General features: G+C 43.9%; 1 protein-coding gene and 1 long non-coding RNA gene across 3 annotated transcripts; both read left to right on the top strand.

The window, feature by feature from the left end:
* The first annotated feature begins 11,425 nt into the window (after positions 1–11,425).
* LOC134350339 (uncharacterized) lies at positions 11,426–50,030 on the top strand. The gene is made up of 3 exons (XR_010018873.1): positions 11,426–11,499; positions 43,866–43,964; positions 48,995–50,030. It is a non-coding gene; the product is annotated as an uncharacterized LOC134350339 (long non-coding RNA).
* A 23,087-nt stretch (positions 50,031–73,117) lies between these two features.
* On the top strand, positions 73,118–136,448 carry LOC134350338 (uncharacterized). Of its 2 annotated transcripts, none has more exons than XM_063055402.1 (7): positions 73,118–73,204; positions 81,671–82,033; positions 87,224–87,568; positions 112,252–112,384; positions 127,183–127,226; positions 132,191–132,234; positions 134,434–136,448. In XM_063055402.1, the coding sequence occupies exons 1-7, from the start codon at positions 73,156–73,158 to the stop codon at positions 134,548–134,550; spliced, it is 1,095 nt and encodes a 364-aa protein (XP_062911472.1). In that variant the 5' UTR covers positions 73,118–73,155; the 3' UTR covers positions 134,551–136,448. The 2 variants fall into 2 exon arrangements, with proteins under 2 accessions (XP_062911472.1, XP_062911471.1); XM_063055401.1 differs by lacking the exon at positions 73,118–73,204 and adding an exon at positions 80,413–80,530.
* The last annotated feature ends 7,731 nt before the right edge of the window (positions 136,449–144,179 follow it).

Raw genomic sequence — 144,179 nt, 5'->3', positions numbered from 1 at the left:
AATGACAATAAAGTTTTTTGAATCTTGAATCTTTGATGGTCAGGTGGAAGTAGCTGTCCTGGAACCTGTTGGTTCTGGATGCTTGCAGCTGGAACAGTTTTTGGCTGGGGTGACTCAGGTCCCCAGTAATCCTTCAAGATCTTTTTACACACCTGTCTTTGTAAATGTCAACATCTTTGTAAGTCTCCTCTGCACTCTTTCTATAGTATCCACATCCTTCCTGTAGTGAGGTGACCAGAACTGAAAACAGTATTCCAAGTGGGGTCTGACCAAGATCTTATATACAGCAGCTGTAACATTACCTCATGGTTCTTAAACTCAATCCAACACACCATGCACCTTCTTAGCAACACTGTCAACCTGCACAGCGTCTTTGAGTGTCCAATCGACACAGAGCCCAAGATCTCTCTGATCCTCCACACTGCCAAGGTCTTACCATTAATATTATATTCTGTCTTCAATTTGACCAACCGAAATGGACCATTTCACGCTTATTTACCACTTCTCAGTCCAGTTCTGCATCCTGTCGATGTCCTGCTGTAACCTTTAACAACTCTCCAGACTATCCACAATACCCTCAACCTTTGTGTCACCAGCAAACTTACTAACTCACCATTTTACTTCCTCATTCATGTCATCTATAAAAATCAGAAAGTGGAGGGGTTCCAGAACAGATCCCTACGGAACACCACTGGTCACCGACCTTCATGCAGAATACAAACTATCTACAACCATCCTTTGCCTTCTGTGGGCAAGCCAATTCTGGATCCACAAAGCAAGGTCTGCTTGGATCCCATGCCTCCTTACTTTCTGAATGAACCTGGCACAGGGAACCTTATCAAATGCCTTCCTGAAATCCATATACACTATATCCACTGCTCTAACTTCATCAATGTGTTTTTTGTTACATTCTCAAAGAATTCAATCAGGCTCGTAAGGTACGATCTGCCCTTGACAAAGCCATGCTGACTATTTCTAATCAGATTATGTCTCTCCAAATGTTCATAAATCCTGCCTAACAGGATCTTTTCCAAAAACTTGCCCATTACTGAAGTAAGACTCATTGTTCTGTAACTTCCTGGGTTATCTCTACAAGGAAACAAGGGAACAACATTTCAATCCTCTGGTTCTTCTCCTGTCCCCATTGATGATGCAAAGATCATCACCAGAAGCTCAGCAATCTCCTCCCTCACATCCCACAATGGCCTGGGGTACATCCCATCCAGACCCAATGACTTACCAAGCGTAATGCCTTTCAAAGGCTCCAGCACATCCTCTATCTTAAAGCCTGCGAGTCTGCTGTAAGTCTTCCCCACAATTGCCAAGGTCCTCCTCCATAAGACCATAAGACAAAAGAGCAGAAGTCGGTCATTCGGCCCATCGAGTCTGCTCCGCCATTCTACCGTGAGCTGATCCATTCTCCCATTTAGTCCCAATCCATCACCTTCTCACCATAACCTTTGATGCCCTGGCTACTCAGATACCTATCAATCTCTGCCTTAAATACACCCAATCACTTGGCCTCCACTGCCGCCTGTGGCAACAAATTCCACAGATTCACCACCCTCTGGCTGAAAAGATTTCTTGGCATCTCTGTTCTGAATGGGCGTCCTTCAATCCTTAAGTCATGCCCTCTCGTACTTGACTCCCCCACCATGGGAAACAACTTTGCCACATCAACTCTGTCCATGCCTTTCAACATTCAAAATGTTTCTATGAGGTCTCCCCTCATTCTTCTAAACTCCAAAGAGTACAGTCCAAGAGCGGTCAAACATTCCTCATATGTTAACCCTCTCATTCCCGGAATCATTCTAGTGAATCTTCTCTGTACCCTCTCCAACGTCAGTACATTCTTTCTTAAATAAGGAGCCCAAAACTGCACACAGTACTCTAAGTGAGGTCTTACCAGTGCCTTATAGAGCCTCAACATCACATCCCTGCTCTTATACTCTATTCCTCCAGAAATGAATGCCAACATTGCATTCACCTTCTTCACCACCGACTCAACCTGAAGGTTAACCTTTAGGGTATCCTGCACGAGGACTCCCAAGTCCTGTTGCATCTCAGAACTTTGAATTCTCTCCCTATTTAAATAATGGTCTGCCTGTTTATTTCTTCTACAAAAGTGCACAACCATACACTTTCTAACATTGTATTTAATTTGCCACTTCTTTGCCCATTCTCCAAATCTATCCAAGTCTCTCTGCAGACTCTGTTTCCTCAGCACTACCGGCCCCTCAACCTATCTTTGTATCGTCAGCAAACTTAGCCACAAAGCCATCTATTCCATAATCCAAATCGTTGATGTACAACGTAAAAAGAAGCAGCCCCAACACTGATCCCTGTGGAACACCACTGGTAACCAGCAGCCAACCAGAATAGGATCCCTTTATTCCCACTCTCCGTTTCCTGCCAATCAGCCAATGCTCTATCCACGTATGTAACTTTCCCATAATTCCATGGGCTCTTATCTTGTTTAGCAGCCTCATGTGCGGCACCTTGTCAAAGACCTTCTGAAAATCCAAATGCACAACATCCACTGCATCTCCCTTGTCTAGCCTACTTGTAATTTCCTCAAAAAATTGCAATAGGTTTGTCAGGCAGGATTTTCCTTTAAGGAAACCATGCTGAGTTCTGCCTATCTTGTCATATGCCTCCAGGTACCACATAATTTCACCCTTGACAATCAACTCCAACAACTTCCCAACTACCGATGTCATGCTAACAGGTCTATAATTTCATTTTTGCTTTCTTGACCCCTTCATAAAGAGCGGAGTGACATTTGCAATCTTCCAGTCCTTCCATGGCAGAATCTATTGACTTTTGAAAGATCATCGCTAATGCCTCCGCAATCTCCACAGCTACTTCCTTCAGAACACAATGGTGCATTCCATCTGGTCTGGGAGATCTATCTACGTTTAGACTATTCAGCTTCCTGAGTACTTTCTCTGTCGTAATTGTGACTGCGCACACTTCTCTTCCCTGCCACCCTTGAGTGTCCGGTATACTGCTGATGTCTTCTTCAGTGAAGACTGATGCAAAATACTCGTTCAGTTCCTCTGCCATCTCCTTATCTCCCATTACAATTTCTCCAGCATCATTTTCTATTGGTCCTATATCTACTCTCACCTGTCTTTTACTCTATATACTTGAAAAAGTTTTTAGTATCCTCTTTGATATTATTTGCTAGCTTTCTTTCATAGTTCATCTTTTCCCTCTTAATGACTTCCTTAGTTTCCTTTTGCAAGCTTTTAAAAACTTCCTGTTTCTCTGTCTTCCCTCTAATTTTTGCGTCCTTGTATGCCCTCTCCTTTGCTTTAACTTTGGCTTTGAATTCTCTTGTCAGCCACGGTTGCATCCTTTCTCCATTCCAAAATTTCTTCTTTTTTGGAATATATCTGTCTTGCACCTTCCTCACTTCTTGCATAAACTCCAGCCTCTGCTGCTCTGCCGTCCTTCCCGTCAGTGTCCCTTTCCAGCCAACTTTGGCCAGTTCTTCTCTCATGCCACTGCAATTTCCTTTACTCCACTGAAATACCAACACATCTTATTTCAGCTTCTCCTTCTCAAATTTCACAGTGAACTCAATCATGTTATGATCACTGTCTCCTAAGTGTTCCTTCACCTCAATCTCTCTAACCACCTCCGGTTCATTACACAATACCCAATCCAGTACAGCCAATCCCCTAGTGGGCTCAACAACAAGCTGTTCTAAAACCCATCTCGTAGACATTCTACAAATTCTCTGTCTTGAGATCCAGTGCCGATCTGATTTTCCCAATCCACTCGCATGTTAAAATCCCCCACAATTATCATAACACTGCCCTTCTGACAAGCCTTTTCTATTTCCTGTTGTAATTTGTAGTCCACATCATGGCAGCTGTTAGGAGACCTGTATATAACTGCCATCAGGGTCTCTTTACCCTTGCGATTTCTTCGCTCAACCCAAAAGGATTCTGCACCTTCCGATCCTATGTCACCTCTTTCTAATGATTGAATATCATTTCTTACCAATAAAGCCACGCCAACCCCTCTGCCTACCTTCCTATCCTTCTGATACACCGTCTATCCTTGGATGTTCAGCTCCCAGAGATATGCATCCTTTAGCCACGTCTCAGTGATGGCCACAATATCATAGCTGCCAGTTTGTAGCTGTATGACAAGATCATCCATCTTATTCCTTATGCTGCGTGCATTTAAGTACAACACCTTAAGTCCAGTATTTGGTACTTTTTGCTTTGGTTGCACTGCATTTCATCCCAATGGCTGCAAATTTGCCTCATCCCCTGCCTGTCCTTCGTGACATCTTTACTGCTCACTTTCTAGATATATTTCTGTTTTTCCCCTCCTCTGCTCTATCATTCCAGTTCCCATTCCCCTGCCAAATTAGTTTAAACCCTCCCTAATGACTCTATTAAACCTTCCTGCCAGGATATTGGTCCCCTTTGGGTTCAGGTGTAACCTGTCCATTTTGAACAGGTCATACTTCCCCCAGAAGAGATCCCAATTATCCAAGAATCTGAAGCCCAGCTCCCTGCACCAATCTCTCAGCCACACATTCATCTGCCTGATCCTACTATCCTTGCCCTTGCTAGCACGTGGCACAGGTAGCAATCCTGAGATTACTACCCTGAGGTGCTGCTTCTCAGCTTCCTTCCTAACTCCTGGAAATCTCTCTTCAGGACCTCCTCCTTTCTCCTATCTATGTCATTGGTACCAACATGTAACAAGACAGCTGGCTGCTCACCCTCCCCCTTTAGATTATTCAGGACCCGATCTGAGACATCCCGTACCCTGGCACCTGGGAGGCAACACACCATGTGGGTATCTCTATCAGGCTCACAGAATCTCCTGTCCGTTCCCTTGACTATGGAATCCCCTATAACTACTGCATTCCTCTTCTCCCTCCTTCCCTCCTGCACAACAGTGCCCTGGTGAATACTGAAGCAAGGTATTTATTAAGTATTCTGCTACCTCCTTGAATCCCAAGGGGACCAATATCCTGGAGGGGAGGTTTGCTAAAGCTACTGGGGAGAGTTTAAACTAGAATTGTTGTGGGGTGGGAACCGAACTGAAGAGACTGGGGAAGTGGCGGTTGGTTCACAAATAGAGAAAGCTTGTAGACAGTGCAAGATGGAGGATAGGTAGATTATAGAGAAAGGACACGCTCAGATGGACGGTTTGAGAATTGTCTATTTTAACGCAAGGTGTATTGTGAACAAAGCGGATGAGCTTAGAGCGTGGATCAGTACTTGGAGATATGATGTGGTGGCCATTACAGAGACATGGATGGCTCAGGGACAGGAATAGTTACTTCAAATGCCGGGTTTTAGATGTTTCAGAAAGGACAGGGAGGGAGGCAAAAGAGGTGGGGGTGTGGCACTGTTGATCAGAGATAGTGTCACGGCTGCAGAAAAGGTGGAAGTCATGGAGGGATTGTCTACAGAGTCTCTGTGGGTGGAGGTTACGAACAGGGAGGGGTCAATAACTTCAGTGGGTGTTTTTTACAGACCACCCAATAGTAACAGGGATATCGAGGAGCAAACAGAGAAACAGATCCTGGAAAGACGTAATAATAACAGAGTTGTCATGATGGGAGATTTTAATTTCCCAAATACCGATTGGCATCTCCCTGGAGCAAGGGGTTTAGATGGGATGGAGTTTGTAGGTGCGTTCAGGAACGTTTCTTGACACAATATGTAGATAAGCGTACAAGAGGAGAGACTGTACTTGATTTGGTATTGGGAAATGACCTGCAGGTGTCAGATCTCACAGAGGGAGAGCATCTTGGAGATAGTGATCACAATTCTATCTCCTTTACAATTGTATTGGAGAGAGGTAGGAACAGACAAGTTAGAAAAGTGGTTAATCGGAGTAAGGGGAATTATTAGGCTATCGGACGGGAAACTGGATGCTTAAATTGGGAACAGATGTTCTCAGGAACAAGTACAGGAAAATTGGCTGGATGACAGAAAACAAAGAGCAGTGATTAACGGGTCCCTTTCGGAATGGCAGGCGATGACCAGTGGGGTACCACAGGGTTCACTGCTGGGACCGCAGCTGTTTACAATATATATTAATGATTTAGATGAGGGAATTAAAAGTAACATTAGCAAATTTGCCAATGACACAAAGTTGGGTGGCAGTGTGAAATGTGAGGAGGATGTTATGAGAATGCAGGGTGACTTGGGCAGATGCAGTTTAATGTGGATAAATGTGAGGTTATCCACTTTGGTGGTAAGAACAGGAAGGCAGATTATTATCTAAATGGAGTCAAGTTAGGAAAAGGGGAAGTACAACGAAATCGAGGTGTTCTTGTACATCAGTCACTGAAAGCAAGCATGCAAGTACAGCAGGCAGTGAAGAAAGTTAATGGCATGTTGACCTTCTTAACAAGGGGAATTGAGTATAAGAGCAAAGAGGTCCTTCTGCAGCTGTACAGGGCCCTGGTGAGACCACATCTGGAGTACTGTGTGCAGTTTTGGTCTCCAAATTTGAGGAAGGACATTCTTGCTATTGAGGGAGTGCAGCGTAGGTTCACAAGGTTAATTCCCGGGATGGCAGGACTGTCATATACTGAAAGATTGGAGCGACTGGGCTTGTATACTCTGGAATTTAGAAGGCTGAGAGGGGATCTTATTGAAACATATAAGATTATTAAGGGATTGGACACGCTGGAGGCAGGAAGCATTTTCCTGCTGATGGGTGAGTCCAGAACCAGAGGCCACAGTTTAAGAATAAGGGGTAGGCCATTTAGAATGGAGTTGAGGAAAAACTTTTTCACCCAGAGAGTGGTGGATGTATGGAATGCTCTGCCCCAGAAGGCTGTGGAGGCCAAGTCTCTGGATACTTTCAAGAAAGAGATGGATAGAGCTCTTAAAGATAGCGGAATCAAAGGTTATGGGGATAGGGCAGGAACTGGATACTGATTGTGGATGATCAGCTATGATCACAGTGAATGGCGGTGCTGGCTTGAAGGGCCGAATGGCCTACTCCTGCACCTATTGTCTATTGTCTATAAATGTGGCAAATGTTCATGGGATATTTGTGCGGAGTTCTGCATAGGTACGTTCCAATGAGACAGGAAAGTTGTGATAGGATACAGGCACTGTGGTGTGCAAAGGCTTTAATAAATCTAGTCAAGAATAAAAGAAAAGCTTACAAAAGGTTCAGAGAATTAGGTAATGTTAGGGATCTAGAAGGTTATAAGTCTAACAGGAAGGAGCTTAAAAAGGAAATTAGGAGAGCCAGAAGGGGCAATGAGAAGGCTTTGGTGGGCAGGATTAAGGAAAACCCCAAGGCATTCTACAAGTATGTGAAGAGCAAGAGGATAAGATGCAAAAGAATAGGACCTATCAAGTGTGACAGTGGGAAAGTGTGTATGGAACCGAAGTAAATAGCAGGGATACTCAATGAATACTTTATTTCAGTATTCACTATGGAAAAGGATCTTGGTGATTGTAGTGCTGACTTGCAGTGGACTGAAAAGCTTGAGCATGTAGATATTAAGGAAGAGGATGTGCTGGAGCTTTTGGAAAGCATCAAGTTGGATAAGTCACCGGGACCAGAGGGGATGTACCCCAGGCTACTGTGGAAGGTGAGGGAGGAGATTGCTGAGCCCCTGGCAATGATCTTTGAATCATCAGTGGGGATGGGAGAGGTTCCGGAGGATTGGAGGGTTGCAGATGTTGTTCCTTTATTCAAGAAAGGGAGTAGAGATAGTCCAGAAAATTATAGACCAGTGACTCTTACTTCAGTGGTTGGTAAATTGATGGAAAAGATCCTGAGAAGCAGGATTTATGAATATTTGGAGAGGTATAATATGATTAGGAATAGTCAGCATGGCTTTGTCAAAGGCAGTTCGTGCCTTACGAGCCTGTTTGAATTTTTTGAGGATGTGACTAAACATATTGATGAAAGTAGAGCAGTAGATGTAGTATATATGGATTTCAGCAAGGCATTGATAAGGTACCCCATGCAAGGGCTATTGAGAAAGTAAGGAGGCATGGGATCCAAGGGGACATTGCTTTGTGGATCCAGAACTGGCTTGCCCACAGAAAGCAAAGAGTGGTTGTAGACGGGTCATATTCTGCATGGAGGTCGGTCACCAGTGGGGTGCCTCGGGGATCTGTTTTGGGACCCCTACTCTTTCTGATTTTTATAAATGACCTGGATGAGGAAATCGAGGGATCGGTTAGTAAGTTTGCTGATGACACAAAGGTTGGGGGTGTTGTGGATAGTATAGAGGGCTGTCAGAGGTTATGGCGGGACATTGATAGGATGCAAAACTGGGCTTTGAAGTGGCAGATGGAGTTCAACCCAGGTAAGTCTGAAGTGGTTCATTTTAATAGGTCAAATATGATGGCAGAATATAGCATTAATGGCAAGACTCTTGGCAGTGTGGAGAATCAGAGGGATCTTGGGGTCCGAGTACATAGGACACTCAAAGCTGCTGCGCAGGTTGACGTTGTGATTCAGAAGGCATACAGTGTATTGGGCTTCATCAATTGTAGAATTGAAATTAGGAGCCGAGAGGTAATGTTGCAGCTACATAGGACCCTGGTCAGGCCCCACTTGGAGTACTGTGCTCAGTTCTGGTCGCCTCACTACAGGAAGGATGTGGAAACCATAGAAAGGGTGCAGAGGAGATTTACAAGGATGTTGCCTGGATTGGGGAGCATGCCTTATGAGAATAGGTTGAGTGAACTCAGCCTTTTCTCCTTGGAGTGACGGAGGATGAGAGGTGACCTGATAGAGGTGTAAAAAATGACGAGAGGCATTGACCATGTGGATAGTCAGAGGCTTTTTCCCAGGGCTGAAATGGTTGCCACAAGAGGACACAGGTTTAAGGTGCTGGGGAGAAGGTACAGAGGAGATATCAGGGGTAAATTTTTCACTCAGAGAGTGGTGAGTGAGTGGAATGGGCTGCCGGCAACGGTGGTGGAGGCGGATATGATAGGGTCTTTCAAGAGACTTTTAGATAGGTACATGGTGCTTTGGAAAATAGAGAGCAATGGGGAAGTCTAGTAATTTCTAAGGTAGGGCCATGTTCAGCACAACTTTGTGGGCCCAAGAGCCTGTATTGTGTTGCAGGTTTTCTATTTTTTCTATGTTCTTCTCTGTTTTCTCCTCCGACTCCCTGCACAGTTTTCACTCTCACTCCTGATTGGTCTCACTTTCACACGGCTCATCCTCTTGCTCTTCACATTCTTGTAGAATGCTTTGGGCAGGTGATGGGGCAAATTTGTAGACATTGGGATGAGTTGCAGTGCAATAAAGTTGCAGTGAAATCAAAGCGAAAAGTACCAAATACTGGTCTTAAGGTGTTATACTTAAATGCATGCAGCATAAGGAATAAGGTAGATGATCTTGTCGTACAGCTACAGATTGGCAGGTATGATATTGTGGCCATTACTGAGACCTGGCTAAAGGATGCATGTCTCGGGGAGCTGAACGTCCAAGGATACACAGTGTATCGGAAGGATAGGAAGGTAGGCAGAGGGGGAGGTGTGGCTTTATTGGTAAGAAATGATATTAAATCATTAGAAAGAGGTGATATAGGATCGGAAGGTGCAGAATCTTTATGGGTTGAGCTAAGAAATTGCAAGGGTAAAAGATCCTGATGGCGGTTATTTATAGGCCTCCAAATAGATGCAGGGATGTGGACTACAAATTACAACAGGAAATAGAAAAGGCTTGTCAGAAGGGCAGTGTTATGATAATTGTGGGGGATTTTAATATGTGAGTGGATTGGGAAAATCAGGTCGGCACTGGATCTCAAGAGAGAGAATTTGTAGAATGTCTGCGAGATGGCTTTTTAGAGCAGTTTATTGTTGAGCCCACTGGGGATCGGCTGTACTGGATTGGGTATTGTGTAATGAACCGGAGGTGATTGGAGAGATTGAGGTGAAGGAACCCTTTGGAAGCAGTGATCATAACATGATTGAGTTCACTGTGACATTTGAAAAAGAGAAGCCGAAATCTGGTGTGTCACTATTTCAGTGGAGTAAAGGAAATTACAGTGGCATGAGAGAGGAACTGGCCAAAGTTGACTGGAAAGAGACACTGGCAGGAAAGACGGCAGAGCAGCAGTGGCTGGAGTTTATGTGAGAAGTGAGGAAGGTGAAAGACAGGTGTATTCCAAAAAAGAAAAAATTTTCAAATGGAAAAAGGATGCAACCATGGTTGACAAGAGAAGACAAAGCCAAAGTTAAAGCAAAGGAGACGGCATACAAGGAAGCAAAAATTAGTGGGAAAACAGAGGATTGGGAAGTTTTTAAAACCTTACAAAAGGAAACCAAGAAGGTCATTAAGACAGAAAAGATTAACTATGAAAGGAAGCTAGCAAATAATACCAAAGAGGATACTAAAAGTTTTTTCAAGTATAAAGAGTAAAAGACAGGTGAGAGTAGATACTGTATAGGACCGATAGAAAATGATGCTGGAGAAATTGTAATGGGAGATAAGGAGATGGCGGAAGAACTGAACGAGTATTTTGCATCAGTCTTCACTGAGAAAGACATCAGCAGTATACCGGACACTCAAGGGTGGCAGGGAAGAGAAGTGCGCGCAGTCACAATTACGACAGAGAAAGTACTCAGGAAGCTGAATAGTCTAAAGGTAGATAAATCTCCCAGACCAGATGGAATGCACCCTCGTGTTCTGAAGGAAGTAGCTGTAAAGATTGCGGAGGCATTAGCGATGATCTTTTAAAAGTCGATAGATTCTGGCTTGGTTCCGGAAGACTGGAAGATTGCAAATGTCACTCCGCTATTTAAGAAGGGGGCAAGGAAGCAAAAAGGAAATTATAGACCTGTTAGCTTGACATTGGTGGTTGGGAAGTTGTTGGAGTCGATTGTCAAGGATGAGGTTACAGAGTACCTGGAGGCATATGACAAGATAGGCAGAATTCAGCATGGTTTCCTTAAAAGGAAAATCCTGCCTGACAAACCTATTATAATTTTTTGAGGAAATTACCAGTAGGCTAGACAAGGGAGATGTAGTGGATGTTGTATATTTGGATTTTCAGAAGGCTTTTGACAAGGTGCCACACGAGGCTACTTAACAAGATAAGAGCCCATGGAATTACAGGAAAGTTACATACGTGGATAGAGCGTTGGCTGATTAGCAGGAAACAGAGAGTGGGAATAAAGGGATCCTATTCTGGTTGGCTGCCGGTTACCAGTGGTGTTCCACAGGGGTCCGTGTTGGGGCTGCTTCTTTTTACATTGTACATCAACGATTTGGATTATGGAATAGATCAGGGGTCCCCAACCTTTTCTGCATTGCGGACCAGTTTGTGGGGGTAGGGTTGCCAACGGACAAGAGTAGCAGTCAAATGCGTTGTTTACCCAAAAAAAAAAGACTACAATGGCCATGAAGCCTTGCGCGGGCACCAGTGCGCATGCGCGTCGTGACCTGCCGAAGAGCAAATCCTTTTTGGCGATTCTGTTCGTGGGGATCGGTGTTAATCACCACTGGAATCGAGGCGATAAGCGGGTAATACACTCAATTTTGTTTCTAAAAGGGCTTATCTAACGAATTTAATATTAAACACACAGCGCATATTTTCCTCGCATGAATACAGTGATAAGACAATTATCAGCGGAGGACAGGGGAGCTTGAAGTGTTGAACGAATTTCCAGTAGAAGTGATAGAGGCAGGTTCGATATTAACATTTAACGAAAAATTGGATCGGTAGATGGACAGGAAAGGAATGGAGGGTTATGGACTGAGTGCGGGTCGGCGGGACTTGGTGAGAGTGGCGTTCGGCACGGACTAGAAGGGCCGAGATGGCCTGTTTCCATAGAACCATAGAAACTACAGCACAGAAACAGGCCCTTTGGCCCTTCTTGGCTGTGCCGAACCATTTCTGCCTAGTCCCACTGACCTGCACACGGACCATATCCCTCCATACACCTCCCATCCATGTATCTGTCCAATTTATTCTTAATTGTTAAAAAAGAACCCGCATTTACCACCTCATCTGGCAGCTCATTCCATACTCCCACCACTCTCTGTATGAAGAAGCCCCCACTAATGTTCCCTTTAAACTTTTCCCCCCTCACCCTTAACCCATGTCCTCTGGTTTTTTTCTCCCCTTGCCTCAGTGGAAAAAGCCTGCTTGCATTCACTCTATCTATACCCATCATAATTTTATATACCTCTATCAAATCTCCCCTCATTCTTCTACGCTCCAGGGAATAAAGTCCTAACCTATTCAACCTTTCTCTGTAACTGAGATTCTCAAGTCCCGGCAACATCCTGGTAAACCTTCTCTGCACTCTTTCAACCTTATTTATATCCTTCCTGTAATTTGGTGACCAAAACTGAACACAATACTCCAGATTCGGCCTCACCAATGCCTTATACAACCTCATCATAACATTCCAGCTCTTATACTCAATACTTTGATTAATAAAGGCCAATGTACCAAAAGCTCTCTTTACGACCCTATCTACCTGTGACGGCACTTTTAGGGAATTTTGTATCTGTATTCCCAGATCCCTCTGTTCTACTGCACTCCTCAGTGCCTTACCATTAACCCTGTATGTTCTACCTTGGTTTGTCCTTCCAACGTGCAATACCTCACACTTGTCAGTATTAAACTCCATCTGCCATTTTTCAGCCCATTTTTCCAGCTGGTCCAAGTCCCGCTGCAGGCTCTGAAAACCTTCCTCACTGTCTACTACACCTCCAATCTTTGTATCATCAGCAAACTTGCTGATCCAATTTACCACATTATTATCCAGATCATTGATATAGATGACAAATAACAATGGACCCAGCACTGATCCCTGTGGCACACCACTAGTCACAGGCCTCCACTCAGAGAAGCAATTCTGTACCAACACTCTCTGGCTTCTTCCATCGAGCCAATGTCTAATCCAATTTATCACCTCTCCATGTGTACCTAGCGACTGAATTTTCCTAACTAACCTCCCATGCGGGACCTTGTCAAAGGCCTTACTGAAGTCCATGTAGACAATATCCACTGCCTTCCCTTCATCCACTTTCCTGGTAACATCCTCGGGAAAAACTCCCAACAGATTGGTCAAACATGACCTACCATGCACAAAGCCATGTTGACTCTCCCTAATAAGCCCCTGTCTATCCAAATGCTTGTAGATTCTGTCTCTTAGTACTCCCTCCAATAATTTACCTGCTACTGACGTTAAACTGACCGGCCTATAATTTCCTGGATTACTTTTCGATCCTTTTTTAAACAACGGAACAACATGAGCCACTCTCCAGTCCTCCGACACTTCACCGGTGGACAGCGACATTTTAAATATTTCTGCCAGGGCCCCCGCAATTTCAACACTAGTCTCCTTCAAGGTCCAAGGGAACACTCTGTCAGGTCCCGGGGATTTATCCACTTTAATTTTCTTCAAGACAGCAAGCACCTCCTCCTTTTCAATCTGTACAGTTTCTATGGTCTCACTACTTGATTCCCTCAATTCCATAGATTTCATGCCAGCTTCTTTAGTAAATACAGAAGCAAAAAACCTATTTAAGATCTCCCCCATTTCCTTTGGTTCCGCACAAAGCCGACCACTCTGATTTGCAAGAGGACCAATTTTTTTCCCTTACAATCCTTTTGCTCTTTATATACTTGTAAAAGCTCTTTGGATTATCCTTCACTTTGACTGCCAAGGCAACCTCATGTCTTCTTTTAGCCCTCCTGATTTCTTTCTTAAGTATTTTCTTGCACTTCTTATATTCCTCAAGCACCTGATTTACCCCCTGTTTCCTATACATTTCATACAACTGCTGTAATTGTTATAGGGTCACTTATAAGTCAATAGCATCATAACATTTTAAGTAACTTTTGGATATTAAACACATAGCACATATTTTCCCCGTATAAATATATAAAATCATTGCAACACACCAATATCGCTGAATCAGTGGGAGCCTTGCGTTTGTTTTCCTGCAACAAGACGGTCCTATCGAGGGGTGATGGGAGACAGCGATACTCGAAGGGTGTTCCTCATGTCCAGTCTATCCGCAATTTAGTTTTCGTTGCATTCATTGCAGAAAACTCCGCTTCGCAGAAAAATGTTGGAAATGAAAGCAACGTTTTCAGTGCTTTCGTGGCTATCTCAGGATATTTAGCCTTCACTTTGATCCAAAATGCCGACAGAGATATTATGTCAAACATACTTTTCACCCCGTTGTCATTTACAAGCTCGAAGAGTTGATCTCCTTCCCACCCTGACACGGATGACGCACGGGTCACGACCTCGCATGCGTAATGGCTGATCAGTGGCCGTGACAGGGAATGAGGAAAAGTGCAGCTGAATCATATCGCCAAATCATATCGCTTCCCCGCGGCCCGGTAGCGCATGCTTTGCGGCCCGGTACCGGTCTGCGGACTGGTGGTTGGGGACCACTGGAATAGATGGCTTTGTGGCTAAGTTTGCTGACGATACGAAGATGGGCGGAGAGGCCGGTAGTGCTGAGGAAATGAAGAGACTGCAGAGAGACTTGGATAGATTGGAAGAATGGGCAAAGAAGTGGCAAATGAAATACAGTGTTGGAAAGTATATGGTTATGCACTTTGGCAGAAGTAATAAATGGGCAGACTATTATTTAAATAGGGAAAGAATTCAAAGTTCTGAGATACAACGGGACTTGGGAGTCCTTGTACAGGATACCCTTAATGTCTAAGTTGCATGCCATCTTGGTCAATGTCTCCCATCCACTACATAATGGACTGGGTGGGCACAGGAGTACATTCAGCCAGAGACTCATTCCTCCGAGATGCAACACAGAGCGTCATAGGAAGTCATTCCTGCCTGTGGCCATCAAACTTTACAACTCCTCCCTTGGAGGGTCAGACACCCTGAGGCAATAGGCTGGTCCTGGACTTATTTCGTAAGTTACTGGCATAATTTACATATTACTATTTAACTATTTATGGTTCTATTACCATTTATTATTTATGGAGCAACTGTAACGAAAACCAATTTCCCCTGGGATCAATAAAGTATGACTATGACTGTGACTAACCTCCAGGTTGAGTCGGTAGTGAAGAAGGCGAATGCAATGTTGGCATTCATTTCTGGAGGAATAGAGTATAGGAGCAGGGATGTGATGTTGAGGCTCTATAAGGTGCTGGTGAGACCTCACTTGGAGTACTGTGGGCGGTTTTGGTCTCCTTATTTAAGAAAGGATGTGCCGACGTTGGAGAGGGTACAGAGAAGATTCACTAGAATGATTCCGGGAATGAGAGGGTTAACATATGAGAACATTTGTCCGCTCTTGGACTGTATTCCTTGGAGTTTCGAACAATGAGGGGAGACCTTATAGAAACATTTCGAATGTTGAAAGGCATGGACAGGGTGGATGTGGCAAAGATTGTTTTCCCATGATGGGGGAGTCTAGTATGAGAGGGCATGACTTAAGGATTGAAGGGCGCTTATTCAGAACAGAAATGCGAAGACATTTTTTTTAGCCAGAGGGTGGTGAATCTATGGAATTTGTTGCGGAGGCCACGTCATTGGGTATATTTAAGGCAGAGATTGATAGGTATCTGAGTAGCCAGGACATCAAAGGTTATGGTGAGAAGGCGGGGGAGTGGGACTAAATGGGAGAATAGATCAGCTCATGATAAAATGGCGGAGCAGACTCGATGGGCTGAATGGCCGACTTCTGCTCCTTTGTCTTATGGTCTTATGGGTTTTCCTTAACCCTGATCACCAAGGCCTTCTCATGGCCCCTTCTGACTCTCCTAGTTCCATTCTTAAGCTCCTTCCTAGCACCCTTGTAATTTTCTAGAGTTCTAACAGTACCTAGTTTATTGAACTTTTAGTAAGCTTTTCTTTTCTTCTTAACTGGATTTTCTACTCTTTTGTACACCATGGCCCTTTTACCCGACCATCCTTTCCCTGCCTCACTGGAACATAGCTCTGCACGTCTCAATGTAAATATTCCCTGAACATTTGCCACATTTCTGCCACGCAGTTCCCTGAGATCATTATGCGCTGAAGTTTCTGGCTAAAGGCATCATATTTCCTCCACCCCAATTGAATGTTTTCCGAAATTGCCTGCTCCTATCCCTTTCCAGCGCTATGGCAAAGGAGATAGAGTTGTGATCACTACTTCCAAAATGCTCTCCCACCAAGAGATCTGACAGGGTTCTCAACTAGGGATCTGCATAAGTTCACTAAGGATTCTGGAAGAGATCGTGATCAAAAAAAAATGTCTTTGAACGTTGCACAACCTACGTTGTTAGCAGACGCAGTGGTGTTCAGTGACCAGAGCAGCCCCATTAGCAATCTCGTTAGAGTTCCCTCAGCCCAGTGTGGCAGTGTGCAGTAAGTCCATGGGTATTCTCAGCATTTGCTATGAGTTAGGGGAGGCCTTTGAAATGAATATAAAAGCAGACACTTCGTGTGTGCTGGCTGAAGTAACTCTGTAGGAGAACAACTATTGTGGATGAGGAGGACCCGACGGACACATGGAGATTTGAAACAGGACATGAGGAACACGTGGCCAGTAGCAGAAACTCCTTTTTAACTGGTAATATATTTTCTATTCTTTGACTGTTGATGAAAGGTCAGGAAAACTGTGCATACAGGCATTGGCTGAGCACTTCCGTTGAAACAATGGAGGTACTTGTCAGTAAATACAGATTCTTTCTGCCTCACTGATCATTAGTACATGGGGTAATTCTTGTAACAGTTAGAAGGGCTTTAGATTAGATTAGATGAGATTCAACTTTATTGTCATTGTGCCGAGTACAGATACAAAGCCAATGAAATGCAATTAGTATCTGACCAGAATGCAAAGAATAGTGTTATTTACAAAACAACTGCGAATAAAAAGTAAGTGCTACAGCACACAAATATACAAGTACTGAGACAGTACAATATGGGTGCAATACTGCTTAGTGCTGTGATGTGAGGTTCAGCAGGGTCACAGCCTCAGGGAAAAAGCGGAGGCTCCTGTAGCGCCTACTGGATGGGAGGAGAGTAAAAAGTCCATGGTTAGGGTGAGATGCATCCTTGATAATGCTTTTCACCCTGCCCAGGCAGCATTTATGGTAAATGTTCTCAATGGTGGGCAATTGGGTGCCGATAATCCGCTGGGCAGTTTTTACCAGTGTTCAAGCACTCATTTGTGAATACACCAGAGTTGCAACAGACTAAATCATTCAGAGTCTTCCCTAATCAGAAATTTGGATGAACTATGAGATCAGAAATTTGCTGAGAGCCGGATCAGAGGCATTCAAGTCTGGAGACTAAGAATGCTACAAGAGATGCATCTACAATATTTAGAAAGCCATTTCATGTGCAAACTGGAGATTCAGATCAAACTGGAATCAGTGAGGTGTGCTCAACAGCTGTGGCCGGGTTTGAATGTTATAACTTCCTACAAAGTCAAGCAACACAGGAAGCAGATGGGTTTCGTTTCCAGGTGAGTTCAATACCTTCTAAGCTCACTTTGAACACGAGAATCAGAATCAGGTTTATTATCACCGACACGTGATGTGAAATTTGTTAACTTAGCAGCAGCAGTTCAATGTAATACATAATCTAGCCGAGAGAAAAAAAAATAAAAACAATAATAAAGGAGAGGAGGAGAAGATGGCAGCACGACACAGTGCGCGCGGCCATTCCGAATGAATATCGATATATGTAACTAGGTGTGCTGTGCACAATCTGGATTTGATGGGGACAGCCATGTGAAGCGCAGAGGAACATCTGGAGTAACTTCTGAAATGCCTGCTTCGCTGCTGCTGCTACTGTGCAATCGAGAATTTTCGGACGGACTCGGAGTCGGACTGTGGTCGGATGCTTCCAGGATGCTGCATCGGTAAGTTGGCGGCGCTGGAGGTTCACCGTCTGTGTGAGATGATGGGACTTTCGAGAGACTCTGAGAGGTTTTACTGTGCCATTGTCTGTTATCAAATTACGGTATTGCTTTGCACTGTTGTAACTATATGTTATAATTATGTGGTTTTTGTTGGTTTTTAAGGCGGTTTGTCATGTGTTTTCATGATATCATTCTGGGAAAACATTTTTAGCATTTCTTAATGCATGCATTACTAAATGACAATAAAAGGGGACTGCGTGTCATCATAATCATAATAAATAAACAAGTTATATATATTGAATAGATTTTTTTAAAAAAATGAAAAAACAGAAATAATGTATATTGGAAAAAATGTGAGGTGGTGTCCAAAGATTCAATGTCCATTTAGGAATTGGATGGCAGAGAGGAAGAAGCTGTTCCTGAATCACTGAGTGTGTGCCTTCAGACTTCTGTACCTCCTATCTGATGATAACAGTAAGAAAAGGGCATGTCCTGGGTGCTGGAGGTCCTTAATAATGGACGCAGCCTTTCTGAGACACTGCTCCCTAAAGATGTCCTGGGTACTTTGTAGGGTCGTACCCAAGATGGAGCCGACTAGATTTACAACCCTCTGCAGCTTCTTTCGGTCCTGTGCAGTGCCTCCCCATACCAGACAGTGATGCAGCCTGTCAGAATGTTCTCCATGGTACAACTATGGAAGTTTTTGAGTGTATTTGTTGACATACCAAATCTCTTCAAACTCCTAATGAACTGTAGCCACCTTCTTGTCTTCTTTATAACTGCATCCATATGTTGGGACCAGGTTGGATCCTCAGAAATCTTGACACCCAGGAGCTTGAAGCTGCTCACTCTCTCCATTTCTGATCCCTCTCTGAGGATTGGTATGTGTTCCTTCGTCTCACCCTTCCTGAAGTTCACAATCAACTCTTTCATCTTACTAACATTGAATGCCAAATTGTTGCTGTGGCACCACTCCACTAGTTGGAATATCTCACTCCTGTGCGCCATCTCGTCACCACCTGAGATTCTACCAACAATGGTTGCATCGTTAGCAAATTTATGCCTAGCCACACAGTCATGTGTATATAGAGAGTAGAGCAGTGGGCTAAGCACACACCCCTGAGGTGCGCCAGTGTTGATCATCAGCGAGGAGGAGATTTTATCATCAATCCACACAGATCGTGGTCTTCCAGTTAGGAGGTCATGGATCCAATTGCAGAGAGAGGTACAGAGGCCCAGGTTCTGCAACTTCTCCATCAGGATTGTGGCAATGATGGTATTAAATGCTGAGCTATAGTCAATGAACAGCATCCTGACATAGGTGTTTGTGTTGTCCAGGTGGTCTAAAGCCCTGTGGAGAGCCATTGAGATTGCATCTGCCATTGACCTATTGTGGTGATAGCAAATTTTAATGGGTCCCAAGTCCTTGCTAAGGCAGGAGTTCAATTTAGTCATGACCAACTTCTCAAAGCATTTCATCACTGCAGATGTGAGTGCTACCAAGTGATAGTCTTTAAAACAGCTCACATTATTCTTCTTAGGCACTGGTATAATTGTTGCCCTTTTGAAGAACATGGAGAAACTATCGTGCACCCCCATATCTCCTGATGATCCTCAGATCTCAATATCTGAAGCTGACAAGTGGGCTGCCTTCAGGAGAGTAAATTCAAGGAAAGCATCCTGAACGGATGGGGTACCTGGTCACAAACAAACTGGCTGATAAATTAGATTATGAGGACACACAGTCCTCTTTTATTGTCATTTTGTAATGCATGCAAATTGGATCCGCTCCTATTTGCCTGCTGGAGCAACTGGTCCAGAGCAGATGTCATTTCATTGGTTCTTCTCACAACCATGGAACATCTGGGCACACATATATTAGGGTGCTCTTTATTGATTACAGATCAGCATTTAATACCATCATCTCCTCAGAACTAACCAATAAGCTCCAAGACCTTGTTCTCTTTACCTACATTTGCAATTGGATCCTAAATTTTCCTGTTTGTTGACCCTAGTCAGTTTGGATTGGCAAAAACATCTCCTGCAGAATCTCCATCAGTACAGGTGCCCCAAGAGTGCTTAGCTCCCTGCTCTTCTTGCTTTACAACTCTGACTCTATGGTTAAGCACACCTCCAATCTCCATTCAAGTTTGCTGATAACACCAGTATTGTGGGCTGTATCAAAGGTGGTGAATCAGCATACAGAATGGAGATTGAAAATTTGGCTGAGTGGTGTCATAACAACTTCTCACACAACGTCAGCAAGTCCATGGAACTGATTGTGGAACTCAGGAGAAGGAAACAGGTCCATGAGCCAGTCCTCATTGGAGGATCAGAGGTAACAACTTTAAATTCCTCAGCATTATCATTTCAGAGGACCCGTCCTGGAACTAGCACACAAGTGCATTTGCGAAGAAAGCACAGCAGTGCCTCTACTTCCTTAGGGGTCTGCGGAGATTTGGCATAACATCAAAAACTTTGGCAAACTTCTATAGATGTGTAGGAGAGAGTATATTGACAGAATGGTCTGGTATGGAAACACCAATGCCTTTGTAAGGAAAATCCTACAAAAAGTAATGGATTCGGCCCAGTACGTCACAGGCAAGGAGCTAACGTCAAACAGAACCCTAAGAATTATAAAGAATCTGGAGAAGAATTCAAGAAGGAGAGCAGGAAAGGCCATGAAAAGTCTTTGACAAGGAGGGTTATAGGGAATCCCAAAGCATTCTATACAATGTGTACATAATGTTTGGGGATGGGGAGACTGATGCACGGGTAGCAGCTCGCTCTCCGTATCACACTGACCTGGCTTGTGTATCATTGACACTGCACCAAAAATGTAGACAGTTAAGATGCAACATCCATGGTCGACCCTGACCAACGAAGGCCTCATGACAATCCCAGAGGGCAGCACGGTAGTGTAGTGGTCGGCTCAATGATTTACAGTGCCGGCTGTGAGATTGGGGTTCAGTCCCCACCAGTGTCTGTGAGGAGTTTGTACGTTCTCCCCGTGACCGTGTGGCTTTCCTCCCACATACCGAAGACGTACAGTTAGGGTTAGTGAGCTGTGGGTGTGATATGTTGGTGACGGAAACATGGGGATACTTGCCCAGCACAATCCTCGCTGATTTGATTTGATACAAACAATGTATTTCACTGCATGTTTCAATTTACATGTGACAAATAAAGTGAATCATTTTAATCAGAATGTTCAACTCCTCCTCTCCTCACAGAGCCGCCATCCGGGGAACCAGTTCTGTGAAACTTCACTGCACTGTCTCCATAGCAACCATCTCCTTTGTCATGTCAGGACCCCACAGGTCTGCTGTCACCATGACTGTGTATCGTGGGAAGGTCTCTCATACTCAGATTGCTTGCAATTAAGGCCAACATGTCATTTGCCTTCCTAAATGTCTGCTACATGTACAGGTTGTCCTGGAGTGGGGAGATTTAAAGAAGATCTGAGGTTTTCCACACAGAGGGTGATGAGGATCATTGAGATTTCCATCCCCCCTATTTGTGACATTTACCGGGTGTGTTGCAGATGAAGAGCTTGAAGCTCTGTTGAGGATCCCCACCACCCATCCCACAGTCTCTTTGACCCACTACGGTCAGGAAGGAGGGACAGGAGCATCAGGACTGGGACTGTCAGACTGGGTAACAGCTTCTTCCCTCAGGCTGTGAGACTAATGGATACCCTGTCACCACTGAGGTCTCGTCACCAGGACAGTGAGCTGTTTACTGTTTACCTGTGCTGTGCTCTACATGCATATTGAATGATATTTTATTAACATATTGATGGTAATATTTGGTTTATGTGCTGTGTGATATATGTGTTGTGGGGGCATCGTGGTCCGGGGGAACATTGTTTCATTTGGTTGTATACATGTACAGTCAGATGACAATAAAATTGAACTAGAATGAGCTGCCACAGGATGTGGTCGGGTCAGGTACAATTACAACATTTAAGACATTTCGACAGGTGTTTGGATAGGAAAGGCACTGAGGGATAGGGACCCAGTGTATGCAAATGTGATTGGGGTAGATTGGGAACATGGTCAGAATGGGCAAGATGGGCCCAATGGCCAGTCCTGTAACACTGTGCTTTACTGTGAGTCCACGATCACACAGAAGGTTATCATTATGTTCCGGACTGTATATCTGCAAAGCTCTCTTCCCCTTCTTTCTATTTCCCAATTTTACCACAAACCAACATGTGGAGTCACCATGTTCTCATTTGCTTTCCTCTTGCTTGACCACATCTCTGTATTTACCATCTCACAAACTCCCTTCTGCTCCTCCAGTGCACAAATCTGCACGCATTTACCAACCACTCCCTTCCTTCCTCACAGTAAAATCTTGTAATCTACAGCCTGCAGTTCCCCTCAAACCAAAACCCAGAAGTTCTGTTGAATGGATAACTGGCAGAGGCCACTTACACTGATGTCAGGGCATCACCATACTCTGTGTCATGGACAAGACTGCTAATATCCACAGGACACTCACCCTGGCCGGTGGACCATGTAGTTATTTGGTCTCACATTCCCACATCTTCTGGAGAATCTCCCTCCACAGTAATTACCCTCATCTCTGTCCTCTGGTGTTGTAAGACTCCTTCAGCCTTATTCTGCACCACTTCCAGCTGCAGTAACATTGTGGTTGTTACTGGACTGGTATCCAGAGAGCTGATCCATTGATCCAGGAACATGGGACTTCCAGCCACTGTGTGAGGAGTTTATGCATTCTCCCTGTGACCGTGTGAGGCTTCCTCCAGGGGCTCTGCTTTCCTCACATGTTAGTGAGATGTGGGCATGTTATGTTGGTGCTAGAAACGTGGTGACACCTGCGATCAGTCTCAGCACATCCTCACACTGTGTGGATTGTTGACACAAATGATGTATTTCACTGTATTTCCCAATGTATTAATGTACATGTGACAAATAAAGCTCATCTGACTTTTAGGAATTATATTTAAGGATTTACACGAACTAGGGGTTTAAATATAAAAGCTGGTATAAGTGGCCACTAGATTGATGTCTTTCTCGGGAGTAATCAGCCTTCCATACCCAGCTCGGCCTCTGTAGGACTCCAGTCCCACCAACATGTTGGTTCTTCATTATCTCCTCAATATTCTAACAACTTGTGGGGAAGCAACAATTGTGAACAAGAACAATTCTATCTCCCTTCCACCCTCCACAGATGCTGCTCGACTCACTGAGTTCCTCCCAGATCGTTTGTTGCTCGACATTCCAGCATCTGCAGTCATGTATCTCCAATGTAGATAATTGGTCTGAATCCAATATCTGTTATAAAACTTGTACATAGCACTCAATTTTGTTGATAAATCTTCATTTCTTCTCTTTAGCTTGACTGAGCACAAGATTCTGTCAGTCCAGCTGACCAGCCATGGTGTTCAGAAGATGCAGAACTCTCCTGCAAAATGTGGTCATTCCATGTCTTGTCAACAGAATGAGGGACGGCTGAGAGCTACTCATTGTAACCAAGTGCAATCACAGAGTACTCAAGTACAGTCACAGGGAACAGGAGCATAAACAACCCCTCTGTAATCTGTATAGGATAGCAGCAAGGTCATGGACCCGATACAGATTACAGGGGAGGACATGTTTGCTATCTTGGGGCAAGTTAGGGTGGACTGATCACCAGGGCCTGACACGGTGGTTCCCTCAGACTCTGTGAGAGGCAAGTGCAGAAATTGCAGGGGCCAGTGCCAAAATATTTAATTCATCCTTCACAACATGTGAGATACCAGAGAACTGGAGGATTTGCCACATACCCCATGCATCTTAATCTTCTAGATTCACAGTCTGTCACAGGTAAATCTCTCCCCACCATTGAGCACATCCACATGAAGCATTGTTGCAGGTAAGCAGCATCCATTATCAGGGAGCCCTATCACCCAGGTCATGAGGGACCTTGTCAAACACTTTACTGATATCCATGTAGACAACATTGACTGCTCTACCCTCACCAATCTCTCTCATCATCTTGTCAAAGAACTTTATCGAGTTAGTAAGGCATGACATAATATCATGCTGGCTCTCCCTAATTAGGCCATGGGTCTCCAAATGTTCAAATATCTTATCCTGAAAACTTTTCTCCAACAATTTCCCTACAACTGATGTGAGACTCACTGGTTTATAGTTCCCAGGATTTTCCTTTATTCTTTTCTTAAAAAGAGGTACCACAATGGCCACTTACCACTCCTCTGGATCTTGCCTGTGGTTAGAGACAACATGGAGGTTCTGCTCAAGGGGCCAGAAATCTCACCTTTTGCTTCCTTCAATAACTTGGGGTAAATCATATCAGGCCCTGGGGATGTATCCACCTAAAAACTCCTTATTAGGCCCAACACTTCCTCCTCCTTGACCTCTAAATGCCCAAATGTATTTATATACTCTGCACTGATCTCTTGGTACTCTATATCGTGTTCCTTGGTAAATACTGAAGTAAAGTACTCATTAAGTACCTCACTTACATTCTCTGCATCCAAGCAAATGTTCCCCACTTTATCCTTAAGTGGTCCTACCCTCTTCACAGTTATCCCCTTCCTCCTGATGTTTCTACGGAATGCTTTGGAATTCACCTTAATCTTACTTGCCAAGGACTTTTCATGGCCCCTCCTGTCTTTCCTAGTTCCCTTCTTTAGTTCTTTTCTGGCTTCTATATACTCCTAATACTCCTCATGTGCTTTGTCTGATCTGAACTTCTAAACTTTACATACTTTTCCTTTTCCTTCTTGACAAAATTCATCAACTCTCTGGACATCGAAGGTTCTCATATCGTTCCATTGCTGTCCTTCTTTCTAACAGGAATATGCCCCTCCTGTACTCTGTGCAATTGATCTTTAAACAACCTCCACATGTCTGATGGGACTAGCCAGAGGAAAAAGGTGTCCCAGTTAAGACTATAAGATAGAGGAGCAGAATTAGGCCATTTTGCCCATCGAGTCTGCTCTGCCATTTCATCATGGCTGATCCATTGTTCCTTTCAGCACTAATCTCTTGCCTTCTCCCCATGTCCCCTTATGCCCTGACCAACCTATAATTTATCAACCTCTGCCTTAAGTATACATAATGGGATTCTCCTGCTGGTTGTGAATGGAGTAACAGCTTCTTGCAGTTGCTCCTATCTCACTTATTTTACTGTTTCCAATCTGTTTTGAAACCTCACTTTTAAAGATGATATTTTTTACTATGAGTACGAAGGGTGCCAAAAGTACTGAGGAAGAAGAAGCTCCTGCATCCTTGGATTCTATCATGGATTTGCTTTGAAAACACAGAAAAGAATCTTCCAACAAGTTCCAACAACTTAGATCTGAACTTAAACTAATGGACACAAAATTGGATTCTTTTCAAAAAACCTTAACTGAGCATGATAATAGTCATAGTCATAGTCATACTTTATTGATCCCGGGGGAAATTGGTTTTCATTACATTTGCACCATAAATAATAAATAGTAATAGAACCATAAATAGTTAAATAGTAATATGTAAATTATGCCAGTAAATTATGAAATAAGTCCAGCATCAGCCTTTTGGCTCAGGGTGTCAGACCCTCCAAGGGAGGAGTTGTAAAGTTTGATGGCCACAGGCAGGAATGACTTCCTATGACGCTTTGTGTTGCATCTTGGTGGAATGAGTCAAATTGAAAAGAATGAAGAAACTGATGATTTTGGATGCAAGAATGGATGACCTGCAAAAGCTCTGTGAAAAGCAATCTAAATCTAATGAGAAATTAAGACAGAAGATTATCGATTTAGAAAACAGAAGTAGAAGAAATAACCTATGAATTCTAGGTCTTGAAAAGTTAATAGAAGGTGATCAGCCTACTGAATTATTTGCAAGCTGATTGGTACCATTATTTCCTAAAATCTTACTGTCTGCACCTATGATCGATTGAGCTCATAGATCGCCCGTGCCCAGACCACCTCTGGGAGCCAAACCCAGATCAGTTATAATTTGTTTTCATGAATTTCAAACAAAGGAATTTGTGAATCTCGTCGAAGAGGAATGATTGATTACAAGGGTCAGAAGATTAGGATTGTTGAAGATTTTTGACCCGAGGTCATGAATGAGCATGCTAAATTCAAAGAGGTTATGTTGGAACTTTTAAACAAAGGTTTAAAGCCGTCTCTTCATTATCCTGCTCATCTTACAATCACTCTGCAAGATGGTTCTAAAGAATGATTTCGCTCGAGTGAAGAAGGCCAGGAGTTCTTAAAAACAATGGATTGACCGTTTAGCATCTTGCTATATAATTGCTTCTCTTACTTTTGGTGAACCTTCGCAGCTAAACTTCTTTGTGATTTAAATGCTTTATTTAGAGAATAAGATTTTAATGAGTGTGATTATATGTTATGAATTTTGATAAGTTTTTTATTATTTTATACACTTTTTTCGAGGTTGTTTTTAAATCAATATGGCTTAGTTTAGGTATTTTTGATTCTATTGTTTTGAAACTAATAATTAATTTATTTGTGTTCTTGTTATGAGGGTTAAGTTGTTTTTTGGCCGTTATTTAGTTTAGCTTGGAATGTACTTGACCTTAGAATTAATTAGGAGTCAAATTCAGCAGGTTGTTTTGGGAGGGTGATATCATTAGCTGTAGCTGCCAGCCTCCTTTTGGCTGGCCTTCTGACTTTGGGAGGGGGGAGGGGTTGTGTCTCTTTCTGGGAGCTGTCTTGGGATGTTAGCCAAATCTGTTGCTTGGTTACCCTATTTCAAGGCTTATTGTTTGGTTTTAATGTTCATTTTACTGGTTATTACTTTAATTTCACTATTAAATAGTATTAATAATGGGTTATACTATTTACTTACACAGTCTTAACGTGAAATGATTAAATCACTCTGAAATGGAATCAGATTCTTGCCTATATTAAAAAAACTTAGGGCCCCAACTATTTTTTTTTTACAAGAAACACATTTACATAATTGTGACAACTTACATCTTTTCAGTTGATGGAATGGACAACAATTTTACTCCTCATTCCAGGCTAAGTCTAGGGGAGTTTCGATCTTTATGGATACTACAGTTCCCTTTGTCCAACATAAAGTAGTGTCTGATAAGAATGGGCATTTTGTCATAGTGTCAGGAAAATTAGATAATAAATTAATGGTGTTTGCCAATCTGTATGCTCTGAATACCGATGATCCAGGATTTTTAGAGCTTTTTTTTTGTTTTCGCCAGATTTGAGCCTTTACTCATTGGTGATGGGAGGAGATTTTAACTGCTGGTTAGATCCAGTTTTAGATAGGTCATCCTTTAAAACAGTGATACCTAATAAAGCAGCTTTGTTTATTCAATCTTTTTTAACGTAATATGGTATTGTTGATGTATGGCGTTTCTTGCATCCACTAGATAGGGAGTATTCATTTTTTTCTCATGTCCATCATATGTATTCCAGGATTGATTACTTGTTTATGGATAGTCAAATGATTCCTTTAGTTTGATCCTGTGAATATAAAGAAATTGTTGTTTCAGATCATGCTCTGGTGCTTTTTATATTTAAATCACTCTGGTCTTCCTCAAATAAACAGATCTTGGCATTTTAATTTAACTTTGTTATCTGATAAAGATTTCTTAAAATTTCTGGAGAGACAAATTATTTTTTTTTTGAAGAGAATACTTTGGAAGAGCCTTCTAGTCTTATTATATGGGATGCCTTTAGGGCTTTTATTAGAGATCAAATTATTTCCTATACTGCAAGTGTCAAGAAAAAAGCTAATAAAGAGAGAATTGAGTTAGCTAATCAGTTAAAACAATTAGACCAAAAATATGTCTTGGCTCCAGATCCTGCTTTATACAAAAGGCATGTTGAAAATCAAACTAAATATAATCTTCTTTTAACATATCCAATTGAAACTCAACATTTAAAAGATAAGAGTCAATTTTATATTCACGGAGACAAAACAGGTAAATTATTGGCTAACAAGTTAAAAACCTTTATAGCTAAATGGCAAATTAAAGAAATTTGTAAAGCCAATGATGATAGGACAACTGACCATTTAGAAATAAATGATGTTTTTAAAGAATTTTATTCTAAACTTTATAGTTCTGACCCTCCTAAAGATAACACTGTAACAAATATTTTTTTTAGACCAAATAAACATTCCTACACTTTCTATTGATAACTGAAAACAGTTGGATCAACCTGTTTTGTATGAGGAAATTGCCAAGGCTGTATGCTCATTGCACTCGGGGAAGGCTCTGGGTCTTGATGGATTTTCTGCCGAAATTTATAAGGCTTTTTCCTCACTGATTATACCTCATCTATGTGCAGTTTTTTCAATAGACAATAGATAATACCCACCGTTTCTGTAGCTGTAATAGTATCCCTGACCAGTAATGCCACCCCTCCTCCCCTTTTTCTGCCCTGAAATCCAGGAATATTGAGAATCTATTCCTGCCCTGGTGCCAGCCAAGTCTCTGTAATGGCCACTACATCATAATTCCATGTATGTATCCAAGCTCTCAGTTCATCACCTTTGTTCCTGATGCTTCTTGCATTGAGGTACACAAATTTCAGCCCTTCTACCTTACTGTCTTTACACCATTTATTCTGCTTCTCTTTGCTCAAAGCCTCTCTATATGTTAGATCTTGCTTTACTCCATGCACTTCTTTCACTGCTCTATCGCTCCAGGTCCCATCCCCCTTGCAAATTAGTTTAAACCCTCCCGAACCATGCCAGCAAACCTACCTGCAAGGATATTGCTCCCCCTCGGGTTCAGGTGCAACCCATCCAATCTGTACAGGTCCCACCTTCCCCAGAAGAGATTCCAATGATCCAGAAATCTAAAACCCTGCCCACTGCACCAACTCCTCAGCTACGCATTCAACTGCCATCTCCTCCAATTCTTACCATCACTGTCACGTCGCACCGGCAGCAATCCTGAGAACGCTACCCTTGAGGTCCTGTTCTTCAGCCTTCTGCCTAGTTCCCGAAACTCACACTTCAGGACCTCATCCCTCTTCCTGCCTATGTCGTTGTTCCCAACATGTATCACGAGTTCTGGTTACTTTCCCACTTGTACCAGGATGTCGTGCACCCGGTCAGAGACATCCCGGACCCTGGCACCTGGGAGGTAACAAACCATGCGGGTGTCCTTCTCACATCCACAAAATCTCCTGTCTGCTCCCCTGACTATAGAGTCTCCAATGACAACAGCTCTCCTCTTCTCCGTCCCATCCTTCTGCACCACAGGGTCAGACTCAGTGCCGGAGGCCCTGCCACCATGGCTCACACCTGGTCGGTCGTCCCCGCCAACAGTATCCAGGATGGTAAACTTATTATTCAGGGGAATGGCTACAGGGGTGCTCTCACTACCTGTCTGCTCACCTTCACTTTCCCCCCTCTGACTGTCACCCAACAACCTGCTTCCGACAGGCTAGGTGTAACTACCTCCCTGTAGCTCTCATCTATGACTGCCTCATTCTCCCTTATGAGTCAAAGGCCATCCAGCTGCTGCTCCAGATTCCTTACACGGTCTTCCAGATCACCCAGCCATATGAACTTCTGGCAGATGTGACTCTGCGGGAGAGGGGCGTTCCCCCAAGACTGCCACATCTCACATGAGAGGCACATCACTGTCTCAGGAGACATTGTAAAAACTAACTGCGAGCTAGCTTGTCCTCCGCCTCTTCTTGTCGAAGCCTCTCCAGTCAAAGCCTCAAAGCTCCGCTCCTTCACTGGCCCACTCACGCACTGGCCGCTTCGCTTGAGCTATCCCTCTATTTATCTGTTTGAGCTTTTCAAAATGTTTGGTCACCTGACCTCGACTGCCCAATCAGCTGCTTTCTGCTGAGTCTGAGCTATTCAAATCTTGATTGTCTAATCAACGGCTTTCTGCTGATCTATTCAAATCTTGATTGACTTGATTGCACAGACCAACTGCCAAAACTTCCAGAATCTCTCGAGTCAAAGCCTCAAAGCTCCACTCCTTCACTGGTCCACTCACGTACTTGGGTAAATAGTTTACCCAAAACTCACTTTTTTTGTTATTTACAAATTAGAGACTTTCTGCGTTCTCAATTATATATATTTCCTATAAGTTCTGATAAGGACTTATTAGATGTAATTTTTAATTTGAAACCTTTTTATAATGGTTCTATACTCAATATTTATGGCATGTTCCTAGGAATGAGATATTCCTATAGATAAAATTAAAAAATCTTTGGGAACAAGATTTACAAACTTCAATCTCTGAGGAAACTTGGAATGAAATTTTTAAATTGGTGAACACTTCATCATTATGTGCCCGTTCTTTCCTCTCACCGTTTAAATTGGTTCATAGGGCTCACGTGTCGAAAGATCAGCTACCTCATTTTTATTCGGATATGCACACAGCATAAGGAATAAGGTGGATGATCTTGTCGTACAGCTACAGATTGGCAGGTATGATATTGTGGCCATCACTGAGACCTGGCTAAAGGATGCCTGTCTCTGGGAGCTGAACGTCCAAGCATACACGGTGTATCGGAAGGATAGGAAGGTAGGCAGAGGGGGAGACGTGGCTTTATTGGTAAGAAATGATACTAAATCATTGGAAAGAGGTGATATAGGATCGGAAGGTGCAGAATCTTTACGGGTTGAGCTAAGAAATCGCAGGGGTAAAAGCACCCTGATGGCAGTTATTTATAGGCCTCCAAACAGCTGCAGGGATATGGACAACAAATAACAGGAGATAGAAAAGGCTTGTCAGAAGGGCAGTGTTACAATAATTGTGGGGTATTTTAACATGCGAGTGGATTGGGAAAATCAGGTTGGCACTGGATCTCAAGGGAGAGAATTTGTAGAATGTCTGCGAGATGACTTTTTAGAACAGCTTGTTGTTGAGCCCACTAGGGGATTGGCTGTACTGGATTGGGTATTGTGTAATGAACCAGAGGTGATTAGAGAGATTGAGGTGAATGAACCCTTAGGAGACAGTGATCATAACATGATTGAATGCACTGTGAAATTTGAAAAAGAGAAGCCAAAATCTGATGTGTTGGTATTTCAGTGGAGTAAAGGAAATTACAATGGCATGAGAGAGGAACTGGCCAAAGTTGACTGGAAAGGGACACTGGCGGGAAAGACGGCAGAGCAGCAGTGGCTGGAGTTTAAGAAAGAAGTGAGGAAGGTACAAGACAGGTATATTCCAAAAAAGAAGAAATTTTCGAATGGAAAAAGGATGCAACCATGGCTGACGAGAGAAGTCAAAGCCAAAGTTAAAGCAAAGGAGAGAGCATACAAGGAAGCAAAAATTAGTGGGAAGACAGGATTGGGAAGTTTTTAAAACCTTACAAAAGGAAACCAAGAAGGTCATTAAGAGGGAAAAGATTAACTATGAAAGGAAGCCAGCAAATAATATCAAAGAGGATACAAAAAGATTTTTCAAGTATATAAAGAGTAAAAGACAGGTGAGAGTAGATACTGTATAGGACCGATAGAAAATGATGCTGGAGAAATTGTAATGGGAAATAAGGAGATGGCAGAGGAACTGAATGAATATTTTGCATCAGTCTTCACTGAGGAAGACATCAGCGGTATACCGGACACTCAAGGGTGGTAGGGAAGAGAAGTGTGCGCAGTCACAATTATGACAGAAAGTACTCAGGAAGCTGAATAGTCTAAGGGTAGATAGATCTTCCAGACCAGATGGAATGCACCCTCGTGTTCTGAAGGAAGTAGCTGTGGAGATTGCGGAGGCATTAGCGATGATCTTTCAAAAGTCGATAGATTCTGGCATGGTTCCGGAGGACTGGAAGATTGCAAATGTCACTCTGCTATTTAAGAAGGGGGCAAGGAAGCAAAAAGGAAATTATAGACCTGTTAGCTTGACATTGGTGGTTGGGAAGTTGTTGGAGTCGATTGTCAAGGATGAGGTTACAGAGTACCTGGAGGCATATGACAAGATAGGCAGAACTCAGCATGGATTCCTTAAAGGAAAATCCTGCCTGACAAACCTGTTACAATTTTTGGGGAAATTACCAGTAGGCTAGACAAAGGAGATGCAGTGGATGTCGTATATTTGGATTTTCAGAAGGCCTTTGACAAGGTGACACACATGAGGCTACTTAACATGATAAGAGCCCATGGAATTATGGGAAAGTTACATATGTGGATAAAACGTTGGCTGATTGGCAGGAAACAGAGAGTGGGAATAAAGGGATCCTATTCCGGTTGGCTGCCGGTTTCCAGTGGTGTTCCACAGGGGTCCGTGTTGGGGCTGCTTCTTTTTACTTTGTACATCAATGATTTGGATTATGAAATAGATGGCTTTGTGGCTAAGTTTGCACACAATACGAAGATAGGTGGAGGGGCCGGTAGTGCTGAGGAAACGGAGAGTCTGCAGAGAAACTTGGATAGATTGGAAGAATGGGCAAAGAAGTGGCAAATGAAATACAATGTTGGAAAGTGTATGGTTATACACTTTGGCAGAAGAAATAAATGGGCAGACTATTATTTAAATGGGGAAAGAATTCAAAGTTCTGAGATGCAACGGGACTTGGGAGTCCTCGTACAGGATACCCTTAAAGTTAACCTCCAGGTTAAGTCGGTGGTGAAGAAGGCGAATGCAATGTTGGCATTCATTTCTAGAGGAATAGAGTATAGGAGCAGGGATGTGATGTTGAGACTCTATAAGGCGCTGGTGAGACCTCACTTGGAGTACTGTGGGCAGTTTTGGTCTCCTTATTCAAGAAAGGATGTGCTGACGTTGGAGAGGGTACAGAGAAGATTCACTAGAACGATTCCGGGAATGAGAGGATTAACAAATGAGGAACGTTTGTCCGCTCCTGGACTGTATTCCTTGGAGTTTAAAAGAATGAGGGGAGACCTCATAGAAACACTTCGAATGTTGAAAGGCATGGACAGAGTGGATGTGGTAAAGTTGTTTCCCATGATGGGGGAGTCTAGTACGAGAGGGCATGACTTAAGGATTGAAGGGCGCCCATTCAGAGCAGAATGCGAAGAAATTTTTTTAGTCTGAGGGTGGAGAATCTATGGAAATTTTTTTGCCACGGGCAGCAGTGGAGGCCAAGTCATTGGTTGTATTTAAGGCAGAGATTGATAGGTATCTGAGTAGCCAGGGCATCAAAGGTTATGGTGAGAAGGTGGAAGAGTGGGACTAAATAGGAGAATGGATCAGCTCATGATAAAATGGCGGAGCAGACTCGATGGGCCGAATAGCTGACTTCTGCTCCTTTGTCTTATGGTCTTGTGTCTATGTCTTATGTATCTCTTTTCTGTGATAGATGTAATAATGGAGAAGCTTTATTAATTCTCGGTATTTTTCAAGGTAAATTTTAAGCCTAACCCTTTGACTGCATTATTTGGTATTGTTGGAGGAAAAGACTTTATTTTGGAGACACCTGATTTGCATATTTTGGCCGTTATCTCTCTTATAGCTCGGAGGATGCTCTTGCTTAAATGGAAGAATGTTGTTCCGCCTACTCATGCTCATGGTTACGTGATGTTATGTCATGCTTAAATTTAGAGAAGATTCGTTGTTCAGTTTTTCAATCTAGCCAAGACTGTTATACATTGTGGGGACCATTTTTGAGTTATTTTCAAAACCTTTGATTTGGTGTAAAAGGACAGATGGTGGCTAATAATATATTTTACTATGTGATGTGTTTTTTTCCCCCCCTTTTTTCTTGCTTTTCCTAACAGCTCTGACTTGGTTAGTGGATTTAGCTTTTTTTTCTGTATAACAAAATTATTATATTTCAATATTATGATTTAATTTATTTTTTATGAATACAGGGTTTTGTGATTGTAACTATTTTTAATACAATGTATTTGGTTCCATTTTATTTTTTTCTTTTGACTTATAATATATCTTCTTGTACTCTGTATGCAGAAACTAATAAAATATTGAAAGAGAAAAAAATATATATATACATAACAGCTTGGCCTTCGCAGCCACACGTGACAAAGAATTCCACAGATTCACCACTCTCTCACAAAAGGAGTTCCAGAAGACCATAAGAGATAGGAGCAGGATTAGGCCATTTCACCCATTGAGTCTGCTCCACCATTTCACCATGGCTGATCTTTTTAACACTCGTCAGCCCCATTTCCTGGCCATCTCCCTGAAACCTTCGATGCTATGTCCAATCAAGAACCAATCAATCTCTGCCTTAAATACACCGAACGACCTGTCTCCATGCTGCCTGTGGTAATAAATTCCATAAATACACCACCCTCTGGCTGAAGAAATTTCTCCACATCTCTGTTTTAAACAATTGCCTCTTTATCCTGAGGCTGTGCCCTCTTGTCTTAGACTCCTGCTCCATGGGAAACATCCTTTGCACATCTATTCTGTCGAGGCCTTTCAATATTCGAAAGGTTTCAATGAGGTCCACCTTCATCCTTCTAAATTCCAGCCAGTACAGACCTAGATCTATCAAACATTTCTCATATGATAAGACTTTCATTCCCGGAGTCATCCATGTGAACCTTCTCTGAACCCTCTCTAATGCCAGCACATCTTTCCAAGATGAGGGATGCAAAACGGTTCAAAATACTCCAGGTGAGCCCTCAACAGTGCCTTATAAAGCCTTAGCATAACACCTCTGCTCTTGTATCCTAGACCAATTGCAAAGAATGCTAACATTGCATTTGCCTTCCTCACCACTGACTCTACCCGCAAGATAACATTCAGAGTGTTCTGCACAAGGTCTCCCAAGTCGCTTTGCATCTCAGAATTTTGGACTTTCTCCCTGTTTACATTTATTTCTACCAGCAAAGTGCATGACCATGCATTTTCCAACATTGCATTTCATTTGCCACTCTCTTGCCCATTCTCCTAATCTGACTAAGTCCTTCTGCAGCCTACCTTTTTCCTCGACACTTGCTGCCCCTCCACCAATCTTCATATCATCTACAAACTTAGCAACAAAGTCATCTATTCCATGATCTAAATCATTGCTATACAGCATAAAAAGAAGTGGTCCCAACACCGACCCCTGCAGAACACCACTAGTCACTGGCAGCCAACTGAAAAGGATCCTTTTATGCCCACTTGCTGCCTCCTACTAATCAGCCAATGCTCTAACCACGTTAGTAAATTTCCTGTCATACCATGGGCTCTTCCCTAGACTTATGCAGCCAAGGAAACCAGGGTGTTTCACTATGATCCAAGAACTTGAAGACCTGTCCCCTGCACCAGTTTCTCAGCCATGCATTAATCAGCCAAATCATCCTGCTTCTACCCTCATTGGTGTGTGGCACAGGCAGCAATCCAGAAATTACTACATGTTTTTCAGCTTTCTACCTAGCTATCTAAATTCTCCTTCTCTCTTTGCTTTTCCTTCCTATGTCATTGATACCAATATGTACCAAGGCATCTGGCTGCTCTCCCTCCCTTTCCAAAATGTTGTGGACATGATCTGAGAGGTCCCCGATCCTGGCACCTGGGAGGCAACATCCCATTTCAGTGTCCCATTCACATCCCCAGAATCTCCTGTTTCTCCCCCTGAGTATTGAGTCCCCTATCACTACTGCTCCCTTCTTCTCCCTCTTTCCCTTCTGCACCACAGACCCATGCTCAATGCTAGTAACCTGGTCTCCGCGGCATTCTCCTAGAAGGTCATCCTCCACAACCGTGTCCAAAATGCTATACTTTTTATCGAAGGGAATGACTACAGGGGTGCTCTGCGCTAACGGCCTATTCACATTTCTATTTCTCCTGACTGTCACACAGACACTCGCCTCCTGAAACTTCGAGGTAACTACCTCCCTGTAACTCTGATCGCTGATCTCCTCACTCTCCCACACAAACCGAAGGTCATCCAGCTGCTGCTCCAGATCTCTAACACGGTCTTCAAAGACCACATTCTGTACGGGGGTCTGTATATAATTCCCATCAGGACCTTTCTCCCCTTACAGTTCCTTAGCTCTATCCACAATAATTCTACACCTTCTGACTCTATGTCACCTCTTTCAAATAATTTGATTTCATGTTTTACCAACAGAGCATGCAGCTCCCTCTGCCTTCCTGCCTGTCCTTGTGATACAATGTGTATCCTTGGACATTAAGCTCCCAGGTATAATTTTCTTTCAGCCATGATTCAGTGATGCCTACAACATCATACCTGCCAATCTGTAACTGCTGCAAGTTCATCTAACTTATTCCATATGCTGCACACATTCAGATACCACACCTTCAGTCCTGTATTCAACCCTTTCGATTTTTTGTACCTTTTATGTTGCAACTCATCCTGTGGACTGCAATGTTGCCCTGTCTACAGCCTCCCCTCATTACACATTGCCTCTGTTTGTAAACCTGCTTCTACATCTTCATCTGCCTTTTCAATGATACTTCTTGCATTGAAATATATGCAGCTCAGGACATTAGTCACACCATGCTCAACCTTTTGATTCCTAACTTTGTCTGAGGTCTTACCAGCATCTGCCTCCACAACTTCTCCACGAATTACTCTTTCACTCTGATTCCCACTCCACCCCTCCCCCACACCATGCAGCATTAACAAATCCTCCCACTAGGATATCAGTTACCCTCCATTTCAGGTGCACACCATCTCCACTCTACAGGTCCCACCTTCCCTGGAAGAGAGCCCAATGACCTAAAAATCTCATGTCCTCCCTCCTACACCAACTCCTTAGCCACCTATTGTGTAATGACAATACACATTGCCATTAAACTTCTCAGGAAGCTAAAGGCCATTCGACGGTTATTCAACATCGGGAGGCTGGAACACACCTGGCATCTGGAACAACTTGCATACAATCTGGATGACAAGTGATGTTACAAGACCCCCTCACTGGAAACCCCACACAAAAATGGGAGGACAATAAAGCCCTTGTAACAGAGCTGGCTACATCTATGTAGCTACATCTGGCTACATGTGATCCAGAAAGCAGAACCACCAAGAATGGCTTGATGAAAATAACAAGAGCATCACCAAGATCTTGCTACAAAAGCAGAAAGCATTTATTTCAAGGCAGAATGACTTGTCCTGTATTATGAAACAAGATCAGCTTAAACACCTCCAGAGATGAGCACAAATTGCACTGCACAGAACTTAGGATGCATGGTGGGAGAGAGAAGTGGAAGAAGTTCAGTGCTACGCTGACGCAGAAAACAGGAAGATGTTCTTCAGGGCCATTGCAGCAGTCTATAGACCACACAGGCCGAATCACACACCTCTCTTACTGGCAGCTGGTAAAACCCTGCATTGGGTGAGGACTAACAGCCTAGAGAGATGGAGAGAACACTTCAGTAATCTCCTCAACATATCGGGTACTGTAGATCAAACCATGCCTGGTCAGATTACTGAGAAGCCTGTTATTGACACCCTGACCATCCTCCTGCCCTGGATGAAGTCATGAAAGTCGTTTCACAGACAAAGTTTGGTAAGGTCCTTGGGAGGAATGGAATTCCTAATGAGATCTTTAAGTCAGCAGCTCCACAAGCATATAGGAGGAAGAAGACCTGCCTGAGGACTTCAGGGACACCATAGTTGTTTCACTATTCAGGGCAAAGGTAGCAGTGTTCACCACGGCAACTACCAAGGCAAATCTCTCCTGTCTGTCAGGGAAGAATCTTAGCTCGCATTATCCTCAACTGCTTGAGTGCCAACATATCAGAAGCGACCCTTCCTGACGCACAATGTGGCTTTTGCCCAGGCTGTAGTACGATCGGCATGTTTTTCACCATTTGTCAAATTCACGAAAAGTGTACTGAACAGAATTTGGAATTACTTGCTGTCTTCATTGATCTGAACAAAGCTGTCGGTATAGTCGACAGAGGGTCCCTATGGCGAGTGCTGTCAAAACTTGTGTGCCCGCACAAATTCATCAGTCTTGTCTGTCTCTTTCACAGTGACATGACTGGCCTTGTTCTGTCAAATGGGGAGATGTCAGTGTTTGGTGTGAAGCATGGGTACATACATGCACCTGTACTGCTGAATCTGTTCCTCCTGTGCGTACTACACCATGTATTCTGCACTGTACAACATGGGATATACTGTACAGGATGGATCACTTTTAGACTTGAGTCGCTTGAGGGTCTGTAAAAAATTAGAAGAGCTAGAAGAGGCCATGAGAAGGCCATGGTGAGCAGGATTAAAGAAAACCCCAAGGCATTCTACATACAACACACATCAAAGTTGCTGACGAATGCAGCAGGCCAGGCAGCATCTCTAGGAAGAGGTACAGTCGACGTTTCAAGCCGAGACCCTTCGTCAGGACTAACTGAAAGAGTTAGTAAGAGATTTGGAAGTGGGAGGGGGAGGGGGAGATCCAAAATGATAGGAGAAGACAGGAGGGGGAGGGATGGAGCCAAGAGCTGGACAGGTGATTGGCAAAAGGGATATGAGAGGATCATGGGACAGGAGGCCCAGGGAGAAAGACAAGGGTGGGAACCCAGAGGATGGGCAAGGGGTATAGTCAGAGGGAGAAAAAGGAGCTGTACCTCTTCCGAGAGATGCTGCCTGGCCTGCTGCGTTCACCAGCAACTTTGATGTGTGTTGCTTGAATTTCCAGCATCTGCAGAATTCCTGTTGTAGGCATTCTACATATATGTGAAGAGCAAGAGGATGAGCCGAGTGAGAATAGGACCGGTCAGGCTGTGACAGTGGAAATGTGTTCTGGAGTTGCAGGAGGTAGTGGAGGTACTTAACGAATACTTTGCTGCAGTATTGACCAGGGAAAACAAAATTGGCAATTGTGGGGATAACTTACAGCAGACTGAAAAGCTTGAGCATAGAGAAATTAAGAAAGAGGATGAGCTGGAGTTTTTGATAAGCATTAAGTTAGGTAAGTCACCAGGAATGGATGAGATATATCCCAGGGTACTGTGGGAAGTGATGGAGGAGTTTGCTGAGCCTATGGTGATGATCTTTGCATTATCAATCAAGACAGAGAAGAACCAGAGGATTGGAGGGTTGCAAATGTTATTCCTCGTTCAAGAAAAGGAGTAGGGACAACCCAAGAAATTATAAACCAGTGAGTCTGACTTCATTGGTGGGCAAGTTGTTGGCAAAGATCCTGAGAGGCAGGACTTATGAGCATTTGAAGAGACATCATCTAATTAGAGACAGTCAGCATGGCTTTGTCAAGGGTAGGTTATACCTTATGAACCTGATTGAATTGTTCGAGGATGTAACAAAACACATTGATGAAGGTAGAGCAGTGGATGTAGTGTATATGGATTTCAGTAAGGCATTTGATAAGGTTCCCAGGCAAGTCTCCTTTAGAAAGTAAGGAGACATGGGGACCTTGCTTAATAGATCCAGAATCGGCTTGCCCACAAACGACAAAGAGTGGTTGCAGATGGTTCACTTTCTACATGGAGGATGGTGGCCAGTGGCGTTCTGCGACCCCTCCTCTGTGATCTTTATAAATGACCTGGATGAGGAAGTAGAATGGTGGGTTAGTAAGTCTGCTGGTGATGCAAAGGTTAGGGGTGTTGTGGATAGTCTGGAGGGATGTAAGAGGTTACAGTTGGACATTGATAGGAAGCAGAACTGGGCTGTGAAGTGGCAGATGGATCAACCCAGATAAGTGTGAAGTAGTTCATTTTGGAAGGTCAATTTTGAAGGCAGAATATAATATTACTGGTAAGACTCTTGGCAGTGTGGAAGATCAGCAAGATCTTGGGGTCTGTGTCCATCGGACACTCAGAGCTTTTGAGCAATTTAACAGTGTTGTTAAGAAGGCGTATGGTGTGCTGGCATTCATCAACCATGAGAGCCAGGAGGTAATGTTGCAGTTATACAAGACCTTGGGCAGACCCCACTTGGAGCACTGTGTGCAGTTCTGGTCACCTCACTACAGGAAGGATGTGGATACTATAGAGAGAGGGAGAGGAGATTTACAAGGATGTTGCCTGGAATGGAGGGCACACCTTATGAGAATAGGTTGACTGAACTTGGCCTTTCATCCTTGGAGCAACGGAGGATGAGAGATGGCCTGATAAAGGTAAATAAAATGATGAGAGTCATTGATTGTGTGGATAGACAGAGGCCTTTTCCCAGGGCTGAAATGGCTAACATGAGGGGGCAAAGTTTTACGGTGCTTGGAAGTAGGCACAAGGGGGATGTCAGAGGAAAGTTTTTCACACAGAGAGTGGCGGGTGTGTGGAATGCATTGCCGGCAGCGGTGGTGGAAGCGGATGCAATAGGATATTTTACGACACTCAGATAGGAACATGGAGCTTCAAAAAGTAGAGGGCTATGCGGTAGGGAAATTCTAGGCAGTCTCTAGAGTAGGTTACATGGTCGGCACAACATTGTGGGCTGAAGGGCCTGTAATGAGCTGCAGATTTCTATGTTCTATGTTCTGTGAAATCAATCAGTAATCTCATTCGAGAAGCCCTGTTCAATAATGATTGCGACCTACGGCCCCCACTGAAGCCGATCTTCATCTGCTTGCTGATCGCTTTGCAGAAGCCGCTTGTCTATTCAGCCTCTCCATCAGCCTGAAGTCCTGTTCCTACCCGGTCCAAAGTCTACTGGCCCAAAGTCTACCCGGCCCAAAGTCTACCCGGCCCAAAGTCTACCCGGTCCAAAGTCTACTGGCCCAAAGTCTACTGGCCCAAAGTCTACCCGGCCCAAAGTCTACCCGGCCCAAAGTCTGCGTCAAAGATACACAGCTTAGAACAGTGGAAGAATTCAAACACCTCGGAAGTGTTATTTCTAGTGATGGCTCTCTAACCAAAGAAATCAGCGCTAGGATTTGCAAGGCCAGACAAGCCCTCGGGAGCTTGCATTCACATGTACTGAACCAGCAAAGCATTCTAAAAGCCAGAACCTCAAGGTGTACAAAGTGGTCACTCTTAGCAGTCTATTATATGACTGTGAAACCTGGAAGTACACGAGGGCACCATAAAATGCTGGAAACGTTCCATACTTGTGACCTGGGATCAATCCTGGGCATCTGTTGGCAGGACTATGTCACCCTCTCTGCCTTCCTAGCTGTCGTGTCTATCCTTGGACATAGGCACCCAGCAATAATCTTACTTCAATTAACTCTTCTTATTTCGTGCCTAATGTCCTTGTAATTTTCCTTACTCCAATTTAAAGCTCTCCTGAAAGGACCATGCCTATTCTTATCTCTCGCTAAGCTATCCTGAAAGTTAAGGAGTTGTGGTCACTGTGCCACTGAAAGGACAGTTATCAACACTAGGTCCAGTACAGCCTCTTTCTATCATTTCACTAGCCATATCTTTGTTAATGAATGTCCCTGTGGCTATTCGGAGTTCTGTAGAACAATCCCATCAGTGTGACTGCCCCCTTTCCTATTCCTGCATTCTACCCAAATGGACTCAGTGCCTGACCCCTGCATGTCTAATTCCCGATTAGTTATGCTATTCCACCCCTCTCTTTCTACCCCTCCTCTATCTTTTCTAAAACTTCAGAAACCTGGTACATTAATCACCCATTTCTACTCCTCTCAACCAGTTTTCAGTAATGGCTACAACATCATAGTTCCATCTACTGATTCATGCTCTCAGTTTTGCGGGGGCCTGGGAGCTAGATCACCAGGTCAGTAAGGGAAGAATTGGACCATAATACTCCTAGCATTAAAATGTAGACAATTCAAACTATCTGACCCATAATACCTATTGTTTCGATTTTGCCTTTCAAGACTTTCCCTGACATCTGTCTTCCAGTCCAATCCTTCCCTTACTGACCCCGTGATCCAGTTCCCAGCCTCCTGCAAAGATAGTTTGTTCTAAGGGATTGGATATACGAGTATTTGGATGGACAGGGGTTGATTAGGGATAATCATCATGGCTCTGTGCATGCTAGGTCATGTATAACCAAGTTTATTGAGTTTTTTGAGGAAGTTACCAGGAACGTTGATGAAAGCAAGCCAGTGGACATTTCCTACATTAGCCAGGCATTGTCCCGTAAAGGAGGTTGGTCAACAAGGTTCAGTCACTTGGCATTCAAGATGAAGTAGTAAATAAGATCAGACTTTGGTTTTGTGGGAGAAGCCAGAGAGTGGTAGTAGATGGTCACTCTCTGACTGGAAGCCTGTGACTAGTGAAGTGCTGTAGGGATCAGTGCAGGGTCTATTGTTGTTTGTCAGCTATAATCAATGATCTGGATGATAACGTGGTTAACTGGATCAGCAAATTTGTGGATGACACCAGTACTAGGGGTGTAGTGGACAGCGAGGAAGACTATTAGAGCTTGTAGTGGGACCTGGACCAGCTGGAAAAATGGGCTGAAAAATGGCAGATGGAATTTAATGGAGACAAGTGTGAGCTGTTGCACTTTTGGAGGACAAACCAGGGCAGGTCTCATACTGTGAGTGGTAGGGTACCGAGGAGTGTGGTGGAACAAAGGGATTTGGGAATACAGGTCCATAATTCATTGAAAATGGCATGACAGGTAAATAGGGTTGCAAGAAAGCTCTTGCTACATTGGCCATTGTAGATCAAAGTACTGAGTACAACAGTTGGGTTGTTATGTTCAAATTGTATAAGACGTTAGTGAGGCTTATTGGGAGTATTGTTTTGGTCATCTACCAACAGGAAAGGTCTAAATAAGATTGCAAAATTACAGAGAAAATTTTCAAGGATTTTGCCAGGACTGGAGGACTCGAGTTATAAGTAAAGATTGAAAAGGTTAGAACTTCATTCTGAAGAATGTAGAAGATTAAGGGGAGATTTGACAGAAGTATAAAAAATTATGAAGGGTATAGACAGCAAGCAAACTATTTCCACTAAGGCTGGGTAAGACTAGAACTAGAAGGCATGGTTTAAGGGTGAACATTTAATAGGAACATGAGGGGAAACTTCTTCACTCAGAGGGTGGTGAGAGTGTGGAGTGAGCTGTCAGTTTAAGTGGTGGATGCATCTTAGATATCAATGTTAAGGAGAAGTTTGTTTAGGTACATGGATGGAGGGGTATGGAGGAGCAGGCTTTTTCCACTGAGGCAAGGGGAGAAAGAAAGCAGAGGACATGGGTTAAGGGTGAGGGGGGAAAAGTTTAAAGGGAACATTAGGGGGGGCTTCTTCACACAGAGAGTGGTGGGAGTATGGAATGAGCTGCCAGATGAGGTGGTAAATGCGGGTTCTTTTTTAACATTTAAGAATAAATTGGACAGATACATGGATGGGAGGTGTATGGAGGGATATGGTCCGTGTGCAGGTCAGTGGAACTAGGCAGAAAATGGTTCAGCACAGCCAAGAAGGGCCAAAAGGCCTGTTTCTGTGCTGTAGTTTCTATGGTTCCATGGACTATGGTCTAGGTGCAGGTCGATGGGACTAGGCAGCTGAAATTATTTGGTACTGACCAGATGGGCTGAGGGGCCTGTTTCTGTGCTATAGTTTTCTATGATTCTATATAAACAGCAGAGAGAAGTGGACTCAGTGTAAAACTTCACTTGCGCATCCCTCTCCCCCATCAGCAGTACCTACAGGAGTCACTGCCTCAGGAGCTAACATCCACCATCAAAGATCCGAACTTTCAGGGCCATGCCCCCTTCTTGCAGCTACCACGAATAGAGAAATAGAGGAAGTCGGGAGTACAGAAAGTCAAAGCCTCACACCGTCATGTTCATAAGTAGTTACTTCCTCTTAACCATTCAGTTATTGAACCATTAACCATAACAATTTGGCAATAACACTAACCACAACAGTTCAGCAATACTGTGACCTCTCTGATTACTTCACACTAAGATAAGCATATTGTATTTATTTCAGATTGTGTTCGCTTTTGGAAAAGTTGCATAATTTATGTTTTTCTTGTGAACGCTGGTGATATGATACCATTTGGAATAAGTTTTCATTTCACCTGTGCACACGTGGACTTGTTCATATGACAATAAACTCCACTTTGACTTTGAGAACACACATGAGACTAACAAGAGAGTGGAAAGACAGTGACCTGGACATGCAGATCTACCTAACAATAGTGACATGGTTAATGTAGAAGGAGACTGGGAGAGTGAAATCACTGCTTAAATCACTGGAGCACTGAGTCTCAGTGGACAGAGCGACTGATTTTGAAACAAACGGTAAAATGACACCTCACTGCTCCTCCTGACTTATTCCCACAGAATGAACAAGGTGATCCTCAGGGGAGAGTCAGAAGGAATTGATGTAGAGTCTCGGAAAGACACAGTTTGGAAATAGGAGTTTTAAGTTTTGAAATACAGGTAAGAAGGAGTGGACGTTAGAGACATTGAAAGCCCAGGCATCACTAGAGCAGGTGATGGGACCCTGGGAGGTGTTGATGCTAAGTGATAGAGGAGGGGTCATGGTGTTGGGGAATGAGTTTGGCCATATACTCTCAATATCCATCCCTTAGGATGATGATGGTTCCTTTCAGTCCGTTAGTGGGGTTTATACCACACTCCTCAGAAAGGAACAGCGTGTGTGTGAATGGATTTTAGGTGAGTGGGGGTGTTGCACAGGTCTCGACTCACCCTCTTAACATCTCCTCCCGGATCCAACGGCATGGTGGGGTCCAAGACGGCTGGGGGAAGTTCTGTTGCAGTGAATGGCCAGACCAAGCTTCGATGCAAGGGATGCCCTTTCCGCGCTTCACGGCACGTGTTTGTTAGATGGCCGTTGACCCTACGAGAGGGTTCATCCGCCCTTTGACAGGTCTTGTTCATCTTCCTGCAGGGTGTCTAGCCACCCTCCTCACCAGGCAAACCTGGTGGGGGAGCCGGTTCAGTCGCTGACCACCCGACCATGCGACAGGTAGTACTGGGTTACATGGTACCAGTGGGACTCAGACAAGTGACCTGACCATATAACTGACCTTTCAGTAGGAGACCACCTGAACATCCCCTCACCAGCATCTCCTCCATTTCCTGCACATCTGCTCTCTGCTGTCAGCTGTTTTGTGGGGGGGGGGGGTCGATATCTGACATGTGGAGGGTTTAAAGACCAATTGCACCGAGTACAGGACAGCTATATTCCAGTTATAAGGAAGGACAAGGTTGGCAAGGTCATGAATCCTTGCATGATGAGACAGGTGGTGAATTTAGTTGAGAAAAAGAAAGCATACGTAGTGTTTAGGAAAGAAAAATTAAGCAGAGCCCTAAAGAACTGTGAAAAGAATTGAAGAAGGAAATTAGGAGAGCCGGGAGGGGCCAGCAAAATTAATTGGCAGGCAGGTTTAAAAAGAATCCCAAGGCATTTTATACATATATCAACTAAAGAACAGATAGGACCACTGAAGGATAGAGGGAACACATCCACTGAGTCGGAGGATATTCCTGAGCTCCGAAATGTACAAGTTACGTGAACATTTACCAAGGAAAAACAGAGGGGAGTGAGATTTCTGAGATAACAAAAATGTTCCTTGAAGAACATTAACTTCCCGGGACATGATGGGCTATCACACAGGTTATTGAGGGAGTCAAGAGATGAGATTGTTGGGACATTAACCAAGACCTTTCTGTCCTATCCAGCCACTAGTGAGCCCCTGGATGACTGGCAAGTTACTAATGCAGTTCCTTTGTTCAAGGAGGGAAGCCAGGATAATGCTGGACAATACTTTCTTTACCACAACCTGTGTCCCCAATTTCAGGAAGCTATCGACTGGGAATGGAAGGCATATGACATGCTTGCCATTATTAGTCCAGGATCTGAGGTCAAGGGTCAGGAATTTATGTTGCAGCTTTCTATAATTCTACTGAGGCCGTATGTGGAGTACCCGTTCTTCATTTCTGTCTCCATCTCTGGAAACAGACCATCCACTGATATCTTTTATAAACCTCCTGACTCACAGCTATCTTGACCTTACTTCCACCCACCCTGTCACTTGTAAAAATATGATTGTTCTCTCAGTTCCTCGGACTCCATCGGATCTGTTCTCAGGATGAGATTTCTCATTGTAGAACATCTGCCTGATCTGCTGAGTTCCTCTGCTATTGATAAACAGCAGCATTATCACTTGGATTCTCTTTGTCTTCATCCTCACCATTCAGTCTCTTTCCTCAGTTTTCCAATTTTTTCACCCAGCTAACAAGTGTTTTTTTTCCACTTTTCCAATCCTGATAAAAGATCACCAACCGAAAAGTTCTCTCCCCAAAAATTTCCTCATTGTAGTATTAAATTAATTGGCCTGTAATAATTTGCTTTATCCTTTCCTCCTGTTTGAATCAGTCCTGCAGCCATTGTGCTTTGTAAAGTGTTGGTCTGGGTCTTACCTTCTACAGCTTTTAAAATGCCACAGATCCATCAGCCCGTTTTCATCAGAGGGTCAGAGGTGGAGGGGTTCAGCAACTTCAAATTCCTCAGTGTTATCATGTCGGAGAACCTGGGCCCAGCATGCAAAGAAAGCATGGCAGCACCTCTACTTTCTTAGTTGACAGAGATTCGGCATGACATGTAAAACTTTGACAAACTTCTATAGATATGTAGTGGAGAGTATATTGGCAGGCTTTAGTACAGCCTGGTATGGAAACGTTAATGCCCTTGAATGGTAATCCTACGAAAAGTAGTGGATACGGCCCAGTCCATCACGGGTAAAGTCCTCCCAACCACTGAGCAGATGGACATGAAATGCTGTTGCAGGAAAGCAGCTTTCATCTCGAGGGACTCCCCACCACCCAGGACATGCTCTCTTTTTGTTGCTGCCATCAGGAAGATGGTACAGGAGCCTCAGGAAATAGAACCACCAGGTTCAGGAAAAGTTACTAACCCTAAACCATCAGGCTCTTCAACCAGTGGGGATAACTTCACTCAACTTCACTTGGACCATCATTGAGATGTTCCCATTTTTAAGGATTCTTCATCTCGCATTCTTGATAATTATTGATGATATATTATTTCTTTCTTTTTGCATTCACACAGTTTGTTGTCTTCTGCACTCTGGTTGACTACCCAGTTGGACAGCCTTTCATTGATTCTGTTATGGTTATTCTTTCTTTCTTTTCAAATCTTTTTATTGTTATATTATACAAAAAAAATAACATGAGTTATTGAAGTAACAACACTTACAAAAATGTCTCAAAAAAGATATTATCTTAAAGATTGAAAAAAAAATTGTGATAACAAAAAAACCTACTAAACAGAAAAGTGAGGGAAAAAAAGAACCCATTAGGTGTACAACCCCAGAGCCATGCGTCATACAAAAAGCTTCTGAAAATAAACATCAAACCGTCAGCAAGAAAATATACAAAAAAATTTACAATTAGATTGTGGAAAAATTCTGTCAATTAGCTCAAATGATAATAATGAGCAAATAAGCCCCATCTTTTCTCAAAATCAAATAAAGGTTCAAAGGTTCGACTTCTAATTTTCTCCAAGCTAAGACATAGCATCACTTGAGAGAACCATTGTGACAAAGTGGGAGCTGATGTATCCTTCCACTTCTACAAAATGGCTATCCTAGCTATCAATGTAACAAATGCAATAACATGTTGGTCAGACACAGAAATACCATAAATATTGAGAGGAATTATTCCAAAAAGCACAGTTAATTTATTAGGTTATAGATTAATTTTAAGCGCTTTACAAATTGTTGAAAAAAACAACTTCCAGAACTGTTCCAATATAGAACAAGACCAAAACATATGTGTCAGTGTAGCTATCTCAGTTTTACATCACAATGACAATCAACATTAGAAAAGATTTTAGAAAGTCTCTCCTTTGTCAAATTATAATGATGTACAATTTTAAATTGAATCAATGAATGGCTAGTACAAATTGAAGAAGAGTTAACCAACTTCAAAATCCGCATCCAATCCTTCGTCATAAAAGTCAAATTAGTTCCTTTTCCCAATCCTGTTTAATCTTAGATAAAGGACACTTATCCCATTTTAATAATAAATTATAAATTATAAGTTGTCACTTACAAAAATTGAAAAAGGATGGAGGTCTTGCTTTGCCTAATCTAAGAATGTATCATTGGGCTGTTAATGTGCAATACATGTCTTTTTGGTTATATACTGGGTTGATAAAAGTGATTGGCCAATTTGGGTAAACCTGGAAATGAAAGTTGTAAAACAGTTTTATTTAACCTCATTATTGGGAGCTGCTTTACCTATGCAATTAGCTAAAGTTGCAAATTTAAACCTATATCCTGTGATTAAGTATTCTTTACAAATTTGGCTCCAGTTCCACAATTTTTTTAACCTTAAAAGATTTAAACTTTGTAGTTTAATTTATCAAAATTACTTTTTTAAGCCTTCTCTGTGTGATCCAATTTTTTTACTTTGGAAAAATAAGGGTATTAATTCTGTTTTGGATTTATTTAAAGAAGATAGTGTCGGGTTTCAGTGGGACTCAAGTGCAGAACAATACTTTTTTCACCAGGATTTATTAGGGAACACAAAGGCAACAGTCTTCCAAAAACAGAAGGCAGGCATGAACCCGAAATGTCAGGCAGAGGTCCTACCCAGGAAAGGCAGTCAGGCGAGGGCAGACAATCCAGAGCGCACAGGCAAAAATTAGGTCCAAGAACGGGCAAAATCCTAAACACAATCAGGTAAAATGTGTTGGCAGAAGTTGCAATGACAGGCTAGAACGACACAGGTCAGAACTGGGACAAACTGGCAGAGAATGCTAGTCAAGGCGGGGTTTAAATGGACAGGGTAATGAGTGAAAATTAGAAACAGGTGGGAGCAAATGAGGAGACAAGCAGGTAATTGGAGGAAGTCCAAAAAGGGAAGGGGCTGGGCCAGAACCTACATGGCCAGGTGAAAGAAAACAGAAATTAAAGACTGTCGCGATCCAGAGCTACCAGCAGAGGCCCTTCGACCCAGTGTTCAGGCCGGATCTTTAACAGATAGATAGATGTCTTTTGAACAATTAATTGATAAATATTCTCTTTCATACTCACACTTTCTGCAATACCTTCAAGTTAGACATTTTTTACAAAAATATTTAAGTAATTTTCCTTACATATTGGAGGCTGACCTGTTTGATACTATTATGAGTATGAATCCTTCGATCAACGGTTCTATTGGAAGAATTTATAATTTATTATTACAATGGGATGGTTATTATTCTATAGATTTATTGAGTATGTCCACAGGAAAATGAATCTAAATGTGGTTATGTGGTGACACATATTGTACTTTGATAATCAATCTACTTTGAACTTTGAAATCTTGGCTGACAATGATTCAGTTCAGACATTGCTAAACCCATGACTACTTCCTGTTTTACTGCGCTAACTCACACAGTTTCTCCGAATTAATGTCAACATCATTATTATCACTCTCAGGGAAGATCTGATAAATGCTGATGGAAGAGGTTGTCCGAGTGACAGAGGAGTTCCCTCGGCTGCTCACAGCTCCAGTGACCTGAATCCAACTGGAATCTGGAAGCCGTCTTCGTGTGGAGTGTTTATGTTCACCCCGTCATCAGATTTCTGAATGGTTCATGAACACAACCTCACTATTCCCCTTTGCTCTGTTTATATTGAATTGAATTGTGCCCTGTACTGATTTGTGAGTGAAAGTAAAATGATCATCACGTCTCCACAGTTGGAAATAATGCCAGATGTCCAGTTATTCATCGTTATGTGCCGTGTCGTATGATGTAGGTCATCATAGTCCATGGTCATGATAGTTCTGGGAAATTCTACACAAGTGGTTTGCCATTGCCTTCTTCGGGGCAGTGTGTTTACAAAATGGGTGACCCCAGCCATTATCAATACTCTTCAGAGATTGTTTGCCTGGCGTCGGTGGTCACATAACCAGGACTTGTGATATATACCAGTTGCTCAAATGACCGTCCATCACCTGCTCCCACGGCTTTGGGTGACCCTGATCGGGGAGGGGGGTGCTAAGCAGGTACTACACCTTGCCCAAGGGTGACGTGCAGGCTAGTGGAGGGAAGGAGCTCCTTACACGTCCTTTGGTAGAGACGTATCTCCACCCCGCCACCCATAAGCTTCCAGTACCTGGCTCACATTCAATTCTTTCACTCCAATTTCGCCAGCCAGGCTCACACATTGATTTAATATTGATTATGAAGATAGCACTGAACGACCTAGGGTTTGGACGACTGAAGCGCCGAGCCAGATTGAAAAGGTCGGTGTGTCAGAGCCAGAGGCGAGTGAAGGTCTCGTTCAGCTCACTGCTCTGTGAGGTTTATTCGTCTCTGAATTGAACTGAGCCTGTGGCCGGCAACTAATAGGCTCCTGGATCGGCTGCAGTGATGACTGGCTTCATGGCTACAAACTCACTTTTGTGAGTTTCAGTTCTTTGCTTGCTTTTGCTTGTATGATTTGTTTTTTTCTGCACATTGGATGTTTGTTTTTTATTTAATGGGTTCTATTGGATTTCTTTGTTTTGTGGCTGTCTGGAAGGAGACAAATCTCAAGGTTGTGCACAGCGTACATACTTTAATAATAAATATATTTTAAGTTTGAACATCGTCTGTCAAACATCTCTTCCCACAACCATACACAGCCACTGCAAGCTTACACTGACAATCTTCACTATAGTTCACCTTTTTATGATTCCACCCCAGCGACTCCACAGCAGTTCACACCTCAACTCATGCAAAGATAAGACTCGTGACCTTCTCATTACTTCTACAACTCTTAACAACCCTCATGTGATTGCTATACCTTTAAACAACTCACAAGAGTTTAGAAGCTGGAAAACTACCCATTACAGATCAGAACTGACGAAGCCTCTCGGATGAGTGATGAAATATCTTCTGGACAACACAGCAAGTCCAGTTGCCTTGATTTACTACTGCTTGATAGAGCATCTTCTCTTGACTTTTGAACTCAATGCCTCAACTACTTAGGAAGAAAGGTTAATTGGCTGAGGTAAATTGCCCCAGTGTATTCAGGTGTCAGGAGAGGCAGAGGGTGGATGGGAATACAAGAGGAAAAATATGATTTATACAGATCGATACCTGAAGGTGAGCAACAACATGTTGGGCTGAAGGGCCTGTGTCCCTGCTGTATGTATCTGTCACCCCAGTCTTACCCACGTCCTTCACGGGAGGGAGGGGGAGGAAGATGAACGAGTGTCCAATATTCCAGCATTCCAGAGAGGCCGCCAAAGGACTTAGACAGGTTAGGAGAATAGACAAAAAAAGTGGCATATGGAATACAGTGTTGAGAAGTGTATGGTCGTGCATTTTGGTAAAAGCAATAACTGGGTAGACTATTTTCTAAATGGATAGAAAATTCTCAAATCTGAGGTGCAAAGGGACTCAGAAGTCATTGTGCAGGAATCCCTGAAGGTTAATTTGCAGGTTGTGTCTGTGGTGAGGAGGGCAAATGAAATGTTAGCATTCGTTTTGAGATGACTGGAATATAAAAGCAAAGATGCAATGCTGAGGCTTTATAAAACACTGGAATACTGTATGCAGTTTGTGCCCCTTGTCAAAAAAAAGTTTGTGCAGTGGGTTCAAAGAAGTTCAGAAAAATTATTCCTGGATTGAAAGGCTTATCACATGAGGAACGTTTGATGGTTCTGGGCCTCTACTCACTGGAATTCAGAAGATCAGCCATGATGAAATGGCGGAACAGACGAAATGGGCCAAATGGCCTAATTCTGCTCCTGTATTTTATAGTCTTACACAGATATTTCAGGTGTGACAGAGACGGAGGAAAGCAAGGAGAGGTTGTTGCCTTTTTGTAAGGCAGCTATAACATCAGTTCTTAAAGATGACATTGTTTGGGATTGTTCAGTGAAGCTATATACTTTTTTAATTCATTTACGGGATGTGGGGATCGCCAGCTAAACCGGTATTTATTGCCCATCCATAGTTGCCTTTGAGAAGGTGGTGATGAGCTGCCTTCTTGAACCTCTGCAGTCCCTGAGGTGTGGGTACACCCTCAGTGGTGTTCGGGAGGGAATTCCATGATTTTGACCCAGGGAAAATGAAGGAACGACAATATGTTTTCAAGTCAGGATGGTGAGTGATTGGAGGGGGATTTCCAAGTGGTGGTGTTCCCAGGTATCTGCTGTTCTCGTCCTGGGTGAACCAAATTGGTAAAGGTGCTGAGGAAGAGGATTTCTTGGAATGTATGCGGGATGGTTTTTTGAACCAACATGTCGAGGAACCGACTAGAGAGCAGGCTATTCTGGACTGGGTTTTGAGCAATGAGGAAGGGTTAATTAGCGATCTTGTCGTGAGAGGCCCCTTGGGTAAGAGTGACCATAATATGGTGGAATTCTTCATTAACATGGAGAGTGACGTAGTTAATTCAGAAACAAAGGTTCTGAACTTAAAGAGGGGTAACTTTGAAGGTATGAGTCGTGAATTAGCTAAGATAGACTGGCAAATGACACTTAAAGGATTGACGGTGGATATGCAATGGCAGGCATTTAAAGGTTGCATGGATGAACTACAACAATTGTTCATCCCAGTTTGGCAAAAGAATAAATCAAGGAAGGTAGTGCACCCGTGGCTGACAAGAGAAATTAGGGATAGTATCAATTCCAAAGAAGTAGCATACAAATTAGCCAGAGAAAGTGGCTCACCTGAGGACTGGGAGAAATTCAGAGTTCAGCAGAGGAGGACAAAGGGCTTAATTAGGAAGGGGAAAAAAGATTATGAGAGAAAACTGGCAGAGAACATGAAAACGGACTGTAAAAGCTTTTATAGATATGTAAAAAGGAAAAGACTGATAAAGACAAATGTAGGTCCCCTGCAAACAGAAACAGGTGAATTGATTATGGGGAGCAAGGACATGGCAGACCAATTGAATAATTACTTTGGTTCTGTCTTCACTAAGGAGGACATAAATAATCTTCCAGAAATAGTAAGGGACAGAGGTCCAGTGAGATGGAGGAACTGAGTGAAATACATGTTAGTAGGGAAGTGGTGTTGGGTAAATTGAAGGGATTGAAGGCAGATAAATCCCCAGGGCCAGATGGTCTGCATCCCAGAGTGCTTAAGGAAGTAGCCCAAGAAATAGTGGATGCATTAGTGATAATTTTTCAAAACTCGTTAGATTCTGGACTAGTTCCTGAGGATTGGAGGGTGGCTAATGTAACCCCACTTTTTAAAAAAGGAGGGAGAGAGAAACCGGGGAATTATAGGCCGGTTAGCCTAACGTCGGTGGTGGGGAAACTGCTGGAGTCAGTTATCAAGGATGTGATAACAGCACATTTGGAAAGCGGTGAAATGATCGGACAAAGTCAGCATGGATTTGTGAAAGGAAAATCATGTCTGACGAATCTCATAGAATTTTTTGAGGATGTAACTAGTAGAGTGGATAGGGGAGAACCAGTGGATGTGGTATATTTGGATTTTCAAAAGGCTTTTGACAAGGTCCCACACAGGAGATTAGTGTGCAAACTTAAAGCACACGGTATTGGGGGTAAGGTATTGGTGTGGGTGGAGAATTGGTTAGCAGACAGGAAGCAAAGAGTGGGAATAAACGGGACCTTTTCAGAATGGCAGGCGGTGACTAGTGGGGTACCGCAAGGCTCAGTGCTGGGACCCCAGTTGTTTACAATATATATTAATGACTTGGATGAGGGAATTAAATGCAGCATCTCCAAGTTTGCGGATGACACGAAGCTGGGTGGCAGTGTTAGCAGTGAGGAGTATGCTAAGAGGATGCAGGGTGACTTGGATAGGTTGGGTGAGTGGGCAAACTCATGGCAGATGCAATTTAATGTGGATAAATGTGAAGTTATCCACTTTGGTGGCAAAAATAGAAGAACAGATTATTATCTGAATGGTGGCCGATTAGGAAAAGGGGAGGTGCAACGAGACCTGGGTGTCATTATACACCAGTCATTGAAAGTGGGCATGCAGGTACCGCAGGCGGTGAAAAAGGCGAATGGTATGCTGGCATTTATAGCGAGAGGATTCGAGTACAGGAGCAGGGAGGTACTACTGCAGTTGTACAAGGCCTTGGTGAGACCACACCTGGAGTATTGTGTGCAGTTTTGGTCCCCTAATCTGAGGAAAGACATCTTTGCCATAGAGGGAGTACAAAGAAGGTTCACCAGATTGATTCCTGGGATGGCAGGTCTTTCATATGAAGAAAGACTGGATGAACTGGGCTTGTACTCGTTGGAATTTAGAAGATTGAGGGGGGATCTGATTGAAACGTATAAGATCCTAAAGGGATTGGACAGGCTAGATGCAGGAAGATTGTTCCCGATGTTGGGGAGGTCCAGAACGAGGGGTCACAGTTTGAGGATAGAGGGGAAGCCTTTTAGGACCGAGATTAGGAAAAACTTCTTCACACAGAGAGTGGTGAATCTGTGGAATTCTCTGCCACAGCAAACTGTTGAGGCCAGTTCATTAGCTATGTTTAAAAGGAAGTTAGATATGGCCCTTGTGGCTACAGGGGTCAGGGGGTATGGAGGGAAGGCTGGGTTCTGAGTTGGATGATCAGCCATGATCATAATAAATGGCGGTGCAGGCTCGAAGGGCCGAATGGCCTACTCCTGCCCCTATTTTCTATGTTTCTATGTTTCTATGTTTCTAGATGGTAGTGGTCATGGGTCTAGAAGGTGCTGCCTTGGGAACTTTGGTGTGTTGTACACACTGCTGCAACTGTTTGTCGACGGTGGAGGGTTTGGATGCTTGTAGAAGGGGTACCAATCAAGTGGGCTGCCTTGTACTGAATGGTGTCAAGTTTTTTGAGTGTTGATGGAGCTGCACTCATCCAGCTGAGTGGCGAGTACATACGTATTCAACCGTTTAGTCATAGTCATAGTCATACTTTATTGATCCCAGGGGAAATTGGTTTTCGTTACAGTTGCACCATAAATAATAAATAGTAATAAAACCATAAATAGTTAAATAGTAATATGTAATTTATGCCAGGAAATAAGTCCAGGACCAGCCTATTGGCTCAGGGTGTCTGACCCTCCAAGGGAGGAGTTGAAAAGTTTGATGGCCATAGGCAGGAATGACTTCCTATGACGCTCTGTGTTGCATCTCGGTGGAATGAGTCTCTGGCTGAATGTACTCCTGTCCCCAACCAGTACATTATGTAGTGGATGGGAGACATTGTCCAAGATGGCATGCAACTTGGACAGCATCCTCTTTTCAGACACAAACATCAGAGAGTCCAGTTCCATCCCCACAACATCACTGGCCTTACGAATGAGTTTGTTGATTCTGTTGGTGTCTGCTACCCTCAGCCTGCTGCCCCAGCACACAACAGCAAACATGATAGCACTGGCCACCACAGACTCATAGACCATCCTCAGCATCGTCCAGCAGATGTTAAAGGACCTCAGTCTCCTCAGGAAGTAGAGACGGCTCTGACCCTTCTTGTAGACAGCCTCAGCATTCTTTGACCAGTCCAATTTATTGTCAATTCATATCCCCAGGTATTTGTAATCCTCCACCATTTCCACACTGACCCCCTGGATGGAAACAGGGGTCACCGGTACCTTAGCCCTCCTCAGGTCTATCACCAGCTCCTTAGTCTTTTTCACATTAAGCTGCAGATAATTCTGCTCACACCATGTGACAAAGTTTCCTACCGTAGCCCTGTACTCAGCCTCATCTCCCTTGCTGATGCATCCAACTATGGCAGAGTCATCAGAAAACTTCTGAAGATGACAAGACTCTGTGCAGTAGTTGAAGTCCGAGGTGTAAATGGTGAAGAGAAAGGGAGACAAGACAGTCCCCTGTGGAGCCCCATTGCTGCTGTTCACTCTGTCGGACACACAGTGTTGCAAGCACACGTACTGTGGTCTGCCAGTCAGGTAATCAAGAATCCATGACACCAGGAAAGCATCCACCTGCATTGCTGTCAGCTTCTCCCCCAGTTTCTCCTGACAGCTTATTGGGCGTCTCTGAAAATGCAGCTCGTTAGTCCCTCGCTGACTCCGCAGTGAGGAGACTAACTTTTACAGGCTCCGTATGTCCAGGGTGAGGTCCTGCCAAACCTGTGAGATTAGGATGTCTCGCCCACCCAAACTCCAGCTTGTGTGAATGCTGTGTGATTTACTGCCCCCGGCAAGAAATAACAGATCATCTACTGCATCCAATTATAAGGAAGTATATTTAAGAATGTTGGCTTAAGCAAACAGTTAGTAAAGGAAAGAAAGATGAAAAATGGCCCATTATAATTAAACAGTCAAAGTAGAGCTCAAATATTCCAGAAGCTGTTGTTTCCGATGTTCTCACTGCATTAACTCCTTTTCACTGCTCCCCAGTAAAAGATCTCCTCTCGGGCTCCTTTGGATCGCACATTCCCACTGGATTGAATCCTATGGCCAGTTCTCTTGAGCTCCTTCTCTCTCCATCTCCCACCAGAAAAGACCACGATCCACCTTAGTGTCCATCACAAAACCTCTTCCCCAGCATTCTCTAGAACCTTCTCCATGATTGGATGACACAGATTCCTAAAAACCCTTATCTTGAACAGTAACCAGATAGGGAGAAAGCAGGACAGACTGCTCTTACAGAACTGCTAAAATGACATACCTACAGCATAGCAGTAAAAATCTGAACCAGGGCATTACATGTAGAACTTAGATACCAGAAGGGGAGAGTCACTACAGTGGGGCTTCACTATAGACCCCCCTCCTAATAGTTACTGAAATTGAGGAGCAGGTCTGTAGAAATATTTTTCACTGCTGCAAGAACAATGGAGCTGAATTATCAGGAGATCTAATTTCCCCAGTGTTGACTGGGCAACCAAGAGATTGAAGGGATGACACAGGGTTGCATGTGTTAAATGTATACAGGGGAGTTTCCTAAGTCAGTATGTAGAGAGCTGTACTCAGGAGTGTGCAAAGACCTCCTCTTTGGGATGAGGCAGGGTATGTCCTCAATGAGTAACAGAAGAGGAAGGCATGCAGCACTTTGGTTCTAGTGACCCTTCGTGGGATATCCAGAGTCCAGGAGCAGGGTAAGGAGTAAACATGGCAAGTTTACGGGACCAGGCTGATTAGACATATTGAGGATCTGCTCATTAAAGTGGAAGCGTATCGGAAAGTTGGCCCAATAATTTGGCCCATTAAGTTTGCTTTGCCACTTCATCATGGCTGATCTATTTTTCCTTTCAGCCCCAATCTCCTGCCTTCACCCAATATCACTTCATGCCCTGACCAATTAAGAATCTATCAACCTCTAACTTAAATATACATAAAGACTCAGCCTCCACAGCTGGCTGTGGCAACAAGTTCATGGATTCACCACTTTCTGGCTGGAAAAATTCCTCATTATCTCCATTCTAAAAGGATGCGTCTCTATTCTGAGGCTGTGTCCTCTGGTTTTAGACTCTCCTGCCGTAGGAAACATTCTCTCCACTCTCACTCTAGGCCTTTCACCATTCGATAGGTTTCAATGAGGTCACCCCTAATTTTTCTGAATTTTAGTGAATATTGGCCCAGAGCCATCAAGTGGTCTTTATATGACAAGATGTTCAAATGTGGAATTATTTAAGTGGACCTCTTTTGAATCGTCTCCAGTGTCAGCAAATCCTTTCTAAAAGAAAGGGCCCAAAGCTGCTCACAATACTTCAAGTGAGGTCTCCCTAGTGCTTCATAAAGCTTCAACATTACTTCCTTGCTTTTATATTCTAGTCCTCTTGATGATGAATGCTAACATCACATTTACCTTCCTCATCACAGACCCAACCTACAAATTAACCTTTAGGGAATCCTGCACAAGCTCTCCAAAGTCCTTTTGCTCCTCAGTTTTTTCTATTTTCTCTCCACTTAAAAAATAGTCAACTCTTTCTACCAAAGTGCATGATCATATGCTTGCTGACACTGTATTCCATCTGCCATTTCCTTGCCCAGTCTCCTAATCTGTCTGAGTCCTTCTGTAGTCTCTCTTCTTCCTCAAAACTACCAGCCCCTCCCGCTGTCCTCATATCATCTGCAAACTTTGCAACAAAGCCATCAATTCCACAATCAAAATCACTGACATAGAACATAAAAAGAATTGGTCCTAACACAGACCTTATGGAACATCACTAGTCACCGGCAGCCAACCAGAAAAGGCTCCCTTTATTCCCACTCTTTGCCTCCTGCCAATCAGCCACTGCTTTACCCCTGCGAGAATATATCCTGTAATACATGGGCACTCGTGGTTTGTTAAACAGCCTCATGTGTGGCACCTTGTCAAAGGCCTTCTGAAACTCCAAATACACAACATCAACTGATTTTCCTTTGTCTATCCTACTTGTTGTTTCTTTGAAGAATTCCAACAGATTTCTCTGGCAAAATTTTTGCTGGAGGAAACTGTGCTGACTACAGCTTGTTTTATCATGTGCCTCCAAGTACCCCAAAACCACACCCTTACCAATGAACTCAAACATCTTCCCAACCACAAAGATCAGACTAACTGACCTCTAATTTCCTTTCTTCTGCCTCTCTCCCTATTTGAAGTGTGGAGTGACATTTGCAATTTTCCAGTCTTCTGGAACCATTCCAGATTCTAGTGATTCTTGAAAGATCATTACTAATGCCTTCACAATCCCTTCAGCCCCCTCGTTTAGAGTTCTATGGTTTGCACAATCTGATCCAGGTGATTTGTCTACCTTCAGATCTTTCTCTACTTATGGTAACTTCACATACTTCATGCTCCATGACATCATACTACTAGAGTCTTCCACAGTGATGACTGATGCAAAATACTTATTCAGTTCATCCACCAGGAGAAGGGAGAAGTAAAGAGCTGGGAAGTTAATTAGTGAAACAGGTACAGGGCTGGAGAAGGGGAAATAAGATAGGAGAGGAGAGATGGCTGTGGAAGATAGAAAAGTGAGATGAGAACCAGAGGGAGGTAATAGGCAAGTAAGGAGATAAGGTGAGAGTGGGCATTGGGAATGGGGAGTGGTGAAGGAGGGAGGCTTTGCTGGAAGTTCCAAAAAATTGATGTTCATACCATCAGGTTGGAGGCTTCTCAGGTGGAATATTATGATCACTAGTCCCTGAGGGTTCTTTTACCTTAAGCTCTCTCATCAATTCCAGTTCATTGCATTACACCCAGTGCAGAATAGCTGATCCCCTAGTGGGCTCAACCACAAGCTGTTCTAAAAAGCCATCTCGTAGCATTGTAGAAGTTCCCCTTCTTGGAATCCAGGGCCAACCTGGTTTTCCCAATCTATCTGCATATTGAAGTTGCCCATGACTGCTGTAAATTGCACTTTATGCATGCATTTTCTATCTCCGTTGTAATTTGCAGGTCAAACCTTACTACTGTCTGGTTCTCTGTATACAACTCCATCAGGGTATTTTTGTCCTTGCAGTTCCTTAGCTCTATCCACAATGATTCAACACTTTTGACCCTTTTTAATGATTTGATATCATTTTTTACCAACAGAGCAACACGCCCCCCTCCCCAGCCTTCCTGCCAATCCTTCCAGTACAATGTGTATCATTGGACATTAAGCTCCCAGCTATAATCTTTCTGCCATGATTCTGTGATGCGTACAACATCATATCCGACAATCTGCAATTGTGCTGCAAATTAATCTACCTTATTCTGTATACTGTGTGCATTCAGATACAACACCTTCAGTCCTGTGGTCACCCTTTGTGATTTAGCCTGCCTTTAATGTTGCAACTCAACGAATGTGATTTTGCCCTTTCAACAGCCTCTCCTCACTGCACATTGCCTCCATTGGTAAACCAGCTCCCTCATCTTCAGCACTATCACCTGCTTTTCCTACAATACTTCTTGCATTGAAGTATACATGGCTCAGGGCACTAGTCACACCATGCTGAGCCTTTCGATTCCGGCCTTTGTCTGAGGTCTTACCAACAGCTGCCTCCACAACCTCTCCACTAGCTGTTCTGGCCAGTCTGGCTCCCATCCCCCTGCAACTCTTGTTTAAACCCCACCATAAAAAAATTAACAAACCTTCCCACTAGGAAATTAGTCCCCCTCCAGTTCAGATGTAAACTATCCCTTCTCAGGTCCCAACTTCCCTGGAAGCGAGCCCAGTGATCCAGAAATGTTATGCTCTCGCTCCGACAGCAACTACTTAGCCACGTATTAACTAACAAATCCCCTGTCATCACAGTGTCCCTTTTCTTCCCACCCCACTTCCTTGTTGAGTCACAGAGACAGGTTCAGTGCCAGACACAAACTTCTGAGACTTTTCTCGACAAGGTCATCACACCCCCCACCCCCCACCGTCAGTATCCAAAGTGATATACCTGTTATTGAGGGGGATGGCCATGGGGGTTCTCTGCACTGGCTCCTTAACCCCTTTCCCCTTCCTGACTTTCACCTAGTCTCCCGTGTCCTGCACCTTGGGTGTAACTACCTCTCTGTATGTCCTATCTATCAACCCTTCAGCCTCCCAAAAGATCTGGAGTTCAGCTCCCAGTCCTTATCATGGATTGTTAGAAGCTGCAGCTGGATGCATTTCTTGCAGTTGTAATCCTCAGGGGTACTGGAGGTCTCCCTGCCTTCCCGCATCCCACAAGAGGAGCATTCAACTCTCCCGCCTGGCATCTCTGCTGTCCTAACTGAGCAGTTAGAAAGAAGGAAAGGAAAAAAAAACTTAACCAAGAGTTTTACATAGAAACATAGAAAATAGGTGCAGGAGTAGGCCATTCGGCCCTTCGAGCCTGCACCGCCATTCAGTATGATCATGGCTGATCATCCAACTCAGAACCCTGTATCAGCCTTCTCTCCATACCCCCTGATCCCTTTAGCCACAAGTTTTCTTTTCTTTTGCTTTCTCAGACTAAAGCCTTTCACCGCAGAAGCCTATGAATACTAGCTAACAGCAACATAAGATGAGGCAGTTCACAAGGATCAATTGAAGAATGTAACGGTTACCTAATGAGGAATGTTTGATGGCTCTGGGCCTGTATACATTGGGATTTAGAAGAATCGGGGAATCTCATTGAATCCTTTTGAATGTTGAAAGACCGAGACAGAGTAGATGTGGAAAGGATGTTTCCCATGGTGGGAGAGTCTAGGACAAGAGGGCACAGCCTCAGAATAGAGGGACATCTTTTTAAAACAGAGATGTGGAGTAATTTCTTTACCCAGAGGATGGTGAATTTGTGGAATTTGTTACTACAGGATTTTGTTACTGCCAGGAATTTGTTACTGGCAGCTGTGGAGGCCAAATCATTGGGTGTATTTAAGGTGGAGATTTATAGGTTCTTAATTGGACATGACATCAAAGATCAAGGAGGGAAGGTCAGGCAGTGGGGCTGAGGAGGGGAAAAAAGGATCATCCATAATTGAATGGCAGAGCAGACTTGATGGGCCAAATGGCCTAATTTTGCACCTGAAGTCTTATGGTCTTATGGGGTTATAATGGCAATGCATAGGAATAATGATGAGAAGGAAATTTCCAATTAATAAACATAGAAACATAGAAACATAGAAAATAGGTGCAGGAGTAGGCCATTCGGCCCTTCGAGCCTGCACCGCCATTTATTATGATCATGGCTGATCATCCAACTCAGAACCCCGCCCCAGCCTTCCCTCCATACCCCCTGACCCCTGTAGCCACAAGGGCCATATCTAACTCCCTCTTAAACATAGCCAATGAACTGGCCTCAACAGTTTGCTGTGGCAGAGAATTCCACAGATTCACCACTCTCTGTGTGAAGAAGTTTTTCCTAATCTCGGTCCTAAAAGGCTTCCCCTCTATCCTCAAACTGTGGCCCCCAGTTTTGGACTTCCCCAACATCGGGAAAAATCTTCCTGCATCCAGCCTGTCCAATCCCTTTAGGATCTCATATGTTTCAATCAGATCCCCCCTCAATCTTCTAAATTCCAACAAGTACAAGCCCAGTTCATCCAGTCTTTCTTCATATGAAAGTCCTGCCATCCCAGGAATCAATCTGGTGAAACTTCTTTGTACTCCCTCAATGGCAAGGATGTCTTTCCTCAGATTAGGGGACCAAAACTGCACACAATACTCCAGGTGTGGTCTCACCAAGGCCTTGTACAACTGCAGTAGTACCTCCCTGCTCCTGTACTCAAATCCTCTCGCTATAAATGCCAGCATACCATTTGCCTTTTTCACCGCCTGCTGTACCTGCATGCCCACTTTCAATGACTGGTGTATAATGACACCCAGGTCTCATTGCACCTCCCCTTTTCCTAATCGGCCACCATTCAGATAATAATCTGTTTTCCTATTTTTGCCACCAAAGTGGATAACTTCACATTTAACCACATTAAATTGCATCTGCCATGAATTTGCCCACTCACCCAACCTATCCAAGTCACCCTGCATCCTCTTAGCATCCTCCTCACAGCTAACACTGCCACCCAGCTTCGTGTCATCCGCAAACTTGGAGATGCTGCATTAAATTCCCTCATCCAAGTCATTAATATATATTGTAAACAACTGGGGTCCCAGCACTGAGCCTTGCGGTACCCCACTAGTCACCACCTGCCATTCTGAAAAGGTCCCGTTTATTCCCACTCTTTGCTACCTGTCTGCTAACCAATTCTCCACCCAGACCAATACCTTACCCCCAATACCGTGTGCTTTAAGTTTGCAAACTAACCTCCTGTGTGGGACCTTGTCAAAAGCCTTTTGAAAATCCAAATATATCACATCCACTGGTTCTCCCCTATCCACTCTACTAGTTACATCCTCAAAAAATTCTATGAGATTCGTCAGACATGATTTTCCTTTCACAAATCCATGCTGACTTTGTCCGATCATTTCACCGCTTTCCAAATGTGCTGTTATCACATCTTTGATAACTGACTCCAGCAGTTTCCCCACCACCGACGTTAGGCTAACCGGTCTATAATTCCCCCGTTTCTCTCTCCCTCCTTTTTTAAAAAGTGGAGTTACATTAGCCACCCTCCAATCCTCAGGAACTAGTCCAGAATCTAACGAGTTTTGAAAAATTATCACTAATGCATCCACTATTTCTTGGGCTACTTCCTTAAGCACTCTAGGATGCAGACCATCTGGCCCTGGGGATTTATCTGCCTTCAATCCCTTCAATTTACCTAACACCACTTCCCTACTAACATGTATTTCGCTCAGTTCCTCCATCTCACTGGACCCTCTGTCCCCTACTATTTCTGGAAGATTATTTATGTCCTCCTTAGTGAAAACAGAACCAAAGTAATTATTCAATTGGTCTGCCATGTCCTTGCTCCCCATAATCAATTCACCTGTTTCTGTCTGCAGGGGACCTACATTTGTCTTTACCAGTCTTTTCCTTTTTACATATCTATAAAAGCTTTTACGGTCTGTTTTTATGTTCCCTGCCAGTTTTCTCTCATAATCTTTTTTCCCCTTCCTAATTAAGCCCTTTGTCCTCCTCTGCTGAACTCTGAATTTCTCCCAGTCCTCAGGTGAGCCACTTTCTCTGGCTAATTTGTATGCTTCTTCTTTGGAATTGATACTATCCCTAATTTCTCTTGTCAGCCACGGGTGCACTACCTTCCTTGATTTATTCTTTTGCCAAACTGGGATGAACAATTGTTGTAGTTCATCCATGCAACCTTTAAATGCTTGCCATTGCATATCCACCGTCAATCCTTTAAGTGTCATTTGCCAGTCTATCTTAGCTAATTCACGTCTCATACCTTCAAAGTTACCCCTCTTTAAGTTCAGAACCTTTGTTTCTGAATTAACTATGTCACTCTCCATCTTAATGAAGAATTCCACCATATTATGGTCACTCTTACCCAAGGGGCCTCTCACGACAAGATTGCTAATTAACCCTTCCTCATTGCTCAAAACCCAGTCCAGAATAGCCTGCTCTCTAGTTGGTTCCTCGACCTGTTGGTTCAAAAAACCATCCCGCATACATTCCAAGAAATCCTCTTCCTCAGCACCTTTACCAATTTGGTTCACCCAATCTACATGTAGATTGAAGTCCCCCATTATAACTGCTGTTCCTTTATTGCACACATTTCTAATTTCCTGTTTAATACCATCTCCGACCTCACTACTACTGTTAGGTGGCCTGTACACAACTCCCACCAGCGTCTTCTGCCCCTTAGTGTTACGCAGCTCTACCCATATCGATTCCACATCTTCCCGGCTTATGTCCTTTCTTTCTATTGCGTTAATCTCTTCTTTAACCAGCAACGCCACCCCACCTCCCCTTCCTTCATGTCTATCCCTCCTGAATATTGAATATCCCTGAACGTTGAGCTCCCATTCCTGGTCACCCTGGAGCCATGTCTCCGTGATCCCAACTATATCATAATCATTAATAACAATCTGCACTTTCAATTCATCCACCTTATTACGAATGCTCCTTGCATTGACACACAAAGCCTTCAGGCGCTCTTTTACAACTCTCTTAGCCCTTATACAATTATGTTGAAAAGTGGCCCTTTTTAATGCTTGCCCTGGATTTGTCGGCCTGCCACTTTTACTTTTTTCCTTAGTACTTTTTGCTTCTACCCTCACTTTACACCCCTCTGTCTCTCTGCACTGGTTCCCATCCCCGTGTTGTGAACTAACCTCCTCAGGCCTAGCCTCTTTAATTTGATTCCCACCCCCCCAACCATTCTAGTTTAAAGTCACCTCAGTAGCCCTCGCTAATCTCCCTGCCAGGATATTGGTCCCCCTAGGATTCAAGTGTAACCCATCCTTTTTGTACAGGTCACGCCTGCGCCAAAAGAGGTCCCAATGATCCAAAAACTTGAATCCCTGCCCCCTGCTCCAATCCCTCAGCCACGCATTTATCCTCCACCTCATCGCATTCCTACTCTCACTGTCGCGTGGCACAGCTGGTAATCCCGAGATTACTACCTTTGCGGTCCTTTTTCTCAACTCCCTTCCTAGCTCCCTATATTCTCCTTTCAGGACCTCATCCCTTTTCCTACCTATGTCATTGGTACCTATATGTACCACGACCTCTGGCTCCTCACCCTCCCACTTCAGGATATCTTGGACACGATCAGAAATATCCCGGACCCTGGCACCAGGGAGGCAAACTACCATCCGGGTCTCTGGACTGCATCCACAGAATCGTCTATCTGACCCCCTTACTATCGAGAACCCTATCACAACTGCCCTCCTCTTCCTTTCCCTACCCTTCTGAGCTACAGGGCCAGACTGTGCCGGAGGCACGGCCACTGTCGCTTCCCCCGGGTAAGCTGTCCCCCCCAACAGTACTCAAACAGGAGTACCTATTGTCAAGGGGCACAGACACCGGGGTACTCCCTATTACCTGACTTTTCCCTTTCCCCCTCCTAACCGTGACCCACTTGTCTGCCTCCCGTGGCCCCGGCGTGACCACCTGCCTGCAACTCCTCTCTATCACCTCCTCACTCTCCCTGACCAGACGAAGGTCATCGAGCTGCAGCTCCCGTTCCGTAACGCGGTCCCTTAGGAGCTGCATCTCGATGCACTTGGCGCAGATGTAGACGTCCGGGAGGCTTGGAGACTCCAGGGCCTCCCACATCCGACACCGAGAACAACAAACTGCCCTCACACTCATACTGCCCCTCTCCTCAAATAACAACAGAAAATGAATGCCAAACCTTCCTCGCCTCGCCCGTTTCCACCTAAGCCCGTTGAGCCGAAGCCCTTAAGTCTTCACTCTGCTCCCGGGTCACTCCGCCGCCCGCAAACTACGCTGCCCGCTCTATGAGGCTTTGTTCCTTTTAAATCTGCCGCACTGCACTGCCCGACGTCACACGCCTGCGCAGTCCCGCCTCTCAGAACGCCGTTGGAGAAAAAAAAGTAACGAAAATTTCAAAAATGTCTTTCTCGGCACTCCCACTCAGACTCTCAGACTCCTTCTTCGAATCAAACCTGAAGCAGGATGTCTGCCCTTTTAAATCTGCCGCACTGCACTGCCCGACGTCACACGCCTGCACATGTCTAGAGTAAATATGATTCGAGTAAACACAAACATACAAGTTTCAATGTCCCTTTAAGGAAATGCAGGACTGTTACTTGTATGAAAAACCAAAAGCAGTAACCAAATTTACAGTTCACCAGGACGCACAGCAGAAAAAAACCCATGCAAATTTACCATTCACCAAGACGCACACCAGAATCAGGTTTATTATCACCAGCATGTGACGTGAAATTTGTTAACTTAGCAGTAGCAGCTCACTGCAGTACATAATCTAGCAGAGAGAGAGAAAAATAATAATAAATAAACAAGTAAATCAATTACATATATTGAATAGATTATTTAAAATGTGCAAAAACAGAAATACTGTATATTATAGAAAGTGAGGTAGTGTCCAAAGCTTCAAAGTCCATTCAGGAATCGGATGGCAGAGGAGAAGAAGCTGTTCCTGAATCACTGAGTCTGTGCCTTCAGGCTTCTGTACCTCCTGCCTGATGGTAACAGTGAGAAAAGGGCATGCCCTGGATGCTGGACGTCCTTAATAATGGATGCTGCCTTTCTGAGACACCACTCCCTGAAGATCTCCTGGGTACTTTGTAGGTTAGTGCCCAAGATGGAGCTGGCTAAATTTACAACCTATTTCAGCTTCTTTCGGTCCTGTGCAGTAGCCCCTCCATACCAGATAGTGATGCAGCCTATCAGAATGCTCTCCACTGTACAACTTTAGAAGTTTTTGAGTCTATTTGTTGACATGCCAAACTGCTTCAAACTCTTAATAAAGTATAGTCGCTGTCTTACCTTCTTTATGACTATATAAGTGTGTTGGGACCAGGTTAGATCCTCAGAGATCTTGACACCCAGGAGCTTGAAGCTGCTCACTCTCGCCACTTCTGATCCCTCTATGAGGATTGGTATGTGTTCCTTCGTCTTATCCTTCCTGAAGTCCACAATCAGCTCTTTCGTCTTACTGACATTGAGTGCCAGGTTGTTGCTGTGGCACCATTCCACTAGTTGGCATATCTCACTCCGATACACCCTCTTGTCACCACCTGAGATTCTATCAACAATGGTTGTATCGTCAGCAAATTTGTAGATGGTTGGTAAAAACCCATGCAAATTTACCATTCACCAGGACACATACACAGTAAAAACATGAATGCAAATTGTATTGATAAAATATTGTAAACAATAAGTAACACGATAATACGATATAATACAAAATAAAGAAAAAGGCCTGTCATTTACATAAAAACATTGGTCGATAATGTAATCATTGGAGTTTATTGTTGCGTAAACTATCCAGTTTGCTTCACTTCATTAACTCATTAGACTGAAACAGCTTTGCGCTGAAGAACCTGTCCCAGCAAACAAATATTTATACAGTCTCCATGGAAAAGATGTTGAAATTTCTTCAATGTCATTTCTAACTGACTAAAAGTTATCTGTACATCGTCAGTGTTTACATGAGGATTTTCCAACAGCATTATCTGTTCTTCCAAGTGGGTTCTGTGAGCATTTCACTACGTTCTTTTGCTAGGTTTGTTGTCCAATTCCATTTTCTTTCTTTCTCCTTCAATCCTGCATTCTCCTGGAAAAAAATGTAGCTCTCCCGATCTTTTCCTGCGCTCTCAAAAAAATGTTAACAAGACAAATTCTATTGGCTAATTAAAAAAGCCTAACTTAATCACTGACGTTTTAAAATTTTAAACAGCAAAAATGAAATACTCAATTGCGTAATGTAGTTAAAGGAACACATTACATTTTTGAGAGCATCTCTGGAAAACGAAGTACACAATAGTTCAACCGTGTTAATGAAATAAAAGCATGGTCTTAATCCAGAGTGTTATACTTATTTACACCTTTCCTGCAGGTAGGTGGCCAAAATGCACACAATACTCCAAACAAGGCCTCACCAATGCCTTGTACAACTGCAGCATAACATCTCATATCCTGTACTCAGTACTTTGATTCATGAAGGGCAACGTACCAAAAGCTTTCTTTATGATCCCATCTATCTTTCACACCACTTTCAATGAACTCCAGATCCCTTTGTTCTACCACACTTCTCAGTGACCTACCGTTTAGTGTGTAAGGCCTACCCTGATTGGTCCTACTGAGGTGCATCATGTCACAATTCTCTGCGTTAAATTCCATTTGCTATTTTCAGCCCAGTTTTCCAGCTGGTCTAAATCCCTCTGCAAGTCTTGATAGCTCTCCTCACTGTCTACTATACCCCCAATCTTGGTGTCATCTGCAAACTTGCTGATCCAGTTCACCGCATTACCTGGATGAAAATCAGCCACACACCGAGCACCGATCGCTGCGGCACACGACTAGTCACTGGCCTCCAGTCAGAGAGACAATCATCTGCTACTACTCTGTGACATAAAGCTGATGTCTAATCCAGTTTACTACCTTATCTTGAATGCCAAGCCTGCTCACAGTGCTTTGTCAAGTTTCAACATTACACGCTTACTGAGCAAAATATAAAGAAAGGGCGAAAACATCTCTACTTACAGCTTTTTTGCCTTTTCTGACTGAAGTTTCAAAGAGCTAAAGCCTCATAATCTTCACTGTAACTCTGTCCGCTCCAATGCTGGCCACAGCACAATGGCCTTTTCGCTAACCCCAGCCTTACTTTAATTTACTCTTGCAAATCAATCCCAAACATTGATTGGACTTTTCCTCAAATCTCCTATAAAAACTGCCTCGAGCCGCTGCCTTTAACATTCAATAGGCAGACCTTAGAGAATTAGGTCCTCTCGAGCTTCTGATCTTTCTGTCTGGCCACTGGTCAAGGCTCCTTTGAACAGTTAGAGATTGGCCGGTATGAAATTGTGGGCACCACTGAGTCATAGCTGAAAGTAGATCATAGTTTGGAGTTTGTTGGTTTAGAAGTTAAATGAAATCCTACGAAAGAGGTGACATAGGATTGGAAGATGTAGAACCTTGTGGGTAGAGTTAAGAAACTGCAAGGGTGAAAAGACGCTGATCGGAGTAACAGTATATACTGGCCTCTGAACAATAACCAGGTTGTGGGCAACAAATTAGAATGGCTCATAGAAAAGGCATGTAAAAATGGCATTGTTGCAATAATCATGGTGGATTGTGTTATGCAGGCAGAATGAGAAAATTAGGTTGGTGTTGGATTGCAAAGACGGAATTTATGAAATGCTACGAGATGGCCTTTTAGAACAGCTTGTGGTTGAGGCCACTAGGGGAGTGGCAATCCTGGACTGGGTGTTATTTAATGAAATTTTGTTATCTATATGTTATATGACATATCTATTATGTTATTTTGGGTGTTATTTAGAGAAACTAAAACTGGATGTTTCAGTTTTACAGAATTGTAAAGGCAATTACTGAGACTATAAGACCATAAGATTTAGGAGCAGAAGTAGGCCATTCAGCCCATCAAGTCTGCTCTGCCATTCAATCATGGGCTGATCCACTTCATTCAGTCAACCCCACTCCCCTTCTTTCACCTGATACCCTTTGATGCCCTAGCTAATCAAGAACCTACCTATCTCTGCCTTATATACACCTAATAACTTGGCCTCCACAGCTGCTCGTGGCAACAAATTCCACAGATTTACCACCCTCTGACTAAAGTAATTTCTCCGCATCTCAGTTCTAAAAGGACGTCCTTCAATCCTGAAGTCATGCCCTCTTGTCCTAGAATCCCCTACCATGGGAAATAACATTGCCATATCTAATCTGTTCAGGCCTTTTAACATTTGGAATGTTTCTATGAGATCCCCCCTCACAGTGGAAGACGTCTGCACTATACCGTACATTCAAGAGTGTCAGGGAAGTGAAGTTTGTGCAGTGAAAATTACAGCTGAGAAGGTGCTCAGGAAGCTTAATGGTCTGAGGGTGGATAAATCTCCTGACCTGATGGAATGCACCCTCGGGTTCTGAAGGAAGTAGCTGGAGAGATTGTGGTTTAGCTGAAGTTGATTAGAGGGGGGACACCAGCAGGAAAAACAGCAGAACAGCAATGGCTGGTATTTCTGTGGGAAATTCGGAAGGTGCCAGAAAGATATGTTCCAAAGATGAAAAAGGGAGGACGAGGCAACAATGGCTGACAAGGGAAGTTAATGACAGCATAAAAGTAAAAGAGAAGGCATATAATAGAGCAAATATTGGTGGGAAAGTAGTGATTGGGAAACTTTAAAAACCAACAGAAGGCAACTAAAAATCCATGTAGCCCCCCCCCCACCGCCCCCCACCCCCCCGGCCAGCCTCAGGGTCGCTCAGCTCGCTGTCATCTAGGGAAACAGCCCTCGGCCCCGCCAAACTGGGTAATTAGTTTGTGCGGATGCTGTGTCATGTACCCCACCCCGCTTAAATAACAGACAATACACCAGATATGATTAAGTGAATTACATTTATAGATATTACTGGAACTATATAATTAATAGAGATAGAATACAAAAGGAAAATAAAAGGCGCCACACTTATCAAAGTTCAATCTCTTCGTGCACAAACAGTTGGAGCTCAAGACCCTCCTTCTTCACCCAGCGATCCCCTCGGACCACTTCGATCTGCTGCCTGGGACCAACAATGGTGGTCGACTGGACGCTCCGCACGAGTCCATCCCTGACTCCTCTCCTCGCCGAACACCCTGGATCTCGGACTCCCGTTTGGGGTCTGACCCCGTTAGCCAACTCACAGCACCTTGTCCATACTCCCTCTCTCTCTCTTGCGCCTTCTGCCCAAAAAACCCGAGCATCACAATAACTTACAGACACACAGAAAGAATAACATCTATCCCAATTGGTTTGTTCATCCTCTTATCAATAACATAATCCAAACAAACTGCTAGCGGGAGGACTTTCTCAGCAGTTAACATAACAAAGAAGCCATTTCAATTATAACATAACAAAGAAGCCATTTTAATGAGCCTATGCAGTAACATAAAAGAAGAAACCCCTTACATCCATAAAGAGGGAAAAGAAAAAATATGAAGGTAAGCTACCTAATAATATAAAGGGAATACAAAACACTTTTTTCAGATATATAAGCAGTAAAGGGAGGACTGCTGGAAAATGGTAGTGCAGAGGTAGTAATGGGAGACAAAAAAATGGCAGGCAAACTTACGAAGTATTTTGCATCAGACTTCATTGTGAAAGACACCAGCAGAATCCCAGAAATGCAAGTCATTGCCAAACAATTACAGCAGTGTGTACTATCTATAAGATGCACTGCAACAACACACTTGAGTTCCTAAGGCAGCATCTTCCAGACCCACGACCACTACCACCTAGAAGGACGAGAACATCAGATACCTGGGAACACCACCACTTGGAAATCCCCCTCCCAGTCACTCACCATCCTGACTTGGAAATATATCGCCGTTCCTTCATTGTCATTGAGTCAAAATCATAGAACTCCCTCCCTAACAGCATTGTGTATGTACCTACACCTCAGTGACTGCAGCAGTTCAAGAAGGCAGCTCATCACCACCTACTCAAGGGCAACTAGGGATGGGCAATAAGTACCGGTTTAGCTGGCGATGCCCACATCCCGTAAATGAATAAATTTTAAAAAGGAGAAGATGCTCGGGAAGCTGAAAAGTCTGACGGTTGACAAGTCACCTGCACCAGATGGACTACACCGCAGGCTTCTGAAAGAGGTAGCGAAAGAGATTGTGGCAATATTAGTAATGACATTTCAAGAATCTCTAGATTCTGGAATAGTTCCTGAGAAATGGAAAATTGCAAATGTCACTCCACTCTTTCAGATGGGAAGGAGGCAGATAACTGGAAATTGTAAGTGGTTTTGGCTCACTTCGGTGGTTGGAAAGGGGTCGGAGTCTATTATTAAGGATGAGGTTTATAATCCTTAATTGTTAACCTCATCCTTAATAATAGGCACAGGATAAAATAGGGAAATGTCAGCATGGTTTTCTGAAGTAGAAGTAATTTCTGATAAATCTGTTAGAATTCTTCGAGGAAACTACGTTCAGGATAAACAAAGGAGATTCAGTTGATGTCGTGTACTTGAATTTTCTGAAGTCCTTTGACAAGGTGCCACACATGAGGCTGCTGAACAAGTTAAGAGCCCATGGTATTACAGGGAAAATTTCAGCATGGATATAGCATTGACTGATTATCAGGAAGAAAATGGTAGGAATAAAGGGAGCCTTTACTAGTTGGCTGCTGATGACCAGTGGTTCCGCAGGGGTCTGTGTTGGGACCAATTCTTCTTACGTTATATGTCCCTAACGTGGATGTTAAAAATGATGTTTTTTTGCCAGGTTTTGGGATGATGTGAAGATATGTGGAGGGGCAGATAGTGTTGAGAAAGCAGGTTGTCTGCAGGAGGCCTTAGATAGCTGGGGAAATGGGGAAAAAAGTGGCAGTGGACAACATTTTTGGGAAATGTGTGATCATGTGCTTTGGTAGAAGGAATAAAAACATGGACTATTTTGTAAATGAGGAGAAAATTCAAAAGTCAGAGGAGTAGAGGGACTTGGGAGTCCTTGTGCAGGATTCCAAAAAGGTTGGCTTGCAGGTTAAATCGGAGGTGAGGAAGGCAAATGGAATGTTGGCATTCATTTCAAGAGGACTAGAGTACAAGAGTAAGGATGGAATGCTGAGGCTTAAAACACATTGGTCAGCCCACACTTGAAAAATTGTGAGCAGTTCTGGCCCCTATCTACGAAAGGATGTGCTGGCATTGAAGAGAATCCAGAGGAGGCTCACGAGAATGACCTCAGGAATGAAAGGATTCACGCATGAGGAGCATTTGAAGGCTCTGGGCCGTCACTAGCTGGAACTTAGAAGAATGAGGAGAATCTTATTGAATATTGCAAGGTCTGGACAGAGAGGATGTCTCAAAGTGGGGATGTCTAGGACCAGAGGGCACAGCTTCAGACTAGAGGGACATCCTTTTTGAATAGAGATGAGAAGGAATTTCTTCAGCCAGAGTGTACTGAATCTATGGAATTCATTGCCACAGGCGAATGTGGCGACCAAGTCACTGGGTATATTTAAAGTGGAGGTAATAGGTTCTTGATCAGTTCCGGCATCAAAGGCTATGGGGAGAAGGCAGGAGAAAGGGTTTAATCAGGATAATAAATCAGTTATGATGGAATGGTGGAGCAAACTGGATGGACCAAATGGCATAATTTTATTCCTTGGTCTTGTGGTCTTATGAGAATATGAAACCATTTCTCAAACAGTTGTCAGTACAGGGAAAGATGAAGCGAGCACAACATTAAGAATTTTAAATCAGTTGGGGTGGGAGCCAATGTAGGTTAAAGAGGATAGGGGTGAATGTGATTGGATTTAAGCAATGTGGTCTGCTGTAATGAGTTCTCGGGGTCTGCACACTGTACGGGGCATCAGAGAGTGTTGGACTCTGAGGTTTTTAAGCTCTTGAATTTGTTCATTGTTGTTTAACGATAATTATTAATCATTTAGAGTTGCTTGCGTTTTTCTCGAGTGACTCACTCTTTGTAATGCGTTCTCCAAGTGCTGTCTGTCTAAGCTTGTTTAGCCTATTTTGATCTGCTTGGGGATACCATGTGACTTGTATTATTTAAGTTGATGCCTGATTAGTGCTAATTGCAGGGTCCTAGTTTAGTTCTTTTGGAATTATTAAAAATAAACTTTGATTGTTGTCTCTATATTAATATCTGTCTTTCCTCTGTAGTTGGGTTCTGATATTGCCAGTGCACATTGCGACTGAAAGATCCTGCAAAGTAATGGACGAGGGTAGGATGTGCAGCCGAGTTTTGTCATTGGTGGCTAGAGGTGAGGATGCCTTCTTTTCTCAGTACATGTCCCGAGTCTATGTTCCAATGTCCCGAGTCTGCACTCCTCTCCAGTTCCCCAGCTGTGGAAGCCAAGTGTTTAGGTACATTTAAGGCAGAGGGTGATAGATTCTTGATTGGTTGGGGCATGTAGGGATATGGGGAAAAGGCAGGAGATTGGGGCTCAGAAGAAAATTGGATCAGCCATCATGAGATAGCAGAGCAGACCCAATGGGCCAAATGGCCTAATTCTGCTCCTATATATTTCTTATATATAGTCTTGGTCTTATGCTCTCATTCTCAAAATTTCCCTTCCTCCTCCTCAAGATCTCCATGCTTCCCAGGTCTCCCAGTTGTCCCTGGATCTTGAGTTTTCAGGTCTCCCTGGGACATCAGGTGCTGGCCATAGGGAGGGAGAAGACTGCAATGAATTCTTTGGGCCTGTCCGGGGCTCTGGGGAACATAGGTCTTCAAGGTTTTTAGATGTCCTGAATTGGTTAATTGTTGTTTAATAATAGTCATTAGTCATTTGGAATTCCTTGTGATTTTCTCTGTGACTCGCTCTTTGTAATGCGTTCTGATGCTTTCTGTTTAAACTTGCTGAGTTTATTCTGATAGGCTCAGGAGTTCCTGTGAGCAGACACCCGATGAGCACTAATCACAGAGCCCTGGTTTTGGGAATGTTACTTCTCATGGTGTCACTCGGCCGAGCCACTGATATTCTTTTTGAATTATTAAGAATAAACTCTTGTTACCGTCTCTAATCAGAGTCTGTCTTTCCTCCACACTTGGGTTCCAACATTGTCAGCACACATCGTGACGGTCGGTTTGTTTTAAGTTGATGGAGGGCAGGAGACTGACTGGATGTGTACCTGAATAGTTCAGCAGCCGGGCAGAGGGAGAGACCAGCATCTGTGTAATATTCAAGTAATAAGTGTGCCAACTTATAAACTTGTTACTTCCTTTTCAGTTTAATTGCTGAAACATTTAGAATGAAACTGGAACTCTTTCAACAATATTTGCATTCTACTTCTCTGTTCTGATATATATTACTCCACTGATGACACGATTGCTTGCTGGAGGCACTTCCTGAATTATTTTCATGCATAGTGCAGATGAAGTTAGAAAACATTAACCTGCTATTTTATCAAGTGTACACATGTCACGTACATCATCAAAGCCTCAAAGCCAACATTCAAAAATAGCATCTGCGAAATAAGCAGACGTGGTTTGACTTGGGGCTGACTTCCACTTTCTCTGCTTCTATATTGTATCCAGTTGGGATGGCTAGATTTAGGGGAGGTTTCTCCAGTTAGGGACACTTAGATTGGGCTTGTGGCTTTGTTGGGGGAGAAGAGAGAAGGTTCCAGAGAGAAGAGGCCATAAAAGTCGACCCGGAGCGGGCGGTGATTCAATGAAGCCAGGGGAGATCGAAGGAGGATCGGTGAAGGGCAAACCATAAGCTCCAACTTGTGCACATTAGACTTGCATTTAAAATGGGTTCTGTTCTTTTTTTGCTTTTTCTTTACTAACCCTTCAGTCAAATAAAGAATTATAAAGCTAAATCTTTTAATCGTATGCCATGTACTGTCTGCTATATCGTGCTACTGATTTGTAACAGGGTAACAAATTACACAGCATCCATGGGAATGGGGATCTGGGGGCTCACACTTCAATCTCCCATGCTTGTCGGGGCAGGAGATTGTTTTCTCTAGAGTTACGCAACCAACAGAATCAGAGTGTTTCAATTGTGGGACTATCGTCCGGGATCGATGTCGCTGGATGCTGTGTGATTGCCCTGAGCATTAATCCAGTGCGTTGTGTGTTTAAGTCTGTGCTCAACTATTGGCTGGTAAGATGATTATGATACGTGGTCATTGATGCTGTCGGGGTTGAGCGGTTATACGAATCCACGGGGTTACTGGTAACGAACGCATGCATATTGAGTGGGATTGACATTTGTCTACCTGATGTATTGTTAATTTGAATTTAAGTACTGTTAAAGCTGTAGGAAAAGTTACAATTGTGGGGTGGAGGTTTGATAAAATGACAGGCACAGACTTGGCTTTAGTTCAGACTAGCGCTGACGTAACTGCCTGGTACTATTGGGGCCCCAGGTGAGCAGGCCGTGGACCATCCATACGTTCTGGCAGGAGGAGTTTGTAGGGGAGCAAACACGAGGAATTCTGCAGACGCTGAAAATTCAAGCAACACACATCAAAGTTGCTGGTGATCGCAGCAGGCCAGGCAGCATCTCTAGGAAGAGGTACAGTCGACGTTTCAGGCTGAGACCCTTTGTCAGGACTAACTGAAGGAAGAGCTAGTAAGAGATTTGAAAGTGGGAGGGGGAGGGGAGATCCAAAATGATAGGAGAAGACAGGAGGGGGAGGGATGGAGCCAAGAGCTGGACAGGTGATAGGCAAAAGGGATAGAAACATAGAAACATAGAAAATAGGTGCAGGAGTAGGCCATTCGGCCCTTCGAGCCTGCACCGCCATTTATTATGATCATGGCTGATCATCCAACTCAGAACCCAGCCTTCCCTCCATACCCCGTGACCCCTGTAGCCACAAGGGCCATATCTAACTTCCTTTTAAACATAGCTAATGAACTGGCCTCAACAGTTTGCTGTGGCAGAGAATTCCACAGATTCACCACTCTCTGTGTGAAGAAGTTTTTCCTAACGTCGGTCCTAAAAGGCTTCCCCTCTATCCTCAAACTGTGACCCCTCGTTCTAGACCTCCCCAACATCGGGAACAATCTTCCCGCATCTAGCCTGTCCAATCCCTTTAGGATCTTATACGTTTCAATCAGATCCCCCCTCAATCTTCTAAATTCCAACGAGTACAAGCCCAGTTCATCCAGTCTTTCTTCATATGAAAGACCTGCCATCCCAGGAATCAATCTGGTGAACCTTCTTTGTACTCCCTCTATGGCAAGGATGTCTTTCCTCAGATTAGGGGACCAAAACTGCACACAATACTCCAGGTGTGGTCTCACCAAGGCCTTGTACAACTGCAGTAGTACCTCCCTGCTCCTGTACTCGAATCCTCTCGCTATAAATGCCAGCATACCGTTCGCCTTTTTCACCGCCTGCTGTACCTGCATGCCCACTTTCAATGACTGGTGTATAATGACACCCAGGTCTCGTTGCACCTCCCCTTTTCCTAATCGGCCACCATTCAGATAATAATCTGTTTTCCTATTTTTGCCACCAAAGTGGATAACTTCACATTTATCCACATTAAATTGCATCTGCCATGAGTTTGCCCACTCACCCAACCTATCCAAGTCACCCTGCATCCTCTTAGCATCCTCCTCACTGCTAACACTGCCACCCAGCTTCGTGTCATCCGCAAACTTGGAGATGCTGCATTTAATTCCCTCATCCAAGTCATTAATATATATTGTAAACAACTGGGGTCCCAGCACTGAGCCTTGCGGTACCCCACTAGTCACCGCCTGCCATTCTGAAAAGGTCCCGTTTATTCCCACTCTTTGCTTCCTGTCTGCTAACCAATTCTCCACCCACACCAATACCTTACCCCCAATACCATGTGCTTTAAGTTTGCACACTAATCTCCTGTGTGGGACCTTGTCAAAAGCCTTTTGAAAATCCAAATATACCACATCCACTGGTTCTCCCCTATCCACTCTACTAGTTACATCCTCAAAAAATTCTATGAGAGGATGATGGGACAGGAGGCCCAGGGAGGAAGAAAAGGGGGAGGGGGGAAAAACTCAGAGGATGGGCAAGAGGTATAGTGAGAGGGACAGAGGGAGAAAAAGGAGAGAGAGAGAAAGAATGTGTGTATAAATAACAGATGGGGTATGAGGAGGAGGTGGGGCATTAGCAGAAGTTTGAGAAGTCAATGTTCATGCCATCATGTTGGAGGCTACCCAGACGGAATTTAAGGAGTTGTTCCTCCAACCTGAGTGTGGCTTATCCTGGCCCTTATCCTTGTAAGCGGAACAAGTGCTACACATGCCCTTACACTTCCTCCCTTACTACCATTCAGGGCCCTAGACAGTCCTTCCAGGTGAGGCAACACTTCACCTGTGACTCGGCTGGGGTGATGTACTGTGTCTGCTTCTCCCGATGTGGCCTTCTATATATTGGCGAGACCAACGCAGACTGGGAGATCGTTTTGCTGAACACCTACGCTCTGTCCGCCAGAGAAAGCAAAATCTCCCAGTGGCCACACATTTTAATTCCACGTCCCATTCCCATTCTGATATGTCTATCCACGGCCTCCTCTACTGTAAAGGTGAAGCCACACTCAGGTTGGAGGAACAATGCCTTGTATTCTGTCTGGGTAGCCTCCAACCTGATGGCATGAACTTTGACTTCTCAAACTTCCGCTATGCCTGTCGTTTTTACTCGAAACCGGAGTTTTCAAAATTATCCGGCGTAGTATGGACATAGCCTCAGACAGCTGATGTGGATCAGTTAAGAAAGGCACCTACTGTCAGGAAGGCTTAGTGTGGCCATGCTCCAGTGTAGTGTTACATATAGAGGGTATTTATGCTAAAGCCGTACTTGACACAGCGTCTCAGGTCACTTTGCTTTACAACTGGTATCTGACACATTTACCATAAATGTCACTCAGTGCACTAGAGATCTGGGGTCTTACTGCAGGTGTTTCTTGGACTAACTAACTATGCTAGCAAGGAAGCAAATCTCTTGGTTGTATATTATGAAATAGTTCTACTTTGATAATAAATTTACTTTGAACTTTGAAGGATGAGAAGTGACTTTATCGAGGTAAGGGGAGATACGTATCAGAGGTACCTCTTTCCCACAAAGAAAGTGCCTGGACTGTCTCCCAGGGGTGGTGGTAGAGGCTAATACATTGAGGACATTTTAGAAACTGATACGTTAGATAAACTCGTGGATGAAAGGAAAATGAAGCTTTATGGTCTGTGTCGGAGGGAAGGGTTACATGGATCTTGGAGGAGATTAAAAGGTTGGCACAACATTATGGGCCAAGGGGCTGTACAGTGCTGTTCTGTCATAGGAGGGGCGCTGGGAGCAGACTCAAATGCAAGACACAGACACTGAAGTACTAGGAACAGGACAAGATTTATCAAAAAAGTAAGGGGAGTCAGGAAGAAACGACGTTGGACGTGGACACAGGCCCTGGGCGAGACAAGGACACCGGGCCTGGGCTAGGACTAAGACTAGGAAAGCGGGACCAGGACAAGGAACTTGGAACTAGGAGCCTGGGCTAGGACTCCGAGCCAGAGACTGGACAGGGACCCGGAACCTGGGTCTTGACTTGGGCTCAGGCCCTGGATTTAGGCGAGGACTGGACGTGGAACTCCTGCACAGGATGAGGCACATAGACAGGACGAGAATACGAGGCCTTGACTTGGACAGGACGAGGTTCTTGGACTAGGCTTGGACAAGACTAGGTGCTTGGACGTGGCTTGGACTAGACGAGGTTCTTGGATGTGGCTTGGACTAGGGACTCTTAGACTGGACGAGAGACTCCAGCACAGGACAAGGGATCTCCAGCATCGGGCTGGGCGAGGTACTCCTGGGCAGGACGTGGCTCTAGGACTAGGCTAGGCTCAGCTTTTGGACACAGCTCGGTTAGGCCCTTGAGTACGGAGCCGGGACTCCTTCTTGGAGTGCAGGGCCGGGACCCTCCTAGGACGCAGGGCCGGGACCCTTTCTTGGACGCAGGACTGGGACGCTTTCTAGGATGCAGGGCCGGGATGACTGTCGAGGATACTTGCTGAAGGAAACTGCCGAGGTAAGCTGCAGAGGGAGACTGTCGGGGATTCCGATGGGGAGGGGAAGGGAACAGTCCAGCAGGGAATCCTTAGTTTGAGAGGTATTTATGTGCTAGCCCAAAACAAGAATCAGGTGCCTCAATTAAGGCACCCAATGGAACAAGGGAAAACAGGTAAACCCGGAATAAGGATCGATGAACCGGACCGTGAATCCAAATGTGGATTTCATGGAACAGACCATGACAGTACTATTCTATGAGGCCTCTGTTGGTCAGTGTCGACCATGGATATTGTGTCCTAGCTGTCTGGATACACAAGCCTGGGGAGTACGACATGGAGAGCAAGCTGTTGCCCATGTAGCAAGCTCCCCCTCTCCACACCTCTGATGAACTCAAAGAAACGGTACAGACCAAATCAGTTTGACACCAGAAGTATCATGAGAATTACCAGTCAGTGTTGAACTCAATGTTGGACTGCCTTAGGGACTCCTGCGCCGGACTCTAAGTAATTCAGTGTAATGTGTAATGAATTGATCTGTATGAACAGTTTGCAGGACAAGATTTTCATTGTACCTTGGTAGTTGTGACAATAATAAACTAATAGAATTGGTTTGGCACACCATTGTGAGCTCTGTGTTCTGTGTCTCTGTTGTGTGCAGTTCTTCACTGACTCTATTGTGTTTCTGTCTATTTATAATGAATGCCCACAAGCAAATGGAACTCTGGGTGGTACATGGTGACAAATGTATCACTTGTTCGTTCGTTATGTGCCGTGTTGTATGACGCGGGTGATCATGGTCTCATGACCGTGATTGTTCTTGGCACATTTTTCCAGAGAAGCAGTATGCCGTTGCCTTCTTCTGGGCAGTGTCTTTGTGAGCCCAACCATGACCACCACTCTTTCAAAGATTGTGTGCCTGGTGTTAGTGGTCGCATAACCAGGACCTATGATATACATCAGTTGCTCATATGACCATCCACCTCCTGCTCCGATGGTTTCCCATGACCCTGTTCAGGTGGCCAAGCAGGTGCTACAATATGCCCAGGGGCGGCCTGCAGGCTAGCGGAGGGAAGAAGCACCAGACACACATATACTTTGATAATACATTTACTATGAACTTTGAACTTTACAGTAAGTGTCATACTGTCATACAGATAAACGTCTGTTTTGCCTGGTGTTAGGCCAGTGTTTGCAGCCTTACCATGAGGAGCCTACTGCCAGGGAAGGGAAACAGTGTACTTGGCTTGTTTCTCACATTTCAATCTGATAATGGTGTATGGGCATAAGGAGTGAGTTTCAGTGACAGACATGTAAATGTAGATGAAACATTCAGCTACTCTACAGTTTGTTACTATTTCTTCAGCAGTTTCCACAGGGCTGCCCACTCTCCCCCATCACTTCCTCTTCACACCCCGTGCTTTTCTGTTGAAATAAGCATGTAGGAAAGTCAAAGGAGATTCAGTCACTTGTGAAATACCAACGGGGAACATCGGGTCTGAATGAGCAGAAATTCAGTTTTTAAAAAACAAGTGAGAAGAAATGTTTGCAGCGATAATCACAACCTTGACTCTGTCCGTCTGTGCAATGGGTAAGTAAATTCCCAGAGTGGGGTCACCCAGTCTGAGACTGGTTTCATCTGCCTTTGAGTTTAATTGACCAGCTGTGGGCCATGGTACTGTGTACAGTTTTGGTCATCCTGTTATAGGAAGGAAGTTATTAAACTAGAAAGAGTGCAGAAACGATCCACCAGGATGTTGTCTGATCCTGGGATTCTGTGCTACAAGAACAGATTGTGTACACTAGGACTTTATTGCCTGGAATTGAGGAGACTGCGGGGGAGAGAGACCTGATAGAGGGGTATTAGATCATGAGAGGCATGGACAGGGTGAAAGCACACAGTCTATTCCCCAGGAAGGGGGTGATAAAAACAAGAGGACAGGTTAAAGATCAGAGTCGAGAGATTGAAATGGGACATTGGGGCAGCTTCTTCACACAAAGGGTGGTGCGTGTTTGGAATGAGCTGCTGGAAGTAGTGGAGTGACCCTTGCAATTCTGAGTGCAGTCTATAAAATCTTACATTGACCAAGATTTGTGCATTCGCATTCGATATTTCTACTTTAGATAGAGATATTTAAAATTATGAGGGGGATAGAGGTATTTAAAATTATGAGGGGGATAGATAGAGTTGACGAGGATCGGCTTTTTCCATTGAGAGTGGGGGAGATTCAAACAAGAGGACATGAGTTGAGAGTTAAAGGGCAAAAGTTTAGGGGTAACATGAGGGGGAACTTCTTTACTCAGAGAGTGGTAGCTGTGTGGAACGAGCTTCCAGCAGAAGTGGTTGAGGCAGGTTTGATGTTGTCATTTAAAGTTAAATTGGACAGGTATATGGACAGGAAGGGAATGGAGGGTTATGGGCTGAGTGCAGGTTGGTGGGACTAGTTGAGAGTAAGAGTTCAGCATGGACTAGATGGCCTATTTCCATGTTGTAATTGTTATATGGTTATATGTTATATATGGTTACTTCTGTGCTGGCCGCAGCAACCAGGAGATTGTAGGTCGGTTCAGAACAAAGTGAAAGAACTGAGCTCAGGATGGAAACAGTTACACTGCAAGTTGATATTCAATGCGCAAAATATTCATAAATATTTTTTGTAAATTTCAAATTATTATAATGGTTTTTGTGGTTCTTCATCTGCCCTGACCTTCAGTTGTTTACTACCCACAGGTGTAAATGCAGGGACAGTCCTGATCCAATCACCAGGAGTTGCGAAGGTGCGTGAAGGTGGAACGGTGCTGATACAGTGTGTCCTGGAGAGCAGTAATGTGAATGACATTGTGGATAAATTCACTGTACACTGGTACAACTCACACAATAAACTGACAGATAAAGGAATTGTCCTTTCTCTTTACACTGATGGCGGAGTTTACAGGTCACGGGGCTTCTCCGATCGATTTCAGCTTTCCAGGAATGTCACCACTAACAGCTACTCACTGACCATCAGCGATGTGATGGTCACCGACCCTAAACTTTACATCTGTGGCATTTGGGGGACGGTCTTTGGAAATGGAACCCAGCTGAATGTGACCAGTGAGTACTTCATGTTGGTTGTATTTCTAGTTACGTCTCTGTATCAACATCTACAAATAACGATAAGACCATTTTCTCAGTTTTATAGAAACACCTGTTATTAAAAATTTCTTTAAGCATAAAGAATGGGACAAACTGATTTTTTACAAGTGAACAATCTGCATGACTCTTCACTGGCTCCTGAGTAATTAGGGAAAGAGGATAAATGCTGGTACTGCCAGTGATGTCCGTGTCTGTGAATAGATGAGGGACAAGGTGAGGGATGACCATTGCACGGACTCAGATGCTGGAAAACAAAAACACCCAGAGGAAGAGCAGATGCCATCTGAATAAAACAGGACATTGACTGGACTGCAGGCATGATTAAAACAATGAGGATAATAATGAGATTTTGGCCACTAACCTCAGAAAAGATCTGCTGAGAATGAAGAGAGTCTGGAGGATGTTTACAAGAATGATTCCAGCAATGAAAAGATGAATGTACAAGGAGCATTTGATGGCCCTGGGTCTGTACTCACTGGAATTTAAGAGAATGAAGGGTGATCTCAATGAAAACTATCGAATATTGATAGGCCCAGATATTATGGATGTGGAGAGGATGTTTCCTATAGTGGGAAAGTCTAGGACCAGAGGGCACGGCCTCAGAGTAGGGGGATGCCCATTTAGAACAGAGATGAGGAGAAACTCGTTTAGTCAGAGGGTAGAGAATATGTGGAATTTATTGCCACTACTGTGGAGGCCGAGTCACTGAGTATTTTTAAAGCAAAGGTTGATGGGTTCTTGATTAGTCAGGACACCAAAGTTTTTGCAGCATCTGCAGCATCCCTTGTGTCTCTATCGACTCTTTCTATGTTTCACATAATTTTATAGTCACAGCTCTGTCTCTGATTTTCCTGTCTGTCCAAACTCCCCTTCTAACTAAAGCTCTGCAATCCAGGCCACGTGCTGGTGAACCTCTTCTGCATCCTCTCCAAAGTCTCCACAACCTTCTTGTAACAGAGTAACCAGAACTGCACAGGAAATGTTCCCCAAGCAGAACTTCACACAGCTGCTGCATGACTCCTTGTGCATATGCATTCTGTACGTGCAATCATAAATACAAGAGATTCTGCAGTTAATGGAAATGCAGAGCAACACACACAGACAATGCTGGAGGGAGACAGCAGGTCAGGCAGCATCTGTGGAGAGGAATAATGAGTCAATGCTTCAGGCTGAGCCCCTTCTTCAGGGCTGCATTGCCACTTTCAGTTAACAATCCAGTTACTCCATACCGTCACGATTATTTGACCTCCCAAAGTATATCACCTCACACTTGTCCAGATTTTTCATCTTTCCCATTTTTCAGCTCAAAATCTGCAACAGAACTATAACCTGTGGATATTCTGACACTCTTTTCATGACCCACAATGCCACATACTTGCAATTTTTGTGTCGCCTGCAAACTAATATATCAACCGACCTACATCTTAGACCATAAGATGATCTTTTTCTCCTCCTCACCCCATTTCCCAGCCTTCTCCCCTTCTGCCCATAATGTGCAATCAAGAACCTATCAATCTCTGTATTAAATACACTCAATGACCTGGTCTCCACAGCTGCATGTGGCAACAAATTCCACAAATCCACCACCATCTGACTAAAGAAATTTCTCCACATCTCTGTTTAAAATGGACGCCCCTTTGAATGTGCCCCCTTGTCCTAGATTCTCCTGCCATGGGCAACATCCTTTCCACATCTACTCTGTCTAGGTCTTTCAACATTCGAAAGGTTTCAATGAGATCCCCCTTCATCCTTCTACATTCCTGTGAGTACAGACCCAGAGCCATCAAACTTCCCTCGTATGATAGCCCTTTCATTCTTGGAATCATCCTTGTGAACCTCCTCTGGACCCTCTCCAATGCCAACACATCTCTTCTAAAATAAAGAGCCCAAAACTGCACACAATACTCAATGTGAGGCCTCATCAGTGCCTGATAAAACCTCAGCATCACATCCCTGCTCTTATATTCTAGAGCTCTTGAAATGAATGCTAATATTGCATTTGCCTTCCTCACCATCGACCTGAAACTTAACCTTTCGGGTGTTCTGCACAAGGACTCCCAAGTCCCTTTGCATCTCGGATTTTTGGATTTTCTCCTCGTTTAGAAAATAGACCACACATTTATTTTTACTACCAAAGTGCATGACCATGCATTTCCCAACTGTAGTTCATTTGCCACTTTCTTGCCCATTCTCCTAATCTGTCTAAGTTCTTCTGCATCCTACCTGTTTCCTCAACAGTACCTGCCCCTCCACCAATCTTCATATCATCTTCAGCTAATATCACAAAAAACAGAGGACCTGATACAGTTCATTTCAGAACAGAACTAGTCACGGTAACTCGCAGAGTAACAGCCCTTCCCCACTCCTCCATCTTCTATGGCCAACCCAGTTTTGAGTCAATCTAGAGTTGCAGGGTGATGGGAACCAGACTGCCAGGGCAGCTGCTGGAGTGATTGTGGGAATAATGTTGTGAAGCCTACATACAAAGTAAGGAATCACATTTTCAAGCATGGTGGGATGAATATTCAGATCTGTACATATTTCAATGCAAGGGGTTTTGTAGGAAAGGCAGATGAGCTCAGGACATGGATCAGCACATTGAATCATAGCATTCAGATTCAGAATCAGGTTTATTATCACCGGCATGTGTCGTGAAATTTGTTAACTTAGCAGCAGCAGTTCACTGCAATACATGATAATATAGAAAGTGTTACGAGAATACACATAAAATTAAGATGTTTGCTGGCCTGGGCTAGCATCAGTGGCATCAGCAGTTGGTCTGCCACCTGCCCTCAGGGGAAGGAGAGATAAGGAACAATGGAGCAGCGTCTGGAGATGTGTAATGAAGGGATGTGGGAGGAAGAGCTGTCTGGAGCGGCTCCCCCCTTTGAGCCCTGAACTGTTTGAAGTGATGGACAGGCGATACCCCAGCAGGGGGATAAAAAGGGACAGGTTCGCTAAGACACACACACACGCCACCCGAGGTAACGAGACCCTGGAAGCGGTGCGCTTCTCACGAGTGGGTGAGAAGTCCCAGACAACGACAAGGGTGGAAAGGTACGATCAGCGGGAACCCGGTGTGTGTCCGCCCTTGCCTGGGTGCCGGGTTCACTGCAGAGGATCGACCGCATCTGGAGGAGGGGTCACAGTCGGTGACCTCAGGTGACATCACCAAGGACCCGCCCAAAAAGCTGTTTGTGAGCCATCCCGCTGGTCTGTGAGCCATCCTGCTGGTCTGTGAGTGAAGCAGTGTTCTGAATGATCAGTTGTTCCTATTCTATCTCTCTCTTCCCCCACATTGTCCACCGCCATGGCAACGATTACTGCGAACTGAACTACTAAACTGGACTGAACTTTGAGTCATTTTGAAATTGGTCATTTACCCCTAGACAACGATAGAGCTTGATTGATGCTGTTATCTTAATTCTGTGCACATGTGTGTTTATCATCACTGAACTGTTGCATTTATTATCCTTTCGATTACTGTGTTGCTTGTTTCTTTAATAAAACTTTCTTAGTTCTAGTACTCCAGACTCCAACTGAGTGATCCATTTCTGCTGGTTTGGCAACCCAGTTACGGGGTACGTAACAAAAGGAAAAATATAAATCAATTATATTAACTATATATGTGTGTATATTAAATAGTTAGATTTTAAAAAGTGCAAAAACTGAAATAATATATAAAAAAGTGAGGTGGTGTTCACGGGTTCAATGTCCATTTCGGAATCGGATAGCAGAGGGGAAGAAGCTGTTCCTGAATCTCTGAATATGTTCCTTCAGGCTTCTGTACCTCCTACCTGATGGTAACAGTGAGAAGAGGGCATGTCATGCGTGATGGGGGTTCTTAATGGATGCCATCTTTCTCAGGCACCACTCCTTGAAGATGTCCTGGATATTCCAGAGGCTAGTACCAGGATGGAGCTGATTAATTTTACAACCTTCTGTAGCTTCTATCGGTCCTGTGCAGGCCTCGTAGCTGTCAGTGATAATGAATTCCACTGATTCACCATACTCTGGCTGAAGACATTCATCTTCATCTCTCTTCGAAAGCAGCATCCTTCGATTTTGAGGCTGTGCACTCTGGTCCTTGACTCCCCCCACTACAGGAGACATCCTTTCCACATCCACCCTATCCAGGTATTTGATAGGTTACAATGAGATTCCCCTTCATTCTTCAAAATTCCTGTGAGTACAGGCCCAGAACCATCAAATTCTCCGCATATATTGACCCTTTCATTCCTGGGATAATTTTCATGAATCTCCTCTCCAATGCCAGTACATCCTTTCATAAATAAGGGTCCAAAACTGCTCACCATATCCCAAGAGCAGTTTGACCAATGTCCTGTACAGCCTCCGTATTGCATCCTCTGACCAAGTAATGTGTCTAGTTCTGGTCACGCACCTGCAGAGAAAACTTACACAGATGTGGCCAAGACGAATATCAGAGTTGTATTGTACATACATACTTTGACCACAAATGGAAGCTTTGAACCAGGACTTAATCACTGCTCTTTGAACAAAAACACATGTTTTGATGTTATTTTAAATCTACTTGCTCAAAGCAGTGTTGTGTAACGGCCTTAAAAGTACACATTACTGACACTCATTAGAAACTGTTCAGCAACAACCTCCTGTCCCAGTTAAACAAAGTGAATCTTGCCTATTTTCTCAATTAGTTTTTGTTATTTGAGAGATGTCCCAAATAAGCGGCTCCCAACAGCCCAATGAACCAGAATCTACTGTATCTGCCTGGAACAGGTTACTGGGGTAGTAGTGGAAGCAGGGAGTTTGTTTGACTTTAAGAGGATGTTAGATGGACACGTGAATACAAAGGGAATGGAGGGATATGAATGATACATAGGAGGAGGATATTTAACATAAATGAGTATCAAAGTCGTCACAACATCAAGGCCAGATGTCCTGTCCAGTTCTGTACTGTTCCACGTTCAATTCGAAGTGGGTGGTGATTACTTGAAGCACATATTTATCACCCAACCTTGGTCTCACCTGAACTCTGTAAACTCAGGAACAGCCGCAACATAATATTAATATCAGAAGCAATAAAGTGTTTGTACTTTCACGAGAGTTCATGTAACAAAAGATGTCTGCTTCAAGCTGGGGTTGAAGTGACGATATTCTCCCTTACAGGTGCAGATGTTCCTGTCCTTATCCAGTCCCCGAGCGTACAGCGTGTCACTGAGGGTCACACGACGTGGTTATGGTGTACCATGAGCAAAGCCAGGCTGGAAGACACCGACGTCCACTGGTATCGGAAACTACCTGGGCAGGACATGGAGTGGGTTTTAACACACAGGGCAGGAGGCAGCCCAGAGTGGGGACAGGGTTTCACTGGGAGGGTCCAGTCCTACAGAGACACGTCCAACAGCAGCTTCACCCTGACAGTCACAAACGTGGTGCACAATGATTCTGCCGTCTATTACTGCAGAGTGTGGGGAGACATCGATGGGAATGGCACCCAGCTCATCGTAACCAGTGAGTACAAGTTCTATTTATTCAGCAGTGTGTTCCTGCATTGGGAGTTATTCCACCACCATTCACTTCCCGTGGCTGGGCACATTGTACTGAAGAACACACAGTGTAATACTGGAGCCCCATCACTGGGACACGATCCAGAGCACTGTGGCCCCTAACTCATGGGTGGGGAGCACCAACATGGTGACTGACCGTCTGCTCTGTGTGTCCAGTTGGATATTTGAAAATAAATGTCAATGTAGAGTGTGTTATCACAGGAGAGAAAAGGAGAAGCTGTTCAGTGTTCAGAGTCAGAGATCAGGGTGTCTTAAATCAGAATCAGGTTTAATATCACTAGGATATGTTGTGAAATTTGTTAACTTAGCAGCAGCAGTACAATGCTGTACGTGTTAAAATAGAAAAAATAAGTAAATTAGTTACGGTAAGTATATATCTGTATATTCAATTGCTAAATTAAAAATAATGCAATAACAGAAATAATACTTTAGAAGAAGTGAGCTGCTGTTCATGGGTTCAATATCCATTTGGAAACATGTGGCAGAGAGGAAGAAGCTGTTCCTGAATCACTGAGTGCGTGTCCTCAAACTTCTGTGCCTCCTTCCTGACGGTAACAATGAGAAGAGAGCATGTCCTGTGTGATGTGGGTCCTTAGCCATGAACGCCTCCTTTCTGATGGATTTATTTTCTTGCAGACTTAATAGAAAATAACTTCTATAGAATCAATGAATGACTCCACCAACTTGGTCAGGGATAAGGGAGAAAATATTATTTTCAGATGCCACATGGTCTTCAGAATTCTCTCCAAACTATAACAGCCCTTATAGCAACATAGAAAATAGGTGCAGGAATAGGCCATTCGGCCCTTCGAGCCTGCACCGCCATTCAGTATGATCATGGCTGATCATCCAACTCAGAACCCTGTACCAGCCTTCTCTCCATACCCCCTGATCCCTTTAGCCACAAGGGCCATATCTAACTCCCTCTTAAATATAGCCAATGAACTGGCCTCAACTGTTTCCTGTGGCAAAGAATTCCACAGATTCACCACTCTCTGTGTGAAGAAGTTTTTCCTCATCTCGGTCCTAAAAGGCTTCCCCTCTATCCTCAAACTGTGACCTCTCGTTCTGGACTTCCCCAACATCGGGAACAATCTTCCTGCATCTAGCCTGTCCAATCCCTTTAGGATTTTATACGTTTCAATCAGATCCCCCCCTCAATCTTCTAAATTCCAACGAGTACAAGCCCAGTTCATCCAGTCTTTCTTCATATGAAAGTCTTGCCATCCCAGGAATCAATCTGGTGAACCTTCTTTGTACTCCCTCTATGGCAAGGATGTCTTTCCTCAGATTAGGGGACCAAAACTGCACACAATACTCCAGGTGTGGTTTCACCAAGGCCTTGTACAACTGCAGTAGTACCTCCCTGCTCCTGTACTCAAATCCTCTTGCTATAAATGCCAGCATACCATTCGCCGTTTTCACCGCCTGCTGTACCTGCATGCCCACTTTCAATGACTGGTGTATAATGACACCCAGGTCTCGTTGCGCCTCCCCTTTTCCTAATCGGCCACCATTCAGATAATAATCTGTTTTCCTGTTTTTGCCACCAAAGTGGATAACTTCACATTTATCCACATTAAACTGCATCTGCCATGAATTTGCCCACTCACCTAACTTATCCAAGTCACCCTGCATCCTCTTAGCATCTTCCTCACAGCTAACACTGCCACCTAGCTTCATGTCATCCGCAAACTTGGAGATTCTGCATTTAATTCCCTTGTCTAAGTCATTAATATATATTGTAAACAACTGGGGTCCCAGCACTGAGCCTTGTGGTACCCCACTAGTCACTGCCTGCCATTCTGAAAAGGTCCCGTTTATTCCCACTCTTTGCTTCCTGTCTGCCAACCAATTCTCTATCCAAATAAATACCTTACCCCCAATACCGTGTAATTTAAATTTGCACACTAATCTCCTGTCAAAAGCCTTTTGAAAATCCAAATATACCACATCCACTGGTTCTCCCCATCTACTCTACTAGTTACATCCTCAAAAAATTCTATGAGATTCGTCAGACATAATTTTCCTTTCACAAATCCATGCTGACTTTGTCCAATGATTTCACCGCTTTTCAAATGTGTTGTTATCACGTCTTTGATAACTGACTCCAGCAGTTTCCCCACCACCGATGTTAGGCTAACCGGTCTATAATTCCCCGGTTTCTCTCTCCCTCCTTTTATTAAAAAGCGGGGTTACATTAGCCACCCTCCAATCCTCAGGAACTAATCCAGAGTCTAAAGAGTTTTGAAAAATTATCACTAATGCATCCACTATTTCTTGGGCTACTTCCTTAAGCACTCTGGGATGCAGACTATCTGACCCTGGGAATTTATCTGCCTTTAATCCCTTATCACCACTTCCTTACTAACATGTATTTCCCTCTGTTCCTCCATCTCACTAGACCCTCGGTCCCCTACTATTTCCGGAAGATTATTTATGTCCTCCTTAGTGAAGACAGAACCAAAGTAATTATTCAATTGGTCTGCCATGTCCTTGCTCCCCATAATCAATTCACCTGTTTCTGTCTGTAGGGGATCTACATTCGTCTTAACCAGTCTTTTTCTTTTCACATATCTTTAAAAGCTTTTACAGTCAGTTTTTATGTTCCCTGCCAGCTTTCTCTCATAATCTTTTTTCCCTTTCCTAATTAAGCCCTTTGTCCTCCTCTGCTGAACTCTGAATTTCTCCCAGTCCTCAGGTGAGCCGCTTTTTCTGGCTAATTTGTATGTTTCTTCTTTGGAATTGATACTATCCCTAATTTCCCTTGACATTCATGGGTGTACTACCTTGCCTGGTTTATTATTTGCCAAACTGGGATGAATAATTGTTGTAGTTCATCCATGCGATCTTTAATTGCTTGCCATTGCGTATCCACCGTCAACCTTTTAAGTATCATTTGCCAGTCTATCTTAGCTAATTCATGTCTCATACCTTCAAAGTTACCCTTCTTTACGTTCAGAACCTTTGTTTCTGAATTAACTATGTCACTCTCAGGGCATCCACACTTTCAGGGCCAGCCAGATATCACTGACTTCAGTAAAGAGTTGTAAATTATTCTTAGGGCTAAAATTTATTTAAATGTTAGGAATTGTCAATTGCTGGGGAAAAATACTGCCTTGTATTGAGCTCCATAAATATACATTAATGTCTACATATCCAACACACAGATCCCGCGGATGATCCCGTCCTTGTGCAGGATCCACCAATCAGCAAGGTGCCGGAGGGTGTAACTGTCCAGCTCCACTGTGCCTTGTATAATGCCAGTGTGACTGTCACCGATGTCCAGTGGTACCACCAGCGGCCGGGGAACAAGAGCAAGTGGGATGGTTTTCCCTGGAATGTAAACTGGGAAGAGTTGGGAAATGGAAAAGAGGGAAAGGACAAGTACTCTGGAATAATATAGAAAATCCTGGCAAATCATTGTGTAGATGAATAGGTTTTTCTCTATACCTCAGTACGTGTGACAATAATAAACCAATTTACTAAGAGCTCGCCCTGTGGGTGTGAGTTGTCAGAACTGGACGATGTTACCAATCAGAAAAACAGTCAGAACAAATGGACAGGAGAAGAGGATAAAATGATGTGTGTAAAAGAAATAGATTGGTCATTAAATTCAAAGTAAGTAAGAGAATACAATTGATAGCAGAAGCAACATCATCAGAGTCATAGGGTCCTAGAAAAGTACAGCTGACAAACAGGCCCTTCAGCCCATCTAGCCTGTGCTGAACCATTTAAACTGCCTTCACTCATCAACCTCCATACCCCTACCATCCATGTACTTTTCTTAACTTCCTACATGCACTATTTGCGCTGGCAACTCACACTTGCCAGATCCTTTCTGATACCACCAAAATTGGCCTTTCTCCAATTTAGTATCTCATTCTCTGGACCAGACCTAATCCTTTCCATATTTACCTTGAAACTTGTGGCATTATGGCTACTAGGTGTAATGTGTTTCCCTGCACAAACTTCTGTCCCATTCCCTAATAGCAGGTCAAGATCGCATACTCTCTCATTGGGACTTCTACATTCTGATGAAGGAAACTTTCCTGACACATTTGACAAAGTCTATCCCATCTAGTCCTTTTACAGTATGGGAGCCCAAATCAATCTGTAGAAAGTTAAATTCAACTGCTATATCAACCTTTTGTTTTTTGCAACAGTTTGCAATCTCTTTACAAATTTGTGTCTTTAAATCCCTCGGACAGTTGGGTGGTCTGTAATTTGTGGAATCCGTTAGTCTCGCGAGACCATGGATCTGCGTCTGGAAAGTCTTGCTTCAGTCTGTGTTAGAGCAGCGTCTGTTGTGGCTGTAGAGGCCCACACGGGAGTGACAGTCTCGACTACAGCGACTGTACTTGAAGGCGCTGACCTCCAGTGTTGTCTTGGTGCTGTTTTTCCGACTTCAGCAGCAAGCCTCAGCTTCTCTTCTCCTCTTTTTAGACCTCTGCGTAGTTCCAGCCTCCAGCAAGACTGATCACTTGCGGAGTCCTCTCACCTCTCGACGTTCGTGTTCAGTGACTTCATGTCTCTCTTGCAGACATCAAGGAAGATGGGGCCACCCTTGTGCTCTCTTGCTGGAGGCCAGTTCCCCGTACAGCAGGTCTTTCGGGTCTGTAATATAGGCCATTAATGTGGTCATACCTTTCTTACTCCTCAGTTCTACTCATAATGCTTCACGAGTCAAGTTCTCCAGTCTGTCCTGACTGAGCACTGCTGTGACTTTTTCCCTGGCTAGTATCACAACTCCTGCTCCTTTAATCCCTGACACTCTATCACGTCTAAAACAACAGAACCCCAGAATACTGAGCTGCCAGTCCTGCCCCTCCTGCAACCAAGTCTCACTAATGCTTGCAATGTCATAATTCCCGGTGCTGATCCGTGTGCTGAGCTCAGCTGACATTCCTACGATACTTGAATTGAAATACATGTAGTTCAGGACACTAGTCACACCATGCTCAATCCTTTGACCCCTGACTTTGTGTAAGGCAGGTTTTCTCAATCGTTTTGCCCTGGAGGAACCATTGAAATAATTTTCAGGTTTCAGGGAAACCTTGCATAAAAGTTATTAATCTAGAACTCACCGTACGTTAGCCTGATCAGTAGGTTGTAGATGTAATTATCCAAAAATAATCGTTGCTCTTTTGATCTTTTGAGTAGAAAATGAATTTTTGGCTCACCTGTCTTGAAATTACTCTTTCTTTCTCTTTCAAAAATTGTGAAAACTCAGAAGGCAAACATAATAAATTTCTCAATTCTGGGTCAAACTTGAGGTAAGCACGCACGGATTTCACCTTCAACTGAAATGAAATGATTCCAACACCCTGCTGAGAATTCTTCCTCTGCTAAGCCACTGGATTTCTGTCTGTAGCAGGAGAGTGGTGTGCCCTTTGTCCAGGATTTCATACAGTGTTTTAAACATTCTCAAGTGAACTGGTCTTAAAGCTACTAAATAACTTGCATCCTCAGTACTATTACTGACTGTGACTTTATTTTCAAAAGCTTTAATCTGTCTGTTTTGAGAGTCCAATAGTCATTTAAAATAATCAGCACTTTACATGTCATATGGCTGTGATTTGTAGTTAAGTGTTTTTCAATTTTGCTGAGGTCATTGCTACATTTGTAAGTTGTTTGCCACAAGCAAAGCACAATGGAACAGGACAACTTCGATCACCAGTCCATGTAAAACGCATTGAGAAGTAGCCTTCGTTGTAAAGATATAATGCCAGCTGATTACCTAGTCCTGCCACTGTTTGTGTCTCCAGGACCTAGGAGAGGCTGGTGGACTCTTGAGACATTGATCGTGCGGATAGTCAGGGGCTTTTTCTCAGGGCTGAAGTGGCTAACACAGGAGGGCACAGTTTTACGGTGCTTGGAAGTAGGTACAGAGGAGATGTCAGGGGTAAGTTTTTTACGCAGAGAGCGGTGAGTACATGGAATGGGCTGCCGGCGACTGTGGTGGAGGTGGATACGATAGAGTCCTTTAAGAGACTCCTGGCCAGGTTCGTGGAGCTTAGAATAATAGAGGGCTATGGGTGACCCGAGGTAATTTCTAAGGTAAGGACACGTTCAGCACAGCTTTGTGGGCCGAAGGGCCTGTATTGTGCTGTAGGCTTTCTATGTTTCTCTGTTTCTGCTTCTTCTGGGGCAACAAGAGGCCTTGGGACTCTGCTGTGGTTCTGAGTCTTCTGATCGCCGAGGGTGGTCAGTTATTGGTGTGTGTGTGTGTGCGCTCCCACCTGGCGGCTGTCCATCTCAGAACCCTGTGGCGGTACCTGTACAGTGACCACCCTTTGAGATGGCATGCTCTGGTGGCACAATTTCTCCGCCAGGGAGGGCAAGCCACTTCCAGCAGACAGCATTTGAGGGAACTGCCTCACTCTTACCGAGAGCTGCTGAGGGTATGATGTCTTGTCTCATCCAGATAGGGTGCCTCTGCACCGGTGGGGGATGGTGCTCTGGCTGCGAGGGGGTGGGCTCCCATCCTGTCACAGAGGGGGCTTGGGGATCTGGCAGCACCACTACCTGATGGGCCTGAAATGCTCGTCGGACCCAGGCCTTTGGATACCACGTGGGGGAGGGTCCCACATTACATGGGCCATCGTGCGGAGGTGCCCGCTGTGCGTTCGGTGACATTCCAAAGTGTTTCTTACACGGGCCGCTCCTGCAGACCTTTCTCTTCCTTGTCTTCATCTGCCGACAGGCCTTGCCTTGCCAGTCAGTGTTGACATCTGGCAGCAGATTTTGTCCCCAGTGGAAGTCCCTTTACGCAGGGGTCCTTCCCTGTACATTGGGGACGGGGGGGGGGGGGGGGAGGTGTTGCATTGGGCAGTGGCATACAACAGGTTTTTGAGCAGGGTCACTGACACCCCGTCCACCTGTCCATTCTGTGGGCGCGAGGAGTCAGTGTACCACACATATATGGAGTGTGAGAGGTTGCAGTCCCTCTTTGAACATAGAGTATAGAACATAGAAATCTACAGTGCATTACAGGCCCTTCGGCCCACAATGTTGGGCCGACCATGTTACCTACTCTAGAACTGCCTAGAATTTCCCTAGCACATAGTCCTCTGTTTTTCTAAGCTCCATGTACGTATCTAAGAATCTCTTCAAAGACCCTATTTTATCCCCCTCTATCACCTTCTTTGGAAGTGCATTCCACGTACCCACCACTCTCTGCGTGAGACACCTACCCCTGACATCCCCCTTGTACCTACTTCCAAGCACCTTAAAACAACGCCCCTGGTGTTAGCCATTTTAGTCCTGAGAAAAAGCCCCTGGTTATCCACACGATCAATGCCTCTCATTATCTTATGATTCTTGAGTATCTGAAGGGGCTGCTCCTCAGCTTCTGGCTGCATTTCAGCCCGCGTTCCTTACATACGGCCACTCGGTAAGGAAAGGGGAGTGTCGCGAGGAGGATGAACTGGTGGGCTCGCTCCTGGGCCTGGACAAGATGGCCAGTCACAGGTATAGGCTGTGGAAAGTTGAGGGCTCTGCCAAGGTGGTCTGCCTGCCCCTCTTCTGTTTGTGCCCGGCTGTTCTTGGAGAGGGAGTATGTGGTCACAATGGGTAAAGGAGCAGTGGACCCCTAGGGAAAGTTTGTTTCATAGACAGTAATAATCATATTTTAATTTGAATTCATTCACTGTCTTGTAAGTACTTAATGTTTGTACTGTGTGTATTTGTTGTGTAAATAAACTTTTATAGTTTGTAGAAAAAAAGACAGATTTTTTGTGTCCGTTGTTGCACTAGTGTAGTGAAATGAGTCGGAAGATTGCAATTCTTCCATCGTTAACCCTTTCAGAATTGTCAGTAGGCCTAGGCCTATAATCATCGTCTTCCATCACACCTTCTTTTCAAAAATTTCCATCCAATTTTCTACTACACCAATAGAATTTGTTGGCTTCAATAAGTCAGTCGGCAATGCATAACGGGAAATTGGGGGAGGTAATTCAGAAAGGAGAGGCTGATGTCAGAGGCTCAGAAAACACATTTCACGCTGCTCATCAGCCTACCGTCCTCCCCTCCGTGCAATATAGCGTTCACCAATTATCAGCCTACCGTCCTCCCCTCTGTGTAATACATCACTCACCAATTATCAGCCTACTGTCTTCCCCTCCGTGCAATGTAGCATTCACCAATTATCAGCCTACCGTCCTCCCCTCTGTGTAATACATCACTCACCAATTATCAGCCTACCGTCCTCCCCTCTGTGTAATACATCACTCACCAATTATCAGCCTACCGTCCTCCCCTCTGTGTAATACATCACTCACCAATTATCAGCCTACCGTCCTCCCCTCTGTGTAATACATCACTCACCAATTATCAGCCTACTGTCTTCCCCTCCGTGCAATATAGCGTTCACCAATTATCAGCCTACCGTCCTCCCCTCTGTGTAATACATCACTCACCAATTATCAGCCTACTGTCTTCCCCTCCGTGCAATATAGCGTTCACCAATTATCAGCCTACCGTCTTCCCCTCCATGCAATATAGCGTTCACCAATTATCAGCCTACCGTCCTCCCCTCTGTGTAATACATCACTCACCAATTATCAGCCTACTGTCTTCCCCTCCGTGCAATATAGCATTCACCAATTATCAGCCTACCGTCCTCCCCTCTGTGTAATACATCACTCACCAATTATCAGCCTACCGTCCTCCCCTCTGTGTAATACATCACTCACCAATTATCAGCCTACCGTCCTCCCCTCTGTGTAATACATCACTCACCAATTATCAACAGCCTCCCCTCGCTCATGTTAAAAACTGAGAATGGAGTCAAGCAAATAAACACGGTCCTACCGCGCACTGTCATACTGGGCTGAGAAAGCTCGAGCGAGATTTCTAACTGGGCTGCTCGATCACTGCCCATCACTACGAGTGCTAACATCGTGCATTGTGAGAAGTTCAATAAATGATGTTTGTTTTTTATAATCATGATCTCTCACTGAACCCTGGTTGAGAAACCCTCGTCTAAGGTCTTAACAACATCTGTCTCCACAATATCTGCACCATCTGTCTGACCCTGCAACTCTAGTTTAACTCCCCACCCCCATCCTGGTGCAGAACTAGAGAATGTGGCTTTTGTTTTAGATTTCCAGTAGTGACTCCTATCACCTTCTAGCCTCCATATCACCCGTCCCTCCATCCCTTTATTCTGGCTGTCTTTCCTCTGCACTCTCAGTCCAGGTACAGGATCCCAGATTGAAGTGTCACTAATTCTTCCTTCCTTCCCCTCAGATGTTGTAGACCAACCTTCAGCATGCTTCCTTCTTCCAAGTTCGCTTTTTGTGACAGATTCCAGCATCCACAGCCACTTTCCCACCAAGATCAGTTATTTGCTTTTTGAGAGCAGTCTGGATGTTAGGGAATCCTTATTGTATATTGAGAATGAATTAATTCCTTGTATAAGCACAGGAGAGAGAGTGATTTCATGGGATGTGGCCAAATATTAAAGGGATATTAAAAGCAGTGTTTTTCCTTGAGAAGGATATAGGATGCAGGTTTCCGTGAAGAAATGCAGCTTCCCACTGACTCCTGGGAACCACTGGCCCATGACCCAGGAAGCGATATTCAGGATGGTATCGAGAACTTTGAGGCCATGCATTGGGAGCACACGGAAACGCAGCTGAAGGAACATCACCTTATAAAACATCACACAATATTCCAGATCCACAGTCACCAGGATATCACATCACTACAGAAATATGTAGTTGAAACCTTTTGCCATGAAGATTATCACATATTTACTCACCATAACTACATATCACCTTCATTACACAAGCAGGACATCCAGGTTCCTTTGGACACCAACACTTTCCAACCTCATTCTTCCCATCTGACAATTCACTAACCTGTTATGTCTGTCTGAAATCTCTCCACATTCTCCTCATAGCCACACTGCCAATCAGTAACTTCATCCATCACACAGTCCCCTCACTGACATCACCGATCAATTCACTGTGATACACCAACTCTCAGAGTCACACGATCCTAAAATGGCCATTTGTGTTTCAGAAACTGGTTCTGAACAGACTGTTTTCTGTTCATAACCAATCCACAGTCCACATTAGTATATTACCTCTCATACTGGGCACTGTAGTTTATTTAATGATCTGTGTCTGAATCCTCACAGGAATCTCCTCTCGACCCTCTCCAATGGCATGACATTCTTTCTTGGATAAGTGACCCAAAAATGTCACTCCACTCTTTAAGAAGGAATGGAAGCAAAAGAAAGGAAACAAGCCAGTTAGCCTGACTTCAGTGGTTGGGAAGATGTTGGAGTCTATTATTAAGGATGAGCTTTCAGGGTACTTGGAGGCACATGATAAAATAGGCCAAAGTCAGCACAATTCCTTAGGGGGATATCCTTCCTGACAAATCTGTGGAAGTTTTTAAGGAAATAATAGGCAGGATAGAGAAAGGAGAATTGGGGGATATGTAGATCTTCAGAAAGCCTTTGACAAGGTGGTGCACATGAGGCCGCTTTACAAGATAAGCAGATGTGCTGAAACTGCAGAGGGTTCAAAGGAGATTTACGAAAATAATTCCTGAATTAAACAGCTTGTTATATGAAGACTATTTGATAGCTGGGGGTCAGTATTCCAGGGGACTGTCTTGTCTCCCTTTCTCTTCACCATTTACACCTTGGACTTCAACTACTGCACAGAGTCTTGTCATCTTCAGAAGTTTTCTGATGACTCTGCCATAGTTGGATGCATCAGCAAGGGAGATGAGGCTGAGTACAGGGCTACGGTAGGAAACTTTGTCACATGGTGTGAACAGAATTATCTGCAGCTTAATGTGGAAAAGACTAAGGAGCTGGTGGTAGACCTAAGGAGAGCTAAGGTACCGGTGACCCCTGTTTCCATTCAGGGAGTCAGTGTGGACATGGTGGAGGATTACAAATACCTGGGGATACGAATTGACAATAAACTGGACTGGTCAAAGAACACTGAGGCTGTCTACAAGAAGGGTCAGAGCCGTCTCTATTTTCTGAGGAGACTGAGGTCCTTTAACATCTGCCGGACGATGCTGAGGATGTTCTACGAGTCTGTGGTGGCCAGTGCTATCATGTTTGCTGTTGTGTGCTGGGGCAGCAGGCTGAGGGTAGCAGACACCAAGAGAATCAACAAACTCATTCGTAAGGCCAATGATGTTGTGGGGATGGAACTGGACTCTCTGACGGTGGTGTCTGAAAAGAGGATGCTATCCAAGTTGCATGCCATCTTGGACAATGTCTCCCATCCACTACATAATGTACTGGGTGGGCACAGGAGTACATTCAGCCAGAGACTCATTTCACCGAGATGCAGCACAGAGTGTCATAGGAAGTCATTCCTGCCTGTGGTCATCAAACTTTACAACTCCTCCCTTGCAGGGTCAGACACCCTGAGCCAATAGGCTGGTCCTGGAGTTATTTCATAATTTACTGGCATAATTTACATATTACTATTTAATTATTTATGGTTTTATTACTATTTATTATTTATGGTGCAACTGTAACGAAAACCAATTTCCCTCAGGATCAATAGAGTATGACTATGACTATGCATTCACTGGAATTCAGAAGAATGATAGGTAGCCTAATTGAAACCTATTGAATAGTGAAAGTTCTTCATAGAGTGGATGTGGTGAGGATGTTTCCAGTGGGTAGGAGACTCTAAAATCAGAGGACACAGCCACAGAAGAGAAGGGTGACCTTTTAGAACAGAGATGAGGAGAAATTTCTTGAGCCAGAGAGTGGTAAATCTGTGGAATTCTTTGCCATAGGCAGCTGTGGAGGCCAAGTCTTTATGTATATTTAAGGCAGAGGTAGATAGCTTCTTGATTGGTTGAAACATGAAGGGATACAGATGGAAGGCAGGAGATTGGGGCTGAGAGGAGAAATGGATCAGCCATGGTGAAATGGCAGAGCAGACTCGATGAGCCAAATGGTCTAATTCTGCTCCTATATCTTATGGTCTTATGGTCTAAAAGAGCCCATGGTATTACAGGAAAGCTGCTAGCATGGATAGAACATTGGCAGGAGGCAAAAAGTGGGGATCATTACTGATGCCTCTGCTATCTCTTCAGCCACCACTTTCAGAACCTTGCAATGTACATCATCTGGTCCAGGTGACTTATCTACCTTCAGACCTTTCAGTTTCCCAAGCACCTTCTCCTTAGTAATAGATCAGGTTTAACTTTATTATATATAAACAACCAAATGAAACAACATTCCACTAGACCATGGTGCACCCACAAAATGTATATCATACACAGCATATAAAACAAAATATTACCAGAAATACATAAGTAAAGTACAATTCAAAATGCATGCAGTACATAGCACAGGAAGACAGTCATCAATACACTGTCCTGGTGATGAGACCTCAGTGGTGACAGGGTATCCATTAGTCTCACAGCCTGAGGGAAGAAGCTGTTACCCAGTCTGACAGTCCCAGTCCTGATGCTCCTGTCCCTCCTTCCTGACCCTAGTGGGTCAAAGAGATTGTGGGATGGGTGGTGGGGATCCTCAACAATGCTTCAGGCTCCTCGTCTGCGACACGCCCGGTAAATGTCACAAATAGGGGAGGAGGGAGACCCCAGTGATCCTCTTGGCAGTTTTCACTATCGTCTGCAGGGCCTTGCGGCATGATGCCTGGCAGCTTCCGTTCTACATAGTGATGCAGTCAGACAGGACACTGAATGACACAATAACAACAAGACAACAGCAAAACAAGCCCCTTTTCCACCCTCTCATCCCCTTACATACCCAGGCTAACAACCCCAGGATAGGCCACCTCTGGGCCTCCAGTATTGGCTCCGGAATCTCATGCTGACAACCCCAGGAAAGGCGGCCTGTGGGCCTCCAGTCCTTGGTCCCGGACTCTCAATTTCCCATCTCTGGGCCATATGCACAGACTCGACCTTTGGGCCTCTACCTCAGTAGTCATTGACTTCGGTCTTCACCTTTTGGGCTTTCTACTTCTGAACTTGAACCACTGGGGATAAATTCACTTGCCCCATCACTGAACTGTTCCCACAAGCTATGGACTCACTTTCGAGGACTCTTCACCTCAAGGTCTAATCTGCAGCTTGGTTCTTGTCCCTCCTGTCGGGTGAGGTCTTTCATTGACTCTGTTTTGTTTCCTTGTATTTTCTGTGAATGCCCACAAAAGAATGAAGCTCAGGGTTGTATATGATGACATATATGTTCTACAGCAAGTTGCCGTTGTTGAGTGCTGTCATCGACGACTCATGGTAACCCTAAGGATAGTGTACTTGTCCATAGAGTTTTCGTGGCAAGATAGGGAAGTAGATTTCCAGGCCTTTCTTCTTCGCAGATATACTGCTGCCCAGGTTGGGACCTGGCTTTAAATGAGATGTGAGCATTTAGCACACTTAGAAATCTGGCTAACAGCTATAAATCTCTGCCTGAGATAGTTTTGGAGTCAGATACAATAAGTTTTAGAGACATTTAAACAGGCACTCAAATATATAAGGCAGAGAGAGATGTGGAACAGACGGGGACCAATTGAATTCAGTCGATCGGGAAAAGATCAGCATGGCCGTATTTCCCTGCTGTACGACTCGACGACTGTACGAGATGAAAGGGAGGTGTCGGATTCCAATGTTTTAACCCAAAGGTCCTTTGGAAGCCAGGAAATAGGCCCAAAACCTGTTGCTTCAAGATTGCTTTATTAAGTCCTAATAGAACAAAGAGACCTGGAAATGTAGAATTGCATAATAATCTGCCCATCACCTACACCTTCTCCCTCTGGTTCCCCAGCCTTTATTCACAGTCTACTGTCCTTTCCTATCAGATTCCTTCACCTTCAGGCCCTTGCCCCTTCCACCTATCACTTCCCAGCTTCTCACATCATCCCTTAACCCCACCTCCACCTCTCTCACCCTCCCCTCTTACCTGGACTCACCTGTCACCTGCCATCTTGTGATCCTCCATCTCCCTTCTACCCTTTTTATTCTGGCTTCTGCCCTCTTCCTTCCCAGTTTATTCCCCTCTCTAGATGCTGCCTAATCTACTGAATTCCTCCAGGATTGTGTGTGTGTGTTGCTTCAAACTAACTACATCATCAGTATCTCTGGTGTCAATGTCCTGTGGGGATGGGTCAGATATAAACCAGGGGGTGAGTGGTTTGTTTCAGTACAGTAAACGTCTGTGTTTTTCTGTTGCAGTCAGAGGAATCAGAGATATTTTACGCTGATATTCAGTTCTTCCAGCAGAAGACAGCTCCAAAAATAAAAGTCACCGAGGAAACAACCGAATATGCCGTCATCAAACGTGACTAGTGTCTAAAAGTAATTGTTCTGCAGCCGCAGGTTATTAAATATGTGTGTGCTTCTTGCTGGTAACTATCAGCACACGGGACTCCGGAACGTCACACCTTCTCAACTTCCATCAACTACAACATGATTGTTAGGGCAATTAATTTGCTGAGGATTTTCAGTTAAAGTTGGTCACTAATGAATTGGACATGGACTGTGAAGTGACTAGAGAATAACTCATTCATGAATCAAGGAAGAGTGACTCACTAACGGTGTGATTGTCAAGTCTTCCAAAGAACAATAGTCACAGCCTTTTTTATATCTGCGCACAGAAAGTCAATTACATCAATCAAAGTTCAAAAAGTCACTCCTGTGCGTTGTATCCATTCCCACGAAAATGCCAAAGACGGTCTCTTGTCTGCCCACAACACATAGAGATAGGTTGTCAGAACATACTTCAAACTAAGATAGACTATTGTAAGCATGCTGAGAACCCTGGCCAAATGATGAGTCTTTATTAGAACACTCAGTCCTCTTTTATTGTCATTTAGAAATGCATACATGCATAAAGAAATGATACAATGTTCCTCTGGAGAGATATCACAGAAAACAGGACAAAGCAAAGACTAACACTGACAGAACCACATAATTATGACATACAGTTACAGCAATGCAAAACAATACCATAATTTGATAAAGAACAGACCATGGGCATGGTAAAAAAGAAATCTCAAGTCCCAATCGACTCCCGAGTCCACGATAGCAGGCGACAAAATGGAGAAGCTCCCTGCCATAAACCTCTTTAAAGCACACGGTATTCGGGGTAAGGTATTGATGTGGATAGGGAATTGGTTAGCAGACAGGAAGCAAAGAGTGGGAATAAACGGGACCTTTTCAGAATGGCAGGCAGTGACGACTGGGGTACCGCAAGGCTCAGTACTGGGACCCCAGTTGTTTACAATATATATTAATGACTTGGATGAGGGAATTAAATGCAGCATCTCCAAGTTTGCGGATGACACGAAGCTGTCATCCTCCGTCTCCGCCGCATCTGCTCTCAGGATGAGGCTTTTCATTCTAGGACGAGGGAGATGTCTTCATTTTTTAAAGAAAGGGGCTTCCCTTCCTCCACTATCAACTCTGCTCTTAAACGCATCTCCCCCATTTCACATACATCTGCTCTCACTCCATCCTCCCACCACCCCACTAGGAATAGGGTTCCCCTGGTCCTCACCTACCACCCCACCAGCCTCCGGGTCCAACATATTATTCTCCGTAACTTCCGCCACCTCCAACGGGATCCCACCACTAAGCACATCTTTCCCTCCCCCCCTCTCTCTGCATTCCGCAGGGATCGCTCCCTACCCAACTCCCCTGTCCATTCGTCCCCCCCATCCCTCCCCACTGATCTCCCTCCTGGCACTTATCCGTGTAAGCGGAACAAGTGCTACACATGCCCTTACACTTCCTCCCTTACCACCATTCAGGGCCCCAAACAGTCCTTCCAGGTGAGGCATCACTTCACCTGTGAGTCGACTGGGGTGATATACTGCGTCCGGTGCTCCCGATGTGGCCTTTTATATATTGGTGAGACCCGACGCAGACTGGGAGACCGCTTTGCTGAACATCTACGCTCTGTCCGCCAGAGAAAGCAGGATCTCCCAGTGGCCACACATTTTAATTCCACATCCCATTCCCATTCTGACATGTCTATCCACGGCCTCCTCTACTGTAAAGATGAAGCCACACTCAGGTTGGAGGAACAACACCTTATATTCCGTCTGGGTAGCCTCCAACCTGATGGCATGAACATTGACCTCTCTAACTTCCGCTAAGGCCCCACCTCCCCCTCGTACCCCATCTGTTACTCATTTTTATGCACAGATTCTTTCTCTCACTCTCCTTTTTCTCCCTCTGTCCCTCTGAATATACCTCTTGCCCATCCTCTGGGTCACCCCCCCCCCCGGTCTTTCTTCCCGGACCTCCTGTCCCATGATCCTCTCGTATCCCCTTTTGCCTATCACCTATCCAGCTCTCGGCTCTATCCCTCCCCCTCCTGTCTTCTCCTATCATTTTGCATCTCCCCCTCCTCCTCCAGCTTTCAAATCCCTTACTCACTCTTCCTTCAGTTAGTCCTGACGAAGGGTCTCGGCCTGAAACGTCGACTGCGCCTCTTCCTATAGATGCTGCTTGGCCTGCTGCGTTCACCAGCAACTTTGATGTATGTTGCTTGAATTTCCAGCATCTGCAGAATTCCTGTTGTTTTTATTATCTGAATGGTGGCCGATTAGGAAAAGGTGACGTGCAACGAGACCTGGGTGTCATTATACACCAGTCATTGAAAATGGGCATGCAGGTACAGCAGGCGGTGAAAAAGGCGGATGGTATGCTGGCATTCATAGCAAGAGGATTCGAGTACAGGAGCAGGGAGGTACTACTGCAGTTCTACAAGGCCTTGGTGAGACCATACCTGGAGTATTGTGTGAAGTTTTGGTCCCCTAATCTGAGGAAAGACATTCTTGCCAAAGAGGGAGTACAAAGAAGGTTCACCAGATTGATTCCTGGGATGGCAGGACTTTCAGATGATGAAAGACTGGAGCGGCTAGGCTTATACTCTCTGGAATTTAGAAGATTGAGGGGGGATCTGAGTGAAACGTATAAAATCCTAAAGGGATTTGACAGGCTGGATGTAGGAAGATTGTTCCCGATGTTGGGGAAGTCCAGAACGAGGGGTCACAGTTTGAGGATAAAGGGGAAGCCTTTTAGGACCGAGATGAGGAAAAACTTCTTCACACAGAGAGTGGTGAATCTGTGGAATTCTCTGCCACAGGAAACAGTTGAGGCCAGTTCATTGGCTATATTTAAGAGGGAGTTAGATATGGCCCTTGTGGCTACAGGGGTCAGGGGGTATGGAGGGAAGGCTGGTACAGGGTTCTGAGTTGGATGATCAGCCATGATCATACTGAATGGCGGTGCAGGCTCGAAGGGCTGAATAGCCTACTCCTGCACCTATTCTCTATGTTTCTATGTTTTTATGTCAGGGCAGAGTGAAGTGCCGTGGAGATGGAGTCCTCTGTTGACCTGTTGGTGTGATAGGCAAATTGATGGGGGTCCAGGGTAGTGGGCAGACAGGATTTCAGATGTGATAGAACCAGTCTCTCAAAACACTTTGCAATGATGGGGGTGAGTGCAACTGGGCGGAAGTTATGCAAGCCCATGGCAGAGGAATGGTCATCTGACTGTACATGGATACAACTAAATGAAACAATGTTCTTCCGGACCATGGTGCACCCACAATACATCTATCACACAACACATAAACCAAATATTACCATCAATATGTTAATAAAATATCATTCTGTATGCATGTAGAGCACAGCACAGGTAAACAATAAACAGTACACTGTCCTGGTGATGAGACCTCAGTGGTGACAGGGTATCCATTAGTCTCACAGCCTGAGGGAAGAAGCTGTTACCCAGTCTGACAGTCCCAGTCCTGATGCTCCTGTCCCTCCTTCCTGACTGTAGTGGGTCAAAGAGACTGTGGGATGGGTGGTGGGGATCCTCAACAATGCTTCAGGCTCTTCGTCTGCGACACGCCCGGTAAATGTCACAAATAAGGGGTAGGGAGATATGGGTGATTCTTGGCAGTTTTCACTATCCTCTGTAGGGTCTTGCGCTCTGATGCCTTGCAGCTTCCGTACCACACAACGATACAACCAGACAGCTAATTGAAGCCAGTATTGAGCTTCCATCAATTCCCACCAGTCTTCCTTGAACAGGAACATGTTGATCCTCACGTCCCAGCATCTCACTTTTAAATGTCTCTCCCACCAAATGTTGTTTTACCTTCTGTCAGCTGTTCCCAATCTACTTTCTCAATGTTACCATCGGACAGGAGGTACAGAAGCCTGAAGTCTCACACCACCACGTTCAAGAACAACTATTTCCCTTCAGCCATTGATTTCCTGAACCAAGCAGCCCAACCCGACTCACTACAGTTTAACCAGACAATGGTCGTTTTGATCGCCGTGTACTAAAATTGTTTGTGGCCTATCAGTGGCATCTACAGACTACCAAGAGGGATTTCTCACAGATTGGCAGCAGTTATTTAAAAAGGGATCTTCAAGGGTGTTTGTCCATTGAACGTGGCCTCTCAGTGGCATCAACAGAGCTCTACAAACTAAATAAAAGTATAGAAGGAATAAGCAGAGCGGCCACCGTCAGGCCATTGTCTGAGTAGGCTTTGGCTTGGAGGAGGCTTAGGCTTGTAAGACGCATTGGCTCTGTGTAAAGAGTCTGTCAAGGTTTCCTTTTTTTTCCTGTCTTACTGTACCATTGAAATGGCTTTGGTGTGTTCTTCATGCCGGAAGTTGGAGAAGTGGGAGACCCAGAGTCTCCCGGGGAACTACATCAGCTGCAGCTCCCTGAAGACCCGTGTTAGGGATCTGGAGCAGCAGCTGGATGACCTTTGGCTTGTACGGGAGAGCAAAGATATAATTGATCAAAGCTACAGTCACCCCGAAGTTGCAGGAGGCGAGTAGCTGGGTGACTATCGGGAAAAATGGAAATAGACAGTTAGAGCAGAGCACCCCTGCGGCCATTCCCCTCAAAAACCAGTATACTGACTTTGGATACTTTTGTGGGGGATGACCTCCCGGGAGAATGCCACGGTGACCGGGTTACAGGCACTGAGCATGGGTCTGTGGGGCAGAAGGGAAAGAGAGAGAAGAAGGGAGCAGTAGTGATAGTGAGGGGAACAGACCGAAGATTCCGTGGACACGAACAGGACACCCGGATGGTATGTTGTCTCCCAGGTACCAGGCTCAGGGATGTCTCAGATCACGTCCGCAACATTTTGGAGAGGGAAGGGGAGCAGCCAGATGTCTTGGTACATATTGGGGCCAATGAAATAGGAAGGAAAAGCAGTGAGGTCCTGAAAAGAGAATTTAGAGAGCTAGGTAGACTTATGGTTTTTATATTCTGTGTTTTTTTACCACCTGTTCCTTTTCCGTTTTGTTGAGCGAGGAGAGGGTGTTTGGGGGTTGATGTTCTGTTAGTATTTTTGTGTGGGGGCTGAATGTTCCTGTTCCATTTTGTGCAGGGGGGGTGGTTTGTGGGGTTAAAGATCGGAGTGCCAGTCTTTCTATTATGGGGGGTGGGTTTGATGTTCTTTCTGAATGACTTTCATATTCTTTCTTGTTTTTGTGGCTATCTGGAGAATACAAATTTCAAGTTGTATCTGGAAGCATGCTAGAATAATAAATGAACATTTGAACCTTTGGACCTTTAGGATCATTGGAAGACCGCAACCAACAGGATGGGCAAACAACCAAAGTGCAAAAGACCAGAACCTGTGCAAATACACAAGAAACAAAAAATAAGTAAACAAACAACAAATATTGAGAACGTGAGATGAAGAGTCCTTAAAAGTAAATCCATAGGTTCAGTGATTGGGCAGGTGAAGCTGAGTGAAGTTATCCCCTCTGGTTCAAGAGCCTGATGGTTGAGGGGTAATAACTGTTCCTGAAGCTGGTGCTGTGATTCCTGAGGGTCCTGTACCTCCCTCCTGATATGAGAAGGCAGCAGTGAGAAGGGAGCAAGGCTGGATGCTGGGGGAGCAACAGCAACTGAGCTCTGAGTAGCACTATCAACAACTCAATTTTTGAAGCAACCTTATCCAAGAGTGTCATACAATCATAGAAAAGTCCAATAGAGAAACAGGCCCTTTGGCCCATCTAGTCCATGCTGAACTATTTAAACTGTCTACTCCCATTGACCTGCACTGGGACCATTGCCCTCCATGTCCCTAACATCCATTGTTAAGCATTGAACTGGAGCTTGCATGCAGCACTTGCACCGACAACTCTTTCCACACTTTCACGACCCTCTGAGCAAAGAAGCTTCTCCTCAAGCTCCCCTTCAACATTTCACCTTTCACCCTTAACCCATGAACTCCAGATGTAGTCGCACCCAACCTGCTTGCATTTACCCTAACCATACCCCTCATAATTCTATATACGTCTATCAAATCTCCTCTCAATCTTCGATGCTGTAAGGAATAAAGTCTTAACCTACTCAATCTTTCCTTATAACTCATGTCCTCTAGACTCAGCAATGTCCTTGTAATTTTTTTCTGTACTCTTTCAACTTTACTGAAATCTTTCCTGTAGATAGGTGACCAAACCTGCACACAATACTCCAAATTGGGCTTCACTGATGACTTATACAACTTCAACATAATGTCCCATCTCCGGTACTCATTACATTGATTTATGAAGGCCAAAGTGCCAAAAGTTTTCTTTTTGACCCCCTCTGTCTGTGACGCTACTTTCAATGAATTATGGACCTGTATTCCCAGATCCCTTTGTTCTACCTCCATCCTCAGTGCCCTACCATTCACTGTGTCAGACCTACCTTGGTTGATCCTACCGAAGTGCAATACTTTGCACTTGTCTGCATTAAATTCCATCTGCAATTGTTCAGCCCATTTTTCCAGCTGGTCAAGATCCTGCTGCAGGCCATGATAACTGTCCTCACTGTGCACCACACCCCCAATCTTGGTGTCATCTGCAAATTTGATGATCCAGTTAACCACATCGTCATCCAGATCATTGATATAGATGACAAGTGGCGGTGTTTGAATTCCCAAGTGAGTGTTTGAGCAAAATACCGTAAGTGCTAATGCTTTGGCTCAAGGGGCTTCAGTAAGAGGAGCCCAAGCAGAGTAAGGAAGCTGGTGAAGTCTGATAAATCTTTTCATACCTTATTCTTTAGAATGAGTGCAGTTGGGATGTCAATTAGGGAAAGACTCCTCCTGTAGGATGTGAGAGATCAGGGAGACTCCCAGTATGCTGAGGACTGCATTTATGGGGGGGTGTGCCCAGGTACAGCTCCTGACTGACTATATTCGGGAACCGGGGCTGGACTTGTATGTAAATGGTATCACTGGGATGCTGAGAGCATTGTGGACGAGAGTGTTCCTGAGGCGGTCACACTTAAGCTGCAGGCTGCAGATCGTTGGGTTACCATCAGGAAAGATAAGAGGAAGAGACAGAATACTTGATTCCCTTGTGGCCATTCTCCTCAGAAACAAGTGCACCCCTTTGGATAATGCTGGAGGATGGCTTTACTGGGCACGTCAGCTGTAGTCAGGTTGGTAATACTGAGACTGGCACTGATGCACAACAGGTAAGGGAGAAGTCAGCCAGGGCTTTAGTGATAGGAGCCTCAATAGACAGGGAAACAGACAAGAGATCCTGTGGCCACAACAGATAGTAGGATTGTGAGTTGCCTCCCAGGTGCTAGAGCTGGGACCTCTGAGAATGGCTGCTTTTTGCATCATTGTTAGCAACCACCAATGAGGCACCAGCATATTGAATGGTAGCAAATATTGTTTCTATATTTAAGGGTGGCAAAGCGAACCCTAGGAATTATAGACCAGTCAATATCAGTGGAAAGCTACCAGAGAGAATCCTGAGAGAAAACTCATACATTTCTGAATAGATGGGGATTGATCAGAAGTAGCTGCAAGCTTTGTGCAAGAGAAATCATGTCTTACAAACCTGAATGAGCTTTTTGATAAGGCGACCAAGAAAGATGAGAAAGCCAGAGCACTTGTAGACTTCAACAAGCTTTTGATAAATTTCCAAATGGTAGGCTGCTCTGGAAGGTTGGATCACATGGAATCCAGAGAGACCTATCTCCAACAAGATTCCACCACTGAATGCATATTTACCTCCGCACTCTTCCTGATACCCTGGTCCACTCATCTCTGCCTGCCTGTCACTCAACTTTGTTTGCCACTTTCCTATGCAACTACAGAGCTACAACTCCTGTCCCTTTCCAATGATTCAGGGACTCAAACAGTCACTCCAGGTAAGGCAGTGATTCCCGGGGACACTTTCATCGCGTGAATATGCTTGGTATTCACAATGTGGCTTTTTCCACCATGGAGAAACCAAACACTGACTGGATAATCATTTGGCAGAGGACCTGCACTTGGTCCACAGGGGTGACTCCCCCTCCCATTCTCACCTCCCTAGCTTCCAGTTGTGTGCTATCTTCATTCCCCATCTCACTCCTACTCTGACTCTCTGTCTTGACCTCCCAAAGAGAAAGATTAGCTTTATTTGTCACATGTTCATCAGAACATACAGTGAATGAATGAGTCGTAGGCCAAATCAAAGGTGGAGATGAATCAACATCGATTGAAAATCTGCCATAACAACAATCTCTTAGTCACTGTCAGCAAGGCCAAGGATCTGATTCTGGTCGTGATTACCCATTATGGTTATTATTCCATTGTGGAGTTATTGAGTATGCCCACGAGAAGATGAATCTCAGGGTTGTATTTGGTGACAAATATGTACTTTGATAATAAATTTATGTTGAACTTTGAAATACACTGTTTGTGTTAAATCAGGTGAGTAAGCATTGCGCTGGGCTCCTGCATTGTTACAGGGGTGATGTATGCTGAGGGACAACAGATTTATCGTCTGGACCCATTACAATCTGCAGCACTCATAATGAACTTCTCCAACTTCAGATAATTTAGTCTTTTTTCCTGTTTGAACCAGGTCAGGTCTAGTATTGTGTCACCATTCTTCTCTCTCTTGTCTTTCCTTTGTATATTTTGGGTATCTGCACCTGACCAGTAGGCCAGACTGTATAACACCAACAGATTTTACAATATTAACAACATGTCACACAAGGTAGCTCCACTCTCCATTGCCACACACAAAAAAGCTGGAGGAACTCAGCAAGTGAGGCGGAATCTATGGAAGTGAATAAACACAAGAGATTCTGCAGACGCTGGAAATTTAAAGCAGCACATACAAAATGGTGGAGTAACTCAATGGGTCAGACAGCATCTATGGAGAGGAATAAACAGTCAGCCTATCGGGCTAAGACCCTTCTTCAGGACTGGAAAGGAAGGGGGAAAACGACAGTATAAAAAGCTGGTGTGGTGGGTGGGGGGAGGAGGGCAAGCTGGAAGGTGATAGACGATGCCAGGTGGGTGGGGGGTGGGGGAGGGGGGAATGAGGTAAGAAGCTGGGAAGTGATGGGTGGAGTGTTAACTCTCCATTAATGGCTGTGTCATTTCACTCGATTACAGACATTCCCTGTCTCCCAGCCTTCACTGCTATTTAGACTATCTACTTTTCATTTCTGATGAAGAATCTTCAACCAGAAATATTGACTGTTTTCCTTTCTATTGAGGCTGCCTGAATGACTGAGTTTTTCCAACATATTCTGTTTTTATCCCACTCTGTACTAGTCTGTGCTGGAGGCCACCAGGGAATTAATTGGTAGCAAACATTAGTGTCACTGCCCTTGGAGTTTCACAACCTGCACCTTTGATTAAAATGAGAGAAATAAACAACATTGCAGATGGAGGTCATTATAGAAACTAGCCAGTGTTATTAACGTTCACACTTCAACTCATTCAGAACACCACTGCTGAGGGAGCATATCACCGCCGTCCTAGCTACTCAGCACTGGCTGTCTGGATGTTTAAAAATTGATTTCAAAGTTCTCTTTCTTGCTTTTAAAGCTCTTAATGGTCTGAGATCAAAGTACATAACATAATTGTTTTTTTCTTTTATAATCCTGCTCGATCTCTCTGGTCTTCTTCTGCCGGCCTGTTAAATGTAAACAATCTCCCTGATGCACTATCAATTACTCCGAAAGTCTGGAAGTAGAGTAAATACTGAAAGGCTTTTATTAACAGCAAAATATGACCTCAACCACGCTGAGTATCTACCCTGGACTGAGAGGGGGAGCAGTGGCGCAATCGCCTTTATTCAGGGTCTGTGGGTGGAGCCACAGGGGCAGTCAGCAGAGGGGCGTGTCCAGACAGGTAACCCAGTTACAACATATATATATGGTTTACCACACTCCCTCAAAAGATAATTGACAGATCAACTTTTTTGAACAATGCTCGTAAACTGTAACTCATAAAACTATAAGGGATGCAGACTCGGTTGACACTTTTAAATATCAGATCAAGACTCATTTATTTAACCATGCTTCTAATCTATTTTCATGATTATATATGTATTTATTTTCCTGTTTGTACTTATCCCATGGGTGACATTGTCTGTATGAAAAATGCTCTTTAAGTAGGTTATTATGAATAATAACCTTGATGTTTCTTTCCTTCCCTACAATAGCAGCACAGTAAGTCCATCCTTCAGCACGGCGCTCTCTCCCTTACTGACTGTTAATGAGATGTCTCAGGGAGAACTATCGGCCTCCAATGTTCACATTTTAAACCTGTCATTCAAAGGACAATTCACATTACCAATGTTAAACTCCACCTCAATCTTTGCTATTTTTCAGAAGCAGATGAAGGTGTGTCTTGGAAAGTCTTGGCCAGTATTCTCGCCAGTATCCTTGTACTGGTCATCTTAGTAACAGCAATATGCTATGTGAAAAAATGGGCATGTTTTCAACAGAGATTGACGCCCAAAGGGTAAGTAACGTTTTATTTTGTATCTTCTTTCAATAATATTGAATCAAACATGGTTGGGAAAGGAATTGAATCTGAATGAAACAGTGGGAGAACACAGAAGTTCCACCAGGAAGTTGTCTGGGATGAAACAGTTCCGTTATGAGGAGAGACTGGAGAAGCTAAGTCTGGTCTCCATTGGGCAGGGGAGCTCAAGGGGACGATTGAGGTGTACAAAGTTATGAGGGACATATAGAACATAGAATAGTACAGCACAGTAAAGGCCCTTCGGCCCACAATGTTGTGCCGACCCTTACACCCTGCCTCCCATATAACCCCCCACCTTAAATTCCTCCATATACCTGTCTAGTAGTCTCTTAAGTTTCACTAGTGTATCTGCCTCCACCACTGACTCAGGCAGTGTAATACACGCACCAAATACTCTCTGAGTGAAAAACCTTCCTCTAATATCCCCCATGAACTTCCCACCCCTTACCTTAAAGCCATCTCTTCTTGTATTGAGCAGTGGTGCCCTGAGGAAGAGGCGCTGGCTATCCACTCTATCTATTCCTCTTATTATCTTGTACACCTCTATCATGTCTCCTCTCATCCTCCTTCTCTCCAAAGAGTAAAGCCCTAGCTCCCTTAATATCTGATCATAATGCATACTCTTAAACCAGGCAGCATCCTGGTAAATCTCCTCTGTACCCTTTCCAATGCTTCCACATCCTTCCAATAGTGAGGTGACCAGAACTGGACACAGTACTCCAAGTGTGGCCTAACCTGAGTTCTATAGAGCTGCATCAATACATCGCGACTGTTAAACTCTATCCCTCGACTTATGAAAGCTAACACCCCATAAGCTTTCTTAACTACCCTATCTACCTGTGAATTAACTTTCAGCGATCTGTGGACATGTACCCCGAGATCCCTCTGCTCCTCCACACTACCAAGTATCCTGCCATTTACTTTGTACTCTGCCTTGGAGTTTGTCCTCCCAAAGTGTACCACCTCACACTTCTCCGGGTTGAACTCCATCTGCCACTTCTCAGCCCACTTCTGCATCCTATCAATGTCTCTCTGCAATCTTCGATAATCCTCTACACTATCTACAACACCACCAAACTTTGTGTCGTCTGCAAACTTGCCAACCCACCCTTCTACCCCGACATCCATGTCATTAATAAAAATCACGAAAAGTAGAGGTCCCAGAACCGATCCTTGTGGGACACCACTTGTCACAACCCTCCAATCCAAATGTACTCCCTCCACCACAACCCTCTGCCTTCTGCAGGCAAGCCAATACTGAATCCACCTGGCCAAACTTCCCTGGATCCCATGTTTTCTGACTTTCTGAATAAGCCTACAATGTGGAACCTTATCAAATGCCTTATTAAAATCCATGTAGATCACATCCACTGCACTACCCTCATCTATATGCCTGGTCACCTCCTCAAAGAACTCTATCAGGCTTGTTAGACATGATCTGCCCTTCACAAAGCCATGCTGACTGTCCCTGATCAGACCATGATTCTCTAAATGTCCATAGATCCTATCTCTAAGAATCTTTTCCAACAGCTTTCTCACTAGAGACGTAAGACTCACTGGTCTATAATTACCTGGACTATCCCTACTACCTTTTTTGAACAAGGGGACAACATTCGCCTCCCTCCAGTCCTCCGGCACCATTCCCGTGGACAACGAGGACATAAAGATCCTAGCCAGGGGCTCAGCAATCTCTTCTCTCGCCTCGTGGAGCAGCCCGGGGAATATTCAGTCAGGCCCCGGAGACTTATCTGTCCTAATGTATTTTAACAACTCCAACACCTCCTCTCCCTTAATATCAACATGCTCCAGAACATCAACCTCACTCATATTGTCCTCACCATCATCAAGTTCCCTCTCATTGGTGAATACCAAAGAGAAGTATTCGCTGAGGACCTTGCTCACTTCCACAGCCTCCAGGAACATCTTCACAACTTTATCTCTAATCGGTCCTACCTTAACTCCTGTCATCCTTCTGTTCTTCACATAATTAAAGAATACCTTGGTGTTTTCCTTTACCCTACTCGCCAAGACCTTCTCATGCCCCCTTCTTGTTCTCCTCAGCCCCTTCTTAAGCTCCTTTCTTGCTACAGTATATTCCTCAATAGACCCATCTGATCCTTGATTCCTAAACCTCATGTATGATGCCTTCTTCCACCTGACTAAATTTTCCACCTCACTTGTCACCCATGGTTTCCTCACCCTACCATTCTTTATCTTCCTCACCAGGACAAATTTATTTCTAACATCCTGCAAGAGATCCCTAAACATCGACCACATGTCCATAGTACTTTTCCCTGCAAAAACATCATCCCAATTCACACCCGCAAGTTCCAGCCTTATAGACTCATAGCTTGCCCTTCTCCAATTAAAAATTTTCCTGTCCTCTCTGATTCTTTCCTTTTCCATGATAATGCTAAGGGCTAGGGAGTGGTGGTCACTGTCCCCCAGATGCTCACCGACTGAGAGATCTGTGTCCTGACCCAGTTCGTTACCTAATACTAGATCTAGTGTGGCATTCCCCTATTCAGCCTGTCAGCATACTGTGACAGGAATCCGTCCTGGACACAGTTAACAAACTCTGCCCCGTCTAAACCGTTGGAACTAATCAGGTGCCAATCAATATTAGGGAAGTTAAAGTCACCCATGATAACAACCCTGTTATTTTTGCACCTTTCCAAAATCTATAGGGTTTAGACTGGGTTTAGTCTGCAAAAAACTCATCCCCATATCAGGGGTAGATAAAATTTGAGAAAATGTACTTCAGGTGATTGGGAAGAGATTCAGAGGGGATATGCCATGTCCTCTTCAACCAGAGAGCAGGAATACCAGAACACATTGCCAGAGAGAGTGTCAGAAAGTGGGTCTCTGACAGCACTAACAACGAACACTTAGGCAGAGAGGGCGATGGACAAGGTGCCAGACGATGGAGTTACTATGGAAGAGTCAATATTGGTCAGCATGCAGCGCAAATACCTACAATTACTGTAAATTCAAAACAATAAGTGTGAAACGTTGAATTACAAAACAGAGTTGATAGAAGGCTCGCTAAAGCTGCACAGGGGAGATTAAGCTAGAGTCGCAGGGGGATGGGAACCAGGGTGCCAGAAGAGTTAATGGAGGGTTAGTGGAGACAGACGTTGGTAAGACATCAGACAAAGACAGGAATCAAATGGTTGAGCATGCCCTGGCTGGAGTCCTGAACTGCATTTATTTTAATGCAAGAGGTATCGTAGGAAAGACGGATGAGCTCGGGACATGGATCAACACATGGAATTATGACACCACAGCCATTAGTGAGACTTGGTTGCAGGAGGGGCAGGATTGGCAGCTCAGTATTCCAGGGTTCTGTTGTTTTAGACGTGACAAAGCGGGAGGGATTAAAGGAGGACGGGTGGCTTTAATGGTCAGGTGAAAAGGCACGGCGGTACTCTGTCAGGGCAGACTGGAGAACTTGTCTAGTGAGGCGTTACGGGTGGAACTGAAGAATAAGAAATGTATGACCAGGTTAATGCGGCTGCATTACAGACAACTCAACAATCCTTGGGATTTAAAGGAACAGAGAAGAGATCGCAGACTGTTTAAAGAAACATAAGGTTGTTTTAAAGGGTGATTTTAAGTTTCCACATATTTACTGGGAATCCTACACTGTAAAAGGAATAGATGGGATAGAGTTTGTCAAAAACATTCGGGAAAGTTTCCTTCATTAATACGAAGAAATCCCAATAAAGTGTGTAGAGAAATGGATCTGCTATCTGAAGGCGACAGGGCAGGTGTCAGAAGTTTGTGTAGGGGAACACTCAGCATCTAGTGTTCACAGTGTCATTCATTTCAAAGTAAGATCTGGTCCGTGAGTTGAGATTCTAAATTGGGGAAAGGCCAGTTTTGATGGTATCAGAAACTATCTGGCAAGTATCTGGCTGTTGCGCAGGTTGACCCTGTGGTTAGGAAAGCATAAGAACATGAGACCATAAGAAATAGGAGCAGGAGTAGGCCATCCGGCCCATCGAACCTGCCCCGCCACTCAATAAAATCATGGCTGATATGTCGGTAAACTCAGCTCCATCTACCTACCTTTTCCCCATAACCCTTAATTCGCTTACTGTGTAAAAACCGATCTAATGTATCTTAAATACATTTAGTGAAGAAGCCTCAACTGCTTCCCTGGGCAGAGAATTCCACAGATTCACCACTCTCTGGGAAAAGCAGTTTCTCCTCATCTCCTTCCTAAATCTTCTCCCCTGAATCTTGAGGCAATGTCCCCTAGTTCTAGTCTCACCTACGAATGGAAACAACTTTTCTACTTCTATCTTATCTATCCCTTTCAAAATTTTGTATGTTTCTATGAGATCCCCTCTCAATCTTCTGAATTCCAGAGGGTATAGTCCCAGGTGACTCAATCGCTCCCCATAGGTTAACCCCTTCATCTCTGGAATCAACTTGGTGAACCTCCTCTGCACTGCCTCCAAAGCCAGTATATCCTCCCTCAAGTAAGGAGACCAGAACTGCACGCAGTACTCCAGGTGCGGCCCCACCAGTACCCTGTATAGTTGCAGCATAACCTCCCTGCTCTTGAATTCAATCCCTCTAGCAATGAAGGCCAACATTCTGTTTGCCTTCTTAATAACCTGTTATACCTGCAAGCCAACTTTTTGCGATTCATGAATAAGCACTCCCAAGTTCTTCTGCACAACAGCATGCTGCAATATTTCACCATTTAAATAATAATCTGCTCTTCTATTATTCCTTCCAAAATGGATGATCTACATTTACCAATTTGTATTCCATCTGCCAGACCTTGGCCGACTCACTTAACCTATCTATATACCCTTGCAGACTCTCCACATCCTCTGTACAATTTGCTTTTCCACTCAGTTTAGTGTCATCAGCAAATTTTGCTATGCTACACTCCGTCCCCTCTTCCAAATCATCAATGTAAATAGTAAACAGCTGCCGACCCAGCACCGACCCCTGCGGCACCCCACTCACCACTGACTGCCAACTGGAGAAACACCCATTTATACCAACTCTCTGCCTTCTATTGGTTAACCAATACACTTCTTCCAACTCCATGTATCCGTATCTTATTTATAAGTCTCTTGTGCAGCACCTTATCGAAGGCCTTCTGGAAATCCAAGTATATGACATCCACCTGTTCCCCTCTATCCACTGCACTCATTATGTCCTCTAAGTTTGTCAAACAGGAACTGCCCTTTCTGAATCCATGCTACATCTTTCTAATGGAACCACTCCTTTCTAAATGTTTCGCTATTTTTTCCTTAATGACAGCTTCAAGCATTTTCCCAACTACAGATATTAAGCTAACTGGCCTATAGTTGCCCATCTTTTGCCTACGTCCATAGAAACCATATAAAAACTACAGCACAGAAAAAGGCCTTTTGGCCCTTCTTGGCTGTGCCGAACTTTTTTCTGCTTAGTCCCACTGACCTGCATACGGACCATATCCCTCCATACACCTCCCATCCATGTATCTGTACAATTTATTCTTGTGTTAAAAAAGAACCCGCATTTACCACCTCGTCTGGCAGCTCATTCCATACTCCCACCACTCTCTGTGTGAAGAAGCCCCCCCAGTGCTCCCTTTAAACTTTTCCCCCCTCACTCTTAACCCATGTCCTCTGGTTTTTTTCTCCCCTTGCCTCAGTGGAAAAAGCCTGCTTGCATTCACTCTATCTATACCCATCATAATTTTATATACCTCCATCAAATCTCCCCTCATTCTTCTACGCTCCAGGGAATTAAGTCCTAACCTATTCAACCTTTCTCTGTAACTGAGTTTCTCAAGTCCCGGCAACAACCTTGTAAACCTTCTCTGTACCCTTTCAACCTTATTTATATCCTTCCTGTAATTTGGTGACAAAAACTGAACACAATACTCCAGATTTGGCCTCACCAATGCCTTATACAACTTCATCATAACATTCCAGCTCTTATACTCAATACTTTGATTAATAAAGGCCAATGTACCAAAAGCTCTCTTTACGACCCTATCTACCTGTGATGCCACTTTTAGAGAATTTTGTATCTGTATTCCCAGATCCCTCTGTTCTACTGCACTCCTCAGTGCCTTACCATTAACCCTGTATGTTCTACCTTGGTTTGTCCTTCCAACGTGCAATACCTCTCACTTGTCAGTATTAAACTCCATCTCCCATTTTTTAGCCCATTTTTCCAGCTGGTCCAAGTCCCTCTGCAGGCTCTGAAAACCTTCCTCACTATCTACTACACCTCCAATCTTTGTATCATCAGCAAACTTGCTGATCCAATTTACCACATTATCATCCAGATCATTGATAGAGATGACAAATAACAATGGACCCAGCACTGATCCCTGTGGCACACCAATAGTCACAGGCCTCCACTCGGAGAAGCAATTCTCCACTACCACTCTTTGGCTTCTTCCATTGAGCCAATGTCTAATCCAATTTACCACCTCTGCATGTATACCAAGCGACTGAATTTTCCTAACTAACCTCCCATGCGGGACCTTGTCAAAGGCCTTACTGAAGTCCATGTAGACAATATCCACTGCTTTCCCTTCATCCACTTTCTTGGTAACCTCTTCGAAAAACTCCAGTAGATTGGTCAAACATGGCCTACCACTCACAAAGCCATGTTGACTCTCCCTAATAAGTCCCTGTCTATCCAAATGCTTGTAGATTCTGTCTCTTAGTACTCCCTCCAATAACTTACCAACTACTGACGTTAAATTTACTGGCCTATAATTTCCCAGATTACTTTTCGATCCTTTTTTAAACAACTGAACAACATGAGCCACTCTCCAATCCTCCAGCACCTCACCTGTAGACAGCGACATTTTAAATATTTCTGCCAGGGTCCCTGCAATTTCAACACTAGTCTCCTTCAAGGTCCAAGGGAACACCCTGTCAGGTCCCGGGGATTTATCCACTTTAATTTTCTTCAAGACAGCAAGCACCTCCTCCTTTTCGATCTGTACCGTTTCCATGATCTCACTACTTGTTTCCCTTAATTCCATAGACTTCATGCTAGTTTCCATAGTAAATACAGATGCAAAAAACCTATTTAAGATCTCCCCCATTTCCTTTGGTTCCGTACATAGCCCACCACTCCGATCTTCAAGAGGACCAATTTTATCCTTTGCAATCCTTTTGCTCTTAATATACCTGTAAAAGCCCTTTGGATTATCCTTCACTTTGACTGCCAAGGCAACCTCATGCCTTCTTTTAGCCCTCCTGATTTCTTTCTTAAGTATTTTCTTGCACTTCTTATACTCCTCAAGCACCTTATTTACTCCCTGTTTCCTATACATGTCATACAACTCCCTCTTCTTCTTTATCAGAGTTGCAATATCTCTTGAGAACCAAGGTTCCTTATTCCTATTCACTTTGCCTTTAATCCTGACAGGAACGTACAAGCTCTGCACTCTCAAAATTTCTCCTTTGAAGGCTTCCCACCTACCGATCACATCTTTGCCAGGGAACAACCTGTCCCAATCCACGCTTTTTAGATCCTTTCTCATTTCTTCAAATTTGGCCTTCTTCCAGTTCAGAACCTCAACCCTAGGACCAGATCTATCCTTGTCCATGATCAAGTTGAAACTAATGGTGTTATGATCACTGGAACCAAAGTACTCCCCTATACAGACTTCCGTCACTTGTCCTAACTTGTTTCCTAACAGGAGATCCAATATTGCAGCCCCTCTAGTTGGTCCCTCTATATATTGTATTAGAAAACTTTCCTGAACACATTTTACAAAATCTAAACCATTTAGACTCCTAACAGTATGGGAGTCCCAATCAATATATGGAAAATTAAAATCCCCTACCACCACAACTTTATGTTTCCTGCAGTTGCCTGCTATCTCTCTGCAGATTTGCTCTTCCAAGTCTCGTTGACTATTGGGTGGTCTGTAATACAATCCCACTAATGTGACCATACCTTTCCTGTTTCTCAGCTCCACCCATAAGGACTCAGTAGACAAGCCCTCTAATCTGTCCTGCCTGAGCACTGCTGTAATATTTTCCCTAACAAGCAATGCTACTCCCCCACCTTTCATTCCTCTGCCTCGATCACATCTGAAACATCGGAACCCCGGAATATTAAGCTGCCAGTCCTGCCCCTCCTGTAGCCAAGTTTCACTAATTGCTACAACATCATAATTCCACATGTCAATCCACGCCCTCAACTCATCCGCCTTCTCCGCAATACTCCTAGCATTGAAATATATACACCTCAGAAGATTTCTACCACCACTCACAACTTTTCTATTAGTGGATTTGCTTGAACTTTTAACATCATTTATTTTCACCCCAGCCACACTGTCAGCTCTGGCACTCTGGTTCCCATCCCCCTGCAAATCTAGTTTAAAGCCTCCCCAACAGCACTAACAAACCTCCCTGAAAGGATATTGGTCCCCCTGTAGTTCAAGTGTAACCCGTCTCTCTTGTATAGGTCCCACCTGCCCCAGAAGAGGTCCCAATTATCCTGAAATCTGAAACCCTGCTCCCTACACCAGTTCCTCAGCCACTCGTTCATCCTCCAGAGCATCCTATTCCTACCCTCACTGGCACCTAGCACAGGTAGCAATCCTGATATTACCACCCTCGAGGTCCTGCTTTTCAACTTCCTACCAAGCTCTCTATACTCACTGTCCAGGACCTCCTCACTCTTCCTTGCTATGTCATTGGTACTGATGTGCACCACGTCCTTTCTTAAAAAGTGGCGTGACATTTGCTGTCTTCCAATCCGTCATGACCTGCCTAGAGTCTATAGAGTTTTGATAAATGATTGCCAACGCGTCTACTATAACCTCCGCCAATTCCCTCAGCACCCTGGGATGCATCCCATCAGGACCAGGGGACTTATCTACCTTCAAGCCCTCTAGTTTGCTCATCACTATCTCTTTAGTGACAGTAATTTTATCGAGGTCCTCACCTTCCATTTCATCCATAACATCCTCCTTTGGCATATTAGACGTGTCCTCCACCGTGAAGACCGACACAAAACAGTCGTTCAATGCCTCAGCCATTTCCTTATCACCCAATATCAATTTCCCCTTCTCGTCTTCCAAGGGACCTACATTGACTTTAGCCACCCTCTTCCGCTTTATATATTCATAAAAATTTTTGCTATCTGTTTTTATATTTTGTGCTAATTTACTTTCATACTCTATCTTCCCTTATTTCTTGTTTAGTTGTTCTTTGTTGCTTTTTAAAGTTTTCCCAAGCCTCCAGTCTCCCACTACTCTTTGCGACTTTGTACACATGAGCTTTTAATTTGATACTATCTTTTATTTACTTAGTTATCCATGGCTGGCTCTCCCCACACTTACTGTCCTTACTTTTGACTGGAATATACTTTTGTTAAGCACTGTGAAAAATCTCTTTGAAAGTATTCCACTGTTCCTCAACTATCCTACCAAATAGCCTGTGCTCCCAATCCACATTAGCCAACTCCTCCCTCATCCTGTTGTAGTCTCCCTTGTTCAAGCATAATACGCCAGTTTTAGATCTAACTATTTCATCCTCCATTTGTATGCAAAATTCAATCATACTATGATCACTCTTTCCAAGAGGATCCCTGACTACAAGATCCCATGACAACTGCCATTCTGTTCTTACAAGCTTCAGTTATTTCTTGGTTAATCACCTCTGCCATTGCAATATTTTTATTAAGTAGCCTATAGACAAACCTCATCAGTGATTTTTTTCCCCTTCACTATTCTTAATCTCTACCAGATGAACTCAACATAGTCCTCTGGAAGACCAGAATGGTAATCCATGTGTGGAGCCAAAACAAATGGGAGAGATCGTAAATGAATTCTTTACATCTGTATTCAATCATGTGACGGGCACAAAGTCGAGAAAAGTGAGGCAAAAATGGCATCCACTTCATGGACCCTGCACAGATTACAGAGGAGGAGGTGTTTGCTACCCTGAGGCAAATCAGACTGGATAAATCCCCAGGGCCTGACAAGGTCTTCCCTCAGATCCTATGGGAGGCAAGCGCAGAAATTGCCAGGTTCCTAGCAGAGATACTTAAATAATCCTTAGCGACAGTAGAGCTACCAGAGAATTGGAGGGTGGCCAATACTGTTCCATTGTTTAAAAAAGGCTCTAAACATAAACCAGGAAATTGTAGGCTAATGAGTCTGACATCAGTTAATGGAAAGTTATTGGAAGGTATTCTAAGGGACTGGATATATAAGTATTTGGATAGACATGGACTGATTAAGGATAGTCAGCACGGTAGGTCATGTCTAACCAATCTTATAGAGTTTTTCAAGGAAGTTACCAGGAAGGTAGATGAAGGCAAGGGGATTGCATGTTGTCTACATGGACCTTAGTAAGGAATTTGACAAGGTCCCACATGGGAGGCTGGTCAAGAAGGTTCAGCTCCTCGGCATTCAGCATGAGGTAGTAAATTGGATTAGGCATTGGCTTTCTGCGTAAAGCCAGAACGTGGTTGTAGATGGTTGCCTCTCTGACTGAAGACCTGTGACGAATTGTGTGCTGCAAGGATTAGTGCTCAGTCCTTTGTTGTTTGTCATCTACATCAATGATCTGGATGATCAGGTGGTTAACTTGATCAACAAGTTTGCAGATGCCATCAAGATTGAGGGTGTAGTGGACACTGAGGAAAGATCTGCGTCAGCTGGAAAAATTGGCTGCAAAATGGCAGATGGATTTAAGGCAGACAAGTGGGAGGTTTTGCACTTCGATAGGACCAACCAGCGTAGATCGGATACAGTGAATGATAGGGCACTGAGGAGTGTAATAGAGCAACAGGACCTGGGAATACAGGGCCATTACTTATTGAAAGTGGCATCACAGGTAGATAGGATTGTAAAGAAGGTTTCTGGCACACTAGTCTTCATAAATCAATGCACTGAGTACAGCAGATTGGATGTTGTGTTGAGGTTAGTTAAGATGTTGGCAAGACTTAATTTGAAGTATTGTCTGCAGTTTTAATTACCTACCTACAGGAAGGATGTAAACAAGGTTGAAAGAGCACAGAGAAAATTTACAAGGATGTTGCCAGGTCTGGAGAACCTGAGTTATAAGGAAAGATTGAATAGGTCAGGATATATTCTTTAGAATGTAGAAGATTGAGAAGAGATTTGATAAAGGCATACAAAATTATGAAGGGTAAGGATAAGCCAGCTTGCATTTACCCTTTTCCACTGAGTTTGGGTGGGACTACAACCGGAGGTCATGGGTTAAGTGTGAAAGGTGAGGTGTTTAAGAGGAACATGAGGGATAACTTTTTCACTCAAAGGGTGGTGAGAGTGTGGAATGAGCTGCCAGAGCAAGTGCTACATGCAAGCTTGATTTCAAAGTTTAAGAGAAGTTTGGATAGGTACATGAATGGTCAGGGTATGAAGGGCTATGGTCTCAGTGCAGTTCAGTGGGAGTAGGCAGCTTAAATAGTTTTGGCTTGGACTAGATGGGCCAAAGGGCCTGTTTTTGTGCTGTACTTCTCAATGAGTGTATGACCATTCAGAAATCTGATGGCAGACTTTAGAAACCATTTCTGAATCGTTGTGTGTGGATCTTCATGTTCTCAGCCAGCTCCATCATGGGCACCAACCTCTCCAGTATCCAGGACACCTTCCAGAAGCAATATCTCTGAAATTTGGCATTGACACTAAGGACCCTCATCACCCAGGACTTGCCCACTTTTCATTGCTACTGTCAAGGGGATGTCACAATGTGCACTGGCAATATCAGAACCCATGTGTAGAGGAAAGACAGACACTGATGTAGAGACGGCAACCAGAGTTCATGCATATTAATTCCAAAAGAATATCAGAGCTCGTCTGAGTGACACCGTGAGAAGTAACATTCTCAAAACCAGGACCCAGCAATCAGCACGAATAGAGTACCCGCTTAAATAATACAAGTAAAGCAGAATCCCTGAGCTGATCAAAATAAACTTAACAAGCTTAAACAGACAGCAACAGGAGAATGCATTACTGAGAGTGAGTTGTTCGAGGAAAACACAAACAACTGTAATTCTCATTAAACAACAACTAACTAATTCAGGCGCTTGGGAAACCTGAGCCCAGTGCTCTCCAGCGCCCCCCACAGGCCTGAAGGACTCATTACAGGACATGGTGCAAGAGCCCAAAGACACACTCAACATTTCAGGGTCAGTCCCTTCTGCTCCTCCATCAGATTTCTGGATGGACAGTGAACCCACGAACACGAACTCACTATTTTTTTAGCTTCTCTTTTTGCACTATTTATTTAATTTTACACACACACACACATACCACCTAAGGTAGAAGGAGTCAATTTTAGAAAACCTAGCACATTTATTTTTCAACATAGTCCCTTCCTACATGTACACACTTAGACAAGGGGTCGTGGAGTGTACGGATCCCTTCTTTGTAGAAGTCAGCGTCTTGGACCTTCAGAGAGTGGCCCACAGCAGAGGTGATTGATAAGTTCGTGGCCTAAGGTAGAAGGACATGAATTATTAACTTCAAGCTTTCTGCGTAATCACTCAAACGGTTGAATTGCACATGCATGTAACAAGAGCTGTATAACTCATCTCCTTCTACCTTAGGACACGAACTTATCAATCATCCCTCGTATGTATATTTACATACTTATTGAAATTTATAGTTTATTATTATTATGTATTGCAATATACTGCTGCCACGAAACACCAAATTTCATGACATACACCAGTGATATTATACCTAAATCTGATTCTCCCTGGAAGTTGGAACAAGCAGGGGGATGTCTGGATGGTGAGGGTCCTGAATGGTGGATGCCGCCTTCCTGAGGCACAGACTCTGTAATAGTCCTCGATGATGGGGACGGTTCTGTTCCCCAGCTGGCTGAGTCTACAACCCTCTGCAGCCTCTTGCAGTCTTTGTATTGGAGCCTCTATATCAGGCTGTTCTGCAACTAGTTAGAATGCTCTCCACTGCCCATCTGATTTGGCGACATACCAAATCTCTTCAAACTCCTAATGAAGTTGAACTGTTGGTATGTCTTCTTCATGACTGTATCAATGGGTTGCACCCCGGATAGACCCTGTACTTACTTATTCATTGAGATGCAGCATGGAATAGGCCCTTCTAGCCTTTGAGCCACACAACCCTGCAATCCCCCAATTTAACCCTCGCCTAATCATGGAACGATGTACAATGACCAATTAACCAACCAACCAGTACGTCTTCGGACCGAGGGAGGAAACTGGAGCATCCAGAGGAATCCCACGTAGTTACGTGCAGAACATGCAAACTCCTTACAGACAGTGGCAGGATCTGAACCGAAGTCACTGGTACGAACCACCTCTTTACTCTTGAGAAGTGTCTCAATGAGTGTTTGAATTGCCCTCATCAGCATGGTGCTGGAAAATGGAATTAGTGTAGAAATGGGTCAGTATGTCCAGGGTGGGCTGACAGACTTGTTTCTGTACAGTATGACTCTATCCAATATACCCATATTAATAGAAAACATAGAAACATAGAAAATAGGTGCAGGAGTAGGCCATTCGGCCCTTCGAGCCTCCACCACCATTCAGTATGATCATGGCTGATCATCCAACTCAGGACCCTGTACCTGCCTTCTCTCCATACCCCCTGATCCCTTTAGCCACAAGGGCCATATCTATCTCCCTCTTAAACATAGCCAATGAACTGGCCTCAACTGTTTCCTGTGGCAGAGAATTCCACAGATTCACCAGTCTCTGTATGAAGAAGTTTTTCCTAATCTCGGTCCTAAAAGGCTTCCCCTTTATCCTCAAACTGTGACTCCTCATTCTGGACTTCCCCAACATCGGGAACAATCTTCCTGCATCTAGCCTGTCCAATCCTTTTAGGATTTTATATGTTTCAATAAGATCCCCCCTCAATCTTCTAAATTCCGACGAGTATAAGCCTAGTTCATCCAGTCTTTCATCATATGAAAGTCCTGCCATCCCAGGAATCAATCTGGTGAACCTTCTTTGTACTCCCTCTATGGCAAGAATGTCTTTCCTCAGATTAGGGGACCAAAACTGCACACAATACTCCAGCTGTGGTCTCACCAAGGCCTTGTACAACTGCAGTAGTACCTCCCTGCTCCTGTACTCGAATCCTCTTGCTATGAATGCCAGCATACCATTTGCCTTTTTCACTGCCTGTTGTACCTGCCATCATCAGCCTCTGTGCTGACCAGGTACCTGAGCTGACCTGCTTACACCTCGTCTCTACTATCCGGATAAATGTCTGCTCGCAATTGAATGTGAGCTCCAGCTTTATACGTTAGCAGATCCTGGATACTTTCATCTGCAAAAGTGAAACTGGGCATGGAAACCACTTTCTACTTTGTCGTCCTTCCCCACTCTCTACCTTCTTATTCTGGCATCTTCCTCCTTCCTTTCCAGTCCTGATGAAGAGTCTCATCCTGAAATGTCAACAGTTTATTCCTCTCCATGGATGTTTCCTGACCTTCTGAGTTCCTCCAGAATTTTTTTGTGTATTACTTTGGATTTCCAGCATCTGCAGTATCCAGTGTTATTGAAATCATCTAGTCCATTCCTATCTTAATCCTGGCAATCCTGCTGTGTAGTGTATTGAGGATGAGAGTAATCCAATTCCATCAGGAGTAGAAAAACTGACGTGAAACAGACAACTGTTATCTTCACAAAACTTCATTATACCGGAAAAGATAATGTGACTGCTTTAACTTCTCATAAAGTTGTTAAGTTGTTTTTAAGACATTAACATCTATCGTATAACTAATTTACTATCATTATCTTGTTCATTGTTTACCCAGGTGCTCTACTGAAGATCAGAATGCAGTGTATGCCACAGTTACAGGTAAAAAGTTCATTTCAGTGCTCATATTGGAAATTACTTCACATGATAGTTATGTTCAACAATGATTCCCAATGCAGGACAAGGGAGTAATCAACTGTTTCATCATCCTCAACGGCAACTCTGGTCCTGCCTTTTCACTTCTCTTCAATATATGCAAATAAACATTCCTCATCCTCTGAAATAGAGAAGGATAAAGATTCACAAGCCACACTAAAGAAAATTCATCATAACTTTGTCCTAAATAACAGACAGCCATACACGCAGACCATACCAAGAGATCGAAATGGAGTGAAAATCTCTGTCTATTAGGGTCTCAATTCCAATCAGATCCTGTATCCACACAATCCAAATTTAAGCATTCAACATCTGCATCAAATCAGGGAACAGCCTGCTACAGGGCACTGACACTGACTGACAAATCATCAGCCTTGAGCTAAAATTTAAAAAATCTCAATTCGTGCACATTCTCTAAAGTTGGTTACCACAGGTGCAAAATTAACAGCAGAATTTTACCAAGACCAATAACATAAGATCATAAGATTTAGGAGCAGACATTTCCTGACTAATTAGGAATCTGTTTACCTCTTCCTTAAATGGAGTAAAGACTTGGCATCCACAGCTGCCAGTAGCAAAGAATTTCACAGATCCACCACTTTGATTTGAGAAACACCTGCTCATCTCTGTTCTAAAGGGACATCCCTCTATTATAGTGAGAGATTAATATAGATTAAAATTAGTTGAAACAAGATTAGTTACATGATTAATGAATTGACTTTATTTTTTATATCCTTCATATACATGAGAAGTAAAAATCTTTATGTTACGTCTCCATCTAAATGTGTAATTAATAGTAATTTGTAATAAATGGTATGTATGACAGGACAGTCAATATAGCATAGAAATACAGTTGTATCAGCACGAATGAATCAATCTGATGGCCTGGTGGGAGAAGCTGCCTCAGAGCCTGTTGGTCCTGGCTTTTATGCTGCAGTGCTATTTCTGAGATGGTAGCAGCTGAGCAGGTTGTGACGGAGTGACTCAGGCCCCCAGTGGACATAGAACAAGATTACTTGGCCATCACCCGTCTTGTTTGCTCTGCCACTTCATCATAGTCGACTCAAGTTTCCTCTCAGCTCCAGGCTCCTGACTCCGCCTCCACAGCAGCATGTGGCAAAAAATTCCACCCATTCACCACTCCTTGGCATATACTGAATAATCAAGAATCTATCAACCTCTGCCATAAATATACATAAAACTTGGCATCCACAGCCATCTGTCGCAACAACTCCCACTGATTTACCACTCCCTGGCTAAATAAATATCTCCTCATCTCTGTTCTAAAAGGATGCATGAGTAAAGATTTTCAATTTCTCATCCATTTGACCTGTGACCATGGCAAACTAAAGGACATACAGTAAGTTCTTTGATTAATCCTTCACCCCCAGTTGAAAAACTTATGGAAAAGCCAACTGAAAGCAGCTTTACACTGAAGCAAGAGCCTAGAAGATGCTGCACACAAGCTAAACAAGATATGAGTCCATAAGACCCGTAGATATAGGAAAATAATTAGGCTATTTGGTCCATTTAGTTTGCTCCACAATTTCATCATGGCTGATTAATTTTTCCTCTCAGCCCCAATCTGCTACCTTCTCCCTGTATCCCTTCACACCCTGGCTAATCAAGAATCTGTCATCCTCTGCCTCAAATATACATAAATGTTTGGCCTCTACAGCTGCCTGCGGCAACGAATTCCACGGTTCAAAACTCTCGAGCTAAAAAAATTCCTCCTCATCTCTGTTATTCTGTGGCTGTGTCCTCCAGTCGTAGGCATTTCTACCAAAGGAAATATCCTTTCTACATCCACTCTATCAAGGCCTTTCACAATTCAATTGGTTTCACTTAAGTTACCCCTCATTCTTCTGAATTCCAGTGAATACAGGCCCAAAACCATCAAACAATCTTCATATAACAAGCTGTTTAATCCTGGATAATTTCTGTGAAACTCCATTGAACCCTCCCCAGTTTCAGAACACTCTTTCTAAGATGAGGGGCCCAAACCTGCTCACAACACTCTTAAGTGTTTTATAAAGTGCTTTATAAAGCTTCAACACTGCATGAAAACTTTTATATTCTAGTCCTCTTGAAATGAATGCTAACATTGCATTTGCCTTCCTCACCACAGACTCAGCCTGCAAATTAACCTTTAGGGAATCCTGCACAAGGACTCCCAAGTCCTTTTACACCTCAGATTTTTGTATTTTCTCTCCATTTAGAAAACACACAACCCTTTAATTCCTTCTACCAAAGTGCATGACTGTACACTCCTGGCACTTTATTCCATCTGCCATTTCTTTGCCCATTTTCCCAATCTGTTGCAGTCCTACTGTATTCTCTCTACTTCCTCAAAATGACCTACCTTTCCACCTATATTGGATTCATCTGCTAATGTTGCAAGAAAGCCATCAATTTCATCATCCAAATCATTGCTATATAACATAAAAAGATTCGGTCCCAACACAGACCCCCATGGAAAACCATGAGTCATCAGCAGCCAATCAGAAAAGGCTCTCTTTATTCCCACTCTTTACCTCTGCCAATCAGCCATTGTTTTGTCCATGCAAGAATCTTTTCTGTAATTCCATGGGCTCGTAGCTTGTTAAGCATCCTCATTTATGGCACCTTGTCAAAGGCCTTCTGAAAATCAAAGTACACAGCACCTACCATATCTCCTTTGTCTATCTTGCTTGTTATTTCTTCAAAGAATTTCAACAGATTTGTCAGGTAAGATTTTCCGTCGAGGAAACCATGCTGACTATGGCCTATTTTGTCATCTGCCTCCAAGTACCCCAAAACCACATCCTTAACAATCGAAAACAACAGGAATTCTGCAGATGCTGGAAATTCAAGCAACACACATCAAAGTTTCTGGTGACGCAGCAGGCCAGGCAGCATCTCTAGGAAGAGGTACAATCGACGTTTCAGGCCTGGACCCTTCGTCAGGACTAACTGAAGGAAGTGTTAGTAAGAGATTTGAAAGTGGGAGGGGCCTCTTCCTTCAGTTAGTCCTGCCGAAGGGTCCAGGCCTGAAACGTCGACTGTACCTCTTCCTAGAGATGCTGCCTGGCCTGCTGCGTTCACCTGCAACTTTGATGTGTGTTCCTTAACAATCGAACATCTTTACAACCACTGATGTCAGACTAACTGGCCTATAGCTTCCTTTCTTCTACATTACTCTCTTCTTGAAGATTGGAGTGACATTTTCAATTTTCCAGTCTTCTAGACCCATTCCAGAATCAAAAGATTCTTGAAAGAACATTACTAATGCCTCCATGATCTTTTCAGCCACATTTTTCAGAACGCTGGGATGTAGATCATCAGGTCCAGGTGACCTATCTATCTTTAGACCTTTCACTTTCCCAAGAATATTCCTTCTAGTTCTGGTAACTTCTTATACTTCATGCCCCCTGACATCTGGAACTTCCACCATACTGTTGGTGTCTTCCACAGTGAAGACTTGTAATGCACTGGGAAAGGTTTCACTGCTAATGTAGTGGTTGCTCTGTAGCAGCACTGTTTGGGATATGACTAGAGATAATGGGAATCTGGGGAAGGCAGTCTCTGGCCCCACCAAATGTGTGAAGTCTGAGGTGCAAAACCTTTTGTTTGTGTGGATGCTGCGTGATGTGTTATCCTGTTACAAATCAGTACCAAAAAATAACAGACTGTACACTATATGCAATTAAAACAATTTAGCTTTATAATTTTTAATTTGACCAGAGTGTAAGTAAATAAAAATTAAAAAGGGCCCATTTTAGTGAAACAGTCCAATGTGCACGTTGGAGCTCACAGCTTCCCTTCCAGTGGTCCTTCATCGAATTCCCCCGGGTTTCGTCAACTCCCGGCCCCACTCCGTCCACCCCTTCCAGTGGTCCTTCATCGAATTCCCCCGGGTTTCGTCAACTCCCGGCCCCACTCCGTCCACCCCTTCCAGTGGTCCTTCATCGAATTCCCTGGGTTTCGTCAACTCCTGGCCCCATTCCATCCACCCCTTCCAGGCATCTTCTCTCTTCATCTTCTGCTGAACAAAAGACTTCAAATCACTCACTCTCAGGCACACAACACTCCCTTCATTGAACAGCGCACATTCCAAAGCCCTGGTTATCTCTCGTCATAACCCAAACACTGCTGCTGCAGAACAAGTTTTACATTAGCAGGGAATCCTTTCCAAGGGCATTACATACTTATTCAGTACATCTGCCATTTCCTTTTCCCCTATTACCACCTCTGCAGCATCACTTTCCAGCATCAGACATCCATATTCACCTATAGGAAGAGGTACAGTTGATGTCTTGGCCTGAAACATCGACTGTAGATCCTATAGATGCTGCCTGGCCTGCTGTGTTTACCAGCAACTTTTGTGTGTGTATTGCTTGAATTTCCAGCATCTGCAGATTTCCTTGTATCCACATTCACCTTTGTTTTTACACTTTATGTATCTAAAGAAACTTCTGGTATCCTCTAATATTATTGGCTAGCATATTTTCATATTCCATCTTTGCCTTCTTACTGATTTTTTTCATTACCTTTAAAAGCTTCCCAAGCCTCTATCTTCCCACTAATTTTTGCTCTATTACAGTGTGTATAAAAAATATTCACCTCCCTCCTTGGAAGTTTTCAAGCTTTATCGTTTTATAACATTGAATCACAGTAAAACTGATTTGGCTTTTTTGACAGTTATCAACAGAAAAAAGACTCTGGCCTTTGAGTCACGTGTGAGTCTTGCTTGCCATGCCCCTGTGGAGGCTCCGATGGGAAATGCTTCACATGGGCATGTTCTGCAGTTTGCTGTCCCTGTCTGAATGCACCTGATAAGGGTGAATTGAAGACCATTCATCACAATGTGATTTCAGTTCAATTATCACTCGTGTGTGGCAACTCTCAAACAAATTCTCATTTTATTTCAGCTGAAACCGAGGTGAATACACAGGCAGCCACAAATGTTACTGCAGTAAGTAACCTTCTTCAATATAACATTGAGGAATGTTTTCCATGAACACTTTTACTTCCTAATAAATCAAGTATTGAAAGTCTGTTAAATAAACACCATTACTTCCTCTTTAAACTTTATTTCAACACTAATTTGAATTAGCTTCTACTCCGCTGTTATAAGACTATTTCTACTCTCCTCTACTCGCCTATTTCACCTCTACTTTCTGAGGGGGCTGAAGAGGGCTGGACTTTGCACATCCATATCACGTCATTCTACAGATGTACAGTAGGGGCGTCCTACCAAACTGCATCACTGCACGGTACAGAAACTGCTCTGCTGCGGACAGGAACAATCTCCAACAGGCAGTCCAAACTGTCCAACACGTCACCAGCACCAGCTACCCTCCATCAAGGACATAGATACAGAAAGGTGCTGGAACAGGGCCAGTAACATCATGAAGGATCCCACCCACCCTGCTCATGGACTGTCAGGGAGGAGGCTATGTAGCGTCCACACCAAGACCACCAGACTCAAAAACTAGTTACTTTCCCCAAGCAGAAAGATTGATCAACACCTCCAACCACTAACCCACCCCTGCACACCCCCAACCACCACTACTTTATCATTTCCTGTCAGTCACCTCATGTGCAGACAGTCCTGTGCCTGACCTCACTTTATGGACATACAATCAATCTATGTATACAAGCTATTTATATAAGTATTTATATTTATTGTATATTTTTATTGGTGTGTTCTTTATCTTCTTGTGTTTTCGTGCTGCATCAGATCCAGAGTAACAATTATTTCGTTCTGCTTCACACTAGTGAAATGGAAATGATATTGAACAATTTTGAATCTTGAAAGGATACCCTGTAGGATAGACTCTTAACCCACAATCTACCTCGTTATGACCTTGTACCCTATTGTCTGCCTGCACTGCACTCTCTCTGTGACTGGCACACTTTATTCTGCACTCTGTTATTGGTTTATTTTGTCCTACCTCAGCACACTGTGGTAATGATTTGATCTGTATGAACAGTGTTCAAGTTCTTGACTCTACCTCAGTACATGTGGCAACAATACACCAGTTTAACAATTTACCCTCAGACCTGCCCTGTTGTTTATTAAGGTCACAGTGGTTCAATTGTAACTGCAGCTCCATAATCCCATCTCCTCCGGTAACTTTTCTTCCCTTTGCTTATCAGGAATCCATTTCTTTCTGTGGTTAACAAACCATTTTACAGGACAAGAAACACAGGTTCAATTCCCGCCGCTGCGGGAGTTTGAATGCTCTCCCCATGACCTTGTGGGTTTCCCCAGGTGCTCTGGTTTCCTCCCACAGTCCAAAGATGTACCAATTAATAGGTTAATTGGTCATTGTAAATTGTCCTGTGATTGGGCTGGAGTTAAATAGGTGGTTGCTGAGTGTCACAGTCGAGGGGCCTATTCTGTACCGTATTTCAATTTTGTAAAAAAACTCCACGTGTAAATTGTTCTGAGGTATAACCTTGCAGGGAAACATTCAGCAAATGTCATTCAGATTTATTTATCAATATACATCGAAACGTACATTAACAGCCAACACACCCAAGGGTGTGCTGCGACAGCTCGCAAGTGTCGCCACGTATTCGGCGCCAACACAACCAGCCCACAACGTTCAACAGAACTCAGTTCAAGTTCATTGTCATCTGACTGTACATGGATACAACCAAATGAAACAATGTTCCTTCGAACATGCGTGTATCACACAGCACATAAAACCAAATATCACCATCAATACATTAACGAAATATCATTCTGTATGCATGTAGAGCACAGCACAGGTAAACAGTAAACAGTACACTGTCCTGGTGACGAGACCTCAGTGGTGACAGGGTATCCATTAGTCTCACAGCCTGAGGGAAGAAGCTGTTACCCAGTCTGACAGTCCCAGTCCTGATGCTCCTGTCCCTCCTTCCTGACCGTAGTGGGTCAAAGAGATTGTGGGATGGGTGGTGGGGACCCTCAACAATGCTTCAGGCTCCTCGTCTGCAATTTGTGTGTGTTGCTTCAAACTAATTGCATCGTCAGTATCTCTGGTGTCTAAGATCCCTGAGGTTACAACAGAGACTCTGTTTAGTAGCCAAATGTATCAATGTCCTGTGGGGATGGGTCAGATATAAACCAGGGGGTGAGTGGTTTGTTTCAGTACTGTAAACGTCTGTTTTTCTGTTCCAGTCAGAGCAATCAGAGATATGTTATGCTGATATTCAGTTCCTACGGCAAGAGACAGCTCCAAAATTTAAAGTCACTGAGGAAACAGCTGAATATGCCGTCATCAAACGTGACCAGTGACTAAAAATAATTCTTCAGCAGCAGCAGGTTATTAAATAGGTGTGTGCTTCTTGCTGGTAAAAATCAGCACGCAGGACTCCGGAACTTCATACCTCCCAACTTCCACCAACTACAACGTGATCCTACAATCACCACATCCTCCCCTCCCCACCCCTTTCTGCTTTCCACAGGGATCACTCTGTCTACAACTTCCTGGTCTGCCATCTCTCCCCACCCATTTCTTCCCATCTCCAGGGGCTTCCCCTGCAACTGCAGGAGATCAAACCCATCACAAATTCACAGTCAAACAGAATGGAAACAGGCCATTCAGCCCATCTGGTCCATGTTGACCAAAATTCCCACCTAACCTAGTTCCACTTCTCCATGTATGGCTCAAATCCATCCAGACTTTTCCTATCTGTATACCTGTCCAAATGACTTAAATATTATTAATGTACCTGCCTCAACCACTTGCCCTGGTAGTTCATTTCATATACTGACCACTCTCTGGCTAGAAACATTGCCCCTCAGGTTCCTGTTGAACCTCTCCCCTCTCACCTTAAACCTGTGCTCTCTAATTCTGAGAAAAAAGGCAGAAGATAATCCTCCATCTCCTCTTTTTAGTTGAATGATACCTTTCCTACAACAAAACTCCAAATGTTGATTCACTTCCACGTCCACCCTCAGTACCATCCAGGGCCTGAAACAGCCCTTCCCCTATGAGGTGGGCATTACTGCATCTCCTCCAGCGTTAGTGGTTGCACCTGGGCCTCCTCTACATCAGTGAGAACAGGTACAGACGGGGTAATCGCTTTGTTCAACACCTACATTCCTTCCTCCAGAAATGACCCATTTATGTCTGTCTCCACTACCTGACAATCCTTTAAAATTGTGCAGTATCTGTGCTTATTGAATGGCTTCTGAAACTCCAAATACAATGAATAGACTGGATCAGATTTACCCTGCTTCCTACATCCATAAAGGATGGACTGAAACATTTTCTAAGTGTCCTGATCCGACTTGGGAAAATGGAGCCCCCATCCGTTGATCTGGGTCGACCATGGATGTTGCATTCCAGCTGTCTACGTTGGATACACACGCCAGTCAGAAAGCCACGACAGTACGATATGGAGAGTAAGTTGTTGCCTGGGCAGTGGGTTCCCCCTCTCCACACAGCACATAAATCCAAATGAACAGCAGAGACCGATACCGTTCAGCACCAGTGGTGTCGCAGGAGTTGCCTGTCAGCATTGAGCTCAATGTAGTGGCCTTAAAAACTCCAGATCTGGATTTTCATCAGTGTTACTCCCGATGATTTCCCCATGAGTGGGTACAGTCGTGAGGCAGCAGAGGTTTGAGATCAGAGTTTTCCTTCTCTATGAACTGCCAACTTCAGCTGACAAGCCCCATCTTCCTGAAGCGATTGGTTTTAAGGTGGCAGTAAACTGCCCTTACCCCTTCTCCTGTCAGTAGAAATGCTTTCACTGGACTCAGTAGCTGAGGCACAGGTGAGGACGAGAAGATGGACTTGTTGGTCAGAGGCTATTTGAAATGTACGACATTGGGAGAGTTTAATTGTTAGTGGGAGGTTATCCACACTGCCACCCCCACCAAGACGGCTGTGACAACCTTAAAGGAACCTAGGAAAATGGATATCATTTTCAAATTTTACAGAATATTTTGCTAATTAATTACAGACAAACCCCATATTTTGGGGTGGGGGCTGTTGGGAAGTTGCATTTGTAGAAGACAGAACATATTGCCAATTTCCTTTAATGTAAAACCTTGTCAATGCTTTAAGAAAGTGGGCGACACTTCTTCAGCTCAGTTAGTGCTGTAATATGAGGCATATATTCTGCTTTTAGATAACAAGTTTACTCCCTCGATTTATATTGAGTAAAAAAATGCAAAGTATTAATTTTGACAAGACAAGTTGTGTTCAGATTGTTTGCAAGTATTGATATTACTGTCAAAGTGTCTTAACTTAATGAAATAAAATTCTGTGTGTATTTATTAACTAAACAATGGAATTTTGATACTGGAATGCTAAGTTGTGCAACTCTGCCATTTACAGTCAATAGCAGGACCCCAGGGAGTCATAGAACACTCTGGCCCTTCAACCCATCTAGTCCATGATGAACTGCTATTCTGCCTAGGCTCGGTGACCCTCCATTCCCCAGCTGATGGCCAATCGGATTTCTGGCGATCACGTTACAGGAAGGAAGTGGAGGTTTGGAAAGGGGGGAGAAGCAGTTCAGCAGAATGTGGGCAGATGAGAGTTGTTCAGTTTGGTATCATGGTGAACAGCATGGCTTGTCCCTGTGCTGTATTCACCTGTGTTCAATTGTCTGTGAAAAGGTATGTGGTGACTAGAACTCTCGGGTCTCTGCAATCATTCTAATGACTCAGATCTATTGGGGTTGAATACAGGAGTAAACTTAAAGGGAACATGCTGATACAAGGTTTCACAGCCAGTTTTTACCTGAAAGAATAGTCAGCAATGGAAAATGCAAAGGTTCAAACACTCATTCATTATCAAAGCATGTATCCATATACAGCTCTGAATTTCATCTTCTCCAGATAGCCATAAACAAAGAAAGAATATGCAAGTTGTTCAGAAAGAAATATCTTTCCCACCACCCCCATACAAAAAAGACTGCCATCTTGATCATTAACCCTCAAAACCCCTCCCCCACACAGAATGGAACAAGAACATCAATCCCCAAAAAACCCCTCCCCACACAAAAATACTACAGAACACAACACCCAAACACATTCCCTTTGCACAACAGAACAGAAAAGGAATGGGTGCTAAAAAACACATAATATAAAAACCAGAAGTGGAAAAGTCCACACTCAATAGTTCAATCCGTAAACACAGAACCATCATACCATCCTATGGTATCAGTGATCATCGAAAGAGAGGAACACCACACGAGGAGAGGCCTACCTGCCTGCCACAGTGAGACACACAGCGACAGGCCGTTCACAGACTTTCTCCAGCAGCAATGAAAAGGAAGGCAGTTGGCAGTGAACTCTCGCCAGATTCCACATCCGCCCCAATGTCTCAAGCTCTTTCAACACTTTAATCTGCAATTAATGGACACTTTAATCAACGAAATGGAGTTGAACATTGGCTCGTCTCCCGTCTTGAAGTTTCTTTGCCTCAATGCTGTCCAAGCACAAGCTTGCTTTCCAGAATCTTCTGAGACAGAAAAGCACCGGAACACTTAAACAATCTCCAAACTGTAAATCGCAGACTCTAACCGTCCCAGAAATACATTTAAGGCGAAAAACAGACGTAAAAGAAGAAAAAAAAGATATTTTTGGGAGCTGACTGGAAGATGTTGACTGAGGGACCCCGTACTATCAAAAGCAGGAGAAAATTATAATTAGGATTAGAAAAAAAACGTGAAGCAAAAAACATAGTTTGGAGGGAGATGATGTTGAGATTGGGAGGTGACCAGAGGATGGTGATAACTGGCTCTGCCCTGACTTTACCAAGAGGAGTGAATAGACATGACAGACTGAATAGCCTCCTCCACTACACTGCATCGCTGATTGGGCCCAGGGCACCCTTCAGACCGACGAGACACCGTGACTACCATACCTGCCTTCTGACAGACCTGTGTCTACTTATTGTTTTTGCCCCTCTCTAAGTCACCTGGTGCTATCGGTGCGAAGTCCTCAGGACGGCATTTAAACTGAAGTCCCACTCCGCACTCCCAAATGCCAGCCCACCCATTGTACACGTGACCAATCAGCGGCTTCACCCTTGCACCATCCACGGACAGCAAACTGCGGATTATACATCATGTCCTCCTGTAGCTTCTCGATAAGGCTTTTTTCACAATGACTTTAGTTGATTTTAGGTTACACAATTTAAAGTCGAAGGATTCTGTTTACGCCTGAAAGTCTGTTGGTTCATCAATATATTAAGGAAATTTATAATGATATGTTAACCATTTTTACAGATGGATTGAAAGATAATTTAACTGGGAATGTTGCTTTCGCTGTTTTTGTGCCAGGATTATATGTAATGTTAAAGAAATAACCTTCCAACCATTAATCAGAATATATACAACAGGATTGGTTGCTATCATTTTTGGCTTACAGTAGGTGGAGAAATTGGTCCCTGTAAAGCTATAATTTGTTCAGATTCCTTTTTGGTTTTGTTGAGAATTAAAACAGGTCATCCCAGCAGTAGGTCAGATTTACTGTCGGAAGTTCATCATACATTATTTCATGTACGAAGTATTGGTTTATCTGTTTGTTTCTTATGGGTCCCTGCACATAGAAGTGTTGAGGGGAATGAGTGGGTTGATTGCTCAGGTAAAGAGCTGCTCAAAGTTCAGCAGTGGATACAAGCTGAGCCGTTGGTCCCCTCAGCCTCCATCTCCTGCCGTCACCCTGTATCCCTTCATGCCCTGTAATCAAGAATCTATCACGTTCTGCCTTAAATATAACCAATTACTTGGCCTCCTAAGCTGCCTGTGGAAAAGAATTCCACTGCATCACCTCTCCCTGGCTAGAGAAATTCCTCCTCATCTGTTCTAAAAGGAGGCCGCTCTATTCTGAGCATGTCCTCTGGTCTTAGAGACCCCACCATAGGACAGATCCTGTCCACAACCACTCTATCAAGCCCTTTCACCGTTCAATAAGTTTCAACGTGGTCACACCTCATTCTTCTGAATTCCAATGAATACAGGACCAGATTCATTCAATGCTTTTCATGTGACTATCCATTCAGTCCTAGAATTATTTTTGTGAATCTCCTTTGAACCCTTTCAGCACATTCTTTGAGATAAGGGCCCAAAAACTGTTCATAATACTCCAACTGAGGTCTCATCAGTATTTTATGACATTATATCATTGCTTTTATATGCTAGTCTTCTTGAAATAAAAGCAAACATTGCCTTTGACTTCCTACCACTGATTCAACCTGCAAATTAACCTTTAGGAAATCCTGCATGAGGTCTGCCTGAGGTAGTGCACTACCAAAGTGCACTTCCCAAAACTGTATTCAATCCGACACTTCTTCGCCTATTCTCCTAATCAACCCAAGTCCTTCTGTAGCCTCTCTACTTCCTCAAATCCACCTGGCCTCCACCTATCTTCTTATTGTCCACAAACTTGACCACAAAGCCATTAATTCCATCATCTAATGTATTGACATACAATGTAAAAAGCAATCCAATCATATACCCCTGTGGGACACCACTAGTCACCAGTAGCCAACCAGAAAAAGGTTCCCTTCATTCCCAATCTTTGCCTTCTGCCAATCAGCCACTGCTTTATCGATGCTGGAGTCTTTCCTATAATAGCAAGGGTTCTTAACTTGTTAAGCAATCTCACTTGGGACAACTTGTCAAAGGACTTCTGAAAATCCAAGCACACAGCATCCACTGATTCTCCTTTGTCTATCATGCTTATTATTTCTTCAGAGTTGTCAGGAGATATTGTTCCTTGAGGACTAGGTTGACTATGGCCTATATTATCATGCGCCTCCAAGTAACCTAAAACCAGATCCTTAACAATCGACTCCAAGATCTTCCCAACCACTGAGGTCAGATTAACTAGCCTGGAATTTCCTTTCTTCTGCCCCTCTCCCATCTTGAAGAGTAGACTGACATTTGCAATCTTTCATTTCGTAGGAACTATGCCAGAATCAATTCATGAAAGATTATTACCAATGCCTCCATAATCACTTCAGACAACTCTTCCAGAACCCTGAGATGTATAACATCTGGTCCAGGTGACTCATCTATCTTCAGACCTTCAGTTTCCCAGAACCTTCTCCCTAGTAATGGCAAACTCACACACTTCTGCTCCCTGAAACTCTGGAACTCCTGGCATACTGCTAGTGTCTTCCACAGAGAAGACTGTTGCAAAGTACTTACTCTGTGTCCATCAACTCCTTGTCCCCATATTTATTGATTGGAGTACCGTGCAGACGCAGTAGAAGTGTTCCGCACAAGTCTGGAAAAGAGCTTTAAAACCACAGTCTCCATAAGAAGAGGTACCGTCTAGCAGAGTGGTCATCATGAGAGCAGTCATTGTCGCCGTTGTCTGAGTCAGAGTACTAAGGCTTTGGCTCAACAGGGCTTTGGCGAGCACAGGCAGAGGCAAGGTAAGTAGGTAAGTTCATTCTTTATTTTTTATTTCTCTTTTCTTATTTAACTCTTGAGAGAATAGGAGGTATGTCTACAGGGCCAGTGTTCTGTTCTGGGTGTCAGATGCTACCAGAGACTACCAGCCTTCCCTTTGGCCAGATCTGCACCAGGTACATCGAGATGCAGCTCCTTACAGACTGTGTTAGGGGACTGGAGCTGCAGCTCGATGACCTTCAGCTTGTTTGGGAAAGTGAAGCGGTGATCGACAGGAGATAGAGGGAGAGAGTCACCCCAAAGCTACAGGAGACAGATAAATGGGTGGCTGTCAGGAGAGGGAAGGGGGAACAACAGATAGTGAAGAGCACTCTTTTGCCATCACCCTCAACAATAAGTACTTCATTTTAAGTACTGTTGATGGGGACAACCTCCCTGGGGGAAGCAGCAGCGGCCACGTCTCTGGCACAGAGTCTGGCCCTGTGGCTAAGAAGGGTAAGAACTGAAGAGCATGGAGCAGTAACAAGGGATTCTACAGCCAGGTGGATGGATGGGCGATTCTGTTGTTGTGCAACAGATACACAGATGGTAGTTTGCCTCCTAGGTACCAGGATCAGTAAAGTCTCTGGAAACATCCACAATATCCTGAAGAGGGAGGGTGAGTTGCCAAAAGTCATGGTACAAATTGGTACCAACGACATAGAAAGAAAAAAAGAAGAGGAGGTCCAGTAAAAAGAATATTGGGAGTTAGGAAGGAAGTTGAGAAGCAGGACTGCATAGGTCGTAACCTCAGGATTGCTGCCTGTGCCACGTGACAGTGAGTATAGGAATAGAATGAGGTAGGAGAATTGGAGCAGGGGCCAGGGATTCAGATTTCTGGATAATTGAGACCTCTTCTAGGGCAGGTGTGACCTGTGCAAATGGGAAGAGTTGCACTTAAATCCAAGGGGGACCGATATTCTTGTGGGCAGATTTACAAGAGCTGTTGGGAGTGCTTTGAACTAATATGGCATGGGGTTGGGAACCAGGATGACAGAACTGAGGATGAGCCAACAGGTTTACAAGTACAATGGTACGAGACAGTTGTGAACCCTGTAATATCTTCTCTATTTCTGCATAAATATGACCTAAAATGCAATCAGACCTTCACATAAGTTCTAAAATGATATAAAGAAAACACAATTAAATAAGCAACTCAAAAAATTATACTTGTTCATTTATATATTGAGAAAAAATTATTCAATATTGTACTTATTTGTTGAAAAAAGTATGTAAACCTCTAGGGTCATGCCATCTACAAAAGCTATTTGGAATCAAGTGTTCCAATCAATGAGATGAGATTGGAGGTGTGGGTTGTAGAGGTGCCTGCCCTATAAAAAAATGCTCAATGTCAGGTTACTGACAGAGCCTGCTCTTCTCAAGATTTATGTGCATCATGCCAATCAAAACAAATTTCAAAGGACCTTAGAAAAAGAATTATATTGAATTGACTATTATTTACATCCTTCATATACATGAGTAAAAATCTTTGTTACATTTTCATCTAAATGTGCAATTTATAGTAATTTATAATAACTAGTATCTACAACAGGACAGGATCCATGAAAATGGAAAAGGCTACAAAAGCTTTCCTAAAGATCTGAATGTTCTTCAGTCCACAGTAGAAATTATCTACAAATGGAAGAAACTTGGTACTGTTGTTATTCTCCCCCAAATTGGCATCGTGCAAAGATCACAGCAAAAGCACAACATGCAATGATGATATAGGTGAAAGAGAACTCAAAAGTAACAGCAAAAGACCTGCATAAATCTCTAGAACTTGCTGAAGTCTGTTCATGTGTCCACTATAAGAAATGCATTGCACAAGGATTCTGTTCATGGAAGGACACCATGGAAGAAACCACTGCTCTCCAAAATAAAAAAAATTCCTGCATGTCTCTAGTTTGCAAAGAACCATCTGGATGTTCTACAGCACTTCTGGGACAGGTGAGACAGATGTTGAAATTTTGGCAGAAATTATGTTAGGAGGGAAAAGGACACTGCACACCAACAAAGAAACCTTATCTCAACTGAGAAACATGGTGGAAGGGAATCATGGTTTGGGGCTGCTTTGTTGCCTCAAGGCCTGGACAGCTTGCAATCATTGAGGGAACAATGAATTCAAAATTACAGGAGAATGTCAGGGTAGCAGTCTGTCACTTAAAGCTTAATAGAGGCTGGATAATGCAACAAGACAATGTTCCAAAGACAAGTGTAAATCAACAATGGAATGGTTTAAAAAGAAGAAAAATCATGTTTTGGAATGGCCGAGACAAAGTCCTGACCTTAGTTATACAGAAATGCTGTGCAGGGAACTGAAGCAAGCAGTTCATACAAAGAAGCCCACAAACATCCCAGAATTGAAGCAGGATTCCTCCAAGCCGATCTGCAGGCCTGATCAACAGTTACTGGTTGAACTTATTGCTGTACAAAGGGATCTCACTGGTTACTGAAAGTAAAGGTTCATAGACATACAAATATTGGATAATTTTTCTCAATAAATAAATGAACAAATATAATGTTTTTTGTGTTATATATTTAATTGTATTCTCTTCAACTCATTTAGTACTTACATTATAGGTCTTATTTATGGAGAAATAGAGAAAATTCTACAGGGTTCACAAACTTTCTAGCACCACTGTAGATGATGTGTGGAACACAAATGTAAGGAGGAACAAGCCAATGTTTGGGTACAAATGCAGACAGAGCAAAGAGTTAAATTGTACCACAGAGAAAAATTCAAAAGGGCAAAGAATGCAGGACTGAAGGTGTTGTATCAAAATGTGTGTGGTATTCGGAATAAGGTGGACAAACTTATCACAATATGGGCATCACAGAGTCATGGCTGAAAGAAGGCCATACTTGGGAACTTAACATTAAACCGTATACTTTGTATCGAGAGGACAGGCGGAAAGGTGGCGGCGGTGGTCTGGCTCTGTAGGTAAGAGATGGAATTACATCTTTGGAATGAGCTGACATGGGGTCAGAGAATGTTGAATCTTTGTGGGTGGAGTTACAAAAGAAAGATCTTATTAGGAAACAATATAAATGAACCTTTAAGAGGCAGTGATCATCATATGAATGAATTCATACTGCAATTTGAGAGGGAGAAGTCAAATGTACCAGTATTGCAATGGAACAGAGGGAATTACAGAGGCATGAGAGGTGAGCTTCCCCAGTTGGATTGGAGGAGGATAGTAGATGAAGCTTCTGGGAATAGTTCCCAAGGCACAGGATACACATGTCCCACAGAAATAGTTCTCTAATGGCAGGGGTAGGCAACTGTGGATGACAAAGGATGTCAGGAATGCGTAAAAGCCAAGGGCATATAAGGTAGCAAAAGGAATGGAAAGTGGGATGATTAGGAAGCTTTTAACATCCAAAAGACAACTAGAAAAGCTATAAGAAGGGAAGAGATGAAGTGTGAGGGCCAACCAGCCAATAATATAAAGCAGGATTCTAAATGTTCTTTCAGTTATATAAAGAGTAAAAAGGAGGCGAGAG

Source organism: Mobula hypostoma, chromosome 8, assembly GCF_963921235.1.
Source record: "Mobula hypostoma chromosome 8, sMobHyp1.1, whole genome shotgun sequence".
NCBI classification, from domain to species: Eukaryota; Metazoa; Chordata; class Chondrichthyes; order Myliobatiformes; family Myliobatidae; genus Mobula; species Mobula hypostoma.
Note: the sequence above shows the minus strand (reverse complement) of the source record. Positions and strands in the feature narration are given on the sequence as shown.

What these genes read in the sequence shown, in the direction of transcription:
- LOC134350338 (XM_063055402.1), top strand. Translation starts at nt 73,156, where the DNA reads ATGGACGAGGGTAGGATGTGCAGCCGAGTTTTGTCATTGGTGGCTAGA. An exon ending in CACCCAGCTCATCGTAACCA is followed by an intron (nt 87,569 to 112,251) that starts GTGAGTACAAGT and finishes GCTATTTTTCAG; the next exon opens with AAGCAGATGAAGGTGTGTCT. An exon ending in AGTGTATGCCACAGTTACAG is followed by an intron (nt 127,227 to 132,190) that starts GTAAAAAGTTCA and finishes ATTTTATTTCAG; the next exon opens with CTGAAACCGAGGTGAATACA.